Here is a 144,179-nt window from a genome sequence, read left to right as displayed (position 1 = left end):
CTCATGCACAGACCTGCAGACGCTGACTGTGCTGTTTTAGGCCACATTTACACAGGATGAGATAATTCATTTAACTATTTGTGGAACATTTGTGATCTTAGGATATCTGAAAAAGGATAAAGCAGACTCAGTGTGATTTCTGCCTGAGAAGTTTTGATCAAAGAGAGTTAAAAATTTTATTTTTCAGAAGGCTGAAAATCCGACCAGGGTCAAGTAGTAAACTAAGCATTTGTTTTATTTGTTTTATTTTATTTTTAAGTATACTAAACTGACTTTCAGATACTTTCCTGTGCTTGCCTAAACATTCTGGAACTCATTATACTGCCTTATGTGGCAAACCTCAACCAAAAAGGCTGAAACAAACTATAAAAAGTATTTTTAAAATACATAGACAACCCGATTTAGAACAATCTTTCACAGCCTCTCTTTCTCTGCCCTGATGAAGGACAGCAGGCCGAAACATGTTGATTTTAATTGTAGTATGAGCTGGCCACCAAATCATGTCTTTTCTTTTCTTTTTTTTCTTTTGTCTTGAAATGCTATCTTCATCCATATTTTGTGAATAAGGTTTGTGTCCCTGTCCCACTTTCTTCTTCACCTGTATCCTTAATCATTCGCCATCTTTTTTCATCAAACCATCAGATGTATTTACAAATATTATTTTGCCTCATTCGTGAGTCCAGAAGTCATGATAAAGGCTTTCCACACTCAAAATGATGCCAAAATTAGTTTAATGTGCAAAAATAATTATTTTAATTGTAGAAAGGAAGGGGGTATAAACACATTACAATGTGTACAAGAGCATTCTTCTCTAACGGACTCTAATGTTGACATGGACTCATCTAAAAACTTGTCACTGCACTACAAAAGCTGAGAGCAGCTTGTATGTTGCTCGTATGTTTTTTAAATCCTGTTATAGATCACTGACCTCATTATCTTGAGGTAAACTTTGTTTTCTCATGATCACAATTTAATTATGGTTAATAAAAATGGGTTTCTCGAGATCACAACTTAGCAATATTCCACTTAGTTTTAACACGGGGGTTATTCGGCACTTGACCGCCATGAAAACCAGAATATAAACTAATCACCAAGATTGGACGCAGCTGGACAAGTTTGTAGTGTTCAGATTTTTACTTTCCATTCATTTGAATGAGGCCACAAAAAAAAATTGTGTTTATTAACATGTTTTTGAACAGATTCAACAACAGAACCCGCTACTGTGATTTTCAACTGACGTTTGGTCATATTTTTCAGAACATCATTTTGCAAAGTAGCATTTTTATTGATAGACAAGAACATAGCGGAGGGATACATGCCTCTGCTATTTCTTGTGGCGGAGGGATACAGGATCAAAGTAAATGCATTGATCAGTAGTTTCTACATGTTGGCAACACTACCAGGCTAACTAGGTTTGACAAAACAATTAACTTTTTATCTCGAGATAACATTATCAAGTCCAATCTCAAGATAATTGGATAAAAACTACTACCAGAGCCAAAATAAATCTGACCAAGGCGTTTACATGCCCCAATAAATCAAAAGATCAGAAGTTGGGTTCTGTTGACTTTTCCCCCATGAAGATAACCAGTTAAAAGCATTTACATGACAATATCAGTTGTTGGAGTATTGCCTTAATCAGGTTAAGATCGAATTATTAGTGTGCATGTAAACGTACTGATTGACAGGAGTGGGGAACCAGCGTGTCGTCAGGTGACTTTAGTGAAACTCTTTAACATGTTTGAGTCGGGTCTTAACTTGAGCTGACACTTCCTCTCGCCCTGCGCTCCACCTGGTTTACACAGAAGCCGCTGACAGTGGGTTGTTTCCTCCATGTTAACATGCAGATCAGATAAGGACAACATTCCCACCCTTGCTAAGACTCTGACCTACAGTATCTCACACATCTATCCAATCACACAATGACAGGAGTGGGAAGCCGGGGTGTTACACAACAACTGCCAGCTCATCTTGAATTCACAATATGTCACTCCAACATGGCAGCCGGCCCCCGGCCTAAAATCTTTTTGCTTCTGTAAACTGGGAGGAAGTATTGTGGGGATGGTGATTTCATAGCGGTTTGGGAGCTGTTTGATGATGAATGCATGTTATTTTTAAAGTTGGGTTCTATTTCTGGATGATTAATTACAGTTATGAAGTTAAAGCTGCGCTAGGCAAGATTGTTATGTAAAAAATACACCTGTCTTATCAGCCTATATCACAAAGTGGGACTGCAATAGAGAGAGCAACCCATCTACCCAAATGTACTTCTGGTGTCAGGTATGGAAACACAAGAAAAAAAATCCAAACTCAAAATCCAAATCCAAAACATCTCTCATTGTCATTTGGAGTCACAAATGTGCACAGTGCACTAGTGCAGCTTTAATTAGTGAAAGTCAAAAGAGCTGCTAACCCTAACATAATTGAATTAGTCTAGATTTCAATGGAGAGTTTTAGTGTCACATGATGGTGTAAATGCTGTTATCCTGACAAATACGATTCTGTCAAAAAACACTGAACACTGAATTTATTGGCAGCAAAATGGTCAAATTGAAAGATATTGAAATATTATCTATCAGCAGTCTAAAAATATCAGTATCAGTATCGGCCTTCAAAAACCCAATTCAGTTTAACCCTAGTCTAGATTTTGGGGCGACTGGCCTCAAACGACCTGAGAAAATCATAGATCACAGTGACATTATCTCTCAGAAAGATTTTAACAGGTGTTACTCCCATCAAACACAAACACCACACATCACAGATCATATCTGTAAGTCTGACACAGCAGCCTGGAGGCTGTAAATATTCATTATGTCACCAGAAAAAATGTTACAATTAAGGGCGTTATAATACTTTTGTAGATAAATGGACATGCACATACGCACACACACTCACTGACCCCCCCCCCCTCCACACACACACACACACACACACACACACGCACACACACACACACAGCATCCCCTCTCTCACTACAGAACAATAGCACATAACTACAGCTGCCGTCTTTAGGTTTTTCGGCAGCTCACCCGCCGGAGTCTCCCTCTGACGCCACACACGTCAAACTCACATGTCACACATGTCAGCTTCATGTTAACACCTCAGGGAGGATGTGGGCGGAAAAGCAGCGGTCCGGCTGACAGACAGCCTCCTCTGACCTGACTTTCACCGGTAGCCTTCCTGTAAAGGCTGTGATACACGGGCAAAATATTGAGGCAATGTGAGAGGGTGACGTTGCCTTCAGCGGGGTCAGGAACAAGTTCAGTGAGGATAACATACTGAAGATAGCTATAGGCAGTGATGTAGTGCTACATAAAAAGATGCATCGACTACTGTATATAACCTTTAGTCAAATAACCACCAACATCACCTATATTTTCAGAAACACATTAACAGTTTTTTTTCTCCTTAAAAGACAGTGTCCTTACAGAACTTCCTTTAGATTTGACTTTATATTATGTATACTTTGAAGGTCATAAACAATTTATATCAGCCTAAAAAAGATAGGTAAACCCAAAAATCCAAAACATTTTGGGAAGTAGTTGTTTGTTGAATTGACCATCATTATTGCTTAAATATATAGACAGATAGACAGACAGACAGACAGACAGATATATAGCTAGATAGATAGATAGATAGATAGATGATTGATAGATAGATAGATAGATAGATAGGGAGATAGATAGATAGATAGATAGATAGATAGATAGATAGATAGATGCCTGTTCAGTTTATTGGTGAAACAGGAGGGAGGTAATGGTAGAGAAGAAAGACAGACTGTCAAAAAGCTTATTTAGGTTGACTGGATAATTATAGGTAGTGTGTGTACATTTCACAAGGTGATTTGCTCATCACACGCCTCAGAGCATTGACTCAAGTTATGCAGATAAAAATTAGTTCTACTAAAGATCAATGAGGATTAGTTGAAGATACTCTGGGATGAAAATACAAGTATTAAGGATTATTAATGAGGACTACTGTTGAGGATTAGATTTCAACTTGTTCAACCTGTCTGTGATTCTTGATTCTCACTTTTACTGCATGAAATAACTACCATTTGAAAAAAGTGACACTTGCACTGATAAAATGAAAGTCATTATATTTTTGTCCCTAAAATGGATATATTGTGTTTTTTATTTTTTTTGAATAAAACCCCTTCTTGTGAAACCCACGGTATTTTGCACAGTGCGCGGCTCAGGCGAGTTTACCCTTCATCCTCTCTGGAGGCCGAGTGTGGGATTGTTGGTTTGGAAAATGCAGGGTTTGTTGTAGCTTTCATGACAGACAAATAGATTGAATGTCATCACTGTCCAAACAAGGGAGCAGGTTCCACGCTGGGCTGCGACGAGAGAAAACGCCACTTTCTGCCAGCGGGGAGGGGCATGGGGGAAGAGGCTGTGACAGAGAAACCACAAGCATGCATGCAGCCACACATACATCTTCTGTCACACACACACACACACACACACACACACACACATATTCTCTGTCTCTTTACCAGTCATTTGTTTTTATGTGATGGACCTGAGATCCGTGAGATCTTTCTTTTTATTTAGTCTCCATCTTTGTTGGTCAGCCTCATTGCTGTGGTGTTTCTGCGCTGCACTTCCCAGAGATCACCTGTCAATCAAACAGAGTGGGCGGAGCTTGGATTTTCTGTTGCTGAAGTTTGAGTGTCTGTAGGTCTGTCTCAGACAACTGAGAGATCAACTGTGCAGAAGAGGGAGCAACATTTGGTGAGCACACATGTGTACACCCCCCATACATACATGAGGACACATGCATATTACCAGGGTCATTCATAAACTGAAGTGAGTATGCCAGAATTCCAATCCAATTCCTGAAGTTGGAGTTGGAATGTGAATGTCACCCAGATGCAAGGAAACAGAACTGGAATTGAATTATGAAATGAATGATATGAAATTCCATAAAATTCCACTGCTAAACATTATAAACCAAACATTATGAATCAAATAAAAGACAGTTAAAGACAAATCAAATAATATGTGTAATCTCAGATATTTGGTGAGAAAAAAAAAATAAAAAAAGGAATTTCACAGAATTTGATTGAATTAAATTCAACTTGAATTGGAATTGGTGAGTTCAGTCATGAATTGACCCCAGCCCTGGCATATGCACGTGCACATACACACCCACACACACACACACACACACACACACACACAATACTCACTGGCACTTACAGGTGTACAGATACTGTATATAGAAGACCAAAAGGGTGACAACCAACCTAATAATATGTGTGCAAAGCTCGATTATGTGTTGATTCTGCGCTTTGTAAACTCTGCTTTTAGATGACTACTGTATAAATAAAGTTATTTTCTGTGTATAAAATGTGCAAATCATATGCATCAGTGATTTTGTATGTAGGTAAAGTATGTGATAATGAAATCAAACGTCAAATGTGCACACTCGTACCTTCATGCTGCTGCGTGTTTTACCATTTACTGTGGAACTGGACCTATTAGTCAACTCGGGATGCACGTCAGCAGACACACACACACACGTCAGCGGTGTTACGACCTTTGTTGTCCCACCTAATGCCATGGCAAACTGTGTGAGAGCGAGGACAAAGCCTTGACAACCTCCACACAGCAGATACAGCTCTCTCAGACGTCAATAAGGCCTTTGTCAAGCAAATCTCAACACACACACACACACACACACACACACACACACACACACACACACACACACACACACCAGCACAGCACCATGTCCATCACCACATTTCATCCTCACATGCCATGTGTTGTTAATAAAAACTTAATACACACTCAGATGAATACATCTGCAGATGGATGGATTCCGTGGATTCTTTCCTCAAGCGTGTGTATCTGTGTGTGTGTGTATATGTGTGTGTGTGTGTGTGTGTGTGTGAGAGAGAGAGAGAGAGAATGTGTGCCCGTGTGTGTGGGAGTCTTTGTGCTTACAAAGTGTCAGTGATTACCCCGGTGTAATCAAATGGTGAAGTTACCACAATATGTCTTCAGAGCTTCCACCGCTCATCCCCCTTTCTCTCTCTCTCTCTCTCTCTCTCTCTCTCTCTCTCTCTCTCTCTCTCTCCTTCTCCGTGGGTCCAGCGGGGGCCGAGAGGGATGAAACAAATCTCATAAATACTATCATTGAGGAAGGGAATGTACCTTAACTAGGTAACTCGAGATTCTGCCTCGGCGCAGCCAATGTGGACCAGCTGTGCAGCCTAATCTGTTACCTTACAGGGGATTTGGGGCGGCCATGTCAAGTTTAATTGAGCATTAATTACAAACAGTGCAATTTCCCCAACGAGATGGGCCTGGCGCGTGATTAGGGGGACCCTGATTTGGGCCGTGCACACACACACACACACTGACTCTGTCATACTGCCTATAGTTTTCTCTCTCTTTGTTTCGCTCTCTTACACTCCTTTTCTCCTCTCTGGTTACTTTCTACACATACACATGTAGGCGTTTTTACCTTATTACCGATATTGGGTTGGTCAAATGGAAAGGGTGATTTGACTGATGCACACAGGCACATAGGCTGGATTTCAAAGCACACGCTACTCAACTCGGGATGAAACCCTCTCATTTGATTAAATTGAGACGTTATGTTCTTCTAATGGAGACCGCCCATTTAGCTCAGCCAGACCGGGAGAACTGAACTGAAAGGAGGCAGCCAAGTTCAACATCAACCCAAACAAGAACAAAATTTTCACAATATGATGTTACAGCATGGTAAAAAAGTCGTCTTAAAACAACTTTGGAAACTGTTTTTGACTGATTTCAGAAAGATATTTATGTCCTGATTTCACAAAACGATGCAGCAGCGATGGACGACTGTGGACTGTGACTGACGTCTCAACTTTCATTTTAGTGCTACAGTATATTTACACAGGTTTTCAATGGTTTTCAATGGTGGTGCGGGCCGTCACATCGATATCTATTCAACGTCTAAATGTTTGCTGGGCTGGATTACGACAGTGTTATGCCACAGAGATATCAGGCATCTGTCAAACGATACACACATCGATATGCAAGTGTGAACGTGGCGCTGCACACACACACCCGCACACACACACACACACAGATGCAGGCTGACTGAGCTTCATTCAGTTCTTATCAGCCTGTTCTTCTCAACTGAAGTGTTTGTTTCAAATACAGCACTTGACCCGGACCTCTGCTGTATGGTGTGTGTGTGTGTTGGCTCTGAGTGAAGTGTCCAGTGGAATAGTGTGTGTGTACATGCGTGCAGTATGTACGTACCGGTATACTGTATGTGAATGCATGTGTGTATATGTGTCTGTATGTGTGATGATGTCCTATTGATTGCATACATGAATGTGTTTGTTTCTGACAGTTTGCCTAGACCAGTGTGTGTGTGTGTGTGTGTGTGTGTGTGTGGTGAAGGCCACTTGACTGGAAAAAGGGCTGTTTGAACTGTAGTGGGTGGCGGACTGACGAAGCTGTGTGTGTGTGTGTGTGTGTGTGTGTGTGTGTGTGTACATGCTGGGTCAGCCTCAGAGAACCTACTTCCTCCTCTAGAGAGATTTATGAGCTCTTACTGTCTGGGCAGGAGAGAGAGAGAGAGACAGACAGAGAGAGAGAGAGAGGGAGAGAGAGAGGAAGCAAGAGAGAAGATGATGGAGGGAGAGCGAACATGGGAACAGAGAGAGAGAGAGAGAGAGAGAGAGAGAGAGAGAGAGAGAGAGAGAGAGAGAGGTAACGTCTTCACTGCAGCCTCAAAACTGCAGCAGCTGTGGAAGAATCTGTATCTTCAACCTGTTTCAACACCAGGATTTCCCTCAACAGTGGCTAGGTTTACATGCATGGAGTAACACAGCTATTGGCCATTCAGGCTAAGCTGTTTACATGCACCTTTGATACCCTGCGATTATCTGTTTCCATGAATAAACCCATTTACCACAGATAGTTCAGTCCACCAGCAAAACAGTATGAAAAGGTCCCACTACTAGCTGCCCTTTTACTTCTAATACAGGGGGAAAGAAATGATGGTCCCACTAGCAACAGCTGCTCACCGCCACGTTTTTTGGTGATATTAAAATGTACCCATAATGCTGTGTGAGTCTGAGTTGGTGCAGTAAGATGTTTTCATGCCACAGTAGCCTATTTAATATTGGAGTAAACCAGGCATCGTAACCAGTTGTCTCACAATCAGAGTATGAACGTAATTTTCAGATATGATGTTTGCATGCGTCGACCCTAAGCTGGGTCACGTAAGTAATCACATGAAAAATGTAACTCTCTCTGCATGTAAACATAGTCAGTTTCACATTACTCTGAAACTGCTAGATGTCACTTGGACAAGTGAACTTGGATATGAGGGAGTTCCCTAACCCTAAAATCAGTAGCAAATTGGTTCAAGTCAGTTGCAAACAGGTTTCAAAAAACTTCCAAATGTGACAGTGAAAACGCAGCAGAATGAGACAGGGAGAGAGAGAGGGGCAGGGAGAGAGAAGGGGAGACAGAGATAAACATATTTTTATGCTTTGATTTTTTTTTTCTGTTCCCCTTGTATTCAAACACTTTGGAAATGTTGTGCATGTAGCATTCATTCCATAAAACATGTTAAAATTGAATAAAACTGAGAGTGCGAGGTAGGACAAGGGGTTTTAGGAAATGAGAAGAGGACGATTGGATGAATGGAAGGAGGAGGAAGGCGAGCAGAGAGGGCAGAGGGAGGAAGGGAGTGTTGGTTTATCTCGACCGGCTCTGAGTGGTGGCCCCCTCAGTCAAATATACACGTCTGACCCCTGTGCTTTCATCTCCCCTCATACAGAGAAATGGAACCACACTGCTGGCGGAGGATATACAGTGAAAAACAAGCTGTCCTCGGCTAAAAAAGGCAAGCGAGGCCGGCTGACACGAGATGGGGGAAATGGGAGGGTGTTATAGAGTAAACACAACTCAATCCTCCTAGGCCATGATGTATTCCTGGTGAAGAGTGGTGAAGTCGAACTGGGTGTACCGTGTTGCCGTTTCAGCTGGGTATGAGCTGCAGAGAGAGTTTGTATGTAGAGGACAGCACTAACACTACCATGGTTAGGGTTTGCATTGCTGAGTGGAATAGCTCAAAGACACTAATGCTGTCAGGCCCGGCGGCCATTTTGAACTTACGTCACACTCAGGGTGAGAAATTCTACCTGGAAGAGCGAGTACAGCCCATGTCCTGCTGTTGTGAACCAAGATGCACAAACATCTGGAATCTGACAAACATTTATCATTTCACAGATTCCCCATTTAAAAATGTATTTAGAAACAATAGATCTCAAGTAACCGCAGGGATATAGGTTCATATTTTAAGGCTGGCCTAATATATTTGGCCCACTATAACTAGCGGAATCTAGTCTAAATTAGCGAATTTCCTTTATGAATTCAAGTAGTTGTTGTAGATGCTGCTCCTGAGATTACTAGCTTTTGATAAGTGTTAGGTCTATTTGAAGTCCTCACTTACGTATTGAACTAATGCTAGCGTTATGTGCCAATCTTCCAGTTAGAGTAATGTATAATTCAAAATGGCTGCCGTCTGAATAAGGTGAATGGCACTCAACTAACCTCTGGGCTGCATAAATGTATGTACATCCTGTATATATAGTACTTATTCACAGTAAGGCATGTTGGACAAAAGTATCCAACTAACAGTTGTTACAGGCTCATAAAATACAATTGTTTGTGACACTTGCATGGCAAATCAGATTGGCCACTTGTGTAAATCATAAAATGTAATTATACAAATCAGAACTATTAGGTGCAACTGGCCCTGGAGCTGGGAATAGAGGGAGACCAGCAGAGTATGGTGGGGCACCCTGACTCACCCAGACCCTTAACCCACTTACAAAAAACATCTTTATTGGTTGCAATGGAGAGATTTAGTGTCATATGGCTGAAACAACTTTTCAGCAGTCTTTCCACCCTGCTGAGAAACATAACAATACAGTTTACTGAAAATAGTGCACGGATTGAATTATGAGGAACTGACGTGTTTGTATGTGTGTGAACTGAGGATGAAGAGACAAATGAGTGAATCATAAAAATAAAGACATACTAATATATTTTAGGGGATCATATTTAATCATTGGTACTGACAACGAGAAGTAAACAAATACAGCAACAAACATATGAAGTGCTCATCGTGAATAATGATCACACAAAAGGAACTGCCTCGTTTGAAGTGACAGTTAAATCTATTCTCCTCATCAGATGCATGAAGAAGAATAAACATAATTTGACCCATTTGTTGCCTAGTTTTTCCCATTTGGAAACAACATGGAATTAAATTGCAAATTCTCTTTTATGTATTTCAGAGCCTTCAGCCGCCTGTCTATGATAAATTTATGGTCTGAATTTGCAAACAGGCCTGTTTCATCAGAAGCCATCATTACAGCAATGACAAGCCCCAACACACACACACACACACACACACACACACACACAAAGAAAGAAAACCGACTATAATACATGACATAAAACATGACCATACGATGACAAGCACACAAAAACAGGCGCAGATAAACACATCAACACACATCCTCTCCCTGTTGTTTGTTTACATTTTGATGAAGCGCTTGGTAACGATTAAACAAAACATGGACATAAATCTGGGGGTCCAGCTCTCATGGCGGGTGGCGGTGGGGATCCATGGGGCCCTATGGCTGATCCTGATTTATGTGTTGTTTGCCTGAAGTGGAGGATGAGCTGTTGCTGTACTGCTGTATTTATTTTCTGCTTCTTTACTGGGCTTGATGAGCAAAGGCCAGGTGGAGGCAGGCTGTATGTAAACTGGAAAGGTGTTTGATGATGAAGTTGCGGCTTGTCTCATCTATTCTGCAGCTGGCTGGCTTGCTAAAGGTCCACTTAAGCAACAGAAGACGGATGATGCTGTGGTGAAGGGAACGACCATGACGCTCTGCTGCTTTAATTCAACATGACAAAATGTGACGACAGGGCAGCCTGGTGGTTACGCTGCGTTCCAGAGAAACCGCAAAGTCCAGTGTTACAACTGTAATAAACCATGAACATAATAACAGTTTGCAGCTAATACTGTAATCCTGTTAACATGATACATTTCCAGTTAAAAGTTACCACCAGAGACCTCTTCAATAAATATTCATCCCTTTTTAGATGTAGCACTATACTTAATAACCAAAGGAATGGGCGACAGTTGTGTACTGAATTTTGACAGCTATTACATTTTCAGTTCAGTAATTACAGTTTTAAACGCTGAAAATTTCAACCTTCCTGTTAATGTAACAGAATAAAAAAAATGTATTATTTCAACAGGATACAAGTTATTATGTTAACGGTAAGTAACTTTTATTTATTACAGTAATGGTAAATTTATTTTGTTAATAGAATTATTATACGATTAGCTGTAAATTGATAAATGTTATTATGTTAATAGTTGTAACAATGGAAATGCTCACTCCCTACTTGGAAAAAATGCAATATGGACTTTCAAGTAAGAATGACCTTAAAGCTATCAAAACACCTGTGTGGTGAATGGTTAAACAGAAATTTAAAGTTACACAAATTACAGTAACATTGTATGCTAACTAGCTAGCTAACGCTGACAAATAACATAAGCTGTTGTATTTATTAGGTAGGCCTATATATTCTCTATAAAACTGTTACAATCTGTTGCTCTTTACAGCTGTGCAAGCAGAAAATAGATCTCTAAAAGTTTAAAATTGTTGGGTAGCATAACCATGACATAATGTTTAGCTAGTGGCGGAAATCATATGTAATTTAATACCAAATAATGGCCAAATAATAAAATATTGAGTTAAATACTGAATTTGGCATTTGGGAAATTATTAATTAATGTATGCATAATTTAAGTGATACGATACTGAATTCCTCTTAGCAATCATTTACTGCAATGGCACTAAATTTTGTATTAAGGAACATGCTGCATTGCACAAAATATACTCTGTCTCTGCTTCTGTTATTCCTCAAATCCTTACATAAATGATGTTTTAGTCTTCTTGGTCTCCTTTCTCTAGCAAAGAAAACATTTTTCTCGTCATACAGTAGCAGCCTTTATTTCCATGTGACGGCAGGTCTGAGGCTCAGAGGTTTTAGTTGCTGACTAATGATCTTCATCTTCAGACAGACTGAGAGAGAGAGACAGAAACACAGAGAGAAAGCGAGAGACAAACGACATACGTGTTTCATGGATATGAGAGTCACTGCATTTTGCCATGTCTGACTGTCATACCATCCGCTCCGCTCCTGCCCTCCTCTCCTCCCATCATCCCTCAGTGTCACGTTTTAGAATGTGCCAGAACATGGAGGTAAAGATGATCTGAGGTCTGTCAGGCTCTTGGAAAAAATGCTCCACAAGGTCTAGACATCACATACATTCCCATTGGTCACCTGTGCTCTTCTCACCATATGCTCCTGCTCATCCAGATTTTCAGTCTTTTTTCTCTGATGACACATTCCTCTGCATTGGTTGCGTTTCATGAATGTGAATATAAAGCGATCGCTGCTTTGAAGTGGTGTAATCAATTGAGTAAAAAGTCGCTGACCAAAAAATGGGACAAAAACTGTGTTCTTACATGGGACGCTCCACCCGACACGGCACCACTCTTTCTTTGTTCACAAGAAAATATTCTTCCTGATGACACATTTGTTTTTATTGGTCACATTTCATGGGCGTGTATGCGTCAAAACTGACCACAACTTTGAAGTGGACTATTCAGAAAATGGAGTTCTCACATGGGATCCTTTTCATCTCATACCGCTTGTCATCCAGCTATTAAAGGCTTGACTTGTTCCCACTGTCACATTTGTTTTTTCTCTCATCAACAAATAATATTTTGCACTGGATCAGTTGAGATCCATTACTGTCTAACAAATTAAGTCAGTGAAATTGCTTGAGGAGAAAGTTGTGGAAGTGGTGAAATCAGTCGTAATCACTTGCTGATTTCATCATCCTACAGGGAAAAACAGGTGAAAATGTTCCTCTCATCATGTGACACTCCACTCCACATGCCTCTGCACATCCATCGATCATAGGGTCTGTGTAATACAACATGTGCTGGGTTTAAGAGGCTTGGATCCCTACAGTGTGAAAGGAAAACAGGTCAAAATGCCTTAACACTCCAGTTATCCCCTGTAATAGTGGCCTTTCAGTCGGTCGGCTTTATCAGGACTCCTGCAGCATCCTGTGAACTCAGCCTTTTCATGACTGGAGCTGCAGTAAGTCCCAAACCTAAACCACAGTTATGTTGTCAGTATGTACTGTGAAGCTCAGCTCTGTAAGCAGTCAGCACTGTGTGTCAGCCATGATAAATCGCTGTGCATTTATTGTACTTGGCAATTTAAGTGTGAGATGTAATGAAAATAAAAATGTAATAAAAGAGTTTCATCACAAAATGAGAGTTATGCAATTTCAGATAATTATGGAGTATTATGGATGTGACTATTAAGACCTTTGCTAAATTAGTATATCATTGTTTATCCAATTGTGCATCTTTTGAAAAATATGTGTAAAATAAATAAATAAATCAGATAACAAATCTCATTCAAAAAAGGATTCCTAGTAATTTATAAAGCAACCCACTAAACCAGCAACATTAACTAGATTTCATATTACAAAACGATGCTTCAAATTCATACCTTGAGATTTCTACATGTTGTTTAACTATTATTTTTCTGCAATATTATATATAGTGTACTATAGTACATGCAGTATTTGGGGATCAGTTGGGGCCTTAGTTGAAAACATGTACATCTACATTAGTATCTTGAGGTAAAATTTGTTGTAGACCAGCTTGATGATATATGACCATTACAACTAGTACTACTGTAGTACCACTACTATCAGTACTACAAACATTACTACTACTACTACTACTACTACTACTACTACTACTATTAGTGGCCTACTACTGGCCTAATGACTGACTGGTTGGTGCTGCTAACAGGAGGGCCGGTGGCTCTCTGGTTTCAGATTGATTCAGCTGCATGTTTCTGAGGATTAGAGCCAGTAGCCAGCCAGTCTAGACTGGTCTCCAGTTACATTGGACTCAGACAAAGACTGGGACACATGGACACAGATGGAGGGACAGAGACAACACAGACAATATATTTAATGGGTGGAGATGCGGTAGAGGTGTGTTTGTGTGTGTGTGTTTGTGTGTGTGTGTGTGTCTGGATGTGCAACTTGAAGTAGGCAAAGAGATGAGGGTGGGAGTGAAACATCATGCTTGACCACAACACACACACACACACACACACACACACACACACACACACACACACACACAAGAGCACGCATTCACGCACAATTACAGATTCACACACATGATCAAGTTGATCAGAAGCACACACAGTATACACACATAGACACACATGTTCTTTCCACATATACAGACACATTATATACACTGAAGCACAAATAAAGACACATACACACACACACACACACACACACACACACACACACACACACGCACACCTCTGAAAAGTTGTCAGGTTTTTGCATTGGATTATCTGGTTATATACACTAGAAAATCACAACCACTTTGTTAAGTTTAAATTGGATCGGGGTCAGAATTTATAAAAACATCACAGACTTTTGAACAATCCCGCCGTCCCTTCTATCAAATAAAACTGCCTTTCTCCCCCTAACTGATCTCCCATAGGTTTACACTTTTGAATGTCATGCCCCAATATCCTGTTTCAAAAAGAATTACATCACATCAAGGAAGCAAGATGCTCTCAAAATCCTGTTTCATTGTGATTGTAAGCCGCCCATTCAGCCCAGTCTGAATGGGCTCAAAGGTCCCGAAGTATTTGACAGCATTTGTAGCATACACAAGAAGAGCACTTACAAACAATACTTTGTAAATCAATATATACTAGTACATAATTATAATACAGAATATGTTCTACTTGTCTTCTAGACTAAGCATCTAAGATCTACACTTAAAATAATTAAATAAATTTTTCTTTAAAGTCTGCATTTCATTGTTGCTCTCCAATCTTATTATCCTAAAACATAAATGGGCCTCATTATATTTACAGCACATTTACAGTGCTCCAACAATAGACTGAGCCAATTTCCTCCCAGATTAGACCACCTAGGTCAGTTCCCCTACAACTAATTATCTTAATGGAAACGAGTGGAAAGCTCCGATCCGAGCCACTCTACTGCATTCCAACACCTCCATTATCTCTGATGAAGTCTATTCGACTGCTCATTATTCCTAATTAAAAAGAGAGAGAGAGAGAGGGAGAGAGGGAGAGAGGGAGAGGATAAATACAGACAGAGAAGGAAAAGATAGAGAAACAAAGACAGAAAACAAGAGGCAGAGACAGAAATAGAATAGACAGAAATACACACACTGTCTCTCTCTCTCTTTCTCTCTCTCTCTCTCTCTCTCTCACACACACACACACACACACACACACACACACACACACACACACAGAGGATTTTCAGTGTCTGTTAACCTGGCAGCGACAGGCCCAGATCCCCTCTATAAGCTCCTAATTGTGTGTCATTGTTCTGTTGGACTTTGAACTGTGAGGGCGAATAGATGACACCCAGGCCTGCTGTCTGCATGAGGCTATAGGTGGAGGTATGGTGTGTGTGTGTGTGTGTGTGTGTGTGAGGGGAAGAAGGGTTAAGGCTTCAGGTCCTGTCTTACTGAAGGTATAAAGGGAAAAGGGGAAAAGGCTTAAGGCGTCAAGACCCTGACACCCCAAACACGCACACAAAGACATACATGTGTGGCCTGAGCGCTAATAAAAAGACAACGTGGGACACCGACAGAGACACTCAATCTCACACACACACACACACACACACACACACACACACACACACAGTCTCTTTGATTCAGCCTTTCTTAGCCTCAGCCTCTCCGAGCCGCAGACCACCAGGTCGGCCCCACCTGTCCGTCTTCCTGGGAAGACTTTCCCAGACGTAATCTGTCTTTTCAGCAAGACACGACTCCAGAGCCGCTGTCTTACCTCACTGTGATGCCTGTCTGTCTGACTGGGCTGGGGCATCCACACCACATGTATCAGTCATCAGTAACCAGGGATGTAGGGATGTATTTCAACTTTTTTTGTGGGGGTTACACTGCTGGTGCGCATGATGAACACACTGATTTCTAAGTGGGAAAAGCCTTAGCTGCACAACATGCAACTGATGTGAAGTGAAAAAAATGTTAAAATGTTCATTAATTTTAATAGGTAATCCACAAGTTTAATATTTTGTCTCCATCTTTGTTGCTAAGCGCTCATTGCTGTGGTGTTTTTCTGCACTGCACTTCCCAGAGATCACCTGTCAATCAAACAGTGTGGGCGGAGCTTGGCTTTCCTGTTGATGCAGTTTGAGTTTCTGTAGGTGGCGCTCTTTTCTCTGTCTGTTCAGCCATGGTGGCTATCGCTGCTCATGCTAACTACCCAGGAAAACTGACATTTATTTGTATGAAAACGTTGCAGATTATTACTTTAAGACATGGTATATGACATGACAGCTTATAACAAAGGAGTAATCATTTCATTTCTTTTTCAACAGCATATTCACACATGTATTCACTTGAATCAGACACAGGAAAATATTTACGGAGGAGGGGTAACTCCCTCATCCCAATATTGAGGGCGACCTGCCTCTACACTCGCCCCTGTGTCTGTAATCGTGGCGGTGTGTGTGAGGCCTGGCGTGTCTGAGGATGTCTAAGGATCAATGAGCCTCTTCACTTCGCCGCAAAACTGACAGGTCATGACTTAGTGAGTATCAGGGTGAAGCCGGTCGAGATGTTCTCCATCGTAAGGGCCTGATTACAGTATGTTGTTTTTGTGTGCCACAGGCTCTATTTTGTTGTCTTGCATTGATGGTGTCACTCACTGTACTTCATATTGAGCAAAACATTCCTATTCATGGAATCATACCATGTATCTTTGGTACTATTTCTTTTTATTTTTTTTAATTTTCATTTTTTTTGTTGTCATGTCATTGTGGTTGGCAGTCATTCTTGGCCGGATCTGTTTCCGTGTCATTTTGGCTGGTATGGCTGGATGTCATTTTTGTGGTCAGAACTTCTTTTGTTTTTGATATCCTTTTCCTCAGTATGGTTAGATGTGTTTTTTCACTTTGAACCTTTTTTTGCTTGGGATGGAATTGTTTGGTTTTAGTTTGAATGCAGAGGTATCAGGTACTGGCATGTCATTTTGTTTGGTACTTTTTTTTTGATCACTCACCTTTTTTCCCAGACTTATCTTGCAGGATCTCTTGTGGGTCTTGATCCCAGGCCTCAAGGCATGTGATGCCAGAGGTGAAGCTCTTAATCATTACACTATTGCTGGACACAAACTAGAAATGTGAATGTAAAGCACTTATTTAAGGAGGAATTTGTAAGAAATTAAAATGCAAATGCTGCTTTTCCTTTCTTCTTTTTTTATGCAAAATGCCATATAGCCAGTTTCATGTCATATTTGTCAAAACATCTCAAAAGTGTGAAACTTTGGTTTTCCCTGCTGGCTCAGTCAGCTAGAACGCTCTCCAAGTAACTGTAACAGCCCAGGTTTGAGTCTAGCCTGGGACCAATGGCCCATCACATCCCTCTGTCCTTCCTCTTTTAATATTGTATAAAGCTACAACATTATGAGTTTCCCCAAAAGGCACCTAAAAAGGCAAAATAATAAGATATGGGTGTTTACAAGAGTGCCAGAAACCCCTGTCTTCTTCTGGCAGCAAGTTCAAATGAATTTTTAATATAATAACATATTCGTTTTATAAGTTCACATAATTGCAATTCCAATTGCAGTTCCAATCCTGGTGTTGATTACTGCCAGTTGTGAGGAGGGAAATTAAAATAGGTGCCAGATTTAAGCGCAGCGGGGCCAAATGCGGCTCATCACAGATCTAGTCGACTATCAAGTCCATGTGGAGATAAACCCAAGACCTCTCTGATGCCAGTAATGTTCCTAACATCATGCTCATGCCGCTGTGTGGCGTTGAGTGCGGCACGAGGCTGTGAACACTGAAATGATCACAATCACCTGTTGTTTGATTACATGCAGTTGTTGTTTGCTTTTAAAACAGGTGTTGTGAACGCCATTTTTAACTGCCAATTAATTTCTCTGCCAATATTTCACTATTTTAACAGCCAATTTGATTTTTAGAGCAGAAGACAAACCAAAAAACACCTGGTTATCTCCCTTTGTGGCTGATATAGGCTACAAATTTACTAGTGTGTCTATGAATCTAACCTCTGTTCTGTGAAGGAGGGGAAATTATTTTTTGCCTTTTCTCTCCTTCAGAACAGAGGTAAGATAAGTGAAGCACATCTCTTAAAGTCTGTGAGGGCTCAGTGCTTAGGGCATAGGGAGGACATTATAGGGATGACAGGACTGGGCCATCCTTCAACAACTTGGAGCCAAACCGACCTTATTCACACAGCGGCCATTTTGAACACTCACGGTGGGGAAACTACCTGGAAGAGCAAGTCCAGCCCACTCTGACTACTGTTGTGTAAGATGAATCATACAAACATTTATCATTTCACAGATTCATTGGAAACAGAAACAAACACTAGGATCTGGAGGGATATCAGTTAACATTTTAATATATTTGGTTATTGCTAGCTGCCAAAGTTAGCCTAGACTAGCTGGTCAGCTAGCTAACTTCCCTGCTAATTCAAGCAGTTGCTGAGGTTGTTGTTCCTGAGATTGCTAGCTAATTTGATAATTGTTAGGTCTATCTGAAGTCTTCACTTGTATGTTGAAGTAATGCTAGTTTTATAGTGCCAATCTTCTGGGTAGAGCTTCCAACCCTGTAATCAAAATGGCCGCTGTGTAAGGTCAAAAGCATTGCAGACAAATTATTTTTTTGAGTGGGGGTTTCCACACAGGACAACCCAGCCTTATCAGACTGTTCAGTTTTACTTAATAACATTACTGACTTGACCTACACCCACACAACAACCATCTTCGCCTCTCTTTTTAGCCGTTATTTGCTCACAGCTAATTCTCTAATGGACCTCCATGATGGTGCGAGATGTGGTTGCTAGGAGATTGGTGACGCAACTGTAAAGCCTCTATACTAGCGTCCACATTTATCTCCATCTCTACATCTGTTGCCATCTGACTCCCGCCCTCTGTTTTTTTCAGGAAATCAGCCCGCTGTGGATGGTGGCGTCGGTGGGGCTGAGCGGCTGAGACTGGCCTGGGTGGATTTAGGGTCACACCCAAGGCTGGAAATTAACACCAGCCCAACACCAGACAATCTACTGCTGGTAGATTTCATCTGTAGATGATCTCTGGCTGTTTGTCAGTTATACTAGGAAGTGGACAACCTGTCTTCAATATTGTCTTTTCCGTTCTAGACAACACTGAATAGCAAAAAAAATATAAAAATCCTTTCATCTTATCATAATGAAATTTTATATGTTGAATACGGACACAAATACAAACACCTTTTGTATCATGACATAACATGTATGTTGTTATTAACACATTTAAATGATCTAATATTTCATCAAACATTTATTAATTTGCATATCAGTTCTACATAAATTTTCATGTACCTTTTATGTGCCTTTGCAGAAAATGACTTGTAACACATCATAACTATTTGCAGCTCTTTTTGATGATTATTTTGTATGTTTTATAAAACTACAGTAGTTACAGTGGAGGCAAAACATTACAATACCTCAAAATTGACCAATCCAGCCAAAGTTTTCACCTGGTTCCTCATCTTAAGGTAAGGAATTTAATCGGCTGGTGAAAATTTCGAAACAGTTTGCAAATAACACACCCTGTTACCTGCAACGAGACGCACAGTAGAACACACAACACACTCACGCCTACCCATCTACAAAGTGCACAGGCTTCCACATGTATATGCAGGAACACAAACAGACAGACAGACAGACAGACAGGTAAAGAAACACACAAACACACAGAAAAATTTGAGTCACGGCGCCAAAGCTCGCCCCAAGGTGCACCCTCGCCCTCACCTCCCCCTTCCTCTCTTCTTGGGTGGGGGGCACCCCGGCGTCACCTGTCTCCTTCTAAAGGTGTCAAAGCACTGAGGTGAGAGAGCTCTCACTCTGAAGAAGAAGGTTGGGATCCCAATTAGCCGGAGGGCGACCTCCCTCTGCCTCTGTCTCTGTCTCCACCTCCTCCTGCAGGTATCACCAGGTAGCAGTGATGAATGAACTCAGTGACAATGAACCAAGAGCTTCAAGGGGGCGAGTCCCTAATGGAAACATTACATATTTGTGGCCTGTTTGTGTAAAGGCTGCAGCTGCTGATTCTTCCCAGGGTTAAGATGTACTTTTCTCTTCTCGCTCATTCTCTTTTTTTCTATCTCTACCTCTTTCTTCCGCTCTTATCTCTCCTACACTTCTCCTTCTTCTGTCTCTTTCTTCTTCTCTCGCTCGTCCTGTCTCTCTCTCTCTCTCTCTCTCTCTCTCCCTCCGTGCTACACTTCCATGCTTTGATACCCTTCATTTAGCGTGTCAGCGGCGATGACACACGCGCCCATTCATCCGCCCCTCTTTACATTGTGAGGAGCGTATACCAAATCAAGCAGGAACAAGCAAGGCCTTTCGCTTCCCATTCAAAATTTTCTGCCCAATAAAGCCTCCCGACATTCAACCGTCTGAATATTTGGCCTTTTCAAAAGCCAGAGGATTCCTTTCTGGAGATCCCTTACACAAAGCCGGGAGAGAGTATAATTTGGGAAGTGTGTTTTCATCCTGTCAAGGGTGAAGGGTCCTTTATCTCGGGGGTCTCTTGAGCGGCTCTCACGTCTGGTTCGGAGCACGCAGAGGCTCAAAGCCGAGCGACAGAGTAACGTCGGCGCGTCTGCGGGTGAATGGCAGCGGGGTGGACGGCGACGGCTCGGACAAATCCCCCTCTATCTGGCCCAGAATCCTCTGGGGCCGCTCAGCGAGCCGCTGTGAATCACCTTGAGCTTAATCATTTGCAGATATACCAAGAGAAGGGGGCTGGAACCTCCAGGGCCGGAGTTTATCTCCTGGACCTGACCCTTTGATCTGGCCTGCAGATTAACCCCGCAGACAAAGACAGGTTGGAGATAGGGCTGGTGTGTGTATGTGTGTGTGTGTGTGTGTGTGTGTGTGTGTGTGAAGGAGAGAGAAAGAAAGTGTGTCTGTATGAGAAGGAGCGATAAAGACAGTCTGGCATGTGTGCGTTTTGCGGTTTGTGTCTGTATCTGTATATGCGTGCATCAGAGTGTGTGTGTGTGTGTGAATATGTGTGTGTGTGTCTGAAGATGTGTGAGCCCTGAATAACCTCAGCCTAACCCTAAGACCCTGGCAAGACCAATAAAAGCAATTTACAACTGTCCAGTGATGCATTACCTGACCCTGTTGTCCCGTTCCCATGAGATGAAATCCACTGTTTTTTTCTTTCATTCCAACACGCAATCCCTAATATTGTATTGTTCCAAACTGAGATATCCACCATTAAAGTGACACCTATTCTTACAAAATGACTTTGCATGACCCTTGAGTCTTTGAAACCTGTGTAAAAACCCGTCACAATTTCAAAAATACATGGGTGTTGAGGAACAAATAAGCATTCGTTCCTTTCCTCCTGAACAACTTGCACATACAAGGTTTTTTGATATGTGAATATACCCAAAATGTATATATGGTCACATAAATTTTGAGTTGTTCCTTTATGGCAGTGGTTCTCAACGTGGGGTCCGGGGACCACCAGGGGTCCTTGAGGGGGTTCCAGGGGGTCCCCAGCAAATTGATGAATTGTTAAATTTCACCATTATTTCTTTTACAAGAAGTTAACACAATTAGAGAATGTAGAAGAATGACTGTTTTGATCATAGTTTCACTGTTATCTCTTTACCTATAATACAGATAGTCATGGGATTCCGGACATAATCATATCTAACAATACAAATATTCTCAAATTTGAGTCAGAGAGACAAAATCGAATCTGTACTAAATTAGGGGTCCCTGATATGAAAAAGGTTGAGAACCACTGCTTTATGGGACCTGCTGAAACTGAAAGACACTGATTTGCCAGGCAGACGCTGATGAGAAAGTCTGATGACTGTGTTGGGTTTAGCTTTAACCGTGTATCAACATTTCGGTGGTTGTTAAAGTTTACGGGCCTCAGATTGATATCAAAAGGGAATGTGAAGTAAAGCTTATTCTAGGGAATCCAGCATGAACTAGTTGCAGACAAAGTGACGAGTAAGCATTTAGTCACTTTTCACTTCTGTTGGATGAAAACCTTGTATGAAAAGCGGCCTTCCTTATATACATGTGTATTTAATCTGTGTTTACGTTTTAATTACACAATGTATTGGGTTTTCTGGGTCCTAGGGTCATAAAACTCATAAAGAACTATGTAAGCCTTCCCACAAGTTAAAAAAAAAATGGAAAAACTGGAGATACAAGGTTTTCACCCGACAGCAGCATTATGTAAAGTTGATGTTTTCAGCATTCTTTACAGTCTACTAAAGCCCAACGGCTCACTTTCCACAGTGGACAGAACGGGTTTTGCTTTATCCCACTGAAATGAAATTGTGTTCCGGTTTGACTGCTCACCAAACTGTGGATGAAGACATGGAGGCGACCACCCACCGCTGCTCATGTATCATACAAGAGCAGCACACAGCCTGTGTTTGCCCGCCAGTGACAGATGGAGTGATAGAGAGAGAAAGAGGCCGAGGGAAAGAAAGAGAGAGAGAAAGAGAGAAAGAAAGAAAGAAAGGAAGAAAGAAAGAAAGATTATTAGTAATAAAACAAATTCAACATCCCGAGTTCCAGTGCTGCTTCTTCATGCGTAGATTGATAATTTTTGGTTCTGTACACTAGATGATTCATTCAAACTGAATAACAAGAATGGCAGGCTTACGTTGCATTGTAATTTGTCCTTACTTGCCCTTTAAAGCTGCATTATGCAAGATTTCCACATTAAAATACACCCTTCTTATCAGTCCAAAGAGTGTCCTGAACCCCCTATGATGAATCGAAACTGGAAAATGCATGTTTTATGAGCATCTTTAAAAGAAAACTAAAAATATAAGATATCAAGTTGACTCCAATGAAGACATCTCCGCTTTTTGTCAAAGACTTTCTCGTCCTTTGGCATAAAGTGAGTGTGACTGAGTCGGTATTAAAGTCCTCAAAATTCAAACAGCTTCCTCTCGCTGCCAAATTACCTCTCCGGCTGCGAGACTGCAACAGTTGTATTGTGCAGCTTTAAAATATACACTTAACAAGGGGGATGCGTTCCTGTTTCATCATCCCTCCGAATCCCCGCTGCTGCTCTGCCGGTCACAGAGACAGGCGACATCGACTCAGAGATCAGCAGTCTAAACACATATTACAGGCTTGTTATCCACCCCCCCCCAGCCATAAGACCGGTGGCTCTGCTGAAGCCGCTCACAGTGCGACGGGGCAACGGGGATCAGGACTGAATATTCTGAATCTCAGAGCCTTGAGCCTCTGGGTGACACATCTCCATCCCTGTGTCCTCTGTTTTCTCTTCCCCAAAGCCAAGGGAGCAGCAATTACACCCCTCTCCTCCTCCCCTCGTCCCCTTTCCACTCCTCAGAGTGACTGACAGGCGGACTGGCACTTCGTCAGGGCCGCACCAAAGCTATCTTTTAAACTACATTCACCATTTTCATGTGTTTTGTGGGGCAAGGGTGACAGCGGGTGGATGGGGGATGGAGGGAAGCAGGGAGGGGAGGGAGGGCAAAGCTCCCCAGATGAAAATCCTAAATCAGTATGCCCCGCCGTTGCAGCTGAGGCCTAGGCGGGGATTGCATTTAATTTATTCTCCTAAGCCAGGGAATCAGGCCATCAAAAGGAACCAAACTATCAGGTTTCCTGTGCTAAATGGCCCAACAGTGCGATGTGGCCAGGCCTCGGATCCGACTTAACCCTTTCGAGGTGCCGGGAGAGCGTCGGAGGCAGCGGCCCTCCTTGTCCATACTAATTTATCTGCTGACGCTCGGAGACAGCGGGCCCAGAGCCACACAGGCTCAGCGAGGACTTGTGGACTGAAAGTGACATGGAGAGAGAGAGGGGGTGGCACTCCCTCCCAGCCTTTGGTAGCTGTTGGATATCCCTTCTTTAGCCTTGTTTAATGGTTGTGGATCATGGGATTAAGGGACACAGGCTCATGGTCGGCCATAGAGTAGAGTAGAGCTGGCTTCCCTTTATTGTAACCTGTTGAAATGCAGTGTAAAAACGGATTACCTGTTGTGTACTGTGAACTACAACTGCTACATTTTACAGCTTAGGCATTTAGCTGATGGTCATATTCAGGTAGTGTCTTGCTCAGTGGCACTTCAGCAGGACACACAGGTGTTGACTGGCATGCATTGGCTGTTGTGGGGATTGAACCTGTGATCTTTTGATTACAGGATGGTCTCTCGCATCACCAGGCCATTCTGCAACTCAAATTATAAAGGAGACAGATCCTCGCCTATACTGTATGTTGGATTCTAGTCTTGTTGTGGATGTCAGGTTCTAAAGAGAAGAGGGAGGACTTGTGAGTATGAGCAGGGCAGCCATATTGGATTTTAGGACAACTAGCTGTAGAGCTAGAAAAGAAAAGTTGCCCCAATACTGTAGATTTAGTTTTGATTGGGAAGAGATTCCCTCATAATGCCACGTTGGCAGGCAGCAGCTCACATCAGAAAAGTGAGTCGGCTGTGAAAGAAAGCGGGTGAAAAAAAACCCCTTTTTGGCACAATGATGAAAGATAATGGCAGAGAATTCAGAGTAGTATTGGTTGATTGTAAGTATCTGGCTGGATTACCCAGGAAAAAAAAATTGTATTTGCAATTATTGCAGTTTTAACATTTGTTTTTTCATATTTAAAAATCAGTTTTCTGTGATTAACAGCTATCTGACACTATCTGAACTGTCCTGATGTGGTTAAACCCCACCCACCTGGTACTCTAAATAGATTAAAACTAACACTACAAATTATGCACACATACTATTTGACTCAGGTCTGATTTGCACTCAGACTCAATGGTTTCTCCTCTTTAGACTGCAATAAAAATATCCAATCTGGGTCAAACGAGGTGAAATATAATATTATTTTTGTTGCTCATGTGTAAATCTAACTAGTGAGTTCTGGGAAATTATCGAGGTTCTCGTGTGACTTTGTTTCCGACCACATCAGACTCAGCGCTGACCAAAAACAACCGAAGACTACTGTTTAAACCTCAACCACACTCACAAATATACTTCACAGTGGCTTTGTTTTCTGCTCGACTTGAAAACCAATTTTACCGCAAGGGGTTATGGAGGTTTCTGTATTATTAACTTATTCTAACATAAGAAGTGGCTTGGCGCTCTGGTTTCCCAAAGTGAGGTCCAGGGACCCCCAGGGGTCACTGTGGGGGCGGCAGGGGGTCTGCAGTAAAATGAGCAAGAGATTGATTTCACTATCATTTCATTCATTAGAAACAGAGCCTCTCTACATCATGACATACACAGCAGGATATTAACACTAGGAAGGCCAAGCCACAGCCACTTTAATGGCTTTTTTGAGTATTAGAACGGAAATTTCTTCGCTTTCATAATGTCACTGCATGACTTTTCCCTGCCCACTTCCTGTACAAATAAGTGTTGTTAATTTTTCAAAATCATCACAAGTAATCATGCAAATTACTTTCAATTGATGGCTTGTTGGCCTTTTCTTAAACCCACTAGCCTTTTCTAGGGTTCAACAACCAACACCAACACTTGAGCAGGAGAGAATATCCAAAATCAGTAGCAGTTATAAACAGACTGTTGTTGTTACCAGACTTCAGTGAAGGCTCCAGTCATGAAGAACATAATATTACATTCTTCTTATGAACACACTGGAAAGCAGGGCAGATCTCTGATGACCAGCTCCTTACCCCTCGCCTCCTCTCCTCCTTGATCTTCCCCCACTGTTTGCTTTACTTTATTTTGTGTTTTTTCTCCCCCCCTCCCCCTGTAATTTTTTCGTGCAAAGAATAAAATTTCATCTGCGCGGGCTCTGGGAAAGGCAGCTCTCGGATTGGCCCTTGCCCGTACAGATGCTTTGAATTTACGGAGCTTTTCTGCCTGCGAGGAGAAGCGGGGAGGGATGGATGGATGGATGGTGGGACGGAGTGGGGGAGGGTGGGGGGTGAAACCTGCCTGTATTTCCTGGGGATTAGGCCTCAGATGGGCGCCCTCAGAGGAGGTCCCGGGTCCCTGCCTCCCTGGCTGGCTGGGAAAGTGACCCCCATCTGACTCCGTGGTCCTCACAGCGCGCTGCCGGCACACTGCAGCCCCAGGACGGCTCACCTCGGCCTGCATGGCACCTGAACCTGCATCCAAACCTGCTAAGTTTATACCTTACACAAAAACACAGGGACTTAAAACAGTTGTGAGGACCTTCACTGACTAGATTTGTTTCCTAACCCGTAACACTAACTTTAAAGGGGCATTAAGTCATTTATAACTTTCATCAACCTCTATCGGCGACCAAAGAGATGCAACATGAACAGGTATCTGGCACAGCTTACGGTGGCCTGTAATGGACAGAAATATAAAAGTTGCATTTTCACAGTTGAAAAAGTAAGATTGCATATTAGAGCAGAGATCCAACAGAAACTGTGAGATATTACCTAATGTAAAGGTAATATCTCACAATGCAAAATAATGTCTTTTCCTTTGCTTTTTCGGCCAAACAACAGAATGTGTTGCAATGCCAGTTGTTTGTGTGTTTCCACCTTTCAGCAGTTGAAAATGTGCGTAGGTGAAGGGAGATTGCCAGAAATCGAAGCACTGGCAAAGTAATCGGTGAGTCATCGATACAGATCAACAACTCTATCAACCTCCATGCACATACGTATATCATGGTCATTATGTCCTATGGGACAGTAAAAATCTTACTTAATACACCTTTAACCCTCTCCACTCCATGCCAAACTTTAACCCTTGCCCCAACCTAAACCTAATCTGAATCTAACCTTAACCCTAAAACCAAGCCCTAACCTTAGCTCCTTACAGAAGTGAGACCGGCCAAAATGTCCTCACTTTTGAGGATTTTCCTCATCTTTCTATCCTCATAAGTAGAGAAATACAACAAACACACACACACACACACACACCGGCTTGGTAGGCTAGAGCAGTGATTCTCAACCTTTTTCATATCAAGGATCCTAATGCAGTCCACATTAGGGCCACAGACCCCCACTTGATGAGATTTCTTCTCCGTGACCCAAATCTGAGAATATTTTTATTGGTAGATATGATTTTGTCCAGAATTCCATGACTATCTGTATTGTACGTAGAGAGATAACAGAGAAACTATGATAAAAACAGTCATTCTTCTACATTCTCTAATTGCGTTAACTTTTTGTAAATTAAATAATGGTGAAGCTAAATAATTCATCAGTTTGCTGCGGACCCCCTGGAGGTCCCCGGACCCCACGTTGAGAACCACTGGGCTAGAGGACATAACTGTATGGGGGATACTTGAGCTGAGTGTGGCTCTCAATCAAATCAAATCAAAAACGTTGCATCATCCATCTGCCATTTGTTCTGCAACACTCTGCATTATACTCATTTCAATACAGCGAGATGGATTTATTATTACATTCAAGACCCACACACACACACACACACACACACACGTTTCCCAGTGGGGACAATGAAGTTTTCTCTTACAATAAAACTTTGCACTGGCACACACGCATTTTCCACACATTTTGAGGAACCCAGACTTATTTTTTTTATGAGGTGCACAGTTTCTGGCAGTGTCCTAAGAGTCTGCATGAAATACAAAATGATCTCATAATTTCAACAGGAACAAGTCCATGTTTTGAAAGGCATTTTATTACCGGACTGTGTACAGACCTTGTGTATAATCATCAATTGTAGCAATTCTTTAGAAAGCATTTTACATGTATCATAAGAAAGTTATTGAAAAGTCCAAATGCAGCAGAGCAATCAGGTTTCTCGTGTACGTCCGTTGATCCCAATTCAAATCCAACTCAAATCAACCAATGTCTTTGTAGCCCTCCTCATTAAAGGGGTTACTCCGGCACAGGAAATGGCTGTGATGAAACTTCAATTCTTGGTTATAGAGAGCCATCTAGTGGTAGCTGGGAGAGAGAAACCATAGCAACAGTAGAGCGCCACTCCTTCCAGCAAAATGAATACAATTGCATTTGTTTATGGCTTAACAAAGACAAAAACACGCAAAAACAATCTCTTACAATTTTTTTTTCCAAATCGCCTGTGCCTTTAGAATCAGTGTGAAAATTAAAATAGAAAATAAAAATCTATGTTACAGTCCAATATTTTACTATAACATTTCACAAATACTCCATCTATATAAACATTGATAGGAACACACAATATAAACCATTTGTGTCCTGCAAAAACCTTTTATCTCCAGTTCTACCGTTTTATATCAGTACATATTATTATTATTACTATTTTTTTTACTGAAATAATTTTATGACTCTAGTACCAGGATTAGTGACATTGTAAAATGTAGGATATAAGATATATATAATGGGCATTTATGAGATTAATTAACCCCTTCTTCCAATTGCTGAAGTTTTTTTTTTTTGATTTTTTTGGGGGGAAATTCAAGGTCTCTGCAGCACACTGTATGAAGAAAGGCAAAAACCAACAGGATTTTGCAACACACAGCACAAAAACAAAAATCATTCCAATATTCCGTTATAATAGTCTCCTGAAGACCAAAGTATAGCAAACTTAACTTTTCTTTCTTCTTTAACTTTTCAGTATACAGTACTATCAACAAGAGAGATGTTCCAAAAAGCATAATCGATTCCAAAAATAATACACTGAAATAATTGTCTTGTGTTTTTGAGTTCAAAAGGAAGAGGATAGCTATCTTTGCTGCTATTACATGCATTAACCCGTATTCATCTGACTTCTCCGGAAGCCTTGTAATTGAGGATTAGCTATCTGATAACATCTTTTGTATATAATGAAAATTATATCTTTTAAAAGCAAGTTATCTCACTCAATGGATATCTTTTGTGTGACACTGTTTGTACTGAAGGACTGCAGAAGAAACAGTGCATTTCTACATTTAACGCCAGAGTTCAAATAAGAAATAATAACAAATATAGGAAAAATACAAACATAATGCAAAACAAGTTCCCGGCCTCAATAAAGATCCTTCTTTTTTGTGTTTTTTTTCAACAAATCACTGGTAAACATCTTCCTATTTTCTTGCAGGGAAAAAAAAAAAATCCCAAACCAGCCTTTACCCAGGCAGGGGATGTGAGGGTGGGGGTGGGGGGGTGGGGGGGTCGGGTGGGGAAAGGGGTATGATTGGAAGAAAGGGGACAAGGAGGCAAACTCTTTTAGCTCGTTTCCAGCTTGGCCATCTCCTGCACATAGATCCCTATGCTCTCGCTGTCAAACAGCACAAAGTAGACGGTCTTGATGGTGGAAGACATGGTGGCCACAAAGTAGCTGGAGATGGCCTTCAGGATCAGCTGGGCAGCCGTCTGCTTGGGGAAGCCATTCCTGAGAGAGAGTACACAATACAAGTACATGGGACACTTTGTGAAATTATGTCAAAAACTGGAGACACTTGTTGAGTTTTAGTTAAACATTTTCAGAGGTAGAGCTTCTCTGGAGGCAGAAATAATTTAATTGGTAAACCTTAATGGGTGGAGCCAAAGAACCACAATTTTTTAGAGCGCAAGTTAGCTAACTTGCAAACTTTAATGGCAAAGAAGAAAAACATAGCAATCTTTTGTTAATTCTAGGTAACTAGATAATGTGTAAAATGGTGTATTGACTCTCTTTCTATATAGCACAATAAGAGTCCTCGGAAAACAAACAAAAACAAAAAAACAAAACAATAAATTAAGTCTTTTCAATTGGGGAATTCTTTACTGGGAAACAAGCAAACGGATAGTTATTATGGCAAAGTTCATATTGCATAGCATTCGCTATATTTGCTTTACACAATATGTAGACAAAAAAAAGACAAACAAATTAATCACAGTGGATAATGAAATTTCAACATCCATAGCCATATGATGTGTCCAATCATATGGCATTCTACTGGCATTTAATTTCATAATGTTCATTCCAAGTTTACTGAAAATGCCTACTACAACTGACTATAGCCTACAAGCGATATGAAGATGTATCTTGAAAACAATGAAAAATTATTGGACAGTAATGGTTTCATAAATATTACCAAAGCGATTTAATAACATACTGAAATCAATAGAACCATAAGACCATGTTTTGTTGCTTTGTTACTGAAGCCGTTCCAAAGCTGTAGTTCATGTTTCCAGATGTAAAACATTTCCTTTCATTTAGAGCGGCTAGATTGATAATTAGCGAATCAATGCTTCACATAATCACATTACTCTCAGCAGATAATTATATTGTACAATGTCAATCTGAAGAGTGTGTAGGAGGCTTGTTGCTAAGGCGAGAATACTGCAGGGAATACTATAAACTGTACATGCCATGCAGGTTGTGTCTAATTTCTCTACTTTCATTCTGTCTACTGATTTTATTTTTGCTATTTTTCTTTTTTAGTTTTATGTGAAGCACTTTGTAACTCTGTTATTGATACAAGTACTAAACAAATAAACTTTCTTCTTCTTCCTCGTATAATATTCTACTATATGTCAGGTCTGGATGTTTGAGTATATATATATATATATATATGTGTGTGTGTGTGTGTGTGTGTGTGTGTGTGTGTGTGTGTGTGTGTGTGTGTGTGTGTGTGTGTGTGTGTTTTCCATACCTCCCACTACCAATGGAGGGGAAGGCCACCGACTTGAGTTTCTTCTCGTCGGCCAAGGCCAGGCAGTTCTTCACCGTCTTGTCCAGCATCTCCTCACACTTGTCGGAGCCCCAGCCTGGACTGTTACAGTGGATGACGTACTTAGCAGGCAAACCGTAGCCAGAGGTCAACACAGCTGAGGGACGGAGAGAAGAAGAAAGGTTAGAGAAGAGGAGAAACACAAGGAGAGAAAACAGCCGAGGGAGGAGGGAGAAGAGGATAGAGAAAGTGAACAGAGGGAGAGAGTAAATAAGGATGGAGACAGAGAGCAGAGAAGGAAGGAGGGAAGAAAGCGGAGAAACTGATTGAATAAAAGAAAAGTTAGACGAAAGAAATGGTGAAAAAAGTAAAGGTAGAAAAGGAAGCTGGGAAGTGAGAATGAGAGGATTACAAGCATTCTTTCAGCATCACACGTTGCATTCTCTGTAAATACACAGAAAAGCAAGGTTAAGTGGGGAAAAACATGAAACATGAAAACAGATTCCTACATTAAATCGGGTATTTTTGAGATCCGCAGTGAACCAAATCAAAACACCTAACTTGAACTGTTGCCACAGTCTACAAGCTGTAAAATCGTCAATATTCATCACTTTGTAATGTTAAAAGGCATAAATTGAGGCTGGAAGCATCTGTGGCGAGTTATCTTCAATAAACTGGATGACGTGTATCTAAAGATGTAATTTTACGACCAAATATCGCTAGAATAAACTAGTGTGAAAACATGTGGGGTCGTTGTCCCCTTTTAAACACTCCGATACATTTTGACGTTGAATAGATGTTGATGCAACAGTCTGCACCAATGTTGAAATCCAGTGTAAATATACTGTAGAGTATTAGTTAAAACGACGTCTGTAGTAGTTCAGCTGCTACCTGCATCGTTTTGTGAAATTGGGACCTTAAATATCTTACTGATATCAGTTCAAAAGAGCTTCCAAAGCTGTTATGATGATTTTTTACCATGCCAAAATATCATACTCTGACAAATTTTGTGTATGTTTTGTTTGGGTTGATGAATGTAGCGGCCGTCCTGCACGTCGCCATTGTTGGCTGGATTTCTATTCATCACATCTACTATCCACGGTCAAAAACAATTTGATTAACCAGTTTTGTCAGAACTGAAAAGCCAGCAGTTGCATTGGGACGCCCCGAGCTGCTGAAAGAAAACTTTGCTTTGTGGAAAGAAGAAAAAAAAAACTAGGAAAACTCCAAGAGCTTAATATGGTTTGACCAGGGTATTATACAGAGGTGGGCTGGAGAAATCACTTCTCCAGACAGCTGGAGAGGAGAGGAGAAGAGAAGGGGAGAAGAGGAGAGGAGAGAAGGGGAGAAGAGGAGAGGAGAGCAGAGAGGAGAGGAGAGGAGAGGAGAGGAGAGGAGAGGAGAGGAGAGGAGAGGAGAGGAGAGGAGACTATTTCTGGACGTATTTGAAAAACATGGTTGGTCTCTGGAGTTCAAACATCTAGTTTCGTCTTCCATCAAACCGCCTGCTGTAAGATACTGTAACTCAGCCAAAGCCCTTGACGCTGTGAAGTGAGAAAGCCTCCAGTCATAGTTCATTAGCCCACAGCTAGCGTGTGACTGGACCGGACTGGATAACAGACTCAAAGTCGAGGACAAAGCTGATTTCCAGATGGCACAGAGAGATGGAGAGACTTCAGACAGGAGAGTGAGAGCTAGTCAGACCGCATGTGTGATCTTGTCGTGAGGAAAGTGTGTAGACGATGATTATCATTTTCATGACTGCCTGCAAAGTTCAAGCTGTTTTATGGTTTGGAAGAGAGGAACAGTATGTAAATGTATTGGAGTGAGGAACAGTATGTAAATGTTCTCAAGTGAGGATGTAGAACAGAACAGAACAGAACAGAAACTCCATCTTTAAAAGTGGTAATCTGCAAGTTCCTCGTTTTAAATTTGGCAACATCTTTGGTGCTAAGCACTCATTGCTGTGGTGTTTTTTGTCTTATAAATGAGCCATGCTTTGCAAAGTAAACTAAAGCTCTCTCAACCTGCTTTTTGAAATATTAATACAAAATGTATTCAACTACTAGGTTTGACTTGAGGAGCACTTTATCTCACTTTCCCAGCACCTGCTCAGCCTTGAAAGTGGGAAGCCTGCTTGCAAAGTAAGATTGAACAAGTACTTTTTTTTTTTTTTTAACATACTGAAGAACTTATTCGACAACTGTTTTGAACCAGGTCTGGTCAGGATGGCGAATTGGCCCTCAAGCCGATCCAGATCCCCAGAATCCCTGACAGGCTCTGCTGGCTTGGTGTTCAGTCACCTGGTAATCTACTTATGAGCTCCACACAGAGAGCTGGATTAGGATGCTGAGTTAACTTGGCTGAGTGTGAGAGAGAGGGGATGGGATGTGGGATGTGGGGTGTGGGGGTGATGAATAATGAGAGAGACAGAGAACGAGTGAGAGAGACAGAGAAAGAGAGGGATGATGAGTGAGAAGGACAGACAGAGTGAGTGGGTGAATGAGACACAGAGAGTGAAAGATTAAAGTGTGAGAGCATGTGTGTGTGTGATAAAAGTGAGTGTACCTGTGCGAGAGTGGGATAAAATCAGGAGGGTTTGACCAATACAGTTTTTGGAGGTCGATACCTATACTTTTAGACTGAAGTTTTCTACAGAAATCATTTTATGCCAAAATTAAATGTCTTTAAATTTTATTTTCACGCCATTGGACCTTGTACTCTCAAGTCTAAGATATATTCTGAAGACATTTTAACTTTTTTTTAGTTTTGCGCACCATTTCCTGGTCTTTATTCAGTATTCAGTATTATTTCCCCACCAGAATTGTATTCTTGGCAGGATGGAAAAGGATGACTCGACTCTGGGATACATTCGGTCTTTAAATGAGGAATCAGTTTACATAAGCATAATTGAACAATTAAATGAGTAACTAAAATGTGTAAAGAAAGTATGATTTAATTGCAGGTTTCATTGACTCTTTATGTAGCTGTGGTGAGGGAGGAACCTGCATCATATTGAAGGTGAACGACACTGACTGGCTGATATCCGATACTTAATCAAAGGCCAATATTGGCCTGCTATATTGGTACAACCCTAACAATTAGTGAATGAAAAGGAGACAGAGTGGAAAAGGAGTGGGTGAAAAAGACAGAGGGAGGGAGTGAAAGGGTGTGTGTGTGTGTGTGTGTGTGTGTGTGTGTGTGTGTGAGGGGCTCTGTGAAACCTGTGTGTTGATGAAGTGCATGTCCACTCTGCATAAGAGCTTATCCTTACGACAGTGTTCTGACATCATGTGCTGCCAAAATGACCAAGCCCTGTCCTAGCTGTGTGTGTGTGTGTGTGTGTGTGTGTGTGTGTGTGTGTGTGTGTGTGTGTGTGGTCAGAGATTTACAGGACACACTGACATCACTGTCATAGGAGCTGGGTGGTGCAACCAGTGTGCTTGAGTGTATCAATATGAACTTTCCAAATCATTTAATGACTACAATGGAAATACGTCATGCCAGTTTATTGTTGCTTTGGGCTGTGCCTAACCCTACGTTGAGACAGAATGTAAAAAGAAAAGAAAAAAATAGAAGCAGTGCGAATGCACGGAAAGTCAATGGAAGGAGATGAACGCAATTTCGCTCTAGAGGCTTGAATTGAGGTGAAGAGGCATTCATTCTAGTTCAATTTTTTCAACTTGAGAGGAAAATTCATCTGATGCAGCAAAGCAGAACTCTGTAGATTTCTCCCCCCACCTAGTATTTACAGCAGGACAAATGTCTATTGCATATTTATGACCAATAACACAAAAAACACAAAAGGTTTAGAAAAAGCGACATTGGTTGAGGTGGATAATAATATTCCACCATGTAAACTTACCGCCAGCCACCTCTAGAGGGCCGTTTTTCTTCTTGAGCTCCTGTATCGCTTCAGTGAACTCCTTCCCTCCCTTCTTTTCCAGAGCGCCACCTGTAGATGGAAGAGAGGACTGGGGTGATTAAATCCCCATGTACTGTAGACAGACAGACAGACAGACAGACAGGCAGAGAGAGAGAGGTGGGGGCGATGGTCATGCAGGCAGACATGAAGACAGACAGGTAGGCAAGCAGACAACGATGCTGAAACTCATTTCACCTGGCCGCTCTCTGAATCTGAGCTTCCCCCTCCCACGCAGAGTTAGAGTTACTTCATTTAAGTCTCACATACAAAGAATGCAAAGATTCAAAGCTGGTATTCTCCAAATGACTCATTCTGAGTCAGTTAAACTACTGTATTAAAGCCTCAGTGCCTAATTGCTTCCCTCTGTCTTCTCATACTGGCTCTTTCACCCTCAAATTAAATTACAAGAGTTTCTGATTCAAACACTGACAGTACAAGACAGCTAAAGATGAGCCTCATATTTCTTGAGGCTATAAAAGCTTTGTTTACATTGTTTTCATTTCAACATTTAAAGTAAAACAGACTCTTTAAGAATCTAAATGAATATATCTAAAGTTTATAAAATGTATGTGGCCGAATGAAATGCGGTTTGGGGTGCTGGGAAAGCAAATTTAACTATGCTCTCTTCCTGTTTATTTTAATTGCAAAAGGAAATCACTCCACATTGATCACACTGTTTCAAATTTATTTATCAAAGCTAAAGAGGGAAGCCACACAGAAGACCAGAGAGGAGGTCGATGATCCGAGTCCAGCAGAGCCAAAAATATGAGTGTTCTGGCTACAATAACATGAAAAACAAGCAGGAAAGAAAAACACAATAAAGTTAATGTCAGCCTTTAAAAGAAAAGTTAGTAAAAACCGGCTCTTCCAATTATTTCAAGCAACAGAGTAATAGCCAATCCAAACAAACAAATATAACATAATGAATCTGGTCTTTGTAGTGCAACAGCTTGCTGTATAGTAATTAGTGGTTAAAAAAACATTTACCGTCATTAAAAGAAAACTTAATGACAATGACATATGCGCATTGATCAACCCTCAAGAATTTGAATCTGATCCCTCAAGAAATAAATTTGTCTTGTTTGCGATAGAAACATGGTGGATACTCTCATTAACTAGCTGAACGGACAGCGCAGTCAAGGGGATTGGGGTTGCAAGAAACAAAGCGGCTCCCAGATTGCCCACATTGTAGTCGAGTGAAACAAAGCAACAAGCAGCGTGGTTTCCCGGTTACAGAAATGCTATTTATAGTGTATGCATTATATGATGCAAGTTAACCGTTATGTGTACCTCATATTTCAGTTATCTTCCGCATGACTAACAACAGTTCAATATTTGGAATTTATGGTTGGAGAGCATGAAATGTTTAAATAGTAACTAAACCCTAGACCACTTTTGTGGGTTTGCTTCTATCTAGTGGTTAAAAGCAAGCTATTGCAATTGCCATTTTCTATTGGCTGATCTTTGGTGCCATATACTCATGGTACATGGTATGGTGCTTTGGATGACAGTTTACACCAAATGGCATAAATATCACAATGGAGCATGTAAGTGTAGTGGGGTAGCGGGTTCAATACCCGCCTTCACCATTCCCATGTATTGCAAGTCACTCTACTGTATATCAAACAGCATCAGTCAAAATGTAAAAATAGAAAATGCAATGCTGTTGTGACTTTTGCCCATCGACTACAATGCAGGCTATCTGGGATATGCAGAGGGAGAAAACACAGGCAGTCGTGGTCTCGGTGGTGTCAATGGTTCCTTTACCTACTTCACCACCTGTATAGAGGGAGGAGTTGGTCGGGTGAACGACAGCGTCGCTCTCCACGATGGAAATGTCAGCTTGGACAACTTGCAACTACAGACAACGACAACGACAACAGGCAAACAACATGGTGGTAAAAACACAGTGAGTGATGTAACAAGATGGGGGAAAGACGAGAAGAAGAACAGAAACAAAAAAAAGAATGAAAGAGAAAGAGAGGAAGTAAAGAGATAGAGAGGTGAACGCGCTCCTTATTGGCTGATGACGTCACAGGAAAAAAGGAGGCAACTGGGAACATGGCGGGTCAGATTATCCAATTAGGAAGCAGGATTGCACAGAAAGCCAGACTAACTTTCATGGAACTAATCAAACTACCATGATTTTTTTGTTGATACTCTTCAATAAAAAAAAAAAAGAGTGCTTGACAGTGCATAGCCCGATATTCACATTTTATTTTCACAGATACAAATTAGGACATCAAGACAACCAAATTTTTTCAGTTCTCTGGCTAACTGCATAATCCTGTATTCTGGAAAAGCGCCCATGAGGATTAAGAAGAACCGGGAATTTTATGATCACACTCCAGGCCACCAACCTTACAGTACGGCTGCAGTGAGCAGCTAACGGATTTGCATGTCAGCTTTCTGGCTGCCGTGGTGAATTATTATTCTATTCCAATGCGTCTCTGGAGCAGCGACAAGGCAAATGCCTGTACGTTTATTGTACTTTGTCAATTAAAGTGATTCAGAAGGCTTCACCTGGCCCAGATATCTCATAAACATGCCATGCAATTAATTTGACTTTTGCTTTAATGCCTATGAGATCTGGTAGCCAACTGTAAGGGAGCAACCTGGAGTGTACCTTAAAATATCTATATGATAGGCAGAGCTGCTCTGAGGGGCTTTGATAAAATCCTTGAATGTCTCCACAGAAACCCTTGTTCTACTACCAAGAGTTATATATTATTTATGATATTCCATTGATCCTCAAGATAAAATTAGTCTTTCTGCTGCCCCTCCACTAAGAGGTCAGAGGGCAGGCTCAGCCACAGAGCAGGCCAGTCACCTGTGACCCTCACCATGTATTCATACTGCGAGCAACGGAAGTCCATTCATTTCCCGCAGAGCTGAGTGACCGGGGAAACTCAAGACAATGTGTGGACAGTCAACAAGTTTTTTCGGCTGAGAAAAGTTGACCACGGCTGAACTTTTCGCAATCATCTGCCATCAAAAACTAGTCAGATTTTCATGGTTCCTTGATTCCCTACCGATGTGATTTTGTTTCGTGAGCAATAGTTCCCCCTAGTGCAAAATGGACAAGAAGTGGATTCCAGCCATTCAAAGCTTCCCAGTTCTCTAAAACTTGTATTTTAAAGATGGCAGCGTCAATGTCTAAAAAACGATGCTTAGAGAACGGTTGCATCCTCCATTGGGGTCGATGATGAACTCTGAAGTCATTTGAGTTTTTTCTGTATATTTACGATTAATGCTACCTAATTAGCGCTCGCTCGCTAGCTAGCTATGTTGACTTGACATAACATTGTAGCTGCAGACCGCTACATAGATGTAATCAGATTCTCTCGCACCAAGTTGCTCGCAGTGTGAACAAGCAGTCACTTTAGAAGACGGCTAATCAATTTCATTATCCAGCAAGATTTGTTGGTACACCTCTGTAAGTTTTTGCATCTAATTTATTGCAGATTTAATTTAGGAGAGGTCGTCAAATTGTTGAGCTTTCAAGGATTTTTTTTTTCCCCCAAAACCCCACCAAGACCAGAGGGGGGGTGGGGGGGAGGGGGGGCTCACCTAGATCATCTTTAAGTTCAAGTTCAGCATTGGTGGGGTTGATGACCCCCTCCACGTCAAAGCCAGCCAAGTTACTGACCTCGCTGTGGATAAGGTTGAGCTGCGGAGGGGGAGGAGGCAGGGAGAGCGAGGGAGGGGGGGGGGACATGCCGAGGAGGGAGGGGGAGGTGGGGGGGCAAGAAGGAAGGAGGGAGGAAGCAAAGCCATTAAAAAAAGATTCACACCACAACTTAAAGGGATACCTTGACTTTTGGTCTATTGCAAAACTGGACACTCAGCCTGTCCGCTCTACAGCTGCGACCATACTGACTACCAAGCTGCTTGAATGCACATAGTGACTGAATGCTGAACGTACCTGAGTGGAGTGATATTTACAATTTACTGTCTGAATATATAATGATATGTATAGCCTACTGTCTCTATGCAGTCATATGTACAGTTTAATATCTATTATATGTCTTGCACTGTTCCTTTAGTCCAGTTGACCACATGATGTCAGTAAACACTGTTACTGTGTACAGCATGTTGTGTATATGTCTGTGCACCAAGACAAATTCCAGCATATTAATTGTACTTGGTGAATTAGATTTGTCTAATACTAAACTTTAGTTGGGTTATGGCTAGCTGTATCCCATAGTTTCGATAAGGAATGCTAACAATGCTTGGAATTTTAGGAATACTGAAGGACGAATGTGAATGTCTTGACCAAAACAAAAACCTAAAAAATTCAAAATGTCAAGGTATCCTTTTAATGGTAAGAATTTCATATGGACTGGCAACATCCTTGTTAGTATTTCAGAGTTTAAGATTCATTAGTCACCTGTTATCCCAGTTCAATTGATACAACCACTTTTAGACTGGATAAGAAAATGCCAAGATCATCCCAAGACAAAGTGTGGAGCAGAATAGTGATTTTCAGTGTGTGACAGAGATTGAATAATCCATGAGGGGAAATCTAGGGGGAGGAACTGTGCAGTTACAATAATTAAACTATAAAATAGCAAAATACTCGGTTTTCTATTCATGGGTTCATTTTCCTAACCAGTGGAAGGTTAATTGCATTCATTTGATTCATTATCTTCCATTGATTTCAACAAATATTTCATCGAGTACTGCGCCCTTTACAACTGGAGAGCATCCAAATACAATAACTGACTGTAGCATAATCACTTTTAAGATCCAATTAAATTAGTTGAAGTTGGATTTCAATCTATGTAATCCATCTAGTGGATGTGTAAAATATTGTGACATTTTATAGAAATGCCCATAAACCAATACAGTATGCGTTTGAATGCTTGCATAATTCAATTTGGATTTCAGGCTTTTAGATCCATATATAAATGTATAAATGGCTATAAACATTTTACAAAAATTCAAGTCAAAAACAAGTCATATTTTCATACGCAGCAGCATGTGATGTTTTCTGATGTTCCTCATTAAAAAAATGGGTATTCATTGATGAGGAAAGCAAGCAAAGGCTGTTCATCAAAGAATCCAAAACAGGGGTCTGTGTTACTGTGCATTAACCACAAACTCAACCTGCATTATATAAAACTTCTCAGACTATTCTAGCCAAACAATATAGGCAGCATCAATTCCCAATTTTCTCCCAATTCCATGTGTGTGCTAATGCAGCAGCCTCTATTAATTCAGTAGTATTAATTAGCATATTAGTATACCTATTATTAGATGCCTATTAGATGGTGAATGCACGTTAGACCAAAGTATGCAGTGACATCAGCAGCAAATAAACTCACAATAGGGCACAAAAGCAGATGATTGTTTTTACAGCAGGGCCAAAGCCAGGGAGGCTAACAAATCTAAGATACACATGCAGTTCCCATAGCATTCATGGATGTTGCTATTGTACTTTTACAACTCAAACTTAGTACACTGCTATCTTGTACTGCACTCTAAGCCCTGATTTGAAGTGCAGGCAAGTATAGAAGAACTGTTAGGAAGTACAGCATATTGGAAACTTACACTGACTGTAGAAAATATCAGAAACACCTGATCTTCACCTAATCACCTATTAAATCTGCCTCGGTCATGAAGGGGAGACGCAGATCAAAGATAGATAGAAGATGAGGTGGAACTCAATATCAGGAAGATGGACCTCATGCTTTGTACATTCAAGTGTATTACTTTTAAGTGGTTGGCCCCTAGAAGACCTGTGGCCTGGCCGGGCAAAAAGATATTTGTTTTTGTGTCTTATCAGTAACGTTGTAAAGAGCACAAGGAGAGCAAACTGATTAGAGAAGAAGAAAACTGTGTATATATTCTGAGAGAGATACTGAGCACTGATCTGATCATTACTTTTCATTACTGGATCATTACTGGACAATACAGGCTCAGACCATTAGATTTGGGGTCCTTAAAAGATGACACAATCATTTTTTTTCTACTATAGATACTGAAGATCATTATAAGTGTGAGAAAGACACAAAATTAAGTCTTTAAGACTTTCCTTTGATTTCTGATATATTACACATTGCCCTTGGTATTGCATTTTAGCATGAGGGAATCCTCTGAAAATCTATTTTAGCCTGCATAAGTATCAGTGTATCCCTCAGTAAAAGCAATTCAAGTAGTTAGTACAGGCCTGTCTAGTGTTAGTATAGCACTGAGCTGGTGGAGGGGCTAGTATTGATGATTTTTTTTTTTTAAACCTAACTGTAGACTGGAATGGGTTATCAATGCATCCCTTACTTCAATCAATCAACAACTGACTCAACTCAACTTAGATAGTTAGCTTACACCCGTCTAGGGTTTGTATAGTAGCGAGTTGACAGAAAACTGACCTTTTGACCCAGGAAGAGGCTCTTGGTGGAGAGAACAGTGAAGCTGTCGGCTGGAGTTCCCTCTGTGGTGCTGTCTGCCGACGCCGCCTTGCTCACCTCACCCTGTTTCTGTGGAGACACAACCATCAGTCTCATTATCCATATGAGCCAAATGATAGCCGTATGATCATGTGACACTTGATTAATGCGACAGCGACAGAACAGCGGCTCTGGATCTGGTGGCAGGGCTGTAGTACCTAGAGTACTGCAATCTCTTTGAGACTACTTGTGGTCACACATTTGGATAGTCCAATGTTGATACTCAACTTCCTATCACGTGACTATAATGTGTCACTAAAAAGTCTACTGAGTTTCAAGTGATACTCATAATTGTGTGAAATGTAGTCCATAGATATTCAATGTCCGGGCTAGGCTTAATCTTAGGGTTGGGGTCAATGTTGGAAATAGGGTCAGGGTGAGGGTTACATACTCTGTAGAAATGCACCAATAGGCAAGTGGCGCTTTTTTGAACATCTACTTTTTTAATTGCCTGATAGTTGAGCATCACCATGGACTATCCAAATAAAGTGTTACCGTCTTGGTCTCGGCCACTATTGGATGTTGACTCAACTTTTTCCTGCCTAACTAAACTAACTCAAAACTTCTCAAACTTCTATGCAAGGAATTCTATGCAATTCCTAAGCATGGATTAGTTGGATGTTGAAGGTCATAGTACAGAGCTCCTGCAGATAGATCTACCATACATCACTGTCTGTCCATAATAAACTCCTTAATCATTATTTTTGGAAAGAAATGTACAGTTTCTTGCCCATTTTGGTCATAGTTTGAATAGGACTCGATTTGCTCTTATTTCAGTCTTAACTTGGTTTTGACCCTCTTTGGACCTGGTCTTGAGCTGAACTTGACTGGATCTGGTCTTGGAATAGACTTGGACTCGACTAAGGTGCTCAAGGACTCTTCAGCAGGGTGGATGATTGCTGATGAGAGGCTTAAACCCGGGTTTTCCAGTTGCAGGGCGGTTTCCCTACTCACCACACCATCCTGCTGCCCATATTTCCCCAGTGTTGTATTTTGTACAATGTTGTATTTAGCGTAATATTACTACAACTCAATAGTATTAACTTTTTGGTATTTCAAGTACTGTCTCAAATAAGGTGTAATGAATTGACTGATCATTTCATTCATTTATCATGACACAAGATGGAACCCCACTGCTGAAATGTTGCCCCCCATTGCTATAAAAAGGTAACAGCAATCAAAATTCATCATCACTTCTTCAAGAGACATTTTAAATCACAACAAATAATGGAAATGACAGTGGGATTAGGTCTAACGATTTGATGAAAACACTGAAAATACACAAATTCAGAGGATGCAGAACAGCATCAGGGTCGATTCGGCAACAGAATTCATGAATTGCCGAGAAGCAACTATCCATATCTGCAATATGATGCAATCTGTGGAAACTCCTGACTTTCACAAAGTCAATTTGAGCCAATCTGAGCACACTACATCTCACACTGAGTGTGACAGTAAATTATATCTAAAAAGGTACAAAATCTCCATGAACTCTGAACATGAACTTGACAGAAAAACGAACCAAATTATAAACACAGGGTCCTGGCAGCTAAACAACCTAAATTAGTTTGAAGCTGTTTCATGATGTTTGGTGAATGATGCCACTCTTGATTTTACCTGTCACCCTGCACTGCCTACTGTCTGATAAAAGCAGACATGCCTTAAAATTACCTAAAATAAACACAAGCTTATATACTGAAGCTCTTAGGTCAGGAACTTTCAAAATAAATCAAATTCCAGTCCGTGTAACTTTAGCAGTTATGAACACATGAAGAAATAACTGAATATGAGCATCAGTCCAGACTGCAGTTTGCCCTTGATTCATTTTGCTATGCCATGCTTCCAAGCAACATCATTCATCCCATTAATACCCATAAACCCTTGTGTTTTGGGGTTTGGATTATGTTATCACCCCTAGTGAACCGCACCGCAGTTCTCTTGGAAGAGGACCGAGACCCGCATTTTCAAGCATCTTGATGCGGTCATTTGGTGCCACCCAAGTTTGAATGACATTATTCTCACCTGTCCAAATGAACCAAAAGGAGTAAACATTCCAGAGTTTGAATAAACCGCTCGAAACATGCCTGTTCAGCTGATGCCATACCTTAGCCTTTCCTCCTCCCTTTTTCCCGCTGAGTTTCTTGGTCACCGGTTTCTTGGCCGACTTGGGTTTCTTTTCGGGGGCGGGCGTGACGGGCGTCTCCAGTTTGCCCTTTGCCCCTCTCTTCTTGGCCAGCAGCTCTGGATGGATGTTGGGCAGGACTCCACCTGCTGCAATGGTCACTCCTTTCAGCAACTGAGACAGAAGAGACAGAGTAGGAGACTTCAGTTGTCTGGGTCCAGCACTGGAACAGTGTTCGGTTCCCACTCATATTCGTTAATCATCTCTGCCAATTAATTTGGAAGGAGGTTATGTTTTCATGCCTGTCTGTTTGTTAGCAGGATATCTCAAAAAGTAACAATCCAATTTGGTAGACAGATAGCCCTTGGCCCAATTTGAGATAGATTCTGGTGGTGATCCAGATCTGGGATTTCCACCAATAGATGATCATCGTTTTTTTGCCATAACTATGATGCTGCATTCATGTGCTGGTGGGAAGGTCCAACATCCAGGACCTCCAAGTCAGCTGCTAGACAGTGTTACATTCACATGTTATTTTCTCGGAAAATCAAATCCAGAAGACAGAAATTAGGAAACATAAACCGCCCTGGAGGCTGCAGCTTTGCAAGTTGGAGAATTGTTTAGCGTAGGCTTGCGCTCTGCCGAGTGCCTTGTAGTTAAACATGTGACAATTTGAATTTCATGATTTGTGGAACTGGCAGTGGCTTCACAGTTTGACTATACAGACACTGAGCAATGGGACTGGGCTCACCAATTTGTGGGCTGGACACTGTTAGTCTGTTTTTACAGGTACCCACATGAATAAAGCAATTCTTTGTTCCTGGTTCTTGAATAGCATTCAAGGTTGAGGTTTGAAATACCATTCATTCAAGTGACTTTTAATTCATTAAAGCAGCCCCCAAAGACAGCTATGCGAAACCAAATATCAAAATTCAAATGGTTGTGTTGTTAAAGAGTGACTACAAGAGAAAATAAATGATCCATGGAGTTGGATCCAGCCTATGGGGAGAGACACATTCGATCAATAACAAATCCTGACTCAATGTTCCATATAGAGATGCATAAAAAAGCAGCAGTCATGCTTACACTGATGGTTCAATATACTGACTTTGTTACTGTAAAGTAACACAACTTTTAGTAGGAAATCCACTAACTCTGGATCCTTTTTAAGTGGGGGGTGAAACCCTAAGCCTACTTTTTTCAGCTGTTAATCAATGTTCAGGGCAATTTTCTGATGAAACACATCCATCCATCACTTAATGTTGTCTACCTGGATTTTATGTGCAAATCTCAGCTTTTTGGCAACAACTAGTGGTGGAAAAAATATTCTTAAAAGGATGACGTGTTATCATTTCCTATCCTATTGTCGCCCACAACTTTTTCAAAATTGGGGAGTGGGAGGAGAGAGGCAGTTTCTGTCCGTTTCATCTCCCTTTAAGTAGTGGATCAGGAAACTCAGGGCGTATTGAACTAATGAATACAAAGTGCCTGCTAGTGTCCAGTTTACATGAATGAAGACTGTCTAAAATTATGTTTTTAGATCTCTGTACAACAACTGACCTGGTTCAGCTCCTCATCATTAGCGATGGCCAGCAGGATGTGTCGTGGCGTGACGCGGCCCTTCTTGTTGTCCCTGGCTGCATTACCTGCCAACTCCAGGATCTCAGCTATAGAAAAAAATATATATAAGATGATTTCATCAATAACTGTTGTAATGCATACAGAGTTCAGAAAATAGTATGACCACAGTATTGAGTTGCACCTCGTTGTGGACAATCCATGTCTTCCAAGGCTTACAAATCTTTTCACATGTTAGCTCCCCTTCCCTTCATGACTGAAGTCGATTTAATAGGTGAACTCAATTGAGGCTCGTAGCTTTCATGTGGTCCTAATATTTTGTACAGTCAGTGTAGAGTAAGAATGAATTTATACGCATATGAGAACAGAGGGAATCTAATGTATCCTAATGGATTCGATGTGTAAGTATGCCTTCAAATGTAACCAAGCAACTCTCAAGCAAATACCAGGCAATTAGGTGATAAATGAACTGAGAAACCTCTGGAAACATGGCTTCAAACAAGAGTTCCCTCAGCACTCTCCACAATTGTCATATCTCACTCTTTTTTCCCCACTAGGGACCACACTCGGAATAAGTACAGAATGTCTGCATGTTTCAGAAAGCCAAATTTAAAAGTTTTTGATGCAATCTGGAACTTAAAACCAATTTAACCACCAAAGTAAACTTAAAAAATATGTCAAAAACAGCCCAATACTGACTGAACATAGCTAATGACAGTGCTGGAACTATAAATGTGCAGTATAAGAAAAAGGAAACCTAATTATTTAGGGATACGATGGCAAACTTTGGTTATTAAAGTATATGCAACGAAAACAAGATGTTTGGCATGTTCTATAAACCCTGTCCTGTAATCTCTTAATTAAAGAGTCATGTGGAACAAACTTACTGCAAATTCTAAGTGCAAATAATGTAATAATGCATGAGAAATTTTTAAATATGAAAATTAAAATGTGCATCCCACAATTTTTGCCTATTTGCCTTACTTTCCACCTCTGCTTTGACTAGATATCACTGAATAGAGAATCTATAAATACCTCTAGTTTCATATTTGCATCAAAATTAACTAGAAAACATAAAACATAAAAAATGAACCTGTCATTACACAGTGATAAAACTGAGACCTCTGAAACTGTACTTAAGACATTTAGTATTTTTAAATACCATAATTTTGGATGATTTAAGGCTTTTTCTGGCCTTTTAAAGACCTGCAGACACCCTGAAGTAACTAATGCTCTCAGATCCCTTAACAACAGTCAAAGTGCCCTTGAGAGAAAAGCTGCTCAGCGGCCAACAGCACAAGACTGCAGTTGGACCGCTCAGCTCCCAGGAGTGAGTGAGTGAAAATGAATGAGTGAGGCAGGACGCTGCTGAAAAAGCCCACTGAGCGCTAGACGTCATTACAACCTTGCGTTTATGCTTTGCTCTCATATAACCCAGGATCTTTTTGGCAATGTACGTCCCAGTTTTAGACCAAGCAGTAAATACATTATTACATATTTAAACAATGCTTAAACAGCTGTAAACATGAAAAATATGCACCAAGATAATGCTTTACTTTTGTCATTTACCCCAGACGATGCAGACGTTACTAAATTTTCACTTCTAAACCCTATGTAGCCTCATTTTAGCATAGACGTCTATACCCAATTAGACATCTTTTAAATGGCTAATCAACGTAAACTTGCTCAGTGGGAGAACATGCCACTCTGCAAACTTTCTCTGGATTAAAAAAATGTCTTCTATATCTTCTGTGTTCAAATATGTGCAGATGCAAATATTTTACCCAAAATAAATCCAATCCAGTCTCACCAGTAAGGTACTCCAGGACAGCGGCCATGTAGACTGGGGCTCCCACCCCGATGCGGTACTTGGGCAGGCCCCTCTTGATGTAGCGCAGCATGCGTCCCACGGGGAAGATGACCCCGGCCTTGGTGGACCTGGACGTCTTGGTCGTCTTCTTCTTTCCTCCTCGGCTGGACATGTTGCCGATTCCGTTCCGCTACCAGTGTCAGGATCTGCTGGGACGCAGCAAAGAGCACCCATGAACACATTTGGATATTACTTCTTTTCCTTCTCTGAATTTTGATCTAATACAGAATGAGCGGCAACTACTGAGTATGTTAAGAGTGACTTTAATCCTTAAAGCTGCACTAGGCAAGATTTTACAGAGAAGAGCCTTCCATCACCTCTTAACTGGAATGCCACAGACTTGCACGTTTTGCCCAAATTAAATTCTGCTGTCAGGTATGTACAATTATCCACCACAGGAAGTGACATATCTAACTTTAAGAGCAAAATACAATCTGTCTCCTCAACAGTGAGCCACGCTCCGTCCAGAGAAAGCTGGACTCATCAACGTTAGATCTTTTCCTCTCTCGTCTCTTTGTTTTCCTTTGGTATGAAAAACATCACAAACCAGCCAGTTGGTAAACATGAGCGAACTGTGTGCAGTTTACTGACGTCACATTACAGGATTTCTGGGTAGTTCAAAACTTTCAAACAGTTGCCTCTCGCTGCCATTTCAGGGCCACAAATATGCAAAGTTGCCTAGTACAGCTTTAAACTAAGAAAAAAATTATCTGTAAGACTCTAAAATTATTATTTTTCGATGCTTTTCTTTTAATTATGCGAGTAAATTCCTTTCTGTGTGACATTAAGACATGCCATCTACTTTTTTCTAAACAGTATCAGACCAAACTAAATTGAATTCCTCAATAAAAAGTACATGTTGCATTCTTATTGTAAAAATCCAACATTTTGAAGCTTTGCTACCCTTCGATACCTTCAATTTGATATAAAAGATTGGTACAGTGCTGATACAGTAGGTATCATATTCTAATGAGCAGCCCTAACTATAATATTACTGCCCAGACTCTTGGGCATGAGACGACAAAATACACTCTTTCAAGATCTCCTGCAGTTCATTCTCTGCTTTCATAAGAAATTCTCTGGATGCAACGACTACCACCTCTATTTTAAGTTTGGATATTACTGTACATAATGTCAATATTTCTTAACATACACTGCGTCGTGGTCTAGAATGGGTTGTGTATCTATTCCTATTGTTTTACATGTGCTTTAATGGGCCTGGAGTCCCACTAAGTATCTGATGTGAGTCTATTTTTACAGGCACTGTATACATAAATCAATGTTCCTGTGAATGTGTCCATTTCCCTGGTTTTATTTTTCTGCATGAGGTATTCAGATGGCTCTATGAAAGTAGTGTAAATACCATGTGAAATCAGAGCGGTTTGGTTCTCCGGTAACAGACATAAAACATCAGATAAATAGGAGCCAACGGGACAACCAGGAAATTTGGAGAACAAAAAATTATTCTTATAAAACATCAAACAAAGTGTTGTTGTTGTTGACTGACCCAAGGTGAGGACAAGGAATCTGTTGCTTTACCCCATGACTCCCATTAATTTAGCATAATGGTGTGATAATTACCCCAGATCCAAGCTATGCAAATCCAGTTTCATCTGTATTTTGTTTTTGTTTGTTTGTTTGTTTGTTTGTTTTTCCAGATTACTCTCAGGCAAAAGAACAATTTGAATATCGCATGCGTTTAAGAGGCATATAGATTCATAAGAACCCAAACAGATATTTTATTAACCTATTAAATTAACAAACAGTGTCGACATCGTGGAAATTTTTACAGAGTAAGCGCATGGCAATGATTTATTAGGTTAAGCCTTCATAAGAATTCAAGTCAAGCCTATGAATAATTCCATACACCATGTGAAAATGCACTGAAATAAAATCAAATTGTATTGAACCACAGGCCTATACACCAATTAGCTGTTTGTTATTGGTAATCAATTAGCCCCACGGTAGGCCAGGCTATTCCCTACAACTGCTTTATTGCCATTCTTGTTGCATCGATTTCCCCAACAACCCAATTTTTTTCCCCCTTTTTTGAAAAACACACGCCATGCCACATAGAGCCTGTAGCAATTACAACGTTATTGGCCGAGAGATAAAGGCTCGCAGTTTCCCCGCAACATCTGCAGCAGCTCCTCAGCAGCCAGGTGTAGGTGGGCTAAAACACACACTGGGCATTTCTTCAGCAGCTGGCCACTGACAAGACAAGACTACCATTTCCGCATGTGAACAGCCCGCTGGATGACGCGCACAGGTACATTTACTGTTTCTGCACGTCGGCACAATAATCCCCGCTGTCAACCGAGGCTGTCAGGCGACCTAACGACATTTTCCTGGTCGGTCAGCGAGTTTTCCTCGGGATTAAACCGCGGCAGAGCGGCGGCGGAGCCCCGGCGGCTGCCCGCTCCCTCGGTCTCCGGTCTCGGCCTCCATGCCAGAAAAACACGACATGGCAACCTTAACGGCTCCGTCGGGAAAACGGAGACAGACTCGCGCAACCCGAGGCAACGGAACCCGACCCGACACGACGTTAACCAAACCCGGTGGATTACTTACAGAACAGGGCTCAGCAATATGTCTCCGGTCCTGTGTGGCAGGCAGGCAGCCCCCCGGTAACAAGCCTGGGCAGTGTCCTCGACTCCCACAATCCACAGCGAGCTAAATATTGGAGCGAGCCAGCGCTGCCGTTGCCATGTGTGCGGAGCGATGCAACTACTGGAGAGATAAAGCTGCTGTGATGATCTTTACCCTCATCACACACCGTATACTGACACGGCCTTTACATTGACTAACTGAGCACATGATATATCAATACTGACAGATATACTAAGCTCACACCGGGCTACATTCTACTGAAATGGCCTTTTTACTGCAGCCTGCAGCCTATCCCGAGTTTATTTATTTGCACAAAATATAACAAAAAGTGGTATGAAGGAGAGAAAAAAATAAATGTGGTTATTGTGCAGGAGAGATCAGAAGCCAAATGCTTATAAAGAGGAGGGCTTTCCCTGGAAGTAAAATAATAAAAAGGACTGCAATTAGGACAGATCACAACATCATAGCAGTAACAAAAAATACAAAATAAATAAATAAATAAAAATGTGGGTGTATGAGACCAAACATAATACAATTAAGTAAGTTAATAAAAATAGGTAACAACCAAAATAAGTGAAAACAACAACAACATGAAATTAGTCAAACAAGCAACACAAGCAGCCTACATCATGAATCAGTTGACCTTTCAACCCTAACTTGATTGAATCCAATTGATTTTAAAGGTGTAAGGAATAGCTTCAGCGTACCAGCCTGTGGGCAAACTTCACCTTTATCTCCCTATAATTAACTCCTTTCAAAGGTGACACTTATTCATTCATCTGTGGTGCTCAGGGTGGCCCCAGCTACAGTGTTTGCCTAAGCAATATACATGCACACACACACACATTATTAGAGCATGTTTTCATATAGGATTGCAGTGTTGCAGCATAGTTGCCATTGTGTTAATGGCCTCCACCTACTGTAGCCTATATGCAACACATGGCTGTCAGTTGGGTATGGCAAGGTGTGGCATGTGGCATACTTTAGTGTATAAGTAACTCCAAATCTGATCTTGTAGTTTTAAAGTTAGTAGTTAGAAGATCAAGTAAAAGATGCAAGACATTTATTTGGAAGCTGTAATGTTAAAAAAAAGTCACATCAGAGAGGCATTCAAGTCCAATGTTTCCTCTAAACTGTGCAAAATAATTTGTCACATTGACACGATAAGAGTAACTTGACAGTCATCAGTCATTGCTCTAATTTGTCCTCGGAAATTCAGTCAAAGCTTCGGTGACTTAATGCCACACCTTATGGTTTTAGTGAGTTGACTTCTCTGGTCCAACACGCCCCTTCTTGACTGGATATTGATGTTGGTTTCTGCTCATCTGTAACACTCCTCCGTCTTGGGACTCCAGCAGCTCAGATCCTAAATCTGTGGACTGGGGTATCATGTGATTTAATTTGACTATAGCGGTTGTGATTGAGTGATCTTATCTGCATCTTATCTGTATAAACCTTTGGAGTTTGAGACAAGCCCCATTTGGCTGCTGGACTGATACAATTTGGGCACGCATGTTGTAGGTTATGAGATAACTTAAGCCCATCAACTCTTTAATTTGCTGAATCTCATGTCATCATACATCAGAATATTGTCAGGAGAAATCACTGTTACAAACTACAGACACCAGAGCGATGGTTAATTCAGATTCAACCTAATCAGTTTAAAACGTATAGCCTTAATAGAAACCACAATTCATTTGATAATCACAAGATTAACTCTAAGGGAAGATGAAAGCATTATTCTTTTTATATTCAAATTTTGAAGAAACTCAACTTCATGATTTGAATGAATTGGAATTAAACAAAACAAAATAAAAAAAAAAAACAGACAGACAGGGCATGTCAGGGCATTTCCTTTCAGGCGATATTGTTCTCCCACTGGGCAGCTGAGCAGCCGCTTGGCTCCACTGAGAGCAAATGTGAGTGAACTCCAAACCTGAATCAGCACACGCATCACAAAATGGGTCATCGTTTATTTAAATCCAAAGGCACTCACGGCCTGTACTCCCCCCAGTCTGTCGAGGGAACTGCATGTGCCAGTGACAGATGTGTGCCAAAATCCAACAGCACTGATGCAATGACAGCAGCTTCACACTGGAGGTCAGACCTGAGCTGTGCATTAAAACACCAAAAACAACTAGTACTAATCTAATCACTGACATTTGATAGATGTAAATACTCTTACATACTACTGTTTTTAATTGTAGCATTCAGTAGTCATGTCCAAAGATTCCGCAAGCCTAGATATGTATGTAATCATCCTCTGTACTTAATTATATTGGATGAAACTAATGCTTCCCTGTAATTTATTAATCACATCTCTTATACTGCAGAATAAAATAGGAATTAAACCAAAAGTGGTGATTCCAGAGTTGAGGCTTATATAGAAAGGTTAACAAATTATTCTTTTCAAGGATCAAATGTCAATGTTGAAGTTTTTCCAGTCATAGCAAGTTTCACAGTAATCGACATTGTCCCATTAAAATGTTCAGCGTGCATCCATCATTTTAACTGTGGAAGCATTCAAAGTGCCACTTTTTGGCCTCCATTTGTGAGATACTGTATGCCAGATTTTTTCTAAGCAAATTATTTTCATTGCTTTGATCCATAGAATTATCTCTTAAGATTACACCAAGTTTCACAGTAATCGTGGAAACCCAGTTGGAGCTCATTATGTGATAGACCGCAGTCTCACAGACCAAGCACAGCCATATTTAGTCCAGCAGCATGCATGTCAAATGTCATCACTTCTGCTCACACAGACTGAGATATCAGTTTTTGGGCATTTGTGGCTCCCTCTATTGGATGATCTTAAAATGGATTTGAAGTGTGTGGCCTATCAAATCGATGATTAATGGACAAACAACCACAGAGTTATGACCAAATAATTTTGTGATTATAAATAATCAATCTGGCAGACTAGGATGGTTCAAGAGGCAAATTGGTGGAACTTGCAGCTTTATTAACTACATTTGGTGTTGATTAGTAATGTATAAGTCAAAGTGTTAGTGCTTATACACCCTCATCATAGAAGTGGAACCTGCCATAATTTTCATGTTATGGGGTATTTAGTAAGTAACAACAACAATCCAACAGAAAAAAAAAAAAAAAAACTTTATGTTTGACCCCTTTAAAACAACACAGTGGCCCAGTAATGTTTAGGTAGGAATATGAATAGGAATATGAATTGTCAATTGTTTCCTTAAGAATATTGTATCAAGATTCTTTCATAATATAGGCTAAAAGAAATATGAAAGGCTGCATATCGCAGGCCTATACAGTAAATTCCCAATGAAAGGTCTGCAGGCCTCCAGGGGATTCAGGGATTACCAGAGGGTCCCCATTAAAATGAGGAATAGTTTAATTTCACTATTATTTACATGATTAGAAAACAACAAAATGAAATCTGTAGGCTAAAAAGGAAGACTGTTTTAATCATGCTGTAGATTTCCACTGTTATCTCCCCACCTTCAGTAGTTGAAGAAGAAATTTATGTAATTTGGGACTAAACCAGATCCATTATTATTTTTTTTTTTGGCAAACCTTTTCCCCAGTTCTTTACGTAATGGTTAGCGTTAAATTACCTTCTGTAAGCTAATAATCACTGATAGTGGAACCACAGCAGACAAGACAAGCCTGCAGGTTATCTGAGGGTCAGGGGGAGTGAAGTGAAAGGTGAAGGAGACGTCTCTCTGTTCTGTAACATGAACAGGCAGAGGGTAGGGTATGTGTGTGTGAATGATTTTAAATATTAAATAAGATTCATGGGAACATTTCTGTCATAAGTCCTATAAGGCCATAATGTCAGGCTTTGTCCTGCGACTTTCGATTATTTACTGCAATCTCATGAGTGAGTTGGGGCTGTGACCCTGACACGATGCAGAATGTGAAATCTAAAAAATAAATGACATAGGTACACACAATTATAAGAAAGCACCATTAATTCAATCTTTTGAAGATACCCATCGACTCCTCTCCTATCTCTCCTGTAGGCTACATTTGATATTGCCTGCAGTCTACATTATGTACTGAAGCAGAAAAAGAAAATCAAAGAGTGAGAGAGAGAAAGAGAGATAATTGCATTCAAAATAGTAACACATTTGGGGGTAGGACACACACACTGAGGTGTATTTAATAATGCAGGTTACTGACTTTTATGTTGTAGATTGATATGAAGTTTTATATTTTTGTATTATGAAGATATGGGATGTTTTTCTATGATCAAACAGCAAAGAGTGGCACTAATTACTTCAGGCTATCAATAGTTAACTCTCGTTTGTATTCTATTCTATTCTATTCTATTCTATCGGTGCAGCGATCTCCCATGCCGGTTTTCAACCTTCACCTCGATACATGTGGACTTGGAAGAAAAGGCTTTCAAAACACATCCTGACATTAAAAAACACACAGTACAGAGGTGCCTACTTCCGTGTTCTCGTGAGTCATCTGACCGAGGATCCACCAATCAGAAGTCGTATGCTGCTGTAAATAAACGCTTGGACCGAGTTATGTAAAATGATAGAGATCTGCACTCACCGAAGCATTGAGGGAAGATGACGGTCGACACGCGCACCGACAGTAAGTGGATCCATTTCATTTATTTTTGTGTCAAAATTAAATGAATTTGCTGTTTGGTTTGGGTGCAGTAGGGTTTTAATAGAGGCTGCAGATTCTGCAGAGAGTTAAATACTGAAGATTCAGTAGATCCAGTAACATCACTGACATCAGTCTATAGGACAGCTTGCAGGTGTTCAATCAAATATGACAGTGCATTACTATTGGGTTATAACTGTGTTGTTATCGCTGTATTTTCCCTAATGAAAAGCAAAAATCTCTATAATATTCCTATAAGGACTTAAAGTGCGTCTGTGGTCGTCAATAATAACTTTATAGTGACCTTATTGTAGACTACTGTATTTTATTATTATTTCGTAATATTGTATCACTGTAATATTCCTAGAAGATATTATATAGTTTATAGTTTTGGTGTAGCCTAATATTTGTTCTATATACTATTATTCTGAAATGTACATAATGTTACTATGGTTCTTTTTCCATTAAACTTTCCCTTCCCTGCTGAGCTGCAAAAAGAGACTGAATGTAGGACAAGTTGTTATCCCCAAGAATTTGACCAAAAAAAAAAAAAAAGTTCAGACGGATTATAATAGGATTAATGCATAATCCCCCAACTGTAAATTTTGCTCCAGGCTGCACTGCACTCAACTGATTATTGTACCATGCTAAAAAAAAAAAAAAAAAAAGCACTGAAGTAGATAAAATGTCATTACTTTATTGAACATTTTGTTTAATATTTTGTTGGATTCATATTTCAGACAAATAGCCTTACTTGGATAATCAGTCTATGAGAAAGACAAATACATTTAGTGAGCAAAGTGTTATTGATGTATTTAATATTTATGCAGCCTATTAATGATTAATGATTAATGATGTATTAAAGAGATTGTTGTATGTTTCAAAAACCATTTGCGATATCTGCTCTGACAAAATGATTGCTGACATGAATGAAATTGAACATACTGAAATTGAACAGTTTAATTCCAAAACACTAGATCTAAAAAAAAAAAAAAAAAAAAAAAAAAAAAATCATGATTAAATTAAAGATAAAATACCCAGCTTCTAAATGCACTATTATTTTGCCAGCCATGGGTTTAGGGCAAAAAAAAAAAAAAAAAAAAAAATCTGCATATGAATGTTCTACCACTCAATCATTTTGTAAAAGCAGGGATTTCTCATTTTGGAATTAAAGCCTTCAATCATCTCTATTTAGACCTTAACTTAAAATAGTATAATTTTAGAGGGTTTTATTGTTTGTTTTCCTGAAATCTTATTCTTCTTAATAGGCCTATTCTTTCATTTTAATTAGTATTCTTGAACATCAGGTGACTTGGTTCACTCCAAGTCGCCTGATACAATATATCTGAGTATGGATATATTGTAGTTATGAGACTGTTCCTGAAAAAAAACAAAAAAACAACATTTACAGTGTTTTTGTTGTTGTGTTTATAGACATGAAGGGAGCAGTCACAGCCAGCAGCAGCAGACAGGTAAGAGCACAGCACCTCTCCAACCGTACGCTCTCTTATTACGTTGATTGAACATTACAAATAGATGGTAAAAGGCAGGCAAGCAAGAACACAATGCGATGAGTCACAGTAAACAGAGGTGCAACCCCTTGCAGATTTTCTATTATCTATTTTGTTCTTTTCTTGGCTGTCTGGTCTGTGCTGTTGATTGATGTGTTGATTACCTGTCCTTCCGTTTGTGTGGATGTTGTTTTACTCTGAATAATTTTAAAAAAGGGTAATGCTTTACTTATTCCAGTCTATTAACCTCTGTAATATCCTATGGAAAAGCATACTGTATATTAAGGATATTTTCAGTACTTGTAATACTTTTCCATTGGTTAAAACACATGTCAGTATACTGGGATAAAGCCATTAGAAAGTGAAATGTCACCAAAAACACATATAAGGCCGGCATCCATTGGACTGCTTTGTTGTGCTGGCCATGATGCAATAATAGGCCTTTTTACAATATTACAAAGACATCATCATCATCATCATCATCAAAGAGTGACAGTGAAGTAACAATACAGAAAATTACATTATAATTATAATAATATAATAATTATAAAGATGGTGGACTGTAAGGGAATTGGGAAGACAATAAAATGAGCCCCATTTGAACTTTTTGACATAAGAAAATGTGAATAAAACCTAAATCACATCATAAACATCCCTATAGATACACATAGGCTGTCTTATTCTGGCTGGCGTTGTTACCATTTCTCTTTAAACCTGTTAGCATTACAAAGTTAATATTCTTACTAAGATTTGACAAATATATTGGTTTGATGTTTTATTATAAATCAGATATTGACCAGTCAGTGTCATCCACCGTCGGTAGGATGGAGGTTCCTCCCTGACCACAGCTAGTGAATGTGTTTTTATTATTATTTTTATTGTTATAGAAGATGGTTTCCAGATGTCTGACCAGAGAAATCATTCCAGTGTGGTTTGGCACTATTTTATTGAAGAGTGTCAGTTGTACCAGGTTGTAAAACCTGTCATGAAACCTGCCTCAACATGCCTTAAAGTCCCGATGAAACTGCACTTTGAGAGCATCTTGTTTCCTTGATGTGTTTCCTGTTGAAACAGCATATCAGGACGGGCCATAACGCAGGGAGGGGTCATTCAAAAGTGTTAACCAATGGGATATCAGTCAGGGAGAGAAAGACAGTTGTATTTGATGGGAGGGGCGGGACTGTTCAAAAATCTTTTTTTCTGGTTGTCTTTTCTTTTTTATTGGTTGGAATCTTTATTTACGCCTCCTGGTACATGATGACATCACCACTTAAGATTTTCTGTTTTCCAGGAAGTAAAAAAAAAAATAAAAAAAAAATAAAAATTGTGAAACAGGTGTATGGTATGATAGTTTTCATTTCTGTGTCACTTTAAGGAGCTACTGACCCACCTAAACATTTCATTAGTCTGGGTTTCTGTGGACAAAAATATTGGTATCGGCCCTATAAACCCTCATGGGTGGAACACTTTCTTGCTTTTTATTGTCTGAGTCATAGGCAGCCATTGACATTGCTACTATCATGACTGGCAAAAATACAAAGTAGTTCTAAATCTAAATTTATGAGGTCTGGATGTGAATCTTTGGCAGGAGAAAGTGTAGGGCTATACACTTTTAGGATGCTATTAGGTTATTTCTGAGTAGCCTTGTCTTGTTGTATGTATCTAGTAGTTTGTCAGCATGGCCAAGTGTAGCCAAACAACTATCCACCTGACTGTTCGCCTGTGCCTCAGAGAAATCTGTCCTGATATTCATGTCGCTCATCAGGACAGGCTCAACCTGACAAGTTACATTTTTCCACGGAGCGCTCTAGAGGGAACAGAGCAGAGAGGCTGGCAAATTATGGATTACGCACATGAACGTGAGAAAGGTCAAGGTCTATCCAGAGTGTTTTGATCATGTAGAGTGCAACAACACTGAGGGGATTGTTCTGTTATGCCATGGGAGAAAAGAGACGAGTGGAAAGAGAGAGTAAATTGAGAAATACAGAGGTGTGTGTGTGTGTGTTCTTGTTCTTCTATCCTTGTGAGAACCAGTTTGAGTTTTAGACCTTTGGAGTGAGGACATTTTTGCAAAGTGAGGTCATTCTGGCCGGTCTTTACTTCTTCAAGATGCTAGTTTTGGGTTAAGACTTGGTTTTAGAGTTAAGAATAGAATAGGATTACATTCAGGTTAGGCATGTAGTGGAGAGGATTAGGGGTTAGGGAATGAATGTAGTCAGTGGAAGGTCCTCATAAGGATAGATACTCAAGGATGTCTCTGTCTATTTGTATCTGTGTGCACATATCCCTACAGTATAACTGAGTGGATGTGTGCGTAGCACTGAAAAAAAAAAGCAGCTGGACTCTGAGGCCAAAACAACATTGTGAAACATTGTTCCCACTGCTGCTGTGGGTGGGCAAAGGGTAGCTGTGGTAAAAGCTGACATTTTAAAAGGTCTATTGAAGGTGACATCAATCCCTTTAATGAATTCCCACTGAGTGAACTGATTCTCTCTCAGCGGCTGGCTCAGGTTCTGCTTGTACTAGATACACTGTACAGTGTCTTTTGGCCGGGACACGTTTGTACATTTAACGTTTAACATTTCAGATAAGTGAGTAAACACTCGAATCCAGGACAGAGAATTAGCGTGAATTCATATATTGCCAAAATTGCAAACTGCCCAAATGACAATAAATACATTCATTTTTGACAATATAGTTTCATTTAACAGTCAACCTGTAAGTCTTTTAGCTGCTTTTGATATACATCTGCACTTATTACACATATTTGCACATTTATTGTTGGTCAGTTGTATTGATGCCTCATCGTTTTTGTAGTTACCCCATGCATGCTCCCCCACATCACATTTACATAGTTTAACTAGATGCTTATTGTTTAGACAACTAGTCAAGTCAAGTCAACTTTATTGCTATTCGAACCCAAGGGTTGCTAAGAACTCTCCTTGGAGCCACAAGTACATTTAAAACATTAATATATCACATATACTCATAAATCAGTGAATCATACATATTGTCGGCCTACACTCCCTTCGTCTAGCCAGTTACTTTAATTTAAAACAATATAAAACTAATAGTATGGCCTCCTTCAAATGTCTTAAAGTGCATCAGAGTAGCTAAACAAGATTGCCACACTAATTAAGTGTTATCAAACAGCCTCAGGGTCTGTGCTGTTCCTGAACGGCTCAGTCCTGAGGCTATGGACATGAAAGGTAATTTGACTCGATATACAAGAAGGCAGAGGAGTGTCACTGTCGCTCTCCTGCTGGTTCATTTATTTAGATATTCAGTCTCCCTCTCTGATGACTTATCGCTAAGCGGTCCAATGGTGCTGTATGCCTCAAACAAAAACACAAGCCAATCAAAGCATTTTCTGTTTGTGTAGATCGGTGTTTCACCTACCATTGAAACAACATGATGTCATCCTGGTTGAAAGACTCTCATCTGTAGGCTACTGCTTTCAGTGTTGGGCCTTAGTATCAAATAGTTGTTGTTTCAGAGATGTTTTCACTTCATAAAGTGTCTGGGGGAAATGTTGGTATAGCTGAAGAGAAAACACAGCATCATGGGATTGCACTGTGTTGTATTGTCAGAGTATCAGAGAGTTTCATGCAGATTTTGTGTTTCTCCTCTCTCCAGGACAGCCCTGGAGGTCTGTGGGACTCTGTGAAGAAAGCAGCCTTTGTCATCGGATCTGGACTCTTATTCTTGGCTGCATTCGGCAACTCGCTGACATGGTAATATCACCTTACCTTAAAACCAACAGCTTGTCCTGTGATGAACCTGAGAGATGATACTGCCACCAGTATTACAATACAGTAGGCCTACATGGGGGCATTTGTTAACCACATGGGGGCATTAATTATCTCACAGCAGAACAAGATAGGACAGGACAGGATAGAAGAGAACAGGACAGAACAAGACAGGACAGAACAAGACAGGACAGGACAGGACAGGACAGGACAGGACAGAAAAGAAAAGAAAAGAAAAGAAAAGGAAAGGAAAGGAAAGGAAAGGAAAGGAAAGGAAAGGAAAGGAAAAGAAAGTAAACGACAGGACAGGACAGGACAGGACAAAACAAAACAAAACAAGACAGGACAAGACAGGACGGGATGGGACGGGACAAAACAGGACAGGACAGGACAGGACAGGACAAGACAAGACAGAACAAGACAGGACAGGACAGGACAGGACAGGACAAGACAGGACAGGACAGGACAGAACAGGACAGGACAGGACAAGACAAGACAAGACACAACAAGACAGGACAGGACAGGACAGGATAGAAGAGAACAGGACAGAACAAGACAGAACAAGACAGAACAAGACAGAACAGAACAGAACAGAACAGAACAGAACAGAACAGAACAGAACAGAACAGAACAAGAGAGAACAGAACAGAACAAGACAGGACAGGACAGGACAGGACAGGACAGGACAGGACAGGACAGGACAGGACAAAACAAAACAAAACAAAACAAAACAAAACAAAACAAAACAAAACAAAACAAAACAAAACAGGAAAGGACAAGACGGGACGGGACGGGACGGGACGGGACAGGACAGGACAGGACAGGACAGGACAGGACAGGACAGGACAGGACAAGACAAGACAAGACAAGACACGACAAAGGAGAGGAGAGAAGAGGAGAGGAGAGGAGAGGAGAGGAGAGGAGAGGACATAATAGTGAATGTCCTATTCATGTCATAAAAGTGAACAGCATAGAGAGAGGCAGACAGACAAAATAGACATACAGCACAATTCATCTCTCTTTATTGAAGAAGCTGATTTGTTGCAACAAAGAACATTTTGTAAAGATTTTTCCTGGCCGTGGGCATTTAAAAGCTCTAACCAGGCTTAAAAATATCTTCTTTAAGTGCTCTTTCATATCAGCGTTGGGGTCAATGCCCTTTCAATTCAGGAAGTTGATTTACTTCATAATTCAAAAACTGGAGAGCTTTTCCCATGAAAAAAGATTCTTACATCAAATCTATAAAGCAATTATTGAGAATGTGAATGAATGACTCTCTTTTATGTTCACTCAGCTCAAGATGTAATTTGGAGCTGAGAGCAAATTTGACCCCAATTTGACCCCTAATTTTAAAGCACCAGGCAGGATAAGAAAAAAAATCTGTCAGAGGAATTGTATAGACAACCATTTAGTAACTTTTCTTTTTGCTATTGCACCAGCATTGGTGGAACTGTGTATCTCTTCACTCACTACACTGTACTCATAGTGTTGTATCTGTACATTCCTATTATCCTATGGTCCTGTGAACTTGACCCTGATTCCTGATCCAGGCATCTTCAGAGGTTCTGGGGAGCTTCAGGAGATTTCTGGCAGAACCTGTGGACCGGGCTGTACGTGAAGTTTGAGGGTCACGACGCTGCCTTGTTCTTCCTGGGTAAGAAACAGCAGTCGTTTTCAATAGGCACAACATGCTGTCGTGGGTGATCGATCAGTAGGGGAATATTTTGTACACTTACTTATTTGCTTCACAGCATATTTATTGACGGTGTTGTAATCACAGAGGTCTTTGTCAACAAATAGTTTCCTGCATGGACAGGCTGTATATTGATACACTGGAGAGCAGCACCAGACAAAACAAATAGGCTCCCTATTTGCTTACCTGTTTTTTGGAGTGGTGAAAGAACAGGATGGATGGCTTTATGGATCTCCCTATCTCTCTCTCTCTCTCTCTTTCTCCAACCCCCCCCCCCCCCCCCCCCCCCCCCCCCTCTCTCTCTCTTTCTTTCTGTCTCTCTCTCTCTCTCTCTCTCTCTGTTCCTTTCTCTTTTGGAATCGGGGTTATCACAAGCAGAGTAAATGTTCACATTAGCTCTTTCAAGTTTTTATTCATCTCGTGTCAAATTAGATTACACGCCTAATTTCATCTACCGTGAGACACAAACAGGGCTTTGTTTTGAGGCTGATGTCATGTGATATGAAAATGACTAGGGCTGCACAAAAGAGGAACTTGATTTGTTACTGGCCACAGTGGAATTATGCATTGCAGTGCGAGCAGTTTTCCAATTCTACAAATCAGTCATGATCTCCGGTTTTGGCTTACTCACCTTTATGATGTGGCCATGAAGTACAGCACTAAGGAGAAAATGGCCTGCTGTGTCATGAATTGGCCCGCTGTAGTGCAGATTGGATGATGCTTATCAATCTGGCTATCTATCAAATATTATCTAGGACGTTTTGTGCTGCTGGTCCTGTGCATTACAATGAGTAAAGCTATTTTTAAAGTTATAGATTTTGTATTATGTAAAAGTGAACCTATGGAGCACAGGTGAAGTGATATTCAGCGCAATAAGACCACTAATGTTTTTACTTACTCATGTTTGAGGGTCATGATGTTACTCATTTTTAATTCTGTCTGTTTTAATGTCAATTACCCTTCATCCTAGAGTCACTGAAAGTATCTGAGGGTGCAGGAGAAAAATTTTGAAAGATATTGGCTTTAATGCAGGTATAATTGATCACTTTATATGAGCATGTTTGGGCTTAGGATGTCGGGCAGATGGTTGTAGAGTTTGACATTTACAATCAAACCCAAACTAGACCTGATGGACTTGACTCCAGTCCATCTTCAGTTTTGTCCCAGACTTTGGTCAAAACAAACTGTGATTAAGTTGTTTGTAGCAATTTATGATAGCAAATATATGAACAATTTGGGGCCTTTCAAAAAGCGACTATATACCCCTTATGTATGGAAGCATTATCCAGTCAATATTAAAATGAAAATGATTTATTTTTACATTTAAATAATGACAGGGTTCTGTCATAGAGGGCGAGAAAATTAAATGTAAAATGGACTTTGCCTTTACATTTTAATATTGGCAGACAATGTGCATACCTAAACTTGAAAATTAAAACTGGGCTTTGAATTTGAATTAGTCATGATTTTTCCACACATCACTTAAAATAAAATCATTTAATTTTAACAGTGATTATTTATTTCCTTCCTTGACAGTGACCTTGCTTTATTGTGCTTTATTTAACAGGGACAATGCTGGTCCCCAGCGTGGCATTCTGGGTGTCCAATGGTCTGCTGCTATTGGTAGACACCACCGGCAAACCCTCCTTCATCACTCGCTACCGCATCCAGGTGGACAAGAATAACCCGGTAGGCTCCAGTCCCACAGTATCACCCCTTAGCTATGGGAAGGAAGATCTCTTGTTTCTGATTCCTTTCATTTTGTCTTCTATCTTGTTTTGATTTTTTTTTTTGCCCCCTCTATGAACTCAATTCTGAGTCAATTCTATGTCTATTCTGTTATCTTCTCCAGTCTCATTGGAATAAGGATTGGACCTATGGGAATAAGGAAGTTTCAAGTTTCTGTGATATCCCTCTTTCACTATCTTTAATCTTTTATTTCTCACACCTTACCTACAGTTGATCTATAAACTAAAGCAAGTTTGCAACCTGCAATTTCTTTTGTCACTTTTGCTGCGTTAAACCTTTTCTGCGTTGCACCTTTTCATTACTTTCTCCGTCTCTTTGTTCTTTGCTGATTCTGTCATTTTCCCCTTGTGCTTTCTTCCTGTAATGTGGCTTTATTCTCCTTAACAGAAACACCCACCATCAGCAGATAGATAGTGCAGACAGGGGTGAAACTTAGGAGTAGCTCAACCAAACTATCTGGCTGCTGTCTCGATAGTTTCCCTCTATGAGGCCCAATTCAGTTTCTGATTGGTAATTTCTGGTTTGTAAATTCTAGTGTATGATGCTGATGTTTGTTCTGTTCTGTTTGTATGTGAACAATGCCCTTGTGCTTTGTTCTTACTACTACTACTGCTACTACTGCTGCTGCTACTGCTACTACTACTACTGCTACTTCTGCTACTACTACCACTACCACTACCACTGCTACTACTACTACTACTACTACTACTTCTGCTACTGCTACTACTGCTGCTGCTGCCACTGCTACTTCTACTAGTACTGCTACTGCTACTACTGCTACAACGGCTACTACTACCAATATTACTAGCTACTACTACTTGTAAAGAAAGTGTTAAACTAGCCTGACCTGAAGCATATCGAATGGCAAGCAGGCTGGTAAAATGTGTAGCTCTGGCAACAGCTTGTCTACAGAGAGAACGCCCTCAAACAGATGATGCAACGCAACCAGTGGAAATGCATTTTATGGCCGCTCTTAACCACTGATAACTCCTGTTGTTCACAGTTCACATTTAGTTCACAGAACTAAATATTTTTATGGCATTTCATTAATTGATTGAGTGGAGGGTAAACACATCTAAGATCAGTTTCCCCACCTAGCTTGATAGAGTTTACCGGGCTTTTTAGACTGAGATAAATCTTTCTGAAGTAAATTCACTGTAAACATCATAGTTAGTCATGTGAATATTGGGTATTTTCAAGGAACAAAGCAATAGGCTATGTTGGTGGTTGTTTTCCTTATGATAATCACCAACTGGAGAGCACAGTTTACCCAACTTTTTATTTACAGCTAATGTTCAATTGGTGAGCTTTAACATTAGCTACACTGTATAGGGAATGAATGAATTAATGAATGAATGGATAGATGAATGGATAGATGAATGGATGAATGAATGAATGAATGAATGGATAGATGAATGGATAGATTAATGGATGAATGGATGAATGGATGGATGAATGGAATCTGTCTCTCACAAAGAGCAAGTGGTGACATCATCTATCCAGAAAATTACACTTTTGTCTTAGTGGAAATACTGGTGTGTGTGTGTGTATGTGCACACAGGCATATATCACCTCGACTCCAGAAAAACATCCTTTGAAATCTTCCCTCCCTCTGTCCTGCTGATGCGACGTGTCCACCTGTCCATCTGACCAAAGTCCTCTTACTGTGTTTGATTAACAGATGTTGTTTGATGCTGGAGAGATAAAGACAGACGCTACTGATAACCAGAGAGGGTTACTTTCTTAAACCGGGTACTGATAACTGGTTTGTGGTTGTAAACAGTCACATAATCCACAGCAAGCTCATGCTCATTAATGTAATAAAATCACTTAGTTACTTTTAGGTTGTTTTGTCCCCATGATCAATAGAATATGCAAGTAAAAAACAGGTTACAGACTGTCATTTGAATAGAGCTGTTTTCATCATGTCAGGAGACACTATTTGAATATATTTAAAATGATGGGAAATAACAAAATCTTCTTCATCTATGTAAATGCATTTTCCATCCAAACATGCTTTTGAGTAGGAATCAAACCAGTATACATCTATTTTTTCAGAATATACAATCAGTCATGTAGCAGAGGGCAAAACCCACCTAAAGTCAGTTTACCCACCTTTTTATTTGTGGAATACAGTTTAAGGAAAAGAAGGATAAATCAATGCTTTTCTGAAAATATAATGATGACTTTAATGTTTTTTTTTTTTTAAGTGGTCGTTGTTTGCCTTATGATGATCTCTGACTGGAGGTCATAAATTACCCACCTTTTTAATTTACGTTTATAAAGTAACTGCAATGGATTACATCTGCCATTTAGATTACTGTTATCCCAATTACATGTAATATTACAGTTTAGTCATTTAGCTGATTGCCCCTATCCAGAGTAACAGAACTACTCCCCAGCCTCTCTGATAAACCATCTCTGCTGACTAGCTAAGTGGTTTGTTGGCTTCTTGTAGTCAGTGTTAGCAGAGATAGCACCATGACCCAGGATTACTTCTGAGCCTTATCAGTCATAAACTGAGCCAGTCCTGTATTGTGGTCTAAATGTGTGGCTAATGTAATTTGATAGGAAAAACTTAAGCAACAACGGGTTTTTGCCTAAGTTGTTTAATTTATTTATTTTGGTTACTTATGTGATTTTATTTCATTTTATTTTATTACTTTGTTCAGGTAGTGAACAAAGTGTTCACTAACACAACTCACAAATTAGTTTTTTTCTGTGGCTGTACACACAAAACACAATAATGTACTGTATACACATCTGTGCACAAGTACACACACTTGAGTCACCCATCTGTACACACATGCACACACACACACACACACACACAAAGGTCATGATATAATGTTTATGACCTGGGTCCAAAGTTCCATGTTGAGGAGTCGAGGCAATGGGAGGTTAACCGTTATTTACACACAAACTGGAACCATTTTTATCCGATACTGGAAGCTTTCATCTGCTCATTCACCTTTTAGGAAAGGGAATTGTTTAGAAACAGCCCGTCTTTGAGTTACAGTATGTATTCTAACTTGTGAACACAATGTTTCTGTCCAATGCTATGCAGACGATACCCAGTGACTTCTTTGGTTAAAACCTGGTGACCCAAACTCCATGAACAATCTCATTGTATAATCAAAATAGAAGGATTGAAAGCATCTTACATGTGTATTGTCAATGATTCATTGAAGCTTCTATTGATGCGCTTCTGAAGCTTGACATTGCACATGTAAGATGCTTCCAATCCTTCTATTCTGATTATACTCTGTGCCACTTCCCAGTGTTTTTTTATGTCAATCTCATTGTATGAAATGCCTCGCAGACATGCAACATACAACTCAACATACAACTCAATGATAGCAAATAAAAAGAATTGTATTCATTAAGTTCAAGTTCAAATCATATAATCATATATATAATACATGTTATATTACTTTTTGAGAGTTCATCCTGTTTTGACCTCCTACCTCTCATCCCTCTGCCCCCCCTCACCCAGGTGGACCCAGTCAAGCTGCGCCATGCGCTGAAGACTGTCCTCTTCAACCAGGTCTTTATCTCAGGTCCCATGGTGGTGGGGATTTACTTCCTGATGACCTGGAGGGGGAATCCCTGCGGCCCCGAGCTGCCCACCTTCCACTGGGGTCTGGTGGAGCTGGCCATCTGCAGCATCGTGGAGGAGGTTATGTTTTACTACTCACACAGGTAAGGGACGGGGCGGAGGGTTCAGAGCAGAGGCTGAGGCTGAGGTTGAGGTTGAGGTTGAGGTTGAGGTTTGAGGCCTAGGAGGAAAATGGGGACTGGAGCTGGGGATATGTTCGACCTGCATCTAAGCCACGCCCCCTTCTGGGGCATAAACAAGCCACTCCCACCATTACGCTTGGCTAGGTGGGAAGCTACATGAGAGTCTTCCACTACCTGAAGCAGTTAGTAGATTGAGCCATAATCCAAAATATGTCCTGCGGTGGCAACACAAGTAACTATGTTTCATTTTAACCTCCTGCAGAGAGTGAGAGGAATATTCAAAAGTTGAGTTTAATTCACCAGATGCTTGCTCTTTCATTATAGATAGAAAGTGAGAACTGTATTGGTGTCAATGTGTTTTTACGTGTTTTCATCAGAGGAGTTTGATCTATCTGCTTCAATATTCGTTCATTAAATTAAGTAAATTAGGAAAGACATGTCTTTAGATGGAATATTCCTGATATATGGGAAAATTAAGGTTAATTGTTCAGCCTTCATGTCCCCTCAGTCTTACTCTCTCAAAGTGGATCAATGACCCAACTCAGTGGCCAATAAAGCAATCTAGCAGATTTCCCACAAAATCCTCCTTGGTGGCACACAATGTAAAAGTCAGTGTAGAGGCTGATAGAGGCTGCCAATCTTCTCAGCAATGGTCTCGTTTATTTGCGGTAATCATACTAATGTCTTAAAATTAATGTGGTTAATGATTTATTGATGCTCAAATGCTACACATAGCACCTAGGGGCCAAGATTGGGCAGAGTCATAAAGAGTCTTTTGGGTCTACAGCCTGATGAGGGAAGCAATTAATTTATAAACACTTAAAACTGGATATATGTAATGACCATTGTGAAATTGATCCTCTTTCCCCTCCTCACTCAGACTGTTCCACCATCCTGCCCTCTACAAGCACTTCCACAAACAGCACCATGAGTGGACGGCTCCCATTGGACTGGTCTCCATCTACGCTCATCCTCTGGAGCATGTGGTAAAGGATGTCTTCCTAGCGTCCATTTCATTTCCTTTTTCTCTCTCTCTCTCTCACACTTTCTCTTTTGACATATGAATAGTGAATTAAATCTGTAACCGTTAAAAAGCCATTCCGGTCTTTGCCTCCGATAATTGGTAGTATTTCATAATAATTTTATAATTGATAGTTTTCCTGTGATCATAAGAAAACACGGCACACCCAAACTATAGCCTGAGCACAAAGACTACACCTATGAGTCAGTTGATTTTGGGGTGGGACAATTATGGAAAATCCACAAAAATATTAAAGAGCTGGCCTTTGTTTTTCACCTGACTACGTACTTAAAGTACATTTCTAGATAATTGCTTTTACTCCTATTGGAGTAAAACTGCAATAACAGTTACTCTACATGTGTAAAATATTTCCTTCCTCTATTTACTATTATATATATACCCTATCAACTCCCTGCATATACCGTATATTAGGGTCATTTTGTACTATGGAGCAGTAAAAATCGTACTTATTGCCCCTTTAATGTGTCCTACGAAAGCAGCCCATCCAGCTGAATTCCTTATATGTGCAAACTCACTTGACCAATAAAACTGCTTCTTCTTTTTCCCTCTTCCTGCCAGTTATCCAACATGCTGCCGGCGGTGATGGGGCCGATAATCCTGGGTTCCCACCTGGCCACCACCAGCCTGTGGTACTCCCTGGCTCTGGTCAGCACCACCATCTCCCACTGCGGATACCACCTGCCCTTCCTGCCCTCCCCCGAGTTCCACGACTTCCACCACCTCAAGTGAGCCAGCCCACTTTTATTTTTTACATTTTATGAAATGTTTTATTATTATTCTTCACAGTATTCCCATGATGGCACATGCATTTTCTACCAATATGGTGCTTTACCATATACACAGCTCATTGGCTGTGGCTGTCACTTGATTACAATCACCTGTTATTTTCCTACCAAGATGGTTGTGTGGTGATGTAACTGAATACTATGAATACAGCAGAAAGAGACAAGAAACACAAGAAACACTAATCAAATGAACAAATGTATAATAAATTAAATTCAGTTCAGTTCAGTTCAATTCAATTCAATTCAATTCAGTTCAGTTCAGTTCAGTTCAGTTCAGTTCAGTTCAGTTCAATTCAATTCAATAAAAAAAATATGTATAGATAGATAGATAGATAGATAGATAGATAGGTAGATAGGTAGATAGATACAGTAGATACAGTAGTAAATATTAAAACAAACCAACAAACAAACAAACCAACCAACAAACAAACAAGCAAACAACCAAACAAACAAAACAACTAACATATTGTTGTTTTCTCTCTCTCCCACTCTCTTCCTGGCTCCAGGTTCAACCAGTGTTTCGGGGTGCTCGGCGTGCTGGACAGGCTCCACGGCACCGACACCAAGTTCAGGCAGACCAAGCAGTACAAGCGCCACACTCTGCTCACCAGCCTCACCCCGCTGAACGAGAGCATCCCTGACGCACCCAAGAAGGTCCAGTGATGACCATCTGACCCCTGACCTTTGACCTCAGGCCCGGTCTTCCCCCAAGCTTGGGATCAGCAGCACCACATGTGGGAGCCCATGATCTGAAAAGGGGAACCTTGTGAAAAAAATCCCAATCAAGCTAAAATGACTGTAATAGAATCTGAATGTTTTTTTAATGAAGAAAGAGAGAAACTGCTGTTAATCCGTTTCGGACTGCACTGTGAAACCCCTGCAGTCTGCCTAGACACTCATCACCAAATTCAATGTTTGGTTTCTGTCTCCCTCCTGGAAATAATATTTTTGCACTTTATCAGACGCATAGTTTTCATTTAATGTGATTTAAATGTTGATATGGAGTCACCTGCCTAAAAAAGCTTAACACACAAGTGAAAGAGCTACTCAAGCTCTGGTGTGGCACTGGAATGATCGATGGCTCGGCCTGCTGACACAGATGCAGCGCATTTTCTAGTATCAATAAGTAAGTCTTAATGTAGATGCAATGATAGTGTAGTGTAAGGGTGCGATCACACCTACAGTTTGTTTTCTGTGCTCCAAACCATAGTGGAAACGGTTAACGTTGTTCAAGTCACATGGTAGTCACAAGTAGCTCGTTTATTGGACAGAGTTTTGGCGACCAGTTTTTGGTGGAGGGGGAGTCAAAACAAATCTGATTCCAGTCCTTGTAACTTTAGCTAAGCATGATGGACTTGTCTGCACTCTTTGTTGTAATTTACCTTCTCTGCTGTTCATACTGCATTGGCCCAGACGATGAGGAGGCATTTCACCTTTGCCCTTGCTTCATTTTGTTATTGTAGGCTTTTACATGTCAACATCTGTCTCCTTTTTCCCATAAAACCTTGTGTTTTGGCATAATTTCCTGCAGGCGATCACATTCTCACTCCTAATGAACCGCACCGCAGTTCGAATGGCATCGTCCTCACCTGCCCAAACGAACCGAACTAAAGGAGGAAACGCTCCAAAGTTTGAATAAACCGCTCCAAACGCGCTCTGTGTTAACGCGCTTTGGTATGATTTATCCATAGAATTAACTCCAAACCTGCCAGTATCAAGGAGGACATTAACCACTAGACCACTGACCTTAGCCTTTAAACCGTTCTGAACATGCTTGGTGTGAACGCACCCTAAGTATCGTGTAGGTGAGTGAGTGCGATCAGTGCCTAGGGAGCGTATTGCTTCTGGGACGCCAGAATTTACATCGCTGACAACCCCAATGACACACCAGCTCTCCCTCCTCCTACTTTCCTTTTACATCTGAGCTTTCTACACTCACCTTAAATAACACAAGGGAGAGTTACAGCAAGTCCTTGATATTTTTAATATGAACAGATGCTGATTTCAATGTAAATAGTTCCTGAGGGAGTCGATTTGACTGATGCCTGTTCCTTGGAGCCAAAAGTTTCAACATTTCACATCAGCATCCTTCTAAATGGAAGAGTGGCACATGAAGAAAACCTTGAAAATCTTTCCTCGGCATCAGATTCCTCTAATTGGGTTAAAATAACTGCAGTAGGAGTTGAGGACAATAAACAAGGGGAATATGTTCATTATTTCTCTATTCAACATTCACTCTTAGGTGAAAAGACAGTGGACTCTATTATATTTTTAATTGCTGTATTGAAAGCACATGAACAGACCTGGGTAATTTATTAATTTTAAGAGACAGACATTGTATTATGGTTTCTTAACGATAATGTTTAGTAATAGCACTTTCTGCTTACCAGTCCAGACCCACATATTCTAATGTACTCTACTGTAGAGTTGGATTCTACTGTAGTGTTGGTCTACAGTGAAGTGTTGTGTACTCATGCTCAGACAGAAGGGGAAAAGGTCTCGGTCTTTTACACCAAAAACAGGATTTTGTAGTCCGCCCACAGAAAAGCACTGTTATCGATTTCCTCTGCACTTAGAAAACAGAAGCATTTCCTCGAATGTTAAATGTGTCTTATGTATTACAAGAGGCCTCGGTGATGGAGATGATTTTATGTTTGAAAATGAATGTTGCAAAATAAATGTTTAGTAAGGAAAAGAATAAAAACATCTCCCACTGTTTTTGACACAATATTAGATGGTCCTAAATTAATCTGGACCCCAGGATTTAGATTCAGGGGCCAGCATAGAGTTTTTACAGTAATTGTTTAGACTGGACTGTTGGATAATAATAAAAAACTTTTAAAAAAACGATACATCTCCTTCATTTTTTCCTCTATTCAGGGATGTGATCAGGGACACACAAAATAAAACAGGAAATCAGTAATCTCCCAGAAACCCAGAGTTGAGAAATCCGAAATCCTGAAAATACTTGATTTTGAGATTGAATACTTTTTCAATCTTATTTCTGACACATATTTTCATTTTTTCATGTTATACAGTACATCAAGTCTGGTCATCTGTGAGTTGAAACAATTCCTTCAATTCACAAGATTTACTGACCACCTGACTAAAACCAATCCACTAAAATTCCTACAATGGATCTACTTACATAATATTTTATGATATGGCAACAAATAAAAAATAAACTAGAAATGTGTCACTAATGGCACTGTATCTGCAATGTGCATTCATTCTTTCTCTCTCTCTCTCTCTCTCTCACACACACACACAAATACTATAAATAAATACTCAACAGCAGATGTTTAAGGTTTTTTTGTCCGTTTTATGTTTTTTTTTCTTTATTAAGGAAAAGCATAATTACTACAAATTACAAATAACACTAATAGCGAATCACATCAGCCTACAAAGCAGATATTATGAATATTAAATGTTATAATACAAGATCTCATTCAAGTATTTTACATTTTTCCATTTTATATATTTTTTTGTTCCTTTTTCCTCATTTTCGTCTTTTTTTTTCCTCATGACAAGCCTAGGATATTGTAATGGTAATGAACTATTAACATGTTTTAATGGTTCATATACAGCTATTTCTTTATTTATATGGCTTTATGGAATTTTGTCCTTTTTTTTTTTTCAGTCTCCAGACATCATAACCAGCCATATTCCTCTGAGCAACATCACAAACCCAAGTCGGGCTCTTTCACTCTCTCCTCCTGTTTTCTCCTCTCCTCCCCTTTCTGATCCATCATTCATCTCTCCAGTATCCGGCCGTCCGGCCAAGTCCGAGAAAACCTGCTGAGCGGCGGGCGCGGCGCCCCCTAGAGTTTGTTTGGAGAGCTAGCAGCAGCTCTGGTGCGATGCTAAGAGAGAAGGCTGAAAACTCCCAAACCACCTGCCACCCCTCCCCTCCCCCACGCTTCCGCATCCCGGTCCAGGAAAAGGCCGAGGGAGGGGGGGGGGGGGGGGCGCAGAGGTGATGATCACATTGGTGGAGGGCGGCGTGTGGCTGTCTGAGGAAGAACGCCCCCTGGTGGCCGTCCGCCGAGTCTGCAGCCACACACCAGCTCACCTGTTCAAAGGAGTCACTGGTTCTGGGAAATGCATGGAGTTTCTTTTCTCTTTTTTTTTCCACTCTTAATTCTGCATTTATTTGTCTTTAATCCTCGAGTAAACGATTCTTGAGTGAGTGATACGTCAATTGTACGCCTCTGAAATCGACCCAAAGCTCCCTGGAGTTAAGCCAGCAAGACAGGAACAAAAAAAACCAAAGTCAAGCCTTGCCTTTTTTTTTGGCTTCCAACAATGCTGGCTTAAGAGAAACAAAATTAAAAACAAAAACACTGACATGACAATTGGACATCCTAACATAGGGAGACAACCATCCGCCACCATTCTGCGGGACTCTCTGAGATAGGGAGGAACTGTAACTAATCAGCCAATTGATAATGATTGAAAAGGACCAAAACTCACAATAATGATAGGCACAGGTTTCCTCTACAGCTTCATGTCAAAATTTCAGACTTTTTCGAGATTTTGCAGATTTTGGTTGAAGCTCAATATGCCTACAGTGACTGGGCCGTATGACAAGGCCATATCTCTCTACAGCTGAAGATTATTATTCACAACAAATATCACAGCGAGTAATTTCAGGTCACTGTGAAGCTGAAGGCGTATTGAGATTGAACAACAGTTTGTTCCAGACTCAAATTTTTATGCAAATTCCCAAACTTTTTTCATACCTATAAATCAAGTTATTTTTCCAGGCATTTCTAGACTTTCCAGACATATGTAGGAACCCTGGAGGCTGAATATACAACCATCAGCTTTGGCTCATGATAACAGTTGATATTGATGTTTTCTGAGTGATCTCCGCAGCATCACACAATTTGTCGACGTGATCTCTAAAGAAAAGAAAAAAAATATCCAGCAAATTAACTATGATTTCAACATGAATTACTGTAACTTGGTAAGCTAAGGATTTTGTTGTTTTTTTTGCTTTTGCATTGAATGCCTGTTGACGCCCTGATGTCAATTTTCCCTTTTGTGTTGTGTACTATAAGATCCCATTTCTGAAGTCCACAGATGTTTCGACAAAAACATACGCAACACTGAGACAGACCCCATCTCCATAACATTGCTAGAAACACAGCAAAATTGAAATTAAAAAGCATTAAAAGATAATCATTTAAAAAAAAAGAAAAAAAAAGAAAAAGAAAAAAAAAGTAAGAGTACGTACACATGTAAGGCGAATATATAATCTGTTCTATAAACAATAAAACAAGTAGCAGGGAGTCGTAATCATTTCTCTTCATCTGTCAAATTCACATTTACATTAGTGGAGAAAAAAAAAAAAATAAAAACAACAAAAAAAAAATCACTCTTCTATTTGATATCATCAGTACTCGAGTTGGATAAAGATTAAATTATCCACACTAGATTATTAGAGTTCAGTTGACTGTAGACTGACTGGAAGTGTGTAAGAACAAACCAGTCTTGTTTTCATTTGTCCATTGGTTGTTGAATTTCCACACCGAGGCAAGATATTGAGCTCTGTGTGTGTGTGTGTGTGTGTGTGTGTGTGTGTTTCCTATTCAGCTTGAACATGTTGCTGTATCCATACCTGTGTGTGTGTGTGTGTGTGTGTGTGTGTTTCTGTAGGTGTGTATGTGTATTCTATGTCTAACAGGAAGAGGTGAACCGGACTGGCGGTGCCGCGCTCCGGCCTCGTACAGCGGCGGGTCGGCCGAGCGAACCTCCGCCGCGGCGAAGCCAGAAGCCAAAAGTCCGAGCCCTGCTACAAGCCCCGCCCACCCGGCGTCTCCCCCGCAGCACCCGCAGCATGACAGCCCTCCTCTCACAACCTTTGTTTCTTCAAGTAATCCGGATTGATGATTCCAGTCCTTTAGCATCAATGGTGGTCAATTGATGGATGGATGTCGAACGGATGGATGAACGGATGGATGCAGCCTGTCCGATGGGGCGGGGGAGGGGGCAGGGGGGAGCAGGAGGGGGGTAAAGAGAGTCAGGAAGCACCCAAAGGGAGATCGGAAGGGTTGCCCCCCTCCACACACCCCCAGTGAAGCATTCTGGGAAGGCCGAGTAACTTCCCCCAAGTTGAAGCGTTTTAGCACAAAAAGCCACAAACTTGCAAACACAGGGACGAGGGGGGAAGTAAAGGATTTGTAACAGACCATATGACACTTGGAAGACAGTTCAGAAAGGTGACAGGGAAAGGGGGGGGGGGGGGGGTTGGGTTTGGCAGACAGGGCACCACCTAGTGGCCTCTGCTGGAAATGGTGACTGATATTGCGTGATTTGCGATTTCAATGCTGTACAATCGACGTTAAGGTGGCGGGCACAAGTTATAAGCAGTAAAACCATTAAAATAAGGCAACTTTCAATGATCGTGTCCATACTGAGGGATTGGTACAAGTCTTTTTTTTTCTCTTTCTCTTCATCATTTGGTTCGATAATATTTTTTTTTCTTGATGTCCAGCCTTAACAGAAAATCAAATCTTTCTTTCTAATTTTTCCAAACTATTTCCAAGTTTCCAATCCCACCACTTGCCGAAGAAATAATAATCGTAAATCAGAGATCTGAGTGAGGAATCACATCTTTCAGCCAGCAGGACAGTGTGGATCAAAAAGAGGGGTCCCGGTAACAGAGAGGGGGGTCCACACAGTTTGCAGTTTCTGTCCTCAAATAATAAAAAAAGAAAAAGAAAAATCCTTTTCCAGGATAGTAAATAACCGCTGAACAATCCACTGCATGGATTGGCCATGGTTTGCAAAAGAAAAAATAAAATAAACATGTTGGACTCTTCATCCATTCCTTCAACGTTTGTCTCATAAAGACAAAAAAAAAAGGTATTTTTTTTTTCTCTCCCAAAACTTAAGAAATCAAATTGTCAGAGCCTTATTATTTACTTTTCTTCCTGATTCCTCAAATCACATGTTGTCATAGGAAAAAAAATTCTCATGCTTGCATGAAGGGCTGGACCCCCCCTCCCCCTCCTGTGGCGCGGAAAGAACCGGCGACTTGAAGACGTAGTTGAGTTGATCCGTGCGGCCCGGGGGGTTCGTGGAGTTACTTTAGCGCCTTGGCATCCGATGCGGGGGCGGGAGCAGGAGCGGGGGCTTTCTGGCTGGTGTTTTTGGCATCATCCCTGGCCGCGGGGCCCTGGGCGGTGGGGGCGGGGCTGGGGCCCGAGCTGGCTTGGCTGTGGGGGCGGCTGGAGGGCAGAGAGGGGTGCCGGCGACGCCCGTCCCCGCTGGACGAGTGTCTTCTGCGGCCTCCTTCCTCCATCGGGGGCTGCAAACAAAAACATCCATGGAGTGAGATTAGTTGGCTGAGGTTAGTTATACTTCATTTTCAAAACACTGTAGAGGCCCCAACTATTCGACAATTCAGATATTCGTTCGTTAGGTTGACATTCAAACCTATTTTTAATTGGCATACCATGGGGGCACGACAAGTTTGATCAATCATCTTAAATCTGTAAGTATTGGTAAGAAAAATCCTACTTACTGACAATGCAGCTTAGTTTTCAAACGGTTTTAAACACTGTTGGAAAACTAAGCTGCGTTGTAATTTCAGCTCTTCAATCAACATTAAAGTAAAGGGGATCGTCAGCACATTCATTCATGTGGTTTGTCTGTCAGCTGTAACATTATCAGTACAAAGTCTCCACTCCCTGGATGTACTTTGAACTGCAATACTTAACCTGCACTTCAACCTTTGAGGATTCGGTTGTACTGCCTTGTTAATAAAAAAAAATTATTTTGAACAAGCACACCTATTATTGAGTATTCGAGTGTTCGTTCTGAAGTATTGGAAGCCTGTAAAATGGCATATTCGGGCCAGCCCCATTATAAATCCATTACCTGAAGTACATCTTTTAATATAGAGTTATAATTTGCATTATTTTGCACAATCAATCATTATCTAAAACGAGGTGTCTCTTTCTTCCAAATGGTCGACATTCATTCTGGAATGAAACCTTATATTTTAAGCAAATTACAAAATGGGGAAGATGAGAGATGAGAATGAGCAGTAGCTACCATTCTGCAGACTATTTTAAAAGAGTTTATAATTAACACAGTTTGCAGAAAGTAAGATCCCCATCTGACATCAAGACTATTAAAACACCATATGGCCACATGTATGGCTAACTGAGTAATTCAATGAGCTGAAAGCATATTTTCAGGGTGGATGCACATGATTTCTTTGAGTCAGACATCTAAACCCACTCATCCACCCTCTGCTCAGAAATATTTTCTCAGGATTTTTACCCCAAAACTTGTATGGGATTGGCGTAACTAAGGGCAGCTCTGGTCAAAAATAAAAATGGATGCATCCAGCCCAGCATTAACAATATTCTACTTACGTCAATTCTGAAATCTTCCAGACGCTTAAACTTGCTCAGGTACTCCTGCAGCTTGGGGTCGATCTCCATGTTCTTGGCTTTGGAGTATTTAAGGAAGGCCCAGAACTTCTCCAGTCCGTAAAGCTGGCCTGTGCATGGGAGAGGGAGACCGCTATCTTAGAACAAGCAAGAAATAAGCACGACTCCATTGTATCATGACGGTCATTTCTCAATTTTACTGCTTCAAAAGGAACAAAATAGACTGTCAAACACATATGATAAGATCAGCAGTATTTTCTCTTTTCTCCTTTATAGCAGATTTGATGGTACCATCACCAGTAGGTTGGATGTTGTAAAGGGTTAGGTGGGGTTGAAGACTCTAAAACACATTGAAGACGATATGAACATATTTCTCTGAATGAGGAAAAACCCAGTGAAACTCATTCTGAGGTTTTAGGCAAGGAAAAGATGAGAAAAGGTTTTCTCACCAGCTTCGTAGTCTTTGACGGTCTCCTCCTGGAAGTCCTTGAAGATGTCTGGTCTGAACTTCCTCTCCAGGCCGTAGCTGTAGTACCTGAACAGGCACTCCAAACCGTACCTGAAACACACACACACACATATAGAAGAGATAATTAAATACTGGAAAACAAATTGTTTGGGAAATGGAAACAGAGAGCAGGATGAAGCCTCGGGCAATGCTGCTTGGATTTGAACCAACAACAGAGACTCTGCTGCTGAGAGAATAAGTGGAAACATTTACATAACTTAAGTCAATTGCTATTACTGAGATTAAAAGGATCTTCATTTCTTGGTCCAGTCCCTTGTCTGTACTAAGCTCCGGTGCCAAAGGACACTAGCAGAGAGCCAACTGGACTAAAACTACTCAAAACTGTAATCAAAATACATTTTAGCACAAATTAAGACAGTGATCAAGTGGTATTTGCAAATAATTTGGCATTTGTTTTAGACAGCATTTGTTTTAGACTTACAATTTAACGGTTGAGTGGGGTTTACCACAAACGTGCATTATAATGTGCATAAGTATAATTTAGTATTCTGTTTTTGTTCTTGTCAACTTAACTGACACTGTTTGAACTGCCCAGATACAATCAACCCATCTGGAGCTCCAAGAAGGAGAAAACAGATGCGATTTTTGACCCAAATCTTGTTTTGCAAGCTTCCACAGCCACATTATTGCTTAATAATAACAATAATGTGATATTGTATTAGTCTCTTTGGGGAAATTCCCTTTCCTCTTGCCTCCAAGAAAGGTCAGAGGTCACTGTCAGCTAAAGAACAGCATGGAGCTGGTAGGGATTCAGTGTCTTGCTCAAGGACACTTCAGCAGGAATATACAACCATTCCAGTCCAGGTTCCTCACCTGTATCCTTCCTTCCCGTCCTCCACCACCAGCTGTCTAAATTCCTCGTACATCTTCCTGTTGAAGTGATCCCTCAGGAAAAATGACCAGAAGCGGAACAGCGTGTTCATCTCCTGCGATTGGCCGATTCCCAGCCGCTTTCGCTCTGTGATTGGTCAAGAGGACGGAGATGGGAGGTTAGTTGGGAACATATGATAAGAGTTTAACACCTGTTGAGTGTGTGCTGCAAGTCTAAGACTGTGGGGCAGCTAAGAAGTTTTAAAATGGTAAGCGGTTTGCTGGAGAGTAAAATATAGTTGGGCTCTTTGTTATTTTTCTACATTTCCTTCTCGTTTTATAGCATACTTAGCGTAAAGGTTTTGTGTTTTATCTGTAGGAAAAAAAAAGAATAATGAAAATAAATTCCTCAATACAGTACATGATAGTGTCTGAATTCTGTGTCTGACATAAAAAAGCAAGTCAAGTCAATGAAAAGGATCTAGGGGAACTTCTGGTGATATTTTTACTTTGGTAGATTTTCATTTGTCATATTGTACACTGCCAAGAGCAATAAACCTCCAACATCCAACCGCCGGTATTTTTCTCCCAAAACTATGCCTCAATAATTTAAAACTTGTGAAAATTACCTCTTGAAAAGAAAAATCCAGAACACAGAATGAAATAAGATTTCCAAGATTTGAAGACTTACTTTTCCTTGTTTTCAGATGTGACAATTCATGTGTTATTAATGAACAAGTGGCATTAACTATATGTCCGTGGAGCAGCCAAATCTGGTCTAAAATACTTTCCATAACTAAGTCTGAGTGCTTCCATGACCTAAAAATTTTATCCCTTCCTGGCTTGTTAACGTTATTTTTCAGCTCAGAAAAGTTGATCAGTCTGGTTTCCACTACGCTGAGGCTTGCTGTGCTAAAGCCAGCTGAAAACCGGTTCATCTAATGCAATAAATGTGTGAAACAAGTTGTAGAATACATTCTAGTAAAATTTCTTGATAATTCCCATTTTTTAACAGATTTCCCGACTTTCCCTGTCTGAATTCCATGATTCTCCAGAAACTCCAATACCAGTGGGACCCTGATAAGAGGTACTTTGCTTGCCAAAAAAAAAAAAAAAAAGAAAAAGTCACATATCAATGTTGACTATACCGTTTAGGCAGCGCCGGCGGTACTTGTGGTAAACGTGTTGCGTAAAGCCGTTCTCCTTGAGCAGCTCGTGGGATGGGTGCTGGAACTTGGGGAGGGACTGGGGCGTGCAGCCGATGTTACCCAGGGCAGGGGTTCCCTCCGACGGGCTGGCGTTGGAGCTGGAGAGGGGCGGAAGACGGAGAGGGAAGAGTCATTAGAGCCACTTACAATATTACAACTACTTCCATGTTGAAGGAATATATCTAGAGTGATACCGCACTGTATGTGAGGTCTTTAATCATTAGATGTACCGTGAAACTCTGCAAGGTGTCGATACGTCTTTACACCAAAGTCACCAAGAAAAAAATCCTATACATTCATTGCACTGGGGAATTAAAGCTGCACTAGGTAACTTCACACGATGGCGACTCCCAGTGGCAGCAAGAGGTAATGGTTTTAAAAAATTGAACTTCCAATACCCAGAAATCCTGTAATGTGACGTCAGTAAACTGCACACAGGCCGCTCATGTTTACCAACCCCGCCGGTCTGTGCTGCTTTATACCAAAGGAAACCAAAGAGGCAAGAGAGGAAAAGATCTAATGTTGGTGAGTCCAGCTTTCTCTGGGGCCAGTTGCATAAAGATAGACCTAGTCTTAGACTTAAATGTAACCTTAAGTCAAACTTGGTATAGACACTTATATTTACCTGTTCCTACTACTTTCTGATTGTTGTAGATCTCTAACAGGTTGTTTCTGTCTCTAAAGACTCTCTCTCTTCTTCAGGCTCTTTCCAAAACAAAGATTTGCCATCTTGTTTGAAACAGCTACAGTATTTAAGCTTCCCACTCTGACATTTAGGCCTAGAGCCATTGGCCGACTCGTTGCCATAACAACAAACTCAAGCCTAGCCAGGAGGGGAGGTGGCTAACTTTCCTACTTCAAAATAACTCAGTCGTAATATTTAAGTAACAGACAGTCTTAATTAGACTAGTCCAACCTGAGAATCTAAGACCAGTCCAAGGCTTAGACTAGTCTTAAACTAGGTTTATGCAACTGGCCCCTGGACGGAGCGTTACTCACTACTGTTGCTCATTGCCGTTTTTGCTCTTATGTTTTGATTCATCCACTTCCCGGCCAAGAAAACTTCCCACCAGTGACCATACCTGACACCAGAATTTCATTTGGATAAATAGGGGGAATCTACAGGCAAATCGGGGGGGAAGTCTTGCCTGGTGCAGCTTCAAAATGATTCTGAAAACCATATACAACTGAAAGTAGTCTTTGTCTAAAACTTATTTGATCTATATGTCCCCTTGCTGATGGTGAACCAAATATCAAGTCTGGAGGTCATGGCGTCTCACCTGACAGAGGCGGTGCGGGAGCGATGCTCTCTGGAGTCCATCACCCAGCCGACGTGGCACTCCATGGGCGGGTTGGAGCTGTGCCGGGTCTTCCTTTTCCTGGGGGTCTGTAAGGGTACGGAGAGGGAATCACAGTGTTTAACAGGTGGGTTAACAAGAATTAAATGGTCGTGGTCCCTGTTGCAGGTGACAGGACAGAGCGTATGGTTGTATGTTTGTGGTATGGTTTTTATCCTTGGTAAGCAGAATAGCTGATTAAACATCCCTTCCTACGTTTTAGGCAGGTATCAGACCAAATGGTAAACCATAAACAAGAATGAAGAATGAAGTAGTAGTTTGCTCAACACTTGGTGCTAATAAGTTGCAACAGGACCCTTACAATGTGTCGACTTGAATTAATTTTTTGGTAAATGTATACTGTTCTTCCCTGAAGTAAGACAAGTAACTCTTAACATTTATAACTGAACAAGACTGAACTCGACAACCATAAATCTTGGATCCACCCAGAGTAGAAGCCAACGTGAGTGAATAAGGGTGCGTTCACACCAAGCATTGTGAGTGTTTTTTTTTTTTTTTTTTTTTTTTAAACTCTGGAGCATTTACTCTGAAGTTCAGGTGAGAATAATGCCATCCAACTCAGCCCTCTTCCAAGCCAACTGCGGTGGAGTTCTTTAGGAGTGAGAATGTAATCCAAACCAACTACAGGAAACGATAACTACAGGAAATGCAAGGTTTTGTGGGTATAAGGAGACGGATGTTGACATGTGAATGCCAGCAGTTCCTCATGCTTGGAAGGCCTAGCATAACAAAATGAAGCGAGGGCAAACTGCAATCTGGACTGATGCTCATATTCAGCAATTTCTTCATGTTGTAGTAACTGGTCTGAATACCAGAGAAGGTAAATTACTGTTAAAGTCCATCATGCTTTGCTAAAATTACATGACGGGAATCGGATTTACTTCAACTCTCCCTGTCGCCAAAATCTCTAATGTCACAGGATGGCAGGTCACCAAAATTCTGTCCAACAAATGAGCTATGTATAAGTCCATGTGCCTTCTGTTTACAAGCCATGGTTCGCTTTTCTACTATGGTTCGGACCAAAGAAACGCACCCCGACACGGCCGCCATCTTACCTTGGCATCGACGGGCCGACTTTCCTTCACCACCGGGTAGAAGCGCGGCGTCATGGTGGGGTCCTTCCGGTGCGGGGTGCGAGGCGTGCGGGGCGTCCGGGCACTGCGGTAGTTGGGCGAGTCAGGCACGGTAGTTGGGAGCGAGCGCGCTATTGTGGAAGGCTCCGGGGCCCCGAAGAGTTTGTTCGCCAAGGCGTCTGTGGGAACTGAGGACGAAGAGACAAGAGAATTGTTACGGAGCAGTAAAATTATATTTACCCGTTATAGGGTAGAGGCACGAATGCTGCCAACCGATGATTGGCTAAACCCTTAATAAGAAAAATGTTAGTTTTCATTGCAAAAGGCTACATAAGACTTTTGGGGAAGAAAAAATACTACCTGAAATTTAATAGTCAACATTTCAAATCTTAAAATACTTTGTAACTTTAATAGTAACTCATAATGTGCTTTGCTTTCAACCCAGGAATGATTTTGTAGGAATAGGCAACAACTAAAAAAATTTTCAAATCAAAACGCAAGTCATCCTGGAATACAACTCTTCAAACAGAGTCATTAAAAGGATTAATCTGATGTCACAACTTCAATAGTCCAACAGCTTCACAACAGTCATTTTTTCATTACTGACCCGTGTGAGCTCTGAGTCACAGGACTCATAATAGATGATCTGCTAATGTGTGAAGAGCTGTTTCCACTTCAGCAATAGAGACAGAGAGGCCAGTTTCCATTAGTCGCTGAGTGTGGTGTATTTGTGGTTGTCTGTGTGTGTGTTTTGTGTATGTGAGCTAATGTGGACAATAAAGTGTACAATGAGCATACAAAAAATATGAATGCAACCTTCTTAATACAGAGTTACAGCTTTTATGGCATAATCATTGCCTCGACTGTCTTAAGGCCTAAAAGTTGATCTTTCACCCCATCTCCTGCCCTTCATCAGCATCTATCCCTTCACCACTGAAGCACACTGAATCAGTGACATCATAGTTTTTACCTGGATTCACCTGTTCATCAGTTTATTTCATGGAAAGATCATGTGGTCTTATAATGTTGTCCAGTGAGTATATATTAGAAAAATGCATGTGTCCCTGTCTTTGTATGTACGTGTGTGTGTGTGTGTGTGTGTGTGTGTGTGTGTGTGTGTGTGTGTGTGTGTGTCCTTACTCTGCTTGGGGGGTGGGGGGCCTGGGGGGACTTCCTGGTTGGGGTCGACAGGAGGTTCGGGGGTCAGGCAGTCAAACTGTTCGCGGCTGATCAGGTGGACCTTCTTGAAGTTCTCCACCTCTTGCTGCAAAACCGATAACATCAAGCATTAATGAGACGGTAGGTGGGAAAACCTCTTCCTTACTAGAAATCGAACTGGATAGGAAAGTTGTTCCGTGGCTTGTTATTGTAATTAGGCTGAGGGGTAAAATGCTTCAGTGACAATGCTAGCTAATATGCAATATCGCTGCAAAGTGCATTGTGGCAACATGACCTTGCTTGAGAACAGTGCAGGTGGATATGTAGGGTTTATCGGCTATTTAGAAACACATGATTCAGAAAAAATGATTCATTTAACAGAATTTCACTGTACAATCCAAAACAAAAGGCTTTGTCTCTCAAAGAAAACTTGTTAAAACAAAATGTAATACTAAAATTACATTAGATTGAACCCTGATTTGACTAACAGAATCAGATCTTTAGTGCATGCACCCAAAATGTATAAAATAAACCTTTTTCAATTAAAAAACAAAGTAAAAACAACAGTGAAAAGAACACGAAATGTAAACACAGATTTATCCATAACAGACCTTTTCTGGAAGAGTTTGGAGGCTGAAATACAGCAGCAAAACATAGCTATCAAAAACACCTTTTTCATCTTCATGTTGATTTCCCTAGTGTTAGGCTCTCTACACCGAATAGATCAACTACTAACTAACTCAACACAGGGTTATATGAAGAGACTAACCAAACAGTCCACCAGAGCCCTGAACTTTCCTCAAAGCCAACACTAGCTGGTAACCAGCTGTTCAAAACCCCTGGTAGTGGTGAACTAACACATTAACTATTAATACAGAACAAGCGCAGGGTACAAATCACCCAACTTTTGATTATTTCACCAAGCTAATCAAGTTAAACTCACACTTTCCTCCACATTGAGCCAAGTGTCCTGGGATCTTTGAGCGTCCATCTTTGCTCCCCCCAGAAGTCCGCGTGTCAGACCCCACAGGCCGAGGCCTTGTCCGTGGGGTTTATTTATAAACGAGCGCCCTCTGTTCCACACGCCGCTGGATGTGTGCCTGCGAGCACGTGAAGGTCCCACAAAGAGCGCAACAATACCACAATGGGCAGCGGTGACAACAAAAAAAAAAAAAAAAAAAGATCCCCTCTCCTGGACAGGAGCTTTCTGTTCTGTGGGGTTTGCCATATCCAGAAACAGCTCTAACTAAAGAATAATATATCTACACATCATCCAGCCTTGGACAGAAACACCTCCAATATGACAGTGGACATAACGTGGAAGCTGTCAGAAGAGGCTACCTTGAGTTATAGACCTGCAAATGTTGTGTTAGGTGACTCAGTGTTGCCCTCAGATGTGTTTCTAGGCAGGTAAGGAAAGGCCTCTGAAGCAGCATTTAAACCAGGTGACAGTAAAACCCTGAACTGAAAACAATACCAATGAAATTCTAAAAAATTTAAGTTGAGTTCTAGCTCCATTTCAATGGCAAGGGAAACACCGGTAACTGTATTGGATGGACAACTATTGTCAGAAGGTCTTTTCCACCAATTATAAGAGTTGCAGAAATAATTTGACTTGGTTAATTGGTGCTGACACATTACAACACAGTTACACTACACATGATTGATACAATAGGAACAAGAAAGAACACAACAGGACTTTGTTCAAGCCTTAATGCTCAATTCCAAATTGCTGCTCATATCCGATTTTGACTGATCTGACTGTTCATATCTATTCTAAGGTGTAACCTGTAACTCATACTGATATGAACTGACAGTGATATTGAATAGACGCGTGCGCAGAGTAACAACAAAATACGTCACATCCGCTTATGTACCTATACTCCTCCTGCTCATTTCGAACACATCTCGGTTATAGTATCTGCCTCCGAGTTTTGAGCATCTCCCCAAATACCAATTAAGCTGCTATAGGACTTTCTTTCCATTGTTGTGTCTCGTTGTCCTCCCTTTGACCAGAATACCATAGGGTCATAACCATGTGTAAGACAGAGTCACTATACAGTGTTATTACAGTTTATGTCGGACTTGAAGGCTTCAATTTAAACAAGTTAAATAAATCAGACTGGCTCTAACTTCATCCAGATTATTATCATACAAGTGGGGGAGTGGGGATCAGCAGGGAGGACGCTTGCGGACATAGGGGCTTGAACCCGCGTCCTCCGGTCGAAGGGCCATCCGGCTGCCTCAGTAACGTTGAAATCACTACTAGTTCACGAATGTAAAACGACCTCACCTCAATGTTAAGAAATTAACTACCATTCAACTTTCACCCATGTAAAATGACCTCACCTTGATGGTGGCGTACTCGGGCTCGTAGGTGTCGTCCCACAGGTCCTGTTCGTAGTAGAAGAGCCCGTCGTTGATCACCTTGACCAGCTCGCTGGTCAGTTTGGAGCGGGACGTGTGCTGCCCTGTGCGGTCACCCCCCGGGTGCTTCCTCAGGTACGGCGGCGTCTGCGTCACGATCAGGATCTTGTTGACGTCGTGGTCGTCGATCTCGCCGTCCGTCTCCTCGTCCGACCAGTCGGTGAAGGTGTTGCGGCGTCCGTCCATCTGCTCCATCTCCTCGTCGAACATGAAGTCGAGCTCCTCCGGCTCGTCCTGCTCCGCTCCGTCCTGAAAAATCAGAACAAGAAGAGTTCAGAAATCATTAGAAAGAGTTCATCAATCAAACAGGTTTACCTTTTTGACCACCAGATGTCACTTAGTCACTCTCGGTTATTCATTTAAATTGGGAAAATTTGAGATCATAAGGATAGGGTCGCACACAATAGATAGTAACTAATCTTTTGCCTTTAGTTACTATTAGACACTGATGAAGGCCGGAGGACCAAAAACGTTCTGTCCATTATGAAATAAAATAAGTGCTTAAGAAAATAACTATCCATTGTGTGCGACCCCATCCTTCCCCCCATCATCTCATATGATCTAATAACTGGATACCGCACCAAACAGTCTGAGCGCAGCGGCCGTACTATGACAAATTTAGAAATATAAGAATGTAATATAAATATCTTAATATAAAAAGTGTTTCAAAAGACAAAATACATCCACACTCAAAAGTACTCAACAGTGCCTGATAAATAAGTTGGAACAGGGTCTCTAGCTAGAAAGTATGTAGAAGTAGTTGGGAGTCCAAAGTTTTGGTTTTGCAGAGAATAATATTTAAGAAGTAGTGGGAAGAGCATGAGTAATACGAATGGCTTTACCAAGTTCCTACACATTTTCTTACACACCTTATTGCCCGAGGCAGCGGGGGAGGGCGAGGGGCCGGACTGGGGCACCGGGGAGCGAATCAAGTCTTCCTTCTCTTTCTGCTGCAACGAGGGGGTCTACATCAGTCAACCAACACCGGCCACAGAGGAGGGAGGAGGGAGGAGGAGGATATGGAAACAGGACAGATGGAGTGGATAACGAGGTGGAAAGTAAAGAACAAGATGAAGAGAAGGCCAAATGAAGACGCAGAGAGAGAAAAAGGACAAAACAAACATAAAAACAAAAAAAAGTTAAAAGAAAAGGATGGTGCATCGGACTGGTGCATGGTGAACAGGCTGGGCTGAAGGTGAGAGGGATAACTTAATACACCGAAGTAATCATATGAGTGTCATAATCAATCAAGGGGATAAGGGAAATCATAAATGGTCTCTGACAAGTTTGTGTGTCATGTACATTCACAGTTAACGACTTCAGGACTACAAACAGAGCTGCAGACGTTACTAAGGATCATCAAGCCTGTGGACTCTCTTCCTGAAACACTTGTCATTCCTTCTGAACTTCACCTCCTCTCCACTGACCTTGGGTCTGGCTGGGGAAGGCCTGGGTCTCTTCTTGACCTCGATCCAGGACTCTGAGTCCAGGTCTGGGAGGCTGGCGGACAGGCCCTTGGGCATGGTCTTCAGGTTGGAGATATCCGAGTCCATCTTGGTGTGGTGTTTCACCGGTGTGGAGGACCTGGAGGAACCTGCAGTACACACAGACAAACATACATTTATTTTTCAAATGATTATTTCTCCAGCATTAATAACGTACAGCGGAGAGAGGCAGGGAAGATGAGGGAGAGTGAAGGGGGTGACATGCAACAAAGGTCAAGAGTGAGACTTATTATGCTGCATGACTGCTGAGCCATCGAGGATGAGATTGGACAACTAATCGCAGTGTTGCTGTCAGATGAAATGTAACTTCAATTTCAAATTTACCCGAATGCAGCCCCAATAAAACTTTGGGACAAATGACTTGATGTTTATTTATTTTTTTAATTTAAGTTCAATAATAATAAAATATGTGAGCTGAAAAAATATTAATCTATGAGCCATGGAAATTCAGTACTTTTTTTCTGGCAATCGAACCAATACATGATCCAGCAATTAGATGATTTGCTTTCTAATTGCTCCATCCCTAGTTCAACTAGCAGATCTGAGTGCTTAACTGAGTGTTTACCTGTGGCCTGCTCGATCATCTGCCTCGGGACAAACTCGGGGCAGTTGATGAGCTGGGAGAAGTCGGTCTGGGCGTGGTCAGGCACGCTCAGGCCCGGCAGCGGCCATTTCTCTGGATCCACCTTACGGCGGATCTTCATGTCTATCACCTCCACCTCCTTGCTGTCCTTCAAAGCCTGGAAGAGGAGGAAAAGGAAAAGATGACGCCGATGTCAAGTGACATTTAGTGATTAGTGAAACATTCACGATAATAGTGGGTTCATTATAAATGGGATTAGGAATGTCTCCAAGCTTCTAAGGAGATAGTATTGCTATGAGAGGCTTAAAAGGAATACACCAACTTCTCGGGAGATTGGTCAACTTAAATCTGTTGCATTTAGCTGCATATCATTTATGATTACTTATCTCTTAGTTTTACAGCTGCAACAAGTTCTCATTTTCTATCACTCAACATTTACTATGACTCAACATAGTTTATGCTCCAGTGTTACCATGGAGCGCCAGACCGAACAACGTATGGGGGGGACAAATGTTATGTTTTCGTCAGTTAAGTTGACCAATGGGCCAATTTCCCCAAACCTTAGTGTATTCCATTAACTTGGGTTAGAAAACATCAGCATTGTGAGACTTCTTATCTGACTCTGCTAATCACATTAGACTCTCTTTGATTATCCTTCTTAACTTGAAGAGGAGAAATCTCCCAGTTCATTGGTCATGAACGCATCAATCACCCCTTGACTTTTACAAGGTGAATCTCTGAGACAATGAAAACAAGCTATTTACATCCAGAATGATGTTGACGTCAGTGGTGAGGGCCTGGACCCTGTGGAAGCTGGCGATGAGTCCGATGGGCAGGAAGCCTTCCTGGTCCATCTTCCTCCGCAGGAAGAAGTCACGCTCCAGGTTGTCCAGGCTGAAGTAGTACTCACTACAGGGGGCAGAGAGGGAACAAAATATATTGACGAATCAGCTTTTGTGGTGCCCACACATGGAGTCGAGTCGTGGCCCAGACTCCTGCCTCAGGAACCAGATGTACCACTGCTGGTTCAGGGATTGAAGCCTGCCAGAACTTTCTGTCCTGTGTCTTGCTTGATTGGTCTTATTCTAAGCTTTCCTAGTGTCTCATAAAACAAAACAGGAGCGGCCTGTCCACTATCCTCTAATATTTCCAGCTGTTGCTGTGAACAGGTTCTTGTTTGAGTCAAAAACAACAGTCGTCACTATGGACACATTTAGAGAGGGACGATGAAAACAGGAAGAGATGGGACAACACAGACTGAGATACAAAACATTTAGTCAAAACATTAGGAACACTCTTCACATTGGAAACAGATATTGTTTTTTAAGTAACCAAATACTTTCCAAGGAACCCCTAATCAATAACAGACCGCATTTGACAGGATTTAAAACAATAGATCAAAGCCTCTGGGTAATTTCATACAGACTTAACCCGAAGAGAGCGCTGGCTCACACGGAAACTGTTGCGCTTCTTCATTTAGGTGCCAACGACTACCGTTCCAACGCACACAACATCTTCAGCAGCCAAACTGCAAACCTGCACTACAACCAGGTCGAGGTCTGAATGACCACTGATACAAGACTGCAGTGTGAGCAGTGTGATTTTTCAATTTGTCCAGTTGTTGTTTTAAGGACACTGAACTTACATCTGTCTCTTGATGTAGTCCTTGAGCAGGTCCTGATCGACGGAGTACAGGTCGTTGCTGCTCATGTTGTCGTAGTAATAGGTCACCGTGCTGTTGAACTTCTGGCCGTAGGCGCCATCTTTCATATCGTAGGCCTTGTAGCCGTAGTGGTAGTCGTAGTGGCCTTGACAGGACAGAAACAGTCAGTTAGATGGACAGACAGAGAATAGGAGAGAAACCTTATATAGAGCAGGTCCTCAACTCCAAATCAGATTAGTTTTCTGAAATATTTAACTTTCATGCTTGACTGTATGTTGCCCATTAAAGTGTGATGTATTTTTCAAAGATGCCATGCAGGCTACAGAGGGCTTTCAGATGACATGATGTTCCCTCTGGTGGCCATAATGGAGGCCTTCAGCACTTGGCAACAAATGAGTTAAATAGGTCAGTTTCTGAGGCAGCATATGAAGAAATAATTATACAAGTATGAGTTGTACAGTATTTAAAAAGTATAAATAGTACATACAAAATGAAAACACAAAATTTTGAGTATGCATGTTATTCTTTGGACCCTGACTGCACTGATGAGAAGCTATGGAAGTCGTTCACATAAAAAAAAATAGCATTATTAGATTAAATAGTTCTAAAAACTATTTAAAAAGTGGGGCTAGGGAGTGAATGTAGTCAATGAAGGTCCTCATAAGTATAGTAATACAACCGTGTGTGTGTGTGTGTGTGTGTGTGTGTGTGTGTGTGTGTGTGTGTGTGTGTGAGTGTGTTCAAGTATGTATGAACACATGCGTGGGCTGAACTGTAGCTGGGTAGGCAAAGTAAACACACAAAGACAAAGTTCATCTGCCCGGCATTAACTACAAAACGTCCCCTGGTGCCGATTCTTAGGCTGCTGAAAGCCTACAGTGTGTTCTGGGGAAGAGGGGAGGACCGAACAACTGAACAAAAATACAAAAAAAAAAAAAAAAAAAGATATACTGACGGAGAAGAACGCCAAGCTTATATCACTGTGGGGGGGGGAAGGAAAGTGAAGGAGGAGAGAAGAGAGGGGGTGGGGTTCAACTTTGCTCCTTAATCTCTTTTACTTTCTCCAACTTTTATTCTCTCTACCACTCTTTCCATCGATCAATCTATTTATCTTATTTCTATATCTCATTCTTTCTTTCTCTCCGTGTTTTTCTCTTTTTCCTTTCTCATCGTTTTTTTCCCTCTTTCTCCAAAACTGAAAGGGTGCCAGAGTTTTCTCTACCGCAGTCTGGGGAGGGGCGTTGGGAAGGAGAAGGCAGAAAACAAGGAGAGACGGAGAGAGAACAGAGAGAGAGAGGAGGGAGAAAGTGAGAGAAAGAATAATTTATGTCTGAAAAGAGTAAGGATATATGAGTGAGAACAACAGGGAGAGAGAGAGAGAGAGAGAGAGAGAGAGAGAGAGAGAGAGGCCTGTTGGTTTTGGCAACAGGCCTCTCTCTCTGGGAAGCCCGCCTCCCCTCTCCTCCTGGATCCCGGGCCTGCAGCGATCCAAGGCCTTGCCTCATACCAACACACTCCGGTTGTTATTCCACGGTTTTGTTTTTACTATAGCCTTAGTGGGGGCCGGATCAGGGTTCACCAACCACCCAGTGCCAAGGCAAAGCCGGCGCGGCCCGGCCAGAGTTAGAGCGAGGTGGGTTTCATACCGGACCTGGGTCAAATAGTAAGCATGTGTTTGTTTAAACCTGCTTTGAGTTCATCACATCAGGACAAGTCACAAAGTGTCAGGTACGACAAACACAAAAAGAGGGAAGTGATTTAAAGAACCTTGTTACTGCAAAAACTTTCTAGTATTCCCTGTATTGCCTTGGGTAGCAAACTCCTATCTGGCACCCAAGTAGGGTAAAAAATAAATAAATACATACAAATGACTTAGAAATGCTATTTGAACCAGCTTTGACAGAGGAAACAAAGTTCCTACACAATTTCCATTTTATGTTGACTGTATTAGGTTGGTAATATCGCTGATCCATAACAATATACAAAGTCTTTCTCAAGGGCAAGCAATGTGCAGCAATCATAATTGGGATAATTTTAAATACAGACTAAAACAGTTTCTGAAGAGCAACCAGTTACGTAGTCATTAATGACTTTGTCTCTCTCTTTCTTTCTTGATTTCCTTGTTTTCTTTTCTTATACCAGGCTATGTTCTTTTCTTTCTTTTTTTTGTATTATCTGTCTTATGTTGACAATGTTCTTTTGTGTGTGTATTCTATCTCTGTTGTATATCTGTTTTTAGATACAGTGTTTTTACAAAAGCCCATCTAGGGACAAACATTGCAATATGTGACAGGCTATTTTCGTTTAAATATTCTATGTCTATGTATCTGTATTCAAATAAACATTGAAATTAAAAATGGTGAGTTTCTAGACTTTTTGGATGTGTTTTTTGTGACTTGTTTGACTACTAGGGAATTCATCCCACAAAGAAAGCAGCACCAACAGTTAGACAGATGGCACCATGCTCTTTTCCTCCATCAAAATAATTTTATAGTTTTTTTTTATTTTTTTAACTCCGGTAAAAAGGTCACATTTTCACATCTGGCTTTGAAGAAAGGTCTGACCAAGACATTTTTGTTGAGATAGTGAGTAAATCAATGTGTGTATGAAGCTTATTGTTTGGCCACCTCTAGAGTAAAGGAAATTCTGACCATGTAGAGGCCAAAGCAAAGCACAAAGTGATCAGGCTAATATATAAGAAGGTGTGTGTGTGTGTGTGTGTGTGTATGTTTTGTTTCAATGCTGAGATCAGAGGTGTGTAAGCTCTCTCCATTGATGTTTAGTCAGAGAAGAGACATGAGAAACTCATCACTTCTACAGCATGACTGGTCAGTGTGTCGACGGGATGTTTGATCTGGTCTTACAGCATCATCACAGTCTAAGAAAACAGGTTTGGTCTGCAGTGCGCTAAATTTAAAAACAGCTTAGTGTTTGTGTTATATACGTACTTGTGCTTATAGTGTTCAGTATCTTGCACTGCATATGATCCTGTTGTCCTTATACCATGTGTTCCCGTGTGTATGTGTGTATATCTCTATGTGAATTGTCGATGTTGCCCCCCACTAATGCCACCACAACAAATTCCAGCACATTTATTGTACTTCAAATAAAAGGGCTGATTCCAGTCCCAACTTTTTGCCTTTTTTATCGTTTTATTTTTTAATAAAAGGCAGAAAACATAACACTGAACTGTTCCTCCTGGCCGCATCCACTGGCACACAAGCAGCACTGGCGTGAAGGCCTTGTGGGCGCTTTTGTATGCCAGAATTGTTTTATGCAAAAAATGGCTGATGACCGCGTAAAAAAAGCCAAAGAAGGTTCTATTGTTTTTTTTTTTACATTTTTAGAGGGCAGAAAACTGGTGGTAAAATTTTATTCTCAGTGTTTTGCTAATGTTTTCTTTACACAGCTGTGTGTGTGTGTGTGTGTGTGTGTGTGTGTGTGTGTGTGTGTGCGTGTGTGCGCAGATGAACACACACCTCTGCCACCTCTGCCCCGTCCTCGGCCTCTTCCTCTTCCACGGCCGCGGCCTCTGAACCCTCCACGGAACGGCGCCCCCTCGCTCTTCACACTGGACACTTCGTCATGGTCGTCGCGCCACTCGCGCTCGTACTTCTGACTGTGCCAGTCTGGAAATAAACCAACAACAACCTTCCCATTAGCACAAACAAGTTCCCAGATTGGACTAGTAGAACAAAGCCAGAATGAAACAGTGTTTTATACAAACCAAGTTGCTATAAAACATTCTTATATGTTGATTAATGGCTTTGCTCAGCACCAAATTCTCTATCATTGTTTCTACAAAACAACAGGTGGGTCGATTTTGCTGATTTCTCATCAAATTAACTCACAGCACCTTGTGACAAAAATACATTCCTCCTTGGTTACTGCAGACAATTCTGCTGGACTATTTGTAATTGGAAGCTTGTAAAGTACTTTACCTTATAATAGAATCATTTTAAATCAATAAATGAGCCCCAACAGGTAACCAGACTGGATAACTAAAACAAAACCCATATCAAGTTTACTTTGTACTAAGCCAGTTTTGAATCTGACTTTTTTTAGTTTTCACCGTCATGGTTAGCTTGCACATTTCATTTCCTCAGCGAATGTGACAAACTAGGCCATTTATACTGTGCATCTCTTCATCTCGAAAATTGATGTGAAATGATCTGATGAAATATCAAAGCAGAAGTAGCAGATTAGAGTAGAAGCGCACACACACCGTTTTCCACAGAACTCTTACCACTCCACATCCTGCTGCTGAGTCATGCACCAAGTCTGAACACTCATGACTAAACACTACCTACTTCAGTAGTATGCTGCAATACATCACCAAACTTACAACACAGAAATATTGACACATGATACAAAATCAACATCTGCTATCACACATTGTGCTCCTCCTAACCTCAGTCAAATAGAATTAGCAAATAACTCTTGGCATTTGTAAGTGCATGACTGACTATATAGGCTGCTGATCCTTAATAACATACAGTCTTTCTCAAGGGCAAGCAATGTGCAGCGTGATGGTGAGTTTCTAGACTTTTTGGATGTGTTTTTTGTGACTTGTTTGACGACTAGGGAATTCAACCCACAAAGAAAGAAGCACCAGTAGGTTGTAGGTATGTTCAGCACCCTCTAGAGTAAAGGAAATTCTGACCATGTAGAGGCCAAAGCAAAGCACAAAGTGATCAGGCTAATATATAAGAAGGTGTGTGTGTGTGTGTGTGTATGTTTTGTTTCAATGCTGAGATCAGAGGTGTGTAAGCTCTCTCCATTGATGCTTAGTCAGAGAAGAGACATGAGAAACTCATCACTTCTACAGCATGACTGGTCAGTGTGTCGACGGGATGTTTGATCTGGTCTTACAGCATCATCACAGTCTAAGAAAACAGGTTTGGTTTGTAGTGTGCTAAATTTAAAAACAGCTTAGTGTTTGTGTTATATACGTACTTGTGCTTAAAGTGTTCAGTGTCTTGCCCTGCATATGATCCTGTTGTCCTTATACCATGTGCATGTGCATGTTTTCTCATCATGTCAAACAAAATTCAGCTGTCGCGGTAAAGAAAATTAGTGGCGGTCTCATAACCATCATTGTTTTTTACCAGTTATTGTCCCATCCCTAGTCAGATAGTGTCAGGTTAGATGTCAATCACAGAAAAACGAATAAGGTTGATTTTCCAAATATTTTCCCAAAACTTTGTGGCGCTCTTTGCATTGTCTGTGGCACCTAACATGTCTTGTCTGCCACCTAAGTAAGCTGAACACACACGGCCCAAAAGTGGCTCAAAGTGATGGTGGGGTTGGGATGTGGTCGCCGGCGCTGGGTGATGACATCACAGACTCACCTCTGAGGTCGTTCCTGGCATTGGGGGGCATGCGGGGGTTTTCGTTCTGCCTGCTGTTGTTCCTGGAGGCGGAACGCTCCCTGGGACCCTCCGACTTCACCTCAATCATCAGGGGAACCCACTTGTGCTTGTTGCCTGTTGGGAGGGGAACAGAGTTAGAGAGGGAGAACAGGAATTAATTGGGTCATTTATTCACTTTTTAACCCCCTGAGTGTCCCCTTAAATTTCCTCTTTAGTAGCTTCAAAGTGAGAAAAAATGTTTTTCCCCAAACTGTACAACAATATTCTCTATCTGCTCGTTCCAACACTTCCCTGAAGCTATAGCTGCTTATATTGGATGAAATATTCAAACCCAAGACGCCATTTTTTTTATGGCTCCACCATTACAACAAATGGAGAACAATCTAGATGTTTGTGCACCATTTTCTACACATTTCCATGTAATTCAGCATGACATATTTGGTATCTTTGGAAACCAAAGCTTGACGATGAAGCATGTGTTTGGAGTGATGGTCTCGCATGAGGTACCTTCCCTTCCCCGTCTAAATAAAGGATGATAACAATGGATAATACACTTGATGTAAAAGTTTGTTTTCCATGCGGTTCTGGCAACAGCATTCAACTTGGCAGGGGAAAGACGGTTTCATAAGATCCGGATTCAAAAGGTCAATACCTACTCAAACATTTACTGCAAAGTGAGTAGAACAATGTGACACAAATGGACATCAAACGCCAACTGTTAGACTAAATAATAATAAATCACAAACATACTTAAGAAACCTTGTGATCATTACTGTTAAGTCCTTGTAAGTAAAACAGCACTCAGTCTGCTGCAGTTCCTTTGCTGGCCAGCAGGCTGCGTCAGTGATCTGCTGTCTGAAACAATGTCTGTGTGTGTAGGAGTGTGTGTGTGTAGGAGTGTGTGTGTGTGTGTGTGTGCGTGTGCATGACAGATAGCGGACACATGGGACAGAGGAAGCCACGGCTAGTTTAAAGTGACGTGGCCCTGCTTCTATCTGCTGACTGTGTAGGTAAAAGGACAAAGTAGAGAGAGAGAGAGAGAGAGAGAGAGAGAGAGAGAGAGAGAGAGAGAGAGAGAGAGAGAGAGACAGAGAGACAGAGAGACAGAGAGACAGAGAGACAGAGAGACAGAGAGAATGAAAGTAAGAAAAAGGAAAAGTAGTATCAGAAAATGAAAGGAAGTTCCCCACTTCACTGAGGTCAATGAAGGTCAGAAAACACTCACTGACTCACTGACTGACTGACTGAGTGGCTGTAATTTAAACCTTTTATTGCTGCCAAAACAGCTACCAGCTATTATGATCGTTTGCTTTGGGCTCAAGTTTAAAAAGGAAGGCGTGTTCAACTTCAAGTGCAAACATCTCGACGGCACTTTAAGCTTCACACATTGTGTCATCCTCACATCCTCCATTTAGCTCTTTCTGAGGGCTGTTGACTTCTTTTACAACAGAGTTTAAGTGGCACCGACATTTTTTATTTTAGTCAGTTTTCTTTACCAAGGATTTGTCACAAAAATAGGGGAAATATTTTGAGCATTTGTACCTCAGCTACCCTTAAAATGTCGTATTAGCTTATATTGCTCACAAGTCGCTTTTCAAATGGCTCAGACACAAATACATTTCCCTCTCACTGATCCCAGCAAAGAAACATGAGACTAAAATTCAAAGTAGCAATGCATCTCTTTAAGATGACACAATGGGACACAAAATAATCCTAATATCACACTCTCTTCAAACACTCATAACACAAAGACTTTAATAACTGCTGTAGTTTTTTCTGACAAATATCCTAGTCAGGGAAAACCCAGACACAGAGATGACAAGAATAATAAAACCCCAAAATCCTCGACAGAGTTTCCTTAAAGTGAACGCAAAGAGTTTGAGCAGCTGACAGGCTGGTTTCTGTCTGCTAAGATTGGAAATTGTAAAACTGCCACTTCAGCAAGTATCATAAAAAAAAAAAAAGTTAATCCACTAACATTGCAGGTTGTGGACAGAAATTATTGGAAACACAAAAAAGTAGGAGAAAAAACAGTAAAACTAATCTCCTATTACAACTGATTGAGATGTAAGTCCAAAAAACCTGAAATGCTAAAGAAAACAAAACAAAAATCACATCCCTGAAGTTTGTTTCCCACCTTAATATTTGACGTTTTACCATGGCGTACTGTGAGGCTTAACTGTTGCACAAATGGTAGTTTCATCAGATCCTGTATCAGTAAAATGCCAAACGTCAGTTAAAATATTCACCTTTCTTCTTCTGTCCGTTCTTCTGGGAGTCCTCATCGCCGTTCTTCTCCTCTCCGGAGTCGTCCGACTTGGCCTTCAGGTTCTCCTTGCTCTCCTCGTTGCTCTCCCTCTTCTCCTTCAACTCCTTCTTCGCTACCGTCCTCTTCGGGCCCTGGAGAAGGAGCAGGGTCATACAGAAACACACATTTAGGAAAGGCAGCTTAGAGCCACAGAGCAAAGGCCTATCAAAAGGCTTAAGCCCAATTCCTGCAGGATTAGCATTATGTGGGGACCTCAAATAATTAACGAATTAACCCCCCACTCTGAAGCACATTCTCACTGGATAATGAAATTTGCATAAATCACAGCTGAACCGGACACAATCGCATCAGTCCAAGATTGTCATCCCCTGATTTAGCAAAGCACAACTTGAAGTTTATCACCGAAAATGCATTCAAAACCTTTCCCTCTATAGTATACTGCTGCCTTTATTTTTCATGACAGGAGGAAGATAGAAATCATGTGTCTAATGGAAGAAAAACAGGAAAGCGTGTGCCAAAAACAAATTATGGCTGAATTTACAGAATGTTTTATTAGCACAGGATTAGTATTATCAGGTGACCTCTGTCTTCACCAAAACACAGGAGGTTATTTTACTTTACAAAATGACAGACCTGTCAGAGTCACACAGGATGAAAATCATTGATGTCTGTACAATTATTACATCATCCCCAGGTAATAATATTGTTACTATTAAAATTATTATTAGTGCAAATGGGGCTTTCTTGGGGAATGCATCACATACACCCAGCTATTTATTCTACCTGAATAAGATCAGTTATCAGCATTGGCCAATACTTGAAACTTAGCAATAGGAATGGGTATTAGCATATACTGTATATTACTGTATTCGTATGGTATTTGTGACTGCCCTACATACACTCAGCTACATATTCCACCAATATATGATCAGCGTCCAGTATTGCCCAACACTTTTCAGTTTAGTACATGGAATCCGCATCAGTAGTGGAAAAAAAAAAAGATTTGTACATCCTACACCCTAATTGGTGGAGCTTGTATTGCAAACGTTCACCTATATATTCTACCAACAAGTTCAGTACCAGTACTAGCAGATACAGAAGTTTAGTATTCATAACTGCTATCGTCGGGGGGAAAAATCCCTAGTTAGCATGAACTGCATAAAATGCACTATATACTGTATATATATTCTGAAAAAGCAATATGGCTGACTAAATCACTGTGAATAACAGCTTGTTAAAGTTGCCCACATAAACAGAATCAAACTCAGCAGGAGTTGTATTTTTTTTCCTTTCAGGTTGAAACTGTAGATAAAACATCCTGGGGGTCAAAATAAGCAACAGGGACAATCTAGATTCTGCAGGTGGCTCGGGACTTTCATTAAGCCTCTCTTTCGCTCAGTCTCATTATAATGACTGACTGGAGCAGAGCAACAGGAACAAAACCCTTCCCTTCCAGCCGAGCCCCAAGGCTGAGCTAACACAATAACGGACAGGGGGGGAGTTGACTGTACACGCCGCGGTGCCTTTTGGGTTATCTTTGTTCACAGAGCTGATATTTGAGTTTATTCAAATCAAACAGAATTCAGCCGGTCCTGTGTGTTACGGCGGCTCAGCTATCAGCAGTGCACATATCTGCAAAGTTTGACACTCCGGGGGGGTTTGCATAAGAAACATGCAAAGCACTTGTCTAAAGCTGAGTTAGTAATATAACTGGAGGCAGGCCACGTTTCATGCCCCAAACCATTCTGTTGCACACAAACCCACACCTCAACATGCTCTGGCTTCATGGTATTTTATCCCCAGCCTAATCTAATCACACTCTCTACGCTAGCAGACCCGCTTCAAACATGCGCTGTAGCTCTCAACAGCATCAACAACAGTGAGTCTCACCAAACGCACCAAACAACAACAGGGGTACAAGCAACGCGGCTGTGCTTTAGAAGGATCCACACAGGCAGGAGTTCATTCATTTTTAGGTAGCTGGAGAGAAAACATTTGAAATCCTTGCAAACGCATCCTTCATAGTTTGGACTGGGTGAGAAATCGCCTCATAGAAGGTTGATGGAAAAAGATTTTAAGATCTAACTCACCAATATGGGCTCGTATTATCAACTGGCCGCTGTGGCTTTGACCCTTGCACCCCTTACTATCGGTTGCTTATAGGGTTAGACTGATATATCTGTTATATATTGGACCAAAATTGCCTCTTAATTAAATATCAGTCAATATAAGTCATGTTTTCCACCTAAGGTATGATGGAGGTTCCTCCTTGACCACAGCTACATAAAACAGTCAGAAAAAACCTACAATGATTTCATTTTATTTACTCACATCTTTTTCAATATAGTTTTCTGTAAATTTTCCATTTACAGGCAGTACATAATCCAACAGTTTCCCTGCTATTGAATGGCTTTTATGTGGCGACCGTAAAATAATTCAATTCAGCATAGAGTATTAGTGTCCCACACTCTAAATACTGTTTCAGAAGCTTTTCCACCTTGCAGGGGGAAATTTAGGGGGGAAATCTGAATCCTTATATATTTATGCCATGAAAATGGCCAAATTTTAAGATATTCAACATAGGCTATCAGCAGTTTAATTCCAAAAACATCATTAGTATAAAAGTATACTGGTCAAACCCTAGTTGGTTATGAGCATGTATTGTATTATACTTCACAAGAGATGCACCAGTGCTGAGCTTCTGCAATCAGGGATGTGATCAGGAAACAGAAAAAAGTTGGAGAAAAATAGGAAAAGTTTTCCCCCATTAGAAATGAATGGCTATTGTGTTGGAAAACCCTGTTGGAGAAAACAAATGAAAGGCAATAGAACCCTGAAAACATCATCCCTGTGAGGTTGAATCAAGTTAATGAAGACCAAGCATCCAGGTTTTGATTCAGAGGTTAAACATCATAAACCATTCCATTTCATTCCAAAAAATCCACACCATTCCTCCATGTCTGCAGCTATCACAAGTTGCCCTGGAGCGCTGATTCGGGATCAGATTTCCTCAATCCTGATCTTATTCTTAACCATCAGCATCCAGGGAAACTTCACCTTCTACCTGCCATCACAGGAGCTGCGTCAGAAAGCTCGAACTACCTTCTAAACAGTGTGCAGTAGAAATAGACAACACCACTAGCCTAACACATTCAGTCTGCAGTGAAACACCAACATCTGTAGGCAAGTGTGGCATTTTATGCAATTTAGTGTGGTCACAATAACTGAAATTTTGAAACTACTTTGATACCATTGCAAAAGATTGAATTCAATATTGAATTTTAGAAAAGTTTGTTACTTTCACCAAATGTTTTTTGCAATCTGAAAATCCATTTTAGCGTATACATGCAGTTGGCATGTGGACTGGTTAGGAGGAGGATGATTGGAAAAGACAGATATGCAACTGAGTCAAAAAGCTGAAAAGAGATCCAAAACCTCTTTATCTGAATCCCAGTCCACCTAAACTGGTTGACAAAGCCGGTGCCAGGAGTGAAATATGGAACCAATTTGTTTACAAGACTGACACCCAACTAACATCAAAACTCCTGTGCAAAAGTTGCTACGCAGCTGTGTGGCAACACAAGCAACTTAGCAAAGCAACTCAGTGACTGTTGTTCTGTGACATTGCTTGATGTTTTTTCTTGTCTGCCATGGTATTGTAGAAGTATCAAATTTTTAGATATTAAACGTAGCATTGGTATCAAAGTCAGAATTCTATATTTATCATGACAACACTACTGCAATTAGTTCATTTTCCTGGGATCTGACTTGTATTAAACTTCAGAATATCGCATAAGCACTGACTGTAACTAGAAGGCAATATGAGCTTTCAGATACACCACAGTGACTGAATGAACACAGGTAGGCAGGTTGGCAGGTTTTGCTGTGCTGCAGGTGAAACTTACGGCGAATCTCCGAGAGTCTCTGACCTGCCTGACAGTCGGTGGGCAGGACACGGTCCGTGTCACTACCTCGATCTGAACAGAGGGAGGGAAGGGCAGTTTAGAGAAGGCAATGAGATGGATGGAGATGTACACACACATACACCACAAACACAATCATACATGTATTCAACAGCGTGCCCTCACGCTAAATTTAAAAGGGGCATTAAGTAATCTTTTGGGAGTTTCTTCTGGAGTTTCTTTTGGCAGTTCACAGTGTCAGAAAGTGAGTCTGAATCTCAACACCTGGCCAAGTAATCGTTGAGTCATTGTATTGATAAATAACCCTATCAACCCCCCTCAGTTATATCATGGTTATTTTGTGTTTTCTATGGGACAGTAAAAACTCCTACTTATTGCCCCTTTAAAACCTCTTCTGTGGTTTATTTCTCTGCTTCAACAACATCAGGGCATTATGCCTCTTCCGGCTGCCATCAAACACTGAAAATGCCAAGTGGATGCTCCCCAAGCTGTGGACGGGTGAAAAGCATCTGCTGTCTCTACAGTCTGCTGAGTTTCCCTCTGGGATTAATAAAGTATATCTAATATAATCTAAACGGCTAATGTTGTGTCATAATATCAAGACAGCCGCAAATGACTTTTTTGGTTTGGATTCTGCACGGATGGGAAGAATAGTGGATTATTTTCAGCAAGGACAGACAGAGATGTGTGAAATGATGGAGGACAACCATTTAAGTAGATGACTGTTCAAAGCCCAGGTGTGACTGGAGGAGTTTTTTTCTGAATCAATAATGGTATGTGGTGTAACGGCTGGAAAAAAAAAATGCAGGAAATGATAGTGAGATCAGAAGAGTGCTGATTCATTCTGCCAAATGTGCCGTCACCCGCCACAGGAAGGCACTGATGAAGCCGTTGCAGGGGGGGGGGGGGGGTCACGCTTTTACGACACTGTTGCTACACTGCTGCTTCACCTCTAAAAAAAAGGAACAGTTTGAAAAAATAAGGCAGTGCTAATACAGATGCAACATGGAGGGACTAATACAGCTGCAGTGCGAACCAGCAAACATCAAACACTGAACACTACACTGAGAATCTATCTTCATTCCCCAGGGAGAAAATAAAATATTGAATTAGCCAAGTGGATAACTGCCACCGTTGTATCAACAGGATTTCAGAAGACTTTGGGACGGATTCCACGGAGATTCATTTGACACAAACGAAGAAAAATGGTCCACTTTGTGTGTTTGTGTTGATACTCTTCGGGGTATTTGTAAAGAGAATTTGTGTCGGGGGGTGAGTGATGACGGTTACGGTGCGGTGCCACAACTCATCTGTACACAAAGCAGACGAAACAACTGAGGTCAAAGAGCTGCAAATAGGAAATTGTCTAAGATGTAAGACAATATACATACACTACCGGTCGAAAGTTTGGACACACATATTTTTCTTTATTTTTACTGTTTTTCACATTTTAGAATAATAGTAGAGATCAAAACTATGAAATAACAAATGGAATTATGCTGTGACCAAAAAAGTGTTAAACAAATCCAAACTATCTCATATTTCAGATTCTTTAAAGTAGCCGCCCTTTGCCTTGATGGAAAGGCAAAGGCTTTGTAAAGAAATTCATACATAGGCATCAACTTCACTATTTATATTTGTCTAAGAAACAAATGTCAAGTGTTTAAGCAGAAGCCTTTAGATCAAAATGGCTTTAAGAGAATGAAAAACACAGTACATTCAATCAGGTGGGTCCAGACTTTTGACTGGTAGTGTAGAGAATCTAATTCTGAAATGGGACAAATGACACCAAATTCAATTGTGAGACAGACTTATAGTACGTGTTAGAGTATCAAAACTGTAAAATCCAGACAACAGGAACTTTTATTGCATCAAAATCTCAAGTTTAAACTTAGCCATTACCACAGTGACATACTCTAAAGCAAAAAAAAAAGCAAAAGCCTGCAATCAAAAAACCTCTCCACTATCATATTTCAGTATCCAATTCACAGTGTGCATAATCTGTGGAATTAAGTGACTGATTTACAGCTTTAAATGTTACGTGGCGGACGGCATACTCCAACCCCCCTAAGAATAGCCGCAGCACGGATCCAGGGGTGCTGTTATCATAGGGGGTCCCTAAAAGGACATCCCTTCCCAGGCCTTGGCCCAGTCTCCCAAACCCCCCGCCCCTCCCACTCTCAGCTCCTGCTACCGGACCCACCGGTTATTCCTGGCTCTGATGATGTGACCCACATTTTCCTCCTCGGGCTTCTTGGCAGGAGCATGCGCGCTCCCTCATGTTTCGCTCAGACCTGGCTGTCTAAAATAAGAGGGGGGGGGGGGGGGTACGGGGGGGTACTTGGGTCACTCTGCCGGTGACACACTATCGTCCATCTAGCTCCGGGGCTTCATAAATAGAAGCAGCCACCTGCCCCGGGCCTGCTCCGAGGGGGTGACGGCCTACTGCTGCTACTGTAAGAGGGCACAAATTAGACTCATCCTGTGTAAGGGGGGGGGGGCGGTATGTTGGACGCATAGCTAGTGGTTCAATGGACACCTGAGCTGAGCTGGCCTAGGCTGGAGTTCAGCTTGTGTGTGACAGTAGTAGGTGTTCAAAGGTGGAAATCTAAATTTGTGTCTGCGTGTGCTGTTACTGACCAGTCTTCAGATATGTGCGTTACTTAATGCCTCGGATAATTGTACTGTGGGTGACAGGCACCGAGAAGATTCTCCCCTGCTCTGTTCACACGGAACTGATATTGCTCGAGGACATCCGGTGAAGTGCTGAAACATTTAGTTAATTAATCAATCGACAGAAAATTAAGCTATTATAAGTCCGATAAGTGATTCATCGTTTTAGTCATTTATCAAGTAAAAACATTTGCTGGTTACAGGCTCACAAATGCTTTTCTCTGTTTGATATCATTAGGAAATGATGGCCCTGCTGACTCAAGATTCGGAAATGCCGTTAACGCATTTTAAAATTAAATTCTGATGCAATGCTCTCGTAGTTTACAATCCAAATAATAGTCCACACGTTGATATGAAGCGTGCACTTGCCCAATTTTCATACCAAAATAAGGTTAAAAAGTGACTACAGCCTCGTTGTAGTCCAATGTGGGACCAACCACACACTTCTTAACCTTATTTTTTTCATTTTTTACCTCAGTTTTGTATGGAAATCAGGCACGCTTCAAACCAACATGGACTATCTCGAGTCAGCAAGGCTAATAGAATTAATACTCTTGGGGGTTTCTGGCTGCTGGTCAGACTAATTAAGCAATTTTCAGACATTACTTTGGGATCTGGTAGCTTGTGATTGGCATTTGTCATTATTTTTTTTACATTTTATAGACTAAATGATTAATCAAAAAAATTATCGATAATTAAAATAATTGTTATTTGCAGCTCTAGTCCAGTGATTTGCAATAAATGTGGACATCAGCGTGGTTTTAATCCCATGTAAATCTGCCATGTCTGTAATTTATAAAGTAAAAATTCCAGTGCAAATTACCTACGGACACAGGTCCCCTGATAATACAGATCCTGTACAAATTAAACTTTCTGTAATTTCAGCCGGAATTGTGTTTTTTTGGCCAACTCTGTGGGTTTGCATCTGGAAATTCCTTTTAGCCACACACACTACACTAAATATATGCAAGTGGGTTTTGTTTCAGTCTGACCAATCCCGAGCTGTTTCTGATACAGTTAACTTGGTATAGCCTACTAATGAAGACTTAATGATTTATTTATTTTTTTTTGGTGGTTGGTGCCTGATTTTCCAATTTTGACTCTCCTTTTAAGAGAAAAAGAAACCCCCAGTTGTTTGTTTTTTAAATCCTCAGCTCCCTGCTGTGAGGTCGGCCATCTTTGTTTTGTCTCCACCGTGTCCATGAAGCCCTGCCATGGTGGTGAGCCTGGACTAACCCTAACCCTAAAAAAAGAAAAAGCAGCCTGAGGACACAAAGACCAGCCCGCAGCACCAGACATCAACTGGTGTGTCTGGGCGTGCTGTGTAGCTGCTGTGTAGCTGCTGTGTAATTACACCCACAACCACTAAAATACCTATTGTAGCAAACTGCACATCCCCTACAGCCAAGTCTAGCCGGGAGAAAGCTGAAGTTTTACTCCTATCATATTCACTCTAAGCTGAAACAGTATTTCTAATTGGTGAGAAATTGAAAATAAGAATTATTGAATTTAATTACACTTGTAATTACACATGTAATTTAATTACATCAGTGGCATTTGGTATCCACGCCTCTCAGTGGTAGAAGTGACAAACATGATGTCTAACAAAACTGAAATTTTCTAATAATATTCCTACCATACCTCATTTGAAATAAAATTTGCTTGTTATCATCAATTCAGACAGCAGAATTGTGTCACAATATCACAAAATCTTCACAATACGATTCCCCTGAAAGACGATAAACGATAACACTGACTTATCGCCCGACCCTATATGAAGGTGAACTGGTCTTTCTGATTGGCCGGTGAAGATTTTAATATATTAAAGCGGCATTTGGTATCTACTAGAGCTGCAACTAACGATTATTTTCATTGTCGATTAATCTGTCAGTTACTTTCTCGATTAATCGATTAGTTGTTTGGTCTATAAAATGTCAGAAAATGGTGAAAAATGACGATCAGTGTTTCCCAAAGCCCAAGATGACGTCCTCAAATGTCTTGTTTTGTCCACAACCCAAAGATATTCACTTTACTGTCACAGAGGAGTAAAGAAACCAGAAAATATTCACATTTAAGAAGCTGGAATCAGAGAATTTGGACTTATTTTTCTTAAAAAAATTACTCAAACCGATTAATCGATTATCAAAATAGTTGCCGGTTAATTTAATAGCTGACAACTAATCGACTAATCGTTGCAGCTCTAGTATCTACACCACTCAGCAGGGATAGTGATAGAAGGCACTTAGATACAAGCTGACCTGCCTTTGCTCGATTCAATAAGTGGGTTCAGGACAAAAACGCCACGCCCCTCGAGCTGTCGCCTACATCAAATTAGCTTCTCGACCTTTTCCATTTGACAGTATCTGATTACGACCAGGGTACTACAGAAGGAAACCGATTCTATCACAAGTGTGCAGTTCCACCAAGGTGTGTGAACTGGATCGTGAACTAACAAAAGGCAAAAACTGAGCTAAACTTCACCAAGCAAATAAGCAAACATTTTTTGCATTAGTAAAAGTTAGCCTAACTTTTGCTGTTGTGCAGTCTGCAAGGGCCTTGAATGTACTCTCCCTTTATCAACAGATGTTTTCTGTTCAGTAATTTTGTGAATTGAGAGCATGTGAGAGTCATATCACACAGAGCTTAATTAGGAACAGGTTATTTTCAAGACAAATACCTACCACCGCGCCCATAGAGCAGTCTTACTCCATGGCATTTTGACAAGGACAGACTTTGAATGTCACAGAGGTCGAGTTTTCCAGTCACAGGACGTTCTCGTCATTTAATAGGCAAGTTGAACAACGGGCAAATCTCCCAAAAATTTGCTGTACTACTTCTAAGTTGGTGTGTGAATCTACAAAACCTTCCCCGTCTCAGAGTAACAAAAACTGAGAGCGAAGTGTGTTTATCACCCAAGGCTACATTAGAAATGGGAGTTCTAGTGCATTTTAACAACAGTGGGAATTCTAGTCAATGCAGTGAAGGAGCAACGAAAATGGAAGGGTGGAGGACTCGGGTCCAAGCCCCCGTGTTGGCAAGCATCCGCCCTGCTGAAGAAGTGTCTTTGAGCAAGACACTGAATCCCTACCAGCTCCAGGTAGCTGCTCTGTAGCTGACCTGACCTCTGACCTTCCTGTGGTCAGAATTTCCCTACAGGAATCAATAAAATATCGCCCTTCCTAAGAATCTGTTAAGCCCGGCTAGGAGCCAGGAGTGTGAAGAGGGTGTGTGAAATGGGAAGAGAGAGAGAGAGAGAGAAAGAGAGAGAGAGAGAGGGGGGGGGAGAGAGAGAGAGAGAGAGAGAGAGAGAGAGAGAGAGAGAGAGAGAGAGGGAGGGGGAGGGGGAGAGAGAGAGAGAGAGGGAGAGGGAGAGGGAGAGAGAGATGTGGAATTGTCTTGTCTATCTACCTGTTCCCTCAATTTCAATTCAGCCAATTTACACGAGGTTTACAAGTCAGGTTGCCTCTAGTGCAGCAGCTATGGAGCAGTTTGGGGGTCAGTGCCTTGCTGAAGGGCAATGTGGCAGAGCTGCGGACACCACCGATACCAGGAGGGTGTTGGCTAGAATGCTCCTGTACCTGGCAACCAAGGAAAGAACTGGCAACCGCTCATTTACCAGTCAGCCTACCCATCTACCAACCTGTGACTCAACCTGTTTCTCATACAGACTCCGTATTTAAATAAATGGAAAAACTTGAGAAAAACAACACCCACCTGCATGTCTTTAGTAGCGATCTCCCCCGGGGTCGGCCAGTTGTTGGCATCGCCAAAATCTCCAACCTGAGCGAGAAATCAAAAAACAAACAGAAACAGAATTAACAGGATTTTCCCAGGCATGTGGAGAAGCTTAGGTGATAACATTTCCAGTGGAGTGGGTTTTGCACAGAGACAGGTGAATCTCTCTAGGATCACACCAAAAATGAGGGTGTATAGGGTCAAAACTGAGGCTATGTATTAGAGCCCGTTGTGAAACATTTCCTGCACATAAAAAAACAGTGGGAACTTGTTCAGCAGGAGACAAAAAGGTGACAAAAACATACAAAAGAGTGTAGAAAAAGGAAGCCACTCTTCTGAGGAAGGCTGGTCTGTGCTACAATGTGTTGTTTTTTTTCTGCATTGCTTTAGCCAGTGAAATAAAAGTTTTTCAATTATCTGTCTATGGAAAAAGTGCCTTACACATTTCTGCTGAAACCCAACCTCAAATGTTAAATTCTTGGTAGAAAGCCAAGAAAACTACTTATCCTTTTTACCTTTATTTATTGTTTTTACCTAGTGCATTGCTATCAACACCCTACCGTCTACTTTTTTTTCTTGATTTGTTGATTTTTTACTTTGATTCTACAACAAGGCACTTTACCCAAGGGGATCGTTACCAAGTTTCATTTCATCAAACCAAGGTGTGGTCCCATTCCTGGAGTACTACGGCCTATTATCTGCCCTAAACCGTGGGAGGTTGTGAATGAAATGCTTCAGGGAGAGTTTGTCCACTTTATCTGCCGTGCCATTGGCTTACCAGGAACTCACATTTGCATTCCAGGAAGCATGTCCTTCTACACACAGCTTGAGGCATGACAGATAAACATCAGTGCAAAGATCATGCATGCCCACACTGAGCTGTCACACTAAGGGAGATTCTCTGTTTGGACTGGGCTGCACAATTTACTGTCTATAATTGTGTAGTACCATGTTAATTTGCACAATTTATATTCATAGCATAACAGCATATTAGTAGTATTAAAGCAATTTAGCCATTCAGAATGTCCACAGTAGTTGAAAATAGTCAAGATGTTGATTTAAGTTGAGCGCAGTAATAGTGCAACTCTACATTTGGCTCAGTTTGTCCTTTTAAAACCTATGGAAAGGGATCAAAGTCCTGTTACAACTGAACTAGAATGGGGGAAACTTTAGATTAGTGATGAAGTGTTAGGAGCTGTGACTCAGCCAAACATAAGCCCTGCGCGAAAATGTGTGCTTACACACGATAATACATACAGTATGTTCACACACTACTGTGTGAAACCAATGGAGATAGAGACTTGAAGACTATGTCTTCAGTATTTTACCCCAACAAACATGAGATGTTTGAAACTGAGGCGTTTAGATGTAACAGGAGTAACACTGTAGCAGTTCATTTTCTCCCTTTGATTTATTTATATGCCTTTTTTGTTGACTGATATAAAAAGTTATAGGTTGGTTTGTATTGCCTTGTTGGGGCAATTTGAATGTGAAGCCATGTTGGCACTGCTAAATGTTTGCATGGATTTCCACCAGCTGGCTCTGATATTAAGTAATTTATGTAAACTCATGAACTTTCTGGTTTCTTCAAGATTTATAATACTCTTCAAACATTAAATGGACAATTATTAAATGTACATTCTGATCATTACCAATATCAATCAACATGAAAACATATATTGTGATAATATTTTTGGCCATATCACCCACCCCTACTGTATATACAGATGGACACACACTTGCATTTTCACACAGGCGAATAGATGGACAAGATGGAAGCGCACGCGTGCGCGCACACACACACACACACACACACACACACACACAGGACATTACCTTTCCTCCACGTCTGGCTCTGGGTGGGTTGCCCGCTCTCACCACCTTGGCGGGGCCGGTAGACTCTGTGGAAACAATTTAAAGACGGTCAACATTACAACAGGTTCTGAATACATGAAGATAGCCGAAACCTAGAAAAACAAGGAAGCGGCGGCGATGTGTAAAAAGGCAGAAAAACAGTAGTAGTAGGAGTTTTGTCCCAAACAAATTGAAAAAAGTGGGGGAAAAACATATGGACAGTCTGCTAGTCAGGTGCAGGCACCCCAACAACATGGACAGATCAATAACATGACAACAAAAGTAGAGGCATACTGCACAAAAAGCAGCTTTTTTTCTCTCTTTATTTTGGTTTTGTCTTTGTCTCTTGCTTGCTTACATATTGACTTCTTTGTCTCAAATTCATTGGCCCGTTTCTATTGTTTTCATTTACTTTCTCATTATTTGTCTCTTCTATCTGGGGAGGGCAGGCTCTCAATAAGCCATTTGGGTTTGTTTGGCTCTCTTCCACTACATTTTCTTTCCCCAGGTCTCCTTCACTTAATATTCTGCTGTGGCATTATTTGAAAATAAAACAAACTAAAGCTTGGCCTAAATAACAGCCAGCAGCAACAAGGATCCAATATCATCATTATTCTGCCTAGTCATACTTGAGGAATTGGGAACAACAGCAACTAAGATCAATTTCAATAGACCGTATCAAACAAACATGCATGCCACTAGAACACAAAACCAGAATTGCTGCACATTGATTCAACAGGAGGAAACAGAGACTGTAAACAATGCTTTACTGGGTCAAGTGCACCGACCAAAGTTAACACTATGGCTGGCAAAAACACAACCTGAGAAACAGATGAAGAAAATCTCCAAAACTCTCTCAAACTCAGACACACGTCAACGCAGCCAACCAGCAGTCACTGCCAGCAGACTCATTAAGAAATGAAGAAAGTAATCAGTCTGGACCAAGAAGAACAAGGAAGAAGAGGAACAGGAACTAGGAGCTTTGGGAACATTTGTACCTTAAAAGTGCACAAGTTTCAGTTTCAGATGTAAGTCCATTAATGATGATTGATTATACAGAATTATTATTCCCGCCTGCTCCTGGCATTTTTATGTTCAGCATAATCTGGCCTGACGACTAACCTGAAAAACCTGACGCCTGTAGGTGTGCACCTGGTAATGAATATTCACTACAACACCACCGGACCAGCGAGGCTCATAACATCATGCGGACCTGTCAGAAATCTTGCCCCTTGCCGTCTTGGGCGGCAGCAACACCGGACGCAGTTATAAAAGGGAGAGCTGAAGGGGCTCACAGTGCCTTCGCCAAGCCGTTGGCACCGAGAGCAAATCTTGGTAATCTCCTTAAGGGTGATCATGCCGAGGGACAAAACCAGAGATACAGAGAGCGTAACAGAGAGGGGAGGGAAAGCCCCAGCGGACTAAAGCCACTAACAAAACCATGACTGGTAGAGTGCTAGGTCTTCAATACAGATATGTGCATATGTACTTATGTACAGGGACTGGACAGAGATATTAATTTATTCAAGACAGGAGCATGCTATTTGCTCAGATGACTGCCCAGAGTATGATACGCTTTGAATTAGGCTGGGCGATAATTCAATATTATCGTTTATCGTCTTTCAGTGGAATCATATCGTGACATTTTAATATCGTGACACACATTTCTGCTGTCTAAATTGATGATGACAAGCAAATTTTACATAAAAACTCTCATAAAATGAGATATGGTAGGAATATTATTTGAATATTTCTGTTTTGTTTGACATCACACATAACATTACCATTCGGTTCAATGAGATGAACATTAATTTGATTATTTAACATGATTTTGCATACATGAACCATATCATGATATATATTGATAGAGAAAAATCCTCATATACTCATATGCACACCTGTACTAAATGTAGACTTGTATGTGTAGAGTGATGTGATAGTTTACTATCCATATCATGTCTTGTATAGCATGTTAGAACTGTATGTGTATCATGTGGTGTGAAACTCTGCTGGTTGTCGATAATCTCTCTGCACTAATATCAAGACAATTCTCTCTTTATTTACTGTACTTGGCCAGTGATTTTGATGTGTACACACACACACACAGAACTTAAATTGTAAATCTGGAGCGGGACACGACCGCACTGTGCTCCTACGTCAGAGTTTCTTCATCAGCTTATGCACCGTGGTACAATTCTTTGAATTCTTGAGACTAGACATTGAAAAAAAAAAAATTATGAAAAAGGTCAGGCCATGCTCTACATTCTGCAAATGGCACTTTGCCGTCTGTTTTGTAAGCATGATCAGTCAATTCAGTTCAGTTAGGCTTTGTTTCTTACAAGAGACCCAGAGAGACTGCAAGTGTAGGTTTCATACACATTTACCGTTTCAAAATGCCATACTTTATTTAGACCCAAATGCCTTGACTGGATTTGAAGATTTCAGTTGGTGTTCAAAATAATGTATTCTGACAGAGGTTTGGTGATTTGACTGTGAACTTGGAAATACAGGCACAATATTAGCTGAGGACTATTCTTCACAACAACAACTATCACAATATGTGAAATGACATTTGGTCTGCAACTACATAAACTACGACGTCATATGTGTATTTGGACTTCATAGTTTTTTCAATACTTGTCTAGATTATTGTCTGATTCTTGAACTTTCTAAGGCCTGGAAATGATTGTGTTCATTTTCCATACTTTTCCAGACCGGTTGAGAAAACCGGAGAAAGAACATGGGCTAAAGAGGGAGATTTAGTGGCAGTCTGGTGTACAGTGGCTTCATGTTTCCTTGTTCCTTTAAGCAAGAAAATAAAATAAAAACCGTGACCAACTGGAGTCATGTTTGCAGAGTAAATGATGACATAACCACACAGTAAAGTATGCTAAGGCAAAAAGAAGCATTGTTGTTGAATGAATATCAGCTGTTTTACACAAAGCACTAAAGCAAGCATGTATACTTTTAGTGCATGACTTTATAGGGTTTGTGGTCATAGTTAAAATGCCTTTGCAAGGTTTAATCATCTATACGTCTCAAAGTTGAGAGGAAAACACAAATAAAGCTGCATTAGGTAAGATCTTTATGTAAAAATACACCTGTCTTATCAACCTAAATCATAAAGTGAGGCTGCAATAGACAAGAGCTTCCTATCCCCCCTAATTGAAACGCCATAGATTCACCCCATTTGCACAACTGAAATTGAAAAGACATGCTTTCAGTTGTGGCATTTGGGCTGCAAGACTTTTTATAAAGACGTTTTTTAGGGCATTTCTTCTCTATTCAACAGTATAGAGTTCAAAGTGACTGAGAGACTAGGAGACACAACAATGGTCATGCAACTTGAGCCCACAATGTTGTGAGTGTGTGGTGTGTGTCCTAGCTATCTATCACAAGTGTCTGATCAGGCTGTTCCACATAAACTTGATAAACTGCTCTGGATGATCATTTAAAATGAGTACAAATTATGTACTGCCCTGCAGCGCATTTGTGATTTGGCAAGCAACAGCTAAGTTGTAAAAAACAATTTCCAAACACATTGTTAAAGTGCAAATATTAGCCATGGTCCATGTCAGAAAGGGTTGTGAATTTTGACCAAAAGTCCTTGGCAAACATGTATTTCTCCATTTACATCCCAAAACAAAACAAGAGATTTTTCCTCAGGTGGTGACAGAGTAGACAGAGTGCTTCTTTCTGAATATGAGAAGGGGATTGAGGGAGCTGAGGGTGTGAAAATTCACAGCTAAGGTGTGAGAGATTGACAGCAAAGGTTACATTTTCAAGATAGAACTTTTTCTTTACTTAGATACTGCTAAGTAAACAACAGAAATTAATTGTAGAAGATGATTTTCTCAAGTGCTGTAATCAAAGTTTGATTGTGTACAGGAACAGAGGAGTGAAATGTCTGAGTGACCGATCTGAATTTGCCTTTTCGACGCAACACTGGGAAAAGGGACGTTTCTGTGCACCCTCATCTAGAAAGTTTGGCTGGAACAGAAGATTTGTTTCTTAATTCAGGCTTAACTGGCTGTGGATTTTTGACCATCAACAACAATCTCCTAAAGCTAGGTAAGATATTCCTTGAGATTGCTTTTAGTGGACACTGGGACACTCCCCTGGGTGTAGATTTAGGCGACATGTTCAGACCTGTTGACACGACTAGGACTGAAATCTCATTCGGACGCAAAGGCTCAAGAGAAGTCCACAAAGTCAGCCTTCCATTAACTTTAAATGCATACAGTGTCACTTGATGACAGCACTAGAAGCTCAGGTCTTTGGACTGGATTTTTAGTTAGTCTAGAAACAGGCTAACTAAAAATCCATTGAGACTCTAAACCGTGAAAACAGTTTAGCACATCTTGTCTCACTCACTCTTGTAGAAGCAAATTGTCTTGGTTCATGGTCCAGAAACGTATCGACAGCTTAAAAAGTAACACATTACACACTAACACACCTACTTTTTAAAAGGTCGATAGAACATTTCTATGTAGAGGCCATTGGGAACTCATGCCCCATTGAAATGTCTGTTGGCTTTGTGAAGTTGGCTGCTCAACGTCTTTACTTGCATACAATTTGCTGTTAAATGTAAGCTTCTTAAACTCTGGTGGTGAAACCTGCTGATTCGAGCAGTAATGGTAACTCAACATCTCAGACCCAGTGGGCATAACGTTGCTTCCACAGTCTGCTGCTTATCCTAATCATGGCTGATAGCATCACGTGAACCTGCCAGTCAGCCAAAAATCACTAACAACGGATAGGAACAAACAAGATTGCTGGAACTGAGTACCAAAGCTTCCCATCTCACGCAAATTCAAGACTTTATTTCGTCAAATTCAGCTCAGGATCATGCTAAAAGGGAAATTTAAGTCTGATATAAAATTTTCAGTTTCCAGCATACATACCTCTCTAGGATTTTAGGAACAGTGACCCTCCAGCATTAGCTGCCCTGGAAATCTGCCGTTACAGCCTTTATTCAGGCTTTTTCCTGAGTTCAGCGGCTGGTTCATCTGCCAATTTCACTATTTTAACAGCCAAATTGATTCTTAGAGCAGAAGACAAACCACTAAACAACTACCGTTAAAAACATGGCAGTGCGTATATGAATTGAACCACTGTAACACAACACATTAGTATAGAGGTGGTGTCTAGGGGTCTTTTTCTTTTAGATAAAAGAGCAACAGACAATGATGTCCTTACATTTCCCCACAGGGATCATTTAAGTTTTCATCTCTCTCAATATCATAACATAATCTAACAATCTCATTCTAAAATAGTCAATAACTCTTGTAACATCTCCTCTACTTCCAGTGACTTGTCACCTAATATTGCAGGCAACACAGTGATTAAGCATATTGCTCAGCTTCTTTTTACACTCAGAGGTGTAACATCACAAGACCGTGTTAAGATTTAGTCCCAGTGCAGTCATAACACACACACATTTCGAAGAACAAGATGAAAATCCTGCATCATAGTTTTCCCTCCGGTGTCCTCTCAGCAATCTGATCTAGAAACCTTGTTGTGCTGAATTCTGTCAAGGAATCAGCGTGAATTCCTGAAGTATTTACCCACTCTTTCCTGCTTAGTATGAACACGTTGTGCTGCTGCTTCTCGACCATGACATAGCATGTTTCAAGACTGTGTTGCTTGCATGAACACACACACACACACACACCAGCTTGCTCTTTAATGCGACCACCATGAATGAAATCCTGACCTTTCCAATGAGGCACTGAAATTCCCCAGCGTTCGTTCGACAGTCGGAGGTATTGGCTGTCAGACGACTTGAACGTGAACGCATCCTGACATAATGAACGGAGAGAGTCGCTGGCGTCACCGCTCCAAATTCCTCCTTGGCTTTTTCGAATGCCTATAGGAGGAAATGGGATGACTGCTGACATGCTAACTTAGGCTTTACTGAGTCTTCTTACTGCCTTGTCTTCGTGACAGAAGAGTTTGACGGAGCTTGAGAGTCAGGGGGGAAAACTGCACAGTAAAATATTGTTTCTTCGTGTTATTGTATTAGTTCCGTCTGGTAACTGAAAGAATGCCTTCTCTTACTCTCCTTAGTTGCCATCTCATTTCATTTGGTATTGGAATCGTAACTAGATTCATGACTTCTACTTCTAAGCTTTATTCATTTTGACGTCCTCTTACCTTTAAGTATATTACGTCAGCTTTTACTGAAGTCAAGTGAGACAAAAGTATTGAATTTGAAGTTATTTCAGTATCAAATATTAGATGCGAGTAGATAACATTAAGAATTGCAAAAGTATTCTATCATGGCCCAAGTATCATGATTAATTGTCTCTGGCAGTTCACATCATTAATTAAAGCTTTGAGGGCTTTAGGCCTGCAAACACTCTACTGAATTATATTTAGTTTTACTTTTTCCCTGTAAAATCCACACATTACTAGCTGGACGTATTTGATGGCCCAACCTGTACACCTGTACTTTCTGTGCTCGAGACTGGGGAACGGATTACACATTAACTACAAAGACAAATATCTCAATTCTCCAAAACCTTGCTAAAAATAGACCAATATCTGCAATACTGATTGTGAATGTCTAATGTGTTGCAAAAAATGACCTTCAGAGCACTGCTATCACTACAACAATAACGGGAAGTTTTGACATCAACATTGATACATGGCAAAGTATCTCAATGATGAATGTAAACCGAGGGCTGGGGTAGGCAGCAGGAACAAAATCATGATAGAATAACGGACAAAACCAAAAGGGCCTATCAGCTAAAACAAAAAAAAAAAAGGTATGATTGAAGTCTTTATAGTCTGAGAGCAGTGGGATTCAGCCCCAAAACAGACTAATTGCACTACTACATATTTAAAATAATGTGGAATTGTCACCACATGTGTCTACTTTTGGACATCCCGCATTTGAGTTAGTTTTCGTTGCTACATTACCAGACCAGTTACGGTAAGTGTTGGCTGTTGCTGATAAGTTTGTCTGCCCTGCAAGCAGTTAAAACACCATCACTTGGTAGTTCCTTTCTATTCATAGTAGGCTATCCCCATGATGTCACATGCATTTCCTACCAATATGGTGCTTCATCATATACACAGCTCATTGGCTGTGGCTGTCATTTGATTATAATCACGTGTTATAACAATGAGCTATTACTTTCCTACCAAGAAGGCTGTGTGGTGATGGAACAGACCACTTAGAATTCTTTAAATCAAACTGGCTGGCTAAACAGTGATGATGTCTAATAAATTGTAAGCAACTGACATTTTTTTTTTTTTTAAGAAAATCAGTCCACTAACCTGGTTACAAATCCACCAGCCACCAGCCAAATGTTGCTAAATTTTGACTGTGGCTGGTTAGTGCGTCTACCTTGGCAGGTGACAGGCCAATGTTCAGTGGTCCTTGTCTGCTCAAAAGCAGAAGGTTTGGAGAAGTTGGGTGTTGGAGTTGATCTGATAACAGCTGAGCATGGCTATCAGCTATGGTTCCTCAACTATGGGCATGTATGCATCACTCCTCACAGTGTTGTTCAGTGTTCGGTGCAAATCAGATGACAGTTTAAAGTTTGGGTTGGGGGGGGCAGCCCAGGGCCAGGATGCCTGCTATACTATCTGTGCATTCAAACAACATGCTCACTTCTAGAAGTCAGCTTCTTTTCACCAGGGAACCAAGGCAAGTTGGCCGACAACAAGCGATTATTTTGAGGATTATTTTGGCGCTTGGCAGATGTCAATATTGGACCCTGCTTATAAGCTTTTCTTTCATTTTGACAGTTTATTACATTAAAGAAAGATTCCACCCTCAGATACTTTTACACTATAATCAATCTGTGATGTTCAGCGCGTTCCAGAGGTTATTTTGCGATTAAGTGTTGTAATTTACTAAGTGGTGTAGCCACTTTCACCCAACCTTCCTCGCTTACCTCTACTTCAGTTAGCAATTTCCTACATTTCCCACAATGCCTTTCCAGAGAACAGGCGTGAACTTGTTGCATCCAGCTGTTGGTTTTATGTGTAGGGGCAGCAATAGCAATAAGCAGCAATAGCAATAAGAAAAATATTCCAACAACAAAATGAGTAAACACTACTACACCCATCCCTACCATTTTATATAATAGGGCCCAAGTGGCTTTTCCAGCCCATTATTCACTTTCTCCAAGTGTGAAAGCACCTTGAGAACAGTCTGACTTGACAGGTTAGAGTGAAAGGCGGGGTGTTATCGAAGCTCTATGTGCTTGACTGTACAACAGCACTGATAAGAGAGTTATATTCTCAAATTCAAGGACAGGTGTGTTTAAAAAAATGAGAATTCACCTGTGTTGAGCATGGAAGTGAATGAGTGAGTCAAAGAGGATAAAAGGTCATGTGACAAGAGACACGCAGATAAGTAGCGAATACAGAAAGAGATGGGAGAGGAGAAAGAGGAGGAGGGGAGAGAAGAGGGCAGGAGGACAAATGACAGAGAGGAACAAAGATAAATAAAGCTGCATTGAACCAGCTCCACATGCAGGGGGTCGTCGGCATGCAGCTGCAGGGCTGCAGCACTCTGCCCAGACACTCTCCCACTCAACCTCCTGTTCTACTGTTTCTCATGTAGAGACAAAATTCAGGCTGCCCGCCTGGTAAATTACCAGCCAGCCAAGTAGACTTGTTTTCTATTTATTTTGGGTGCTGTGATGCACTAAGCTAGCGGTCAAACTTGGTGTTTCTGATGGATGCAGTTTTCAAACAAGGCAAGAGTAAACATGCCGCCACCCACAAATGATAGAGCCCCCATCTGGGCCAATCAGCACCTACAATTGTATTAATCCCAATGGTCAACCAGTGTAATGTTGAAAATACCAAAACACAGTGGTGAGATGCATCACCTTCCCAAGTTTAGTCAAAATCAAATCTGTGGGGTCTGAGATGGGGGCCAAAATGACTGTCAAGCTATGAAAGTGTGTTTGTGAACTACAATGACCACAATTCATTGCACCTATGACACAGCATGGTGTCTTGGTCAACAAATTGGTGCCCTTAAATTGTGCTGGTAACTCCAAAATGTACTGTTACAAATGTAGCCTACACAATATATTGAGGAGGCCATCTGTAATTAGCTGTATGTTTCATTTGCTTCACCAAAGAAGTGCTAATCCAATGGGAATATAGGCCTAATAGTCACCTAATGCTGCAGTAGAAAGTTAGCAAATGCTAGCCTCATTATCTTATAATGGAGTGAGACTCAGTGCCTGAGCACAAATGAGATACTGAGCTTGCCAAAAGAAATGCAGCCAAAATATAACCTAGTTAGATATCTACACACAGGAATTTGTTTAAAACAACTGTTAAAAATTTGAATAGAGTAATATAGTATGCTTCACAAGTTATTACTCAACAGCATATTTCATAGACAACCTAACACCTCCACCACCCTGCTGCCAATCTAAGGAAAACTCTGCATTCTGTCTTCCCCTTCTTTTTATTCACTTTTGATCACCGTTTTTTCCCCGATATGCATTAGTCATGCAGTGACTCCTCTCACTCTCAAACTCTTCTGCCTCACCCTCTCCTATTACAGTTGATCCCTCCCCCATCCTCTCTCCATTCATTGTCGTTTCACTTTTGCTTCATCATTCTCTTCATTCCCTCTTCCTCCTCTGCTTATTCATGCCCTACCTCTGTGTCTCATCCCCTCCTTTCCTTGCAGCAGTCAGAGCCGGTTGTTGCAGCTTGCTGTGCACATCAGACTGCCAGAGGCTACCATTAGCATTAGCCACCACCAACCCCTGCCTTTTCCCACCAATTTACATTAACCATTATCTTTCCATCTCTCTCTCTCAATTCATGAGGTTTTACAGCCACAATATGATAATTCTTACATTGCCACAGAATAAGTTCAAAACACGCTACTGACGCATTTCAAATTTTGATTAAAACAAACAAGCAACCACAGGGATTGTAATTGTAAATTACCCCAACATGCAGGAACATAAGCTTAATTTGGTTTATTGTTCCACTGACTGTCTCTCAGCCTGCCTCCCTCTCCCTTTCCACTTACTGTAATTTATAATTGCTCAACCCCCACCCCAACACACACTCACCCCTCCCCTCTCTCTCTCACACACACACACATTACAGAACACGCACCTCAGGTGGAGTCCAAAGCGAAATTCCCAAGGGTGCTACAGCACACATCTCTGACAAAACCTGCTCAAAACCCCACGGGGTATCGCTGTTTAAGACTATAAATAAACCTTGTGCCACGTAGGCTCTGAGGTCTTAGATAAACACTGGTAGAGCGGGAAACCAGTACAGTACATTTTTTTGCTACATGGTTATAGTTAGGTTATGGTTACGTCACGTACCATCGCCTGAAGGCCATCATGTATTCTAAAGATCTAGTTGGACGGTAAATTAGTCCAAGTGGGTGGTGAATTTTGGGATTTCCCAGCCACTGTGGCCAGTGGAAAAAGGGTTTCCTGCCCAAGCCAACATTAAACAAAACATCTTAGTGAGCCAGAGCCTCAGTACAATACAGCGCTCTACAGTGACAGGTTTTCCAAAGACTACATATGCGCCAACAGAAAAATGCAGAAGCAGAGGAAAGACATCTCAGAGTCTTGCAAAAATAATTGAAAATGCCTATCCCTTTAGAGCACATGTCCGACTTGGCAGCACCTCTCAAGTGTGCTACGTTTTAAAAATTTTCCTTGGTAGAATGAATTTATTTTTAGAAGTGTACGCCACTAAAATAGTAGCACTACAGAACCCTGCCACACAATAAACGTACAAGTGTGAATGCATCTGGCACACACACACACACACACACACAACTCTGATTTCACACACCAATAAATGCAAACATATGCACAAGCACAATTGTGGCAAATCCACCGTGTCCTAAAGCTTAGCTGTGACAAATGGCGAAATAAACGGTAGCTGGTCTTGACCGAGATGGAATTTAATTTCTTTCTGAACAAGAGAGGTGAAAAATGAGCCTAACTGTCAGAACCTGTTTGAAAGCTTAGTTTACAAGACATGACAAGCGCTTATTAAGTTGACACAGTTCCCCAAAAGGCATTTAAGACAGCCAAGATATCTCATTTTGTCTTTGCAAGCATTCATTACTGGGAAATAGGAACTGGATGAGGAGGAGTAATAAGCATCTTAAAAACAATCATCTATTTCTTACAGTTGAAAATTCAGGGCTGCAACAGTGAAATATCAAGAAAAGTAAAGTAATCAGGGTAAATCATAATGAACAGTAATCTACTAGCTGTCCCTGGATGACAGATTATATCCACAGAGCAGAAGCAGCAGTAGAGTAGCAGAGCAGCACGATGGGAGAGGAGGGAGGCCCGTCTGCAAGAACCAAATATGGAGGAAACGGCAGTCAGAGAGCGTACGCCGGCAGACGGCCTGCCTGTCTGGCTGCCACACACACACACACACACACACACACACACACACACGTCGAAGACTCTCCCTGCACGTCACATGGTCAGTCTGGTGACATCACCTCCTGCGGAGTAAAACGCTCAGACAGCAGAGGGCTGAGCGACTGAGGAGAGGGAGGCGTCGCTCTGCCCACACTGAGCCACAGCAACACACAGAGGAATACAAACACGTACACACATTAGGCCTAAGCCTAGGTCACACTACAAGACTTGGTCAAATCTTGCCTGACAAGGGCAGTTCAGGCTACGGTCATGTTCACACCGCAGGCCTCCACGCTCAGCTCCAAAATGCCGCTTGTATCCGATTTTTTTGGATGACTGTTCAAATCTATTTTAGGATGTAACCCATACAAATGTGAACTGACAGTGATGTTGAAAAGACAAGCGTGCACAGAGTAACTAACAGAAGACGTCACATCGGTTTTTGTACTAACACAGTTACAGCATGCACCTTTGAGTTTTGACTGAATTGTGGCATCTCCCTAAATACCCATCTGGTCGGCTTTCTTTCCCATTGTTGTGTCTCGTTGTCCTCCATGCCAACTAGGGCTGCCACTAACAATTATTTTCATTATCAATGAATCTATTGATTTTTTTTTTTTTTACTCATCGACTAATCATTTAGTCGATAAAATGACAAATGCCCGTCACAAGTTACCAGGGAAGTCTTAAAATTGCTTACCAGCAGTCAATAAAACCCCAAAGTATTAATTTTATAATGGTATTAAAACGGAGAAAAGCAAGCAAATATGCGCATTTGTGAAGCTGTAACCAGCAAATGTTTGGTATTTTTACTTGGTAAATGATTAAAACAAGTAGTCGATTATCAAAATTGTAATCAATTAATTTTCTATTGACCGACTAATCCATTAATCGCCTAATAATTTCAGCACTAATGCTAACGTTAGCTCAGCCAAGCTGCCATCTGCTCCAAACTGTCTCAGGTGAATGTCCTGGCACTAATTTTTTGCTTTTCAAAAGAATTTACCAAAAAACGCGCTCAACCCTCACTTGGATCTTTCAGTCATTTATGTAGGTGCTGAATCCTCAAAAAATGTGTAACAACTAAGAATCCAGGACAGCACTCCAATTAATTTTATTTATAGCTGTTATTTTTTTGCTTTTCACATCGTTCAGAAAACATCAGATCTGTGTCACTTATGAGGGCTGAAAAAAAACAAAACTAATTTGGGACACGTTCAGCTGCCGTGTGAACGCAGCCTAAACAACTGGTCTTGAGTAAATTCTTGCCGTGCCCTCGGGGGCAAAGACGAGGGATCACACACACTACCGGATTCTGCCATTCAAAAACCTTTTCCCATTCATCCAGAATAATCCACTGTAAATACAATGTTGCAACACAAACATTAGGCTACTTTCCTGTTCTACATGGCTTTCTAGTGGCATGCGTTTTTAATTTTGCGCAAGGCTACTCTGAATTCACTCTCAAATATCCTCCATTATGTAACAGGTTAAGTATTTAAGGTCAGGCTGAAAACCCATTTATCTTGTACAGCTTACTACCTACTTCAACTCCCACCATACCAGCCACTTCTTCCTTTTCTTTCCTACTTAACAGACCTTTGAGCTACCATTCTCTCCCTGCTTTTCCCAACTGTCCCAGTGTTTGCCAGTGTCACACACACACACACACACACAAACACACACGTACACTCGCTAAGCAAATACTTGAAATTTGTGATGCGTTTAGTCTTTATAAACAAATTCCACTTGACTTGATTATCGAGGCCTTTGGCTACAAGAGCTTACTCAAACTTTTTACACACCAACTAACAATCAGGCGCAGTCTGATGCTCACGGTCCACACCCTGAGCGTTCACGCAGGGACGAGCCGCTATCACCGAGTCCAGACACAACCCTGAGACAGATAAAGCAGCTCAAACTGGAAGAGACAAGGGCTCGTCTAAAACAGCTGAGTGCATGTGTGTGAAGAGGGTGTGTGAAATGGGAAGAGAGAGAGAGCAAGAGAGAGACTACAAAGGACACCAGGCTGCTAACTAGCATTTCCACTGGTTCCATCTATTTTGTAGTTGTTTTCTTTTATATATCTGATAAGGTGTGAAGTTTCTGTAACACTAATCTACACACCACAACACTTTACGTACATACATGGCCAGCTGTAGACTTGTTAATGTGAATACGATGCTGCTGTAAATTCAGATAACTGTTTCTTCAGTTTTCACATATATCCCTTATTTTTATCTACTGCACATATAAATTATATTTTCATAATGGTTCCACAATTTCATACTATGTATATACTACTATTTTTATGTTTTGTTACAATTTTTTACATATTGCTAATTTTGTAATCCAAGTTTGAGTGAGCAACAGTGTTTGCTAGTGTCGTCTATATGCAACAACTGCCCCTACCTCCATCCACTACAGTCCATTTAATGTTTAAATTTTCACCAGCATGCACTTGTGCAACACCACAACTTATGTTTACATTCTATTTTATTGCCTTGTTTTTTTTGTTGTGTTTATTTTTTACTGTTTTTTTGCTTGATTTATATTCTATTTGTGTGCGTATACTCTTTTTTGTTTTTTTTCTCCTGCTGTATCCTATTACTTCTGCAACTGCAGTGACCTTATTTCCCCAAGGGGATCATTACAGTTGCAACTTATCGCATCTTATCTTTTGGCCATGGACAGATTGCTTTCATAGATTTTGTAAGTTAGAACCAAACCCCGAAAGTTGCCTCTGTGGCACGAATGAATGTTAAATAAACAACTGATAGAATGACACAAAAAAGGCCATCTGATAACAAAAAATTACGGGAATCTTCCTTCCTGTGATGCTACTATGAACAAAAGATTCAAGATTTCTGGTGCGATCATTCATTCATTTAATTCTCCAGGAGAGTTGAAAGTTTGAAAACCATCTACGTGAGCAAATTTTTTTTTTTAATGTCTCGAAATGGGATGGACTCTGAGACAAGGGAGCTACAAGCCATCCAAGCAGAGAAGCAGATTAATAAGCACACAATAAAAGGAGAAATCTGACACACGGCCAAAGGAGCTCCTCATCCGCCATTTGACGTCTTCTGTCACGTACCCTAAACACAACATCTGACCTTGCCTCACCTATCCGGGACCGCCATGTCATGTGTGAATGCATTCTATGTGGAAATTTTACAGATATTAGCTAGTAGTGTGAACAGGGGAAACCACATGTTAATCTTGCAGGTTCCATGTGTGAAAGGGGTTTCTGTCAAACGGAAGAGTGGCATCAGCACACCGCCTTAACCCGCCAACATGAAGACACAACCTCATTTCCACAGACCGACCAACCAGCTGGGCTCACGTCGACACAGTAACACCCATTCAGAAAGCGGCGGTGGCGACAGTCTGTCCTGCAACAGTGGACCCACTTTAGCCCTTCACGCATCAGCACTCCTTCCAGGTTCGTGACCTCGGCCGGGTCCCAACACCTCGTAAAACTGGGCTACAAACAGCCGCGGTGTCTGATCGCCAAGGGTAGGGGGTCTGCCTCTTCACAGCAACAACAAAGAGGAAAGGATTCACACGGAGAGAATGAATGGACGGGGGAGACATACAGGTGTCCATGCTAATTTTGAAAGTGCCACCCCCAAATCTGTGAAACCAAGCTGTAGGACTGAAAGCTTCAGGCAATGCCCGGCAGCTTCAAAACATCAGGGACCTTCACATTCACAACTTCAAGCTGTGCTGGTGAGGAATACCATGTGTACAGAGCACTTTTGTGGATGTTGTCACATTTAAAAAAAAAAATTAGGACATCATAGTGTTGCTGCAGAGTGAAAATCCCACAACTCACATTTTGGTAGTATTCATTTTAATTTTAAGTTTATAGTGGCCCTTTGTGTGCCAAAAGTTTCACAAACAAAAGGCTATTGTTTAAATTGAATAACATATGGTATAAGTTTTTTTTTTTTTTTTTTTACATGTGTGAGACAGGGGCTTTTTCATTCAGTGGCAGTCATGAGGTCCTCCCCCCTTTCTCTTTCTATCCACATTTAGTTAAAACAGAGGGGGCTCAATTTGCACTTGGATTGCACTGTGAAGGCTCCTGCACACGCTAAAGGAATGCTAATGTTTCAGGCCGAACCTGCCTGTCATTCCTGACCTGATTCCTTGACCAAGAGTCACAACAAGACATCTTACAGGATAGCCTTACATGTCAGCCTACATTCTTCGCACAACCCTGGCATCCACTTACTGATTTAAATAGAAAAGGAATTTAAAATAGCCTGGGCTGGGGCTGGGTATGAGTTCTGATACCTCCAATTGAATACCAGCTCTAAAATACTTTAATGATGCCTCTCTCTACTGAACAAATGTACATAGAGTAGGTGATAAGAGTAGATTATTCTCTCTATTACATTTGTATGTCTCATCTGCCTCTCTAAATACATTCAGACCACATTCAGATGCCCAAACAAGAAAAGTACTTTTTTCAATACCAACATTAGCCTATACTTAACCCAAGTCAATATCTAGGCTACATATTCCTGAATACATTTTGGAAACCTATGTCACAAAGACTTGTCAAAGACAAAGAGAACCCACAATTTGTGAAGGATTATTAGGTGTTCTGGACGAACACCTCTATAAGAGCCGGGCTCTGTGCGTTTTTTCATTTGTGCATTTGTGTGTAGGTTTTATTTTTGCAATGTGCACTTCCTGGAGGACTTTCGGTATGCAGTGTTTAGGCACCGCAGAACCTCAAGGGAATTCATAGGGGAAATCCAGTGTGCGCTCACACACCAGGCAGTACGGTAGAAGTCACACAAGCATCAACCAACTGGAGGAAGGTGGCTGAACATCCACAGACCAGGAAGTAGCTGAGTGATTTTCTAACTCTAGTGGCTAAACCAACATATGAATTAAATATTTTGGTCAGCAATTCTCTTAGTTCTGACACTGTGCTGCCACAGCACTTTGGTGTTAACAGGTGGAGTTTTTTAAAATCAATGTAGTTTCATTAACTCAAATCATGCATACCCAGCACCCAGCAGCTATAAGCGCTAGCACACTTGTTTGTCAAGAAGTGGTGGTTTGGTTACACAGTCATTGTAACGCTGATGTCTTACAGCAGTGACAACCTTCTCCGAGTTTTGTTTTAATTTTTGACACATTAAGTTTAGATTCTTATAGCAAACACTAGTCAAAACAAACTTTCAGCTCAGAATTCACTCTACTCCTCTTACGTAGAGTGACTATCAGCCAACAGCATTGGGTGCAAGACAGGGCAGAACACCAACTTGTTGTCCACCAGCCACTGTGGCCACATTTGGCCGGTGGCTACAGTTAATTTTGCACCCTGGCGTCGGATCAATTGGAACATGTTTACCTCAATTTTCTAATTTGAAGTAAATTTGGTTTTGCTAGCCCCAAAACTCAAAAACTGCTCTGAGGATCAGCCGGCTCTGCCCAGAGCGCACCAACTGCCAAATCCATGGTAAATTAACCACCTGGCACTTTCCAAAACCCACTGAGGGAGTAACTACCTGAAACTACTTCTGACCATCAACCACAGACTTTCACCAGTTTTGTTAGGGATGGTGTTTTGGTTGTTTGGGTCACACACTGAGATGATTACATGACAGCTAAACAAAAACAGAAACACACTAAATGATTTGCACTGGTGACACTCCCAGGATAAAGCACTTGTACATTGCTTTCTTTTAGGAAAATGTTTCATCATTTAGTGTCTATGGTGTTAATAGTTGTGAAAAACATACCAGTGTACTGAAACTGTAAAGCTATGTTTGCTCTGTTCTTCTATAAGACAGCAGCTTGGACATTTCTCACAGACATTTCACCATATCACCTGCAACCTTGAAGAACAGACATCCAGTCCACTGACAGCTCTGAAAAGTACAATGTTTTTCAGCCTGGGACAAAAAGTAAAGAAACTCAGTCTTGCCCTCAGAAACAGCCTTTAACCTACTAGTACTCTTGTTCTGTGGTAACCTACCAGAAAGAGGCTGGCAATGGCAACACCACCACTAACATTTATGGCCAGTTTACCAGCTTTCTCAGGGGCCAAAACACAATCAGGAATTGAAGTAGTGAAGGTAGGGAATTGAGCCTAAATGCTTGGGAAAAGTATTCAGATTTGGGGCCATATGTATTCAAAATACACAGAAAACCTCTGCTGAATCCAATTTAATTTTACTTACATGTATCAGCAGGACAGTCAGAGGACTACAACGCCCTGTATGGCTGCCAATATCAATCAGGTCAATGTCATGTATTCATTTTTGCCCTAGTGCCCCACTTCACAATCTGATTTTTGTTTCACTGCTCTACATTTAATGCTTGCAAAGCTATCACAGCGGACAGACATGCGGAAAAAAACACAAAAGACACACATACACATAAATGGATGCAACGAACACAATACATATCCGCTTCTGCAAAATTTAACAGGAGAATTCCAACAGCTACCAACAATGCAGTAGTGTGTGTCAGCCAAATGCCTAAAATGCAGGCCTAAATCTCACACAAACTCCTACAGTACAGTCTGGGTTGGAAATGTACAGCTCCACTAAGCCTGTGGCTACTATTTTTTAAAGACCAGCCTGGGGCAAATTGTCTTCCAGAGTTTCAATAGGAGCTTATGGGCAAGGTATGAAGAACGCAGCCAAATACCCTGCAGATGGTATCGCTACATGTCTATCGCCATTTATTACTGATATTACCACCTTTGGGCTGAGGTGGCATGTTTCCACCACACTACCAGCTATTTAGGTGGGGAACTAACAACCCTTCAGCTATCCAGTTCCATTCTAAAAACCCAGTTTACTGCAACAAAAGTTAAAAGTTGCTGGTGAATCCCGGTATATACTGTACCTGCCACTGTGGCCGGTGGGCGAAAAAAGTGAGGTTCCTGCCTTAAAGAACAGTTAACCCAACAGGGATTTCGGAGCCTTTTTAAGCAGCATGTATGATGCGGGTGAGCGAGTCGAGTAAAAACGTGTTGCACAATCCAGATCCACCCTTCACTTGTGAACAAATTAAAGTCACATAACTTATTTCCGCAGAGGTCTTCACGTCGTATCTTGCAAGTTTTAGTGCCGGGCCTCTGAAATACATTTTTAGACATTCAGCTGACGCAACTTACAACTCGGCAGGTAGGAGGTCAGAATCTTGCTCAAGGACACATTGCGAGTGCACATGGCTGTTTACATACGCACACCGGCTCGTGAAGGGATTGAACTTGTGACCTTTTGGTTACCGGACAGTCTTTCAAACAACTAAGCAATCCTGCCAGACTTTCTAGGAATAGAGCGTTGCTGAGGACACCCTGAGCCACACCAACTCACTTTACAGCTTTGTGTCTTTCAGTGTTGTTACGCTTTACTCTAGTCTACCGCTGTGCTCACGCTACAAGATTAACATGATTTCCTCGTAATACAATCAAACTGGTCTGGTATTCTCGGCTCAACAACAGTGCTGGGAGAGCCCCAGTTATGTCACTGCCCCTCTCATGTCTAACAAGAGTGGGTGATGATGGGTGTTCACTGGGTGGCCCTTTTCTGTAAAATCATAGCCTTTGTCATTTCATTTGCAGTTGGAATTGCATGATATAAGGCAAGACATCAGACACATCACATTAACCATAATAACAAGTACATGCTACTAACACAATGTCACAACCTGTGAAACACTGAGACGTCATAGGGCTGCAAGACTCTTAAGCCAAGGCTATACAGTTTGCCATATTTTGGCATCATGACAAACATGGTAAGACTGCCACTGTAAGACCAAGGGCAATTTTGGCAACAAACAGACAGCAGCATTTTTAATATACCTCTGTTCCTTGCCATCATCAAACATTTTGTCTCATCAGCATATCCTTGTTCCAGCTGAGAGGGATTAAGATGAGATGAAACTTAAAAAGGAAAAACCCACCTTCAGATACACTGCTACATATAATCAGTCTGATGTTCAGTGCATTCTGGGGGTTACTTTGTGATGAAGTGTTGTGATTTACTTTTTTGATGTACTTACTTTCCCTCAACCTGCTTGTCCACATTTCCCATGATGCCTTCAAGCAACCCCCAGAGAACAGGTATGAACTTTAACATATCTTGTGAATTCTGGTGTATGGAGGCTACTATCGATAGAGAAATTGGTCTCTCTGCCTCTTCTACGATGGATTTCTCCCTTTATGATAGTTGAACGTTGGTGCAAAATGGTGAGTCTAGAAATAAGCCCTTGTTTTTTGAGTCTGAGGGACTAACACTAAAACCTGATGTTTATTGTTTTTAGAAAAGTTTTCTGGTACCAAACTTCACTGTAGCTGTGCTAGAAATGTTTCAATGATCTTCTACGTTTGGTTCAGTTACCCACAGGAATAAGAAAAAGAAAATGAGGAAAAACACAACACCAAACAACAAAATGGGTCCAGAAATGCAAAGCACATCGCCATAGCTGTTTTTTTAAAGTGTTTCACTGAATTAGGTTGGATTTTCCCTTTAAGGTTATACAGCGCGCCTTAATTTGCCATCACAACGAAAAATGCTAAGACTGACATTATGAAGACCAAGGGCAATTTGTAATACACTTCTGTTCCTATTATCCTCAAAAATTGTGCGAGGACAGTAAGATAAGACGAGACTTGAGTCATCCCTGCAGGGAAAGTGGGCAATACTGCCTAGTTATCTCAACCTGTGGCTATCGGCCAAGTTACTTGCTGATGTGACAACACTGGGAGCCATCCATCCACCCAGTGGTCCAGACTTCAGAGTACAGGCTGTGCTGAGTGGGGGAGGGGGAGGAATTAGCTGCATTGTTTACACACGCATTGGCACAGACAAACAAAAAACACCACAAATATGGTGTGGTGGGGTCAATACCACAGTGACCTGCCTGTATACCTGCACACAAGCCGGTGTGTCAGCCTGTACAGCAACATCAGGGCAAAACACATGGCAGAGAGACAAGAAACCACGTTGCCTTGACACTGAGGAGAGAGAGTCTCCTCCCTCTGCATCATTCATAATCACATACAGGATCAATTAACATGGCTTTAATTTTGGCATCAGTCTCTCCTTTGAGATGACAACAATATATGTTTTATAATAAAACATAATATATTATTACTGGCTCGGATCAGCTGGAGAGGCTAACATAAACGAGCATCAGTAGGAGTCAGTGATCATGCGGAAGCCATGATGACTCTCACACTGGCTAGCCAGCTAGCTTCCAGGCTAATGTTAGCTAACTTGATAGGCGCTGGGTCTGCGCTAACAAACAATACACGGCATGACAACCAGATTATGGCTCGAAGACTCGCATTTTCCGTGCCAGACAGTCCAAAATTATACAAGATCTGACCACAGGTCGCACAGATCTGGTGAAGATAGCAGCGCCCATGCTTTTCTCTCGGGGAACACGTGGAGAGAACACGTGATGTTCCACAACAAACGTGTTCATTTTTTAACATTAAACAGACCGATGCTTGATGATTGCATGATTCAGTCCTGGCAATGAAACGGCAAAGTGTAAAAGCTGACAGTGTACTTTGGTACAAAGTAACTGGGGGTCGTTTGTGGCAGCTAAAGCTAAGCTAGCCAGCTAAAGGGGAAGGGCTTGGCGACGGACTAGGCCAAGAAGAGACTCGGTGCTATTGTTAGCTAGCTAAGCAGCTAGACAGACAGACAGACAGCCTGTGTCTTTTCTAGTTAATACAATTCATGCCGCGGGCCAAAGTCTCACTAATGCCTCGTATGATTGTGGAAACCTACACCAACAACGCGTGTAAAGCGTAAACAGGGGGTTAAATATCTGGAAAGGGGACGCAAATGGGGGAGGGCAAGGTTGACTGGGTGGCAGGACATGGGACACATGGAGGGTGGACATGGAGACCAGGCTAAACAACCGGACTGCTAGCTGCTGTTTGAGTAAAGACACGGGATATGACTCTAATTTAGAGTCTAATCTCAACAGCCAGCATAGGCAGAGATACTGCCGAAAAGACGAATGTGTATATATAACGTTACACAGGCAAATACAACGACGTGCCAGCGATGTTGCCACACCAAAACTTAATGCATGTAAATCCACCCCGGATAGCTTCAGCTTGAACTCAAACGGCAGCCTGTCTAGTCTACTGACACAAACCCAGCAACTTTTACCGTTGCATGGCAATACAACGTGTCCTTTAAACGTGCAGGACAGGCTTCCCATGTACAAGGAAAGGGCTGATAAATTATATTTGTGGGGGATTTTTTTGTTCTTGCAAGCCAATCCTATTTAGCCACCCAGTCCGCTCTCCACCCTCGGGTCCAGGAATAGCATGGGGGCCTTTACTCTAAATATAACCAGCTATAGACGGAGGCAGGGAGCAACAAGAGGGCGACCAGGCTTGTTGTCCAAACCATATCTGACTGCTGACAGCTGCTGGCTCATCCTGTGGCTCGGGTGGACGGACAGCAACACATCACTGACAACTACACTAAAAAAAATAAACGTATATAGGGATATATAAGGGTACAAACCATGGTGTGCCTGTCCATTCACGCTGACCACGGTCACCGCATTCATTTTCCTAGTCCATGGGTTCACCTTGGGCGGGGGAGCTTCAGTAAACTCCTTTTTGCTGCCTTTAACGACGCCCTCCTCGGCTTGCTGCCTGTTGTTGTTGTTGTTGTTAGAAACCCCCTGCTCCAGGCTGTCCTTCGCCTGGCTGTTGCTCTCTTCCTTCGCCTGCTTGGAGGTTTGCTCCTTGCCGCCGGCCAGCCCTCCCTGCCCCGGGTTGCCGTCTCCCTTGGCGTCGCTCCCCTCGTCGGCGACACCCGCCTGCTTCTCCGCCGGGTCCAAGCCCTCCTCTCCTCGGATCATCTTGCTGCTCGTATGGCCGTGCTCCTCTTGTTTGACAAGCGGGTTGCCGGGCAGGAGAGCCTCCACCTGAGTGGCCATTTCCCCTTCTTTTCCTCAGGATTACCCCCCCAAATTCGCCTTCAATTCAAGGGACGAAATGTGAAGTATTCCTCGGAGTCGGCTGGTCTCTGTCGCTTCTCCACTCCACCCCTAGACCAAATGGGCTTCAGTCTAAGACGCAGAGTGGTGAATGTTGACTTAAAACATATAAAAAACGGGTCCGAGAGCCTCTCAAAATTACAACCTTATCTCCACCACTAGCAGCAATATGGATGATCCCCACCACGCGATAGAAGGGTGCGCGCACGTACGGCGTAGGGGGGGAGTAACCACGTAAACTGGGTGCGCGCATTCGGGCTGCTGCTGCTTTCAGGTGCTTCTTTGTAAGCGCCGAATTTCGAATTGGAAAGTCAAAAAATATGACTCGTAGGGCGCATTCAAGTGCTTATGGTTGGAAACAATAGCAAAATAGAACATATAACCAAAGCAACTGTTTGTATTTTGTATTTTTTTCAGCTAGTTGTTTAAATCTAGTTTTTTTGTTTTATCTTAGAAATCAAGCAGCACAAACACATGAGGGGCACTACTTTGTGCTGCAGCAGCAGAACAAAGAGGAACTCTGCAGTAGGCATATTATTAATGCATCAGTTAATCTGTTGGCCAAACGTTGTCATATATCTTCTGTAGCAATATAAATGTTTTTTTTTACAGCTGTTGTATCCTCAACTTATTATCTACATAGAATGCCAAACAATAACATATAATAAAATAAAGCTGTTTATACAGCTTCAATTCTCACCGCACTCTAAATATAACATCACAGCAACTTGAGAAAACCTGAATTTCCTAGTCATATTTACCACTTTGCATCATTCAGACACAGATACATTCAGACATAGATAAATGCATATGAGACCATTATCTCTTGGACATATGACTTGACATAGACCAACACACCTTGGAGGAGGGAATACAGACATAATAAGAAGACATTTCACATACAAGACATTTCACAATCGACTCGTAATTATAGAAAAATTAGTGACTCACTCCTTAAGTTTACTGTGACATTTAGCCTAATGTTACACACATACATTACACATAATTTTATGTAGGCTACAGAAAATAAATGTCACAGCAAATTTAAGGACGAGTGTGACTAGTTGTTTTTCTATAGTTTATCACGCCAGTAGTCTGCACTTCTTTGGGTGTGCCTTCTGCTATTTTTTTTTTTTTTTTTGGAGACCAAATCGTAATGGTAATATTTCCTACAGCACCTGAAGGCAGCATGCAGTTTTTGATGACGTTGGTCTCGCCCTCTGAACGCAACGCGTCTGTAATCACAGCAAAACCGTGAAGACATTAAAATCCCCGTGCAAATCATCAGGTTTTTGTGTAACTGCTTGTATACTGCATATATCCTAAGCACATGACGTGTTATTTATCTGTTTACACATTTGTGTTTTATGTTGAATTTTACAATACATGAAAAGGGGAAAAAAATAATCCACCCAATGCCCCGATTCACCATTCCTACACTCAAAAAACACACGTGTCCATACCGGAGTAGCACGTGTGCCCTCATGCTCCTATTATACCGTTTTCCGGACCGTTTTAGCTATAGGCTATTGCGAAACCTTATAGATTCAACACATATGGGGCAAAATATTCACCCGGCCGTTTTTTAAAAATCCATATGTGTGGGGTCGTGAGTGTGTATGTGCGTAATATTCAATGCGTCGGTCAACCTTAAATGGCCTTTTTATGTTCTTGATTATATAATAGTCATAGGAGTTCAAGTCGGAATTTCGTGTGCTATTTGATACTCTGTGTGTGTGTGTGTGTGTGTGTGTGTGTGTGTGAGAGAGAGAGAGAGAGAGAGAGAGAGAGGGAAGGAGTGAATGAGAAAGTGTAGTTTTGCGTGAGAGGAGGATAAAATTACGGTGAATAAAGCTTCAGATAAATCAGATTGCCCATTTGCAGTTCGAGGTTCCATTGCTTTTGTCACTCTGCCCCAAAATCCCCATGAAATATTACATGATAGAGGCACAAAACTTTGCAAACTGATGCAGAATATGGCCTACCAACTTTATGTGACCCATGGTGTGACCCCAATTGTCCAGTGAAAGTTGAAGAAAATGAAAAGTCTAGAAACTTGACAGAAATATGCAGCTATCCTTGTTCTACAAATATAGCCTACTAAGTCTGCCATGATAGATTTTCTGTAATGAGATTTTTTTTTTCAGCCTCCAGTTGTGGCTCATAACATTTAAACTGACCCAAGTAAAATAAAGACCAAGCTGATTTGAATCAGTCATTTTAGGCCTATTACAAAATTGGCCATAACATAATTATCAGGATTTTTAGTGAGGTTAGGAAGGTAGGGAGCTAAGATGCAAGTGGGCATGGCTTAACGTAGTGGCTTATAATTCAAAGCCTGTTTGAAAGATCATTATGAAATTGGTACAACATGTTAGGACCTGTGTCTGTATCATGTCAAATATAGAGGCAGTCTCAGTATCTCAGAACAGCAATATGTTCATTGCATAGATTGTTATAATCTCTATTTACTGACCTAAATATCAGTATAACCTGCTAACTAAGATTATGTTGCCGTGAAATTGTGATAATATAACCAGAGTGCTGAAAGATCTGCTGTAGCTATGTAACAATTTCTAGATTCTTTGCTATGACACAACAGGGGAACAGCTTGTCTAAAGAAACTATCATGCAATAAAATATACTACCTTCAATTTCAACAGACAATGGGAAATATGAAGTGTGTTTATTATTATTATTTTTTTTACCTTATATTGGTAATGCATCACTGTAAGAATCGGGTTGAAACCTTTCCCTTGTGTACTTATAACAAACCCTCTTGTTAGTAACCGAAAATGCCAGCAAAGGCAATCAGCAACTTCAGACTTGACTACATGCAACTCTCTAAGTATTATCACAGATACAGTTCTACCTGACAAACAACATAAGTCAATTGTTGCAGAATCATGCATTGAAGTATCTTTTCATAGCATTTGTAACAGTTGACAACATCAACTGGCCTGAAGCCACAAGGTTTCACCCATCTACAGTCATTTATCACATTTCCATATTTTCCTGTTGACCCTATGGCCTTTTGCATGTATGAACAGACTGTAAGCTGCAGTACTGCACATACTGTACTGTACCAGGTTGCCTGCTACAGGCAGGCAAACTCAAAAGGAATGCATCCATACTGCTGCCGCTGTCAGATGAAACCACTCTGCCTCTAATGAATCAACTTTTCAACAAACACAAAAACATTTTTTTTTTCCAGGATGAAAACTGTGCACCTTTTGAAATTGTGCAAAGGGTTTTAAATGGGTTGCACAGGGCCTAGAGTTATGTAATCTAAATAGGCCTAAAAGGACATTCAATTCAATTCATGTTTCAACACGCACAGCAAATTCTCCAGTGTTGATTTTTCAGTGACAATTATTTGGAGTGGACAAGTGTTGATTGGAGAGTCTTTATCTGCTCATACAGCTGATATGACACTGGGGTCACTGTTCAAAACTGTCTAAAAGTGTTAAGTTAATTCTGATGGGTGTGGATTTACACAAACACTGGCATAGTGTTGATTTTTACAGTCTGAGTTTAATTAACTCTGACGAATTTGCTGTGTGATAGATATGAATATCAATAGATTTGATAGATATGTGTGTCTTGTTTGCTTTAACCCTGCCTGTTACTGAGCTGAAGTGAACATCACATCATGAACCACTTCTAAACAAAATAACATTTGCACTTCTAGCACAAATCACCACAGATATCGCATTGAGGGGGCTTGGTATAAGCAGACCACATGAAAATAAACAAATCATCTCTGAGATTGAAAACCATGGGGCTCTGTTTCACAATAAATTTGCATATGACATTTTAGGAAAAAAAAAACTGCAGTGTCATAGTTTATAGGTTGGGAGTCCATGAGAACTACACCAGATGTGACCATGACTTCCTCATGATAAAAAGACTTCTGTCCTAAGAAACATCACATGAGCTGCAACACAACTCGCTCCTTGCCGCACATAGCCTGCAGGATTTCCTTGAGAGTTTATGACTAAACACTGAAATATGCTCTGAGCAGTGACTGTGACATGAAGTAACATAGCATACTGTAAAAGGCTTCCTTATTATTAAGGATGTAGCGTGAGAAACTTGTTCCTTTTATTCCTACCTGTTTAAATGTATATTTGAAAAATAGCATGTCCAGCACACTAACTGTAGTATATACAGTATATATATATTTCACCATGCTTAACTCAATAAATACTGACACATAAATATTGATTTGTATCTTGAGGATGAATTGGAAAAAAAAAGGATGAATGATGATGAATTGAAAAAAAAAATACTGTAAAAGGCTGCATTATTATTTAGGGTGCAGCATGAGAAACGTATTCCTCTGTGTTTGAACGAAAGGGGTGTGTCAGTCTGAAGGACACAAAATGTACAGTAGATGTAAGGAGAAACTGAGAAAGAGAGAAAAAAGTCAGAAAAAGAAAGAAAGAGAAAGAAAGAAAGAAAGAATGAATGAATGAGAAAACAAGAGACAAAGAAAGAAAGTAAAAGAGAAAGAAAGAAAATGAAAGTTTTTCTTAATGTTTCTGAGACATAACCCATGAACCCCTCCCACCCACACACACACACACACACACACACACACACACACACACACACACACACACACACACACCCCTTTTACAACTCTTCCTCATACCTGTGCACTGGTGTGCCGCCTTGAGGGGCAGAACCATCAGCCTCTGAAATGTGGCCCACAGCCAGTAAGAAAGAAGCCAGCCCACATTTGTAATGGCACCTTGCCTGCACAATTGATTTTATTGTTTTAGATATATAAAGTGTTATGGTTTTAGAGGCACATGACTCGGTGGAAGAGTGGCCTAGTGGATAGAGGAAGTGCCGGGTGATTAAAAGGTCAAAGGTTCAATCCCTGTAACAACACAATGAGAGAGCAAGTTAAATGTAAAACTAAAAAATGTGAAGTGATTGGAAATGGCAGAATGTTGTTTTGAATGAATCTAATGTGCCTTAACTTCTTTTAATTTAATTTAATAATTTCTTTCAATGCTGGGGGAAAGTCTAACGAGAACTGCAGTTGTTAGGTGGATTAAACAGATATTATATGTATGTGATTCTGTGTAATGTTCATGTAATATGTGCTGGTATCATTACATTTTACATAGTTTAGATTCACTGTTCCTCTGACATTTGCAATGTGCTGTAAGTATCAGAGCTTTTTTGTTTTTTTACCTGAACTGAGTGAACTCTATACCAGCCGGGCTGTGTGGCAATAAAAAGAGCTTGGCAGAAAGAGTGTCAATAAAATTTTAAAATTCATATAAAAAATAGCATGTCCAACACACTAACTGTAGTATATATATATATTTCAGCATACTTAACTCAATAAATACTGACACATATTGATTTATATCTTGAGGATGCATTAGGGAAAGCTGTTAAGAGCGACTAGCAGAACACCCTGGTGGATTTTCTGGGGATTAGGCCGCATTTTCTGGTTCATAACTGACAAGACTTCTGTAAAATAAAACTCCTTTAGGCATAAAACCCACAAACAAACATTCTGTGCGTTCACAAAACCGGAGTCCCATTCATTTTCTATGGAGCAGCTCCTAGTTCAAGGGTTTAATTACCTTTCTGTTTTCTGGTTTTGGGAGAGCGTTGGTTATTTTCTATTTCTATTATTTTCTAACTATTGATTGGGCTATGCTGGATATTACAAATAACACATATATTATTTTTTAAATTAAGTAGCGTTCCGTTCCCCTTTAAGTTTGTTTGAGCAGTTTTTTTTTTAAACCTTCATTTATCCAAGGAAGGTTTGTTGTGCGCACATTCTCTTTTGCAGCATTCAGATTCATAACTTTACATGCATTTACACCTAGGAATCAAACAGTTTCATCCCAGTCTCCTACTGCTGGCCAATGAGCCGATGTATATTGTGTTTTAATGGGACCCCAGGAAGAATAGCAGACACCCTTGTGTACAGCTAATGAGGATCCTTATTAATAAACATAAACATAGTCCAGTGGCAAAGAAAATGATTGGCTGATAAAAATTGCCATTTATTATAACACACATGGTTACATCCTCTATATTGTTATTATTTTGAAAACAAAGGGCTCAAGATAGCAGACAGTCAACTTAAACAATAATCAATAATAAGTTTTACATTTATGCCAGACATCATTTTAAGTAGGTGGTGGTATGTCAGTACATGCCACCATTCTGCATTTAGGCTTTCAGCTACCGAGATTCTGAAGTATCTCTTGTAATGTTAAACCACATTAAAGTTGTAAAGAGTATCCTATAGTCCCATGGGGCGGTGAGGGTTTCTTTTCTCTTTTGTGGCTTTTTTGTCTTCTTCTTAAACTGACACCAGTCAATGTTTTATGATGGATCTAGGCCCACTGTTGATTTCATGTTAAAAAAAAAAACACTAGTCAAGGGAGTCTGTCATGAGTACATTTTTTTTGGACAGATGTCTAATTTTGACAAGCAAAGTCCAAAAAAACAAAAACAAACCAAAACTAGAAGGGCACTTGGAGAGCGCAGACGTCCGCCAAGGTTCGTGCTATTATTGCTTGTTCGTGAGTCGGATCCGGATCCACTCCAAAATTTAATGGGTACTTCCTTGGCCCATGCTACACCCTTCCACGAAGTTTCATGAAAATCGGGCCAGTAGTTTTTCCGTAATCCTGCTAACAGACAAACAGACAGACAAACAAACAAACGGCACCAAAAACATAACCTCCTTGGCGGAGGTAAAAACAAAGAAGTGAGATTATAGCTAACAAGGTATAGAGGAAAATGTTTTCAGTGGGGCCTGTGTTTGATCCAATAGCAGCATTGGCCTATAGGTATCAGTGGTGGTTCACTACATGAAAGGCTATGGAATTAGAAATTAAAATAAGTGAAGAAATAAAGAAATATAGAAAGAAAAGGGAATAAAACAATGTTACACCCCTGCCAACTCCTCCAAGGTGCTGCAGCCTGCACTAAAACTGGAACCAAAACCTTCCAAATAAGAAACCACAGTCAAAATTACCCCTAATCACCATTAATGCAGGAGGCGCTGCATGGGGTGTGGTGGACAAGACTGGACCAGCAGCCCTCCACTGACTGGTGTAATGCCTCTGGTTGTTAGTCAGACACTCACGTGGCCGTCGAGCCCCACCGCCTTCCTGCTGAGAAAAGCAAATACTCAAATGTCATATTCCTGCCCAAACATACCTTGAGAAAACATATGGGTGGGGAATTAGCAGAAGCAACCAGATTAAAGCTGGTAGATGTTGTCTGTGGCTGGTGAATTTGTCATGATTGGGAGATTCTACCTCTAAATGTCATATTTGGATGGTGAAATACAGATGGTGTATAGTTGGAAGCAAGGGTGGAAGTAACTAATTACATTTACTCACATTACTGTAACTGAGTGGCTTTTTTGTGTACTTTCTGTACTTTTGTGTACTGCTTTTTTCAGTATTATTTAAAGTCAGTAATTTTATTTTTACTTAAGAATGTTTTTACTGAAGTATTGCCCTTATAGCTACATTTTAGATCACATCCATTACAGAGGACAGATTTTGTGGCTTTCCATCAGCAACAGAAGCTGGACCAACATAAATTGGCCAAATTGTGGAGCAGTGAGAAGAGGAATCTGACTTTACTTTGTTTGTGCACTTTTTTTTTGTAATTTCCAGATTTTCTTTAATTAAAATAATCTAGTGTGAAGATTGCATGGAAAAGATCACAGCTAACTACGTTCTCTTTTCTAAAAATGTAACACAGTAACTTTAGCTACTTTTTACTTCAGTACATTTGTACACCAGTACTTTTACTTTGACAAATAAAACATCAGCAAAGTAACAGTACCTCTACTAGGATATTTTAGTACTCTTTCTACCACTGGTCAGAAGTAAGAGGTGCTTGGGATGGGGGTGTTTGTTGCAGATGAAAAACAAGCCACAACACAGGTGGCAGGCCAGTGGTGACAATACAACCTAATCCTTCTGTTAGACATCTTTCTTTCTCTGTGCCTATGTCTCTCTCTCTCTCTCTCTCTCTCTCTCTCTCTCTCTCTCTCTCTCGCTCTCTCTCTCTCTCTCTCTCTGTACTGTTTGGCTCTATCCATAACAACATCAACACCAACACACAGCTGGCTGATAGACAGACATGCGGCCTGGCCTCTGTGACACTGAAACACACACACACACACACACACACACACACACACACAAAGAACAAATGTCTCTCTTTCCTCGAGGCAATCCCACAGGATCAGTTTACTCATTTAGGGATTAGGCTCGAGGGACTCGGGTTCAGAGGGAGGTACTGAAGATGTTGTCGGTCCTGTGCTCAGTAGCAGGGATGCTGTGGAGGGTAAAAACACATTCATTTACAGAGAAACTTTTCATTCATTTACTTTTTCGCTTTTTCATTCCAAAACCCTATATATAATTTTTTTTGGGGAAAAAACTGCCACCTGAAGCTATAATGTTGATAGTCAGTATTTATCAAAAACACCATTCTGCCTTTAAAACTATTTTAAGATGAGTTTTAAGATAGATCACAACTTTAACATAATAATCTAAAACATTTTCATATAAATAAATGTCTGTTTTGCTACTTTCTATCACAAATTGATATAACACAGTAGTGATTTAACCTATATCCAGTTGTGACAGCTTTCACATTTGCTGTACTAAACAGCTGTACTTTTTCCTGGGAAAAATCCTCTGCCGCACAGGAAGTGATGCATTTTACATTTCTTACAGAAAATCCAACGAAGAAGACGTCACAGTACTGGACACACCGTTTGACTGCCTGGGAGGTGCAGTGCAAAAACACCACAGCAATGACTAATTAGCGCCAAAATGTCACCATCGGGAGAGTTTTTTTTCCCAAATAGTGGATATCTAATTTTGGAATGAAACTCTTATTGTGGACAAGCCTTAAGAGGTGCATTTCACTTCTATTTTTAGCTACATTTAGGTAGACATGAATACAAGCGCATGTCTGTGGCAAAACCACTTACAAGTGTGTAATAATGGTTTTGGTTTGATGACAGACTGCATTGTGAGTCTGTTGTTTGACTTGTAGTGTCTTAGTGTCTGGATATTCAGTGCCAACCTGCAGGAGTGTTTTTAACTGAATTAATGTCTCTCTCTCTCTCTCTCTCTCTCTCTCTCTCTGTCTCTCTCTCTCTTTTTGAATACCCAAACATGTCTGAATGTTTAAGCAGAGAGTTTTTTACCAACACAATCATTGTTTGCTTGCCAACAGAAACCCTCCTCTCACCACTGTGTTTTAAATCTGTAGCGCCTGTCACACACCCTCAGACCACATAATCTCTACACCCACACCCACCAAAGCCTTTGCATTCACAATCATAGTCTCATGTAGGTATTGTAGGCATGTAGGCACACACACACACACACACACACACACACACACACCCTTACCCTCCCTACCCCTTCGTGGCCCCTCGTTGTAAACACTCTGATATTCCGATCAATGGCAGGATCCTATTCTTTGCAGGCGATGACATTGGTGACATGTAAAGCTCTCTGGCATTGTCCAGCCCTCTGGAGCTCTTTAGCAGTGTAATCACCAGTGAAACGGCAATGGGCCGCAGAGATAAAAACTCAAGTCAGCAACTGGTCAGCAAATCACAATTGAAAGCCGTTAAACGGTGGAATTGCTCCGTAAGCAAGGCGAGCTCCGGCCTTTGTGGACCTGGTCTGGGAGAGACAGGCGGGGCGTTACATTTAGGTTTTTCATAAACCTAGCAAGTATATATCAAGTAGAAACATAACTTGTAAACAACTTGTAAATAAGCCACTGCACTCTGACTAGTCTGTGTGTCATCCTCATGCAGAATGAGATTGCACTTGAGAAAATAATAAAACTTTTTTTTATTCTCATGACAGACAGCACGTTTCAGCCCCCAAGCCTTCCTCAGAGTCTCTTAAAACGTGTATTCAACCAGCCTAATTTCTTAGCAACCACAGTATTTTATAATGTAGAATTAAAAATAAATAAAAAAATAAAACAAAACAAAAACACAAAAGCAACTGATTGGACACAAGCTGGCTACTTGCCAAGGTTGTTGAAGAATTTCAAGACATACCAGACACAGCCGGGAGTTCCTAATTGGTAAATCTGTTTATTATTTGGCTGGTGGCTTTTGCTCATTTCAACCCCTGGCATCAGGAGGCTGCTGGCTCATTTATTCAGAGTTGACTGGGAACAAATGTCAATGTCAAATAACCTTTTTAAACACTGAGTTTAATTCTTTTTAATGTTTGGAATTATTATATTAATTTCATAATAACAATCTTTATCTATATAGCACTTTTCAAAACAAATTTACAAAGTGTTCTACAAAGGATTAGTATAACACAATATAAACAGCAAAAGCTTTGATAAAGTAAGAAAGATAAAAGCAAGTAAAGTGTCATAAAAGGGAGGTGAAAAACAGTAAAATTTGGTACATATTACATATTATTGGTACCTATTACTAATTGATACATATTAATTAATGTAGGACGGGGGTGCTTATCCAAAAAGAGAAAATATGGTGAAATAGATTTTATTTAACTTTTATACCTAACATATGCCTTTATTCATACAATGCAGTTTAGCATCATACAATGTAGTTTAGCATCAGACTGATGCAAGTTACAGTAAAACAGGATATTTTAAAGGATATCTAAATGATAAATAAATGGGTTAGGGTTAGGTTAATATTCTGAAGATACGATTGTGTTTTGTATATATTGCTGGCTGTTTTCCTCATGGTCATCATCGACAGGAGAACATAACCGACTTCATCTTGAGTCACTTACATTACAGAGGCAGCAACATTATGAGAGACTAGAGTTCCTTTCCAAAAGGAGATACCCATGGTTTGAAAAAAGTTACACCTAGTCTTGCAAAATTATAAATAACACAAAATTAAACCTAATCCTAATCCTAATCCTTGGCTGACAAAATGCTATCTACATTTTGGAGATACTGAATGATGAACTTCTAGTAATGATTTTTTTTCTTTTTTAATTCAAAAATGGATTTATGGCGTTTTGGAAAGGAACTCTTTATTCTTTATGTGCTGTGTACACCTGTTTAACATATACGTACTGTGTTTGAGAAACTGACAAGTTCTGTCTGTGTCAATAAAGTTTCCTCCTCCTCCTCTTACTAAAACCATGTGCAATAATTCAGGGGGATTCAAACAAGCAGTGAGTCACCATGTGGCAACTACATGCGCCCCCTAGTGTCAATTTAGGAAACATAGCTGTCTGTATGCCTTTCCACAGCATGTTCATGAAAATAAATGTATTTTTCAGAACATTATATATGTTAATCATTTAGCTGATGCTTTTATCCAGAGCAACTTACAATGAGTGTAACAGTAGAATTAGCTTCAACTACTATCACCAGCATTACAGTACAAGGAACCAACAGCAAGAAGTGCAAGGGCCACAGCCACAACTTCCCATAAACTTATTATTCATTTTTATTGGGATCCTGTTACAAAGACAGTTGTTATTCTTGTGATCCATGTGAAATATCAAATAAAATGTATTTGAAGTGTATTTTTTCACAGAAGTGTTGCGATACTCAGCCAGCTGTAAGGATACTGTTCTATAGCTGACCTCTGACCTGCCTGTTGAGTGGGCCAAGCAAGAACAGAATTTATCTTGATCCGATATCCACTTTGAATCTGACAACTGTGCTCTCTGTGAAAAAATGTAATCAACATCATCACCAACTGAACTGCTTTGACTGTGTTGTTGCGGTTACAGCCATTTCAGGACAACGCTTGTGGTTGCGACAGAACTCAGTGCCCCGACTCCCACATACTCTTTCCTCTTTTTCAATAAGCACCAACATTACCACAGCATGCACAGTCTTGCCCAGTGTGCTTATCAAAACCCTTTAAGCAATAGGCGTACTCCTCAACACCATCATGAGTAGAAGGCCTCATATTCAGGTTTCTACTGTACTTGGAAAGGGGGGAGGTGTACCAGTAAAACTTTTATTTGTATATATATAAAAAAATACACTCAGCAGCATCCATTAGATTAGGCACAACTCCCCTTTTATGAAAAACAGCTCTCTCCTCCAAACAATGAGTCACATATACAGTGGATATACTGTATAGAGAGAAAGTGTTGAATGAAGGATTGTGGAAACAAGATCCTGCTCTACCTGATTAGAATGAGTCTTAACGGAGACTTTGGGGTTTAGGACCCGGCGCTTAAATTCCTTGATAGCAAACCTAACAAGCAACCAATATTGTGTTTTATGTGTGCAGGTCTGAAATCAGCTACAATGTAACGCTAAAACAACAACCATAACCCTAAAAATCAGTTTACCCAACAAATATCCTTACTATAAATAATAGGCAGGAATTTTCAATTTAAAAAAATGCAAAATGAGACCAGTATTAGAGCTAAAAACTCTACAAGTTCTAATGTTTTTGTTTTTTGATGATGTTTTGATGATGATAAAAGATTTTTATGCCAACCTCACCACAGGTTGACTGCAAAACAATATCTGTTAAAACCATTGAGTCGTTTTTTGGTTTTCTTTAATTACTGCCACCTGCGTGTTGATTTTTTATGTCGACATTGAGCACGCTGTGGAAGAGCTCTGCTCAAAATGTCCATGCAATAAATGAAATAGTTATTTATCAAAGTCACAGTCAGAGTGCAGACCACTTTTTCTACATATTTGCATCGTTGCTGATGATCTAGCACCTGTGAAATACAGTCCAGCCAAGCGGCCTAGTCTACAGAGTTGAGTGAGCTTTTTTCTTACTTAATTTAAACCCATATCATAGACCAAGGCTATAGTGCATGCAACTGTGCTATGACTCAGCATGTTACAGTGGATAAAACAGTGCCATGAGTCAGCAGGCTACAGGATGCTTCTTGGCACAGTGTATGCCATTCTGTATATAGACTTCTTTGTGGCAGCCCACAATAACATCAGACAGGCCCACTACAAAGCAATTCC

At 40.9% G+C, this 144,179-nt stretch overlaps 3 protein-coding genes across 9 annotated transcripts; 1 reads left to right on the top strand and 2 right to left on the bottom strand.

The window, feature by feature from the left end:
* Positions 1-27,853: 27,853 nt before the first annotated feature.
* Positions 27,854-49,401, bottom strand: macroh2a1 (macroH2A.1 histone). 4 transcript variants are annotated; one of them, XM_071520953.1, is made up of 10 exons: positions 49,313-49,401; positions 46,682-46,887; positions 44,854-44,960; positions 43,276-43,467; positions 41,094-41,195; positions 38,293-38,392; positions 37,001-37,009; positions 34,663-34,752; positions 30,780-30,954; positions 27,854-29,533 (listed from the first exon to the last, which is right to left on the bottom strand). In XM_071520953.1, the coding sequence occupies exons 2-10, from the start codon at positions 46,851-46,853 to the stop codon at positions 29,368-29,370; spliced, it is 1,113 nt and encodes a 370-aa protein (XP_071377054.1). In that variant the 5' UTR covers positions 46,854-46,887; positions 49,313-49,401; the 3' UTR covers positions 27,854-29,367. The 4 variants fall into 4 exon arrangements, with proteins under 4 accessions (XP_071377054.1, XP_071377052.1, XP_071377053.1 ...); XM_071520951.1 differs by lacking the exons at positions 37,001-37,009; positions 38,293-38,392 and adding an exon at positions 36,490-36,580 and having other exon boundaries at positions 41,094-41,201; XM_071520952.1 differs by lacking the exons at positions 37,001-37,009; positions 38,293-38,392 and adding an exon at positions 36,502-36,580 and having other exon boundaries at positions 41,094-41,201.
* A 4,497-nt stretch (positions 49,402-53,898) lies between these two features.
* On the top strand, positions 53,899-71,044 carry faxdc2 (fatty acid hydroxylase domain containing 2). The gene is made up of 9 exons (XM_071520968.1): positions 53,899-53,929; positions 55,379-55,416; positions 59,092-59,189; positions 60,755-60,858; positions 62,465-62,586; positions 66,143-66,348; positions 67,268-67,373; positions 67,988-68,154; positions 68,721-71,044. The coding sequence occupies exons 1-9, from the start codon at positions 53,905-53,907 to the stop codon at positions 68,875-68,877; spliced, it is 1,023 nt and encodes a 340-aa protein (XP_071377069.1). The 5' UTR covers positions 53,899-53,904; the 3' UTR covers positions 68,878-71,044.
* Positions 71,045-71,528: 484 nt separating this feature from the next.
* On the bottom strand, positions 71,529-131,329 carry larp1 (La ribonucleoprotein 1, translational regulator). Of its 4 annotated transcripts, none has more exons than XM_071520956.1 (21): positions 130,700-131,329; positions 108,745-108,809; positions 106,882-106,953; positions 100,483-100,554; positions 96,558-96,708; positions 94,288-94,422; positions 92,416-92,565; positions 88,919-89,081; positions 88,038-88,182; positions 87,256-87,430; positions 86,598-86,779; positions 86,055-86,150; positions 85,108-85,434; positions 82,741-82,864; positions 81,583-81,788; positions 80,450-80,556; positions 79,110-79,267; positions 77,965-78,109; positions 77,072-77,181; positions 76,605-76,732; positions 71,529-75,529 (listed from the first exon to the last, which is right to left on the bottom strand). In XM_071520956.1, the coding sequence occupies exons 1-21, from the start codon at positions 131,118-131,120 to the stop codon at positions 75,305-75,307; spliced, it is 3,357 nt and encodes a 1,118-aa protein (XP_071377057.1). In that variant the 5' UTR covers positions 131,121-131,329; the 3' UTR covers positions 71,529-75,304. The 4 variants fall into 4 exon arrangements, with proteins under 4 accessions (XP_071377057.1, XP_071377056.1, XP_071377058.1 ...); XM_071520955.1 differs by having other exon boundaries at positions 106,888-106,953; XM_071520957.1 differs by having other exon boundaries at positions 86,613-86,779; positions 106,888-106,953.
* Between the last annotated feature and the right edge of the window lie 12,850 nt (positions 131,330-144,179).

Source organism: Centroberyx affinis, unplaced genomic scaffold (genome assembly GCF_046629955.1).
Source record: "Centroberyx affinis isolate AG114_WGS23_722 - 3 ecotype Tasmania unplaced genomic scaffold, CSIRO-AGI_Caff_v1 ptg000840l_1, whole genome shotgun sequence".
NCBI lineage: Eukaryota > Metazoa > Chordata > Actinopteri > Beryciformes > Berycidae > Centroberyx > Centroberyx affinis.
This window is presented reverse-complemented; position numbering and strand designations above follow the sequence as displayed.

What these genes read in the sequence shown, in the direction of transcription:
- macroh2a1 (XM_071520953.1), bottom strand. Translation starts at nt 46,853, where the DNA reads ATGTCCAGCCGAGGAGGAAAGAAGAAGACGACCAAGACGTCCAGGTCC. An exon ending in ATGATGAGGAGCTGAACCAG is followed by an intron (nt 43,468 to 44,853) that starts GTCAGTTGTTGT and finishes CTTCTGTCTCAG; the next exon opens with TTGCTGAAAGGAGTGACCAT. An exon ending in AGGGAGGAGGAAAGGCTAAG is followed by an intron (nt 41,196 to 43,275) that starts GTATGGCATCAG and finishes CCACAGAAACAG; the next exon opens with GGTGAGGTGAGCAAGGCGGC.
- faxdc2 (XM_071520968.1), top strand. Translation starts at nt 53,905, where the DNA reads ATGACGGTCGACACGCGCACCGACA. An exon ending in CGCTGCCTTGTTCTTCCTGG is followed by an intron (nt 60,859 to 62,464) that starts GTAAGAAACAGC and finishes TTTATTTAACAG; the next exon opens with GGACAATGCTGGTCCCCAGC. An exon ending in CTCATCCTCTGGAGCATGTG is followed by an intron (nt 67,374 to 67,987) that starts GTAAAGGATGTC and finishes TCTTCCTGCCAG; the next exon opens with TTATCCAACATGCTGCCGGC.
- larp1 (XM_071520956.1), bottom strand. Translation starts at nt 131,120, where the DNA reads ATGGCCACTCAGGTGGAGGCTCTCCTGCCCGGCAACCCGCTTGTCAAA. An exon ending in CCCCCCACCCCCCAAGCAGA is followed by an intron (nt 81,789 to 82,740) that starts GTAAGGACACAC and finishes CTTCGTCCTCAG; the next exon opens with TTCCCACAGACGCCTTGGCG. An exon ending in CCGCCGGCGCTGCCTAAACG is followed by an intron (nt 78,110 to 79,109) that starts GTATAGTCAACA and finishes GACCAATCACAG; the next exon opens with AGCGAAAGCGGCTGGGAATC.